The sequence below is a fragment of the Paramormyrops kingsleyae genome, chromosome 12, assembly GCF_048594095.1.
Source record: "Paramormyrops kingsleyae isolate MSU_618 chromosome 12, PKINGS_0.4, whole genome shotgun sequence".
NCBI lineage: Eukaryota > Metazoa > Chordata > Actinopteri > Osteoglossiformes > Mormyridae > Paramormyrops > Paramormyrops kingsleyae.
In genome coordinates, this window is record NC_132808.1 from 28,446,034 (window position 1) to 28,590,212 (window position 144,179).

At 44.3% G+C, this 144,179-nt stretch overlaps 1 protein-coding gene across 3 annotated transcripts; it reads right to left on the reverse strand.

Annotated features, from left to right (window-relative positions):
- Positions 1-14,148: 14,148 nt before the first annotated feature.
- On the reverse strand, positions 14,149-105,360 carry LOC111833616 (follistatin-related protein 5-like). Of its 3 annotated transcripts, none has more exons than XM_072697870.1 (16): positions 105,063-105,360; positions 95,066-95,204; positions 90,741-90,771; positions 71,031-71,273; positions 52,053-52,249; positions 50,811-50,931; positions 41,824-41,990; positions 35,811-35,931; positions 31,547-31,708; positions 30,657-30,791; positions 25,691-25,717; positions 24,958-25,076; positions 22,465-22,614; positions 20,053-20,160; positions 19,204-19,328; positions 14,149-16,324 (listed from the first exon to the last, which is right to left on the reverse strand). In XM_072697870.1, the coding sequence occupies exons 1-16, from the start codon at positions 105,083-105,085 to the stop codon at positions 15,622-15,624; spliced, it is 2,571 nt and encodes an 856-aa protein (XP_072553971.1). In that variant the 5' UTR covers positions 105,086-105,360; the 3' UTR covers positions 14,149-15,621. The 3 variants fall into 3 exon arrangements, with proteins under 3 accessions (XP_072553971.1, XP_023647867.2, XP_023647897.2); XM_023792099.2 differs by having other exon boundaries at positions 90,741-90,774; XM_023792129.2 differs by lacking the exon at positions 25,691-25,717 and having other exon boundaries at positions 90,741-90,774.
- Positions 105,361-144,179: the final 38,819 nt, after the last annotated feature.

The following is a 144,179-nucleotide window of genomic DNA, read 5'->3' on the forward strand; positions in this document are numbered from 1 at the left end:
ATATTTCTCCTTGTCATTAATGCCACAGTTATTTTGTGCAGGTTATAAAACTACGTTATCTGAAGCCTGGAGAGGAGCTGTTTTTTTATGTGGAGCTGTGCTTGAAAACGTTAAAATACAGCCTATATATGTCCATCCCCACATATAATCCCACTGTACATGTTCATATGTAATTATTATTTATGGTTAATAATTTGTCTCTTTGTACTTATGACTCCTGTCACCACCGTCTTGACATTAGGCGAATTGGCATTTCATTGCACATTGTACTGAGTATGTGATAAATAACACCGATTTGGTTTGTGTTGGTAGTTGTATTGGTACGATGTGGTCTCACACCTTCAGGGTCCTTTGGGAACATTTGCAAAGAGGGGAGTGGGTTGGAGCGTTCTCTGTAAGTTGCTAAGCTGTTGCAAATTTGATGTAACCCTCTGTTATGGAAAGGGGCATTCTGTTATTGTGCCTCAGGTCTGTGTCTGAAAGGTTTCAGTGCTCTCCATGATGTCCTGTCTAGGTTAGGACTTACACACACAGACACACACACCTGTAATACAATGCTAATTGTTAATTATAAAAAGCAGTACCTTCTTTTGTGACCAGAGACTGCATTCTGGCTTTCCAAGCGTTTCTATTGGTCAGTTTGGTTTTAGAGGCGAATCAGCTTCTCCCCTAAGCCACTGCATCCGCACGGTGCTGATAATCTCCCCTCCCCTCTCCCACCCCCTGCATCATGTGGATATGCACGCCAGCCCAGCAGACGTAAGTCTTACTTTTGCTTTTGGTGAAACGGTGTCTCTCAATTGATCTAAAGATAAGATCAGACTTCGTTTGTCCCAAAGGGGAAATACTACGCCAAGGCATTGCATGCACCATGCAACGTTAAAGCAGCAAACGGAGCTTGAAAATTCCAAATATAAAATAAAGACAAAAAGGATTAAATGATGATGTATGTAAGGAGTGGAGTGGAGTGGGATACTGTATATTAACGGAAAATACAATTAAATACATTAATCAATACTATGGCACGGTCCTGGTCAGCTGTGGGCCGAGCCTTAACCCTGTAGACAGTGGGCAGTGTTTAGGCTGTAAGAATGCCTTTTGTTATTGCCCTGGTCTTAAGGAGGCCCATAAACTGAACCACTGGGTGTGGATTAATTGCAAGTAGATGTTTGAGGACTTTCCATACTTCATCAGTTGGAGGTCATTGCTGCCCTCCCCAGTGCTGTGAGCAATAAATTTCCCATCTGTTCCAATAAATAATAATGGGGGAGTGAGAAGAGGAGACCTTAGAGTTATTCCTGCTGGATTTCAGCTGCACATTCGTCCTTGCAGTAACTCAGAAGCTCTGCTCTGAATGGGTTTTTTTTCACCACCTAGCTTTTATCGAGTCATTCTTAATTTCAGAAGCTAGTTTTTCAAAGGCTATGGGGAAAAATGAAGGCAAAACAACAACAGCACCAGCAAAAAGCAGTGCAGTGTCTAAAGAAGAGTAATAAACATCAACAACTCCAGCAAAAGGTAATGCAGTGTCTAATGAAGAGTAATAAATGACAATAACACCAGCAATAAGTAGTGCGGTGTCTAATGCGGAGTAATAAAAACAACAGCATCAGCAATAAGCAGTGCGGTCTCTGACGAAGAGTAATAAACAACAACAACACCAGCAATAAGCAGTGCGGTGTCTAATGAAGAGTAATAAACAACAATAACACTAGCAATAAGTAGTGAGGTGTCTAATGAAGAGTAATAAACAACAATAACACTAGCAATAAGTAGTGAGGTGTCTAATGAAGAGTAATAAACAACAATAACACTAGCAATAAGTAGTGAGGTGTCTAATGAAGAGTAATAAACAACAATAACACCAGCAATAAGCAGTGCGGTCTCTGACGAAGAGTAATAAACAAGCCTGTACAATGCATTTTACTAATCACAAAATAATTATGAAATATTTAATTAAATGAAATTTAAAACTAAATGGATTTAGTGTTTTTTTTTCTCTCGCTAGGTTTCATTTTCCAGTTTCTGGAAAATTCAGTAATTTAAGAAGATTACTTTCTGCAAAGAGGAATACTTGGTAAAGGGTGTGGAAAAGGAGGATAAAGAGCCTTTGGCAATCAGCCTGACCAGTCATGCAAACAATATCTGTCCATTCATGCAATGAAAGTCTGTCTATTCATGCAGCTGATGTCCTTCCAGTCATGCAGTCAATGAATATCCTGTCATGCAAACAATACCTGTTCACCATACAGTCCAAATCTGTCCCAGCTAAAATGGACCCTTTGGTTTTCTTTACTCGATGAGATCGTGTGTCAGGCAATGTCAGACCACATCAGTCATCAGTCCAAAGCAGTACAGGCTAGAAAAAGAATTTGTAGTCTGTAGGACATTATTAGTGCGGAACTTCACTACTGGAAAGTCTCAAAACCACAATTACTGCACTTCAGTCATTAATTATATGTTAAATGAGGCATGGGGGGGCGATAAAGTAAAGCTGCTTTATCAGGGAGCATGAGGCCCAAGCACACGAACAGCAGAAAAGCTGTACGGAGCTTTATGGGAGCCAAAAGCGAGCATTTCGTTAATGTTGGGGACGCGACTGGTGAAAAAGCCAGGGTGACAGTGTGCAGCGGGAGATAACGGCGCCACAATGCATCTCCGATAGACAAAGGTAGCTGCTTGCTTATTTTTCTCAAGGGCACCTGATTTTTGATGGACCAGGAAGCCCTGAAGTGCCAAACAGCTGGCTGGGGAATCGCAGAGGCCTCTCGCTGCCGCACTTGTCATAATAAGCAATTCTTTGGGCTCAGGGGTAACAGCGAAGCAGACGTGATGCACGGCGACGTTTCTCACTCCAGAGGAACCGCAAATGAGCTGCGCTGGGTGTAATAACCCATCATTAAAGGTGTGCGCATCTGGTGTGCAACAGCGTTACAGACTGTGCACTCGCTTCAGGCTGGAAATCTGCAGTACACGACCGAGACTAACTCATAATGTCTTCAAACTCCGGCAATAACCTGTTAGTGTGATGTAAGAACGCATTTCTGCAAAAGAGGAGTTCCTTCGGCTAGTTTTGTGAATTTAATTAACGGTTTATTGAATTAAATTTAGGTTGTCATGCACTTAATAAGGACTGACTGAAAATGTGCTGGATGATTTATGATCATGATACCTGAGACCACAATTAATTTCAGTTTTATAAAAAAAAAAATACTAATAAAAACAGAGAAGAATGGTTTAAGGGTGCAAATGAGAAAAGTAGGAATTTTAACAGTACTTTCCATTTCTTTTAGGCGAGTTTAGGTTGCCTGTAGGTATTGGGGTCACTATGAAGATGTCCACTGCGTAACAGATTCAGCTGTTTATTTGGACAAAGAAATTTGGTCCAGGACTTTAATATGCCCCGATGAGCAGAAGTTTGAGACTTCATAATAGCATAATTGTTTTTTTCTTCTTTGAAGCATTGCAATCCCCAAAATGAGAACATAAGATTAAAAATGAAAATAGTGTATCAGGCTGTCTGTCTCATTTGGTCTGGTTTTGTAATATCGTGGCTTTCAGGCTCCTAAAATGCCTCATGAAAGTATTTATCACACGACTCTGATATTTGGTGTTTGATTAAAATTTCTGAATGAGTGGAATGAAATAATTTCCACAGTAAGACAGACTCTAAATAATGACCTTACCTTTAGACCGACCCAGAACGCTCATGTTTTATATCATCCTGAGACCTCGCCCATTCATTTACGTCCATTGCAGTGGACATTTTAGTTTTGCATCTATCTTTTCACTGATGTAAGGAAACATATTTATTCCTGTTGTACACTAAAGAGGACATGCTATGAAATTAAAAATAAAAATAAATTTGAAAAAAGATGTCTTATTTCCTCCAAAGACAGAAAATCACAATTAACCTAAAACTGAAGGACACTTTTTTCCTTGGGTCTCAGGAGGTTAAATGTACACACACTGTAAAATGGTAGCATGCACTGTATGGACAAAAGTGCTCCTGTAGTAATTACAGGATTTGGTCGCATAAGCCACAGCCATTGCTGACTTGCAGGTGTACAGTATAATTAAGCACACAGTCATGCAACCTACAGCATCAGACAATGGCAGCAGAATGGGGGGGTCATACAGAAGAGGTTAGTCAGCCCAGCACTGTCACTGGACACCTTTCCAGCAAGTCGGATCCCCACATGTCTGTCCTGCTAGAGCTGCCCTGGTCAGCAGCGAGTGAAGTGATTGTGAAGCGGAAAGATCTGCCAGCAAGTTCAGCTGTTCAGCTTCAAAGTGGGGGCCACACAAGCTCACAGAGGGGGACCTGATCACCCAACATCAATACCCAACCTGAATGGCAGCAGATCCCACCTGCAATGTTCCAGCATCTAATGTGAAGCCTCCCCAGAGGAGTACAGGCTGTCATAGCAAATAAGGGTTAGCCGGCTTCATGCTAATACCCTGTGATTCAGAGTGAGGCGCTGGACAGGCTGGGGTCCCAATGCCTTTGTCCATATAGAGTTATGGCTCTCAGTTCAATTTATGTAAGTTCAGCTTATGTAATATAAGAATTCATGTGTAGAGAAACTTGTGCAAGACTGTGTTGGTTTTTTTTTTTATTTGGAGAGGAGATTAAAGAGAACTAGAGGCTGCTCAGTCACATGGATTTATAATCACACACGTAGTCGATGACAACTGGGGTTCACCAATCAAGCAAATGAGCAATTGCTAGTATCTAGAGTATAGTGAGCCCCAGGGAGTGATTATTTGTATTTAGCATATAGTGAGCCTGAGGGAATGATTACTATTATTTAGAGTATAGTGAGCCTGAGGAAGTGATTACTAGTATCTAGAGTATAGTGAACCCCAGGGAGTGATTATTAGTATTTAGTGTACAGTGAGCCCCAAGGAGTGATTACTATTATTTAGAGGATAGTGAGCCCCAAGGAGACTTTTTCCTTTTTGAGCTTTGTTACCGGAATTCTTCCTTATTTCCACCGTAGGAGTTTTTTTTTGATAATTGTGGCATCAGACCCCTTGAAGATGAAAGATACATGCTGGCACCCAGAAGTGCAAGAGATTAATGGGCAGAAATGCTGACTTGCATGTACAATCCTGTCCCCTGGGTGACAGTGGGCGACGCGACCAGCGGTCAGGCAGCACATGATGGTGAATCTTGGTATCCATCATAGAGGCAGGTCTGCAGTGGGAAACCACCTCGAGAGAGGAGCCCCTGAGAGTACTGGTGGTGTCTGTTAGTGAAGCTCTGAATGGTCATAACATAACATGTGACAGCAGCTCTGGGTCCCTCAAACCTGGAGAATGAGCTTTACGACCAGAGCCCGAGTCTGCAGCTGAGAGCCCCTAATGAGCTGCTCAAACGGCGGCCAGGGATGTGGATCCTTCATTCTCCGCTTCCTCTTCCTCTGAACATTCTCCTGTCACGTCACACCGCTCCAGGACGAAGAAAAATGTTCTGGCAATAAGTGCAAGGATGCAGCTCTAAGTGGGAGACGAGATGTGGCGCCGCAAATCCTGGACGACGACTCCGCCAAAGGTGCCAGCGATCTGCGTCTGGCAGCGTGTGCCCGCCCGCTGACCCCTGCCGACGTACTGTATCTGCATGGGGCCCTTAAGATTTGAGCCCCCCCTGTTGGCCACAAACAGCCACTACACTAAATATTATATAGTAGATAGTGAAGTGGTATGTTGTGCTAAGCAGCTAAGTGGGGGGGGGGGGCAGCTAGCTAGCTATAATCTCCTGACTGCACTCACTACCTATTTAGTTTTGGCACCAGTTTCTCAATAAGCAGCATCCAGTGGCTCCAAAGACAGCAGATGCAGTATAGGGAGCTGGGCGTGTCCCACCTGCTGTGACTGTGAGAGCAGTGTCACGTGACCCAAACAAAGACAGCAGATGCAGTATAGGGAGCTGGGCGTGTCCCACCTGCTGTGACTGTGAGAGCAGTGTCACGTGACCCAAACAAAGACAGCAGATGCAGTATAGGGAGCTGGGCGTGTCCCACCTGCTGTGACTGTGAGAGCAGTGTCACGTGACCCAAACAAAGACAGCAGATGCAGTATAGGGAGCTGGGCGTGTCCCACCTGCTGTGACTGTGAGAGCAGTGGCACGTGACCCAAACAAAGACAGCAGATGCAGTATAGGGAGCTGGGCGTGTCCCACCTGCTGTGACTGTGAGAGCAGTGGCACGTGACCCAAACAAAGACAGCAGATGCAGTATAGGGAGCTGGGCGTGTCCCACCTGCTGTGACTGTGAGAGCAGTGGCACGTGACCCAAACAAAGACAGCAGATGCAGTATAGGGAGCTGGGCGTGTCCCACCTGCTGTGACTGTGAGAGCAGTGGCACGTGACCCAAACAAAGACAGCAGATGCAGTATAGGGAGCTGGGCGTGTCCCACCTGCTGTGACTGTGAGAGCAGTGGCACGTGACCCAAACAAAGACAGCAGATGCAGTATAGGGAGCTGGGCGTGTCCCACCTGCTGTGACTGTGAGAGCAGTGGCACGTGACCCAAACAAAGACAGCAGATGCAGTATAGGGAGCTGGGCGTGTCCCACCTGCTGTGACTGTGAGAGCAGTGGCACGTGACCCAAACAAAGACAGCAGATGCAGTATAGGGAGCTGGGCGTGTCCCACCTGCTGTGACTGTGAGAGCAGTGGCACGTGACCCAAACAAAGACAGCAGATGCAGTATAGGGAGCTGGGCGTGTCCCACCTGCTGTGACTGTGAGAGCAGTGTCACGTGACCCAAACAAAGACAGCAGATGCAGTATAGGGAGCTGGGCGTGTCCCACCTGCTGTGACTGTGAGAGCAGTGGCACGTGACCCAAACAAAGACAGCAGATGCAGTATAGGGAGCTGGGCGTGTCCCACCTGCTGTGACTGTGAGAGCAGTGTCACGTGACCCAAACAAAGACAGCAGATGCAGTATAGGGAGCTGGGCGTGTCCCACCTGCTGTGACTGTGAGAGCAGTGTCACGTGACCCAAACAAAGACAGCAGATGCAGTATAGGGAGCTGGGCGTGTCCCACCTGCTGTGACTGTGAGAGCAGTGTCACGTGACCCAAACAAAGACAGCAGATGCAGTATAGGGAGCTGGGCGTGTCCCACCTGCTGTGACTGTGAGAGCAGTGTCACGTGACCCAAACAAAGACAGCAGATGCAGTATAGGGAGCTGGGCGTGTCCCACCTGCTGTGACTGAGAGCAGTGTCACGTGACCCAAACAAAGACAGCAGATGCAGTATAGGGAGCTGGGCGTGTCCCACACACACATACTCACACATGAACACACACACCGACTATTATTCCTCTTATTAGTTTTATTAATTATATCATTTGAAATAAAAAAAAATGCTTTTCTGAGACCAGGTGGGCTGAAATGAAAAAAGGAAAATTAAGTGAAATGGTGAAAAATTCACGTTCTAGAATGAACAGATTAATACAAGCATTACCAGGTTACGTAGGTTATCCGTGTGTGATGTGCACTGCAGTCCTTTGTTTACTAAAATCGAATGGTCTTTGGCTGGCCAATCAGAGCACAGGTGATGTGTAAATTCTCCAGCTCCACAGAGAAGAAATCAAAGGTACGGTTTGCAGATGGAGTCCCTGAAGATGGAGTGAGTGTCTGACCTGGGGTCAGCAGGGACACGTCAGCTCTGAGCAGGTTTCTGGGATTCTGAAGGGCTGCGTAGCTGGAAGCCAATTTGCTCTGCTGAATTGAAATCATACTCAGGGTCACTTGAGAGTTGGGTGTCCATTTGTGCAATAAAACCAGATCATTTTCACTCTGGAGTCTATATATCATTTCATATTCAGATCTGCTCACAGAATTACATCTATACATTAATACCTTGTGGATAAAAATATTCACAATTTACACAATCAGTCCATTGGAAAAAGACGCAACCAAGAATTCAAACAAGTAATTTTGGCTTCTTCTCAAAGATGTCAATTGGCTGATGATGACATCAGACACTCTTCTAAAATGTGCCCCATGACTCTTGCCAGCGCTCATTTAACACGGAATGCAAATGGGCTTTATTGATTTGAGTTTGGCTCGGAATGTGGACGTGACACCCAAGCCCATTACGCCTCAACGTCCGAGAAGCCCAGCGGCTTCGGATTATCGATTTTAAACTTACCTCACTGCCGTGCATCGACCGTTGACGCGATCGACCTTCGAGGACCTTTGTGCGTCTGTGTGCTTCTCCGAGCATCCGCTGGGATCTGCCCCCCGGGACCTCGAATCCCCGATAGGTAAATTCTCCTGGATGATGGTGGAGTCTCGCACGCTAATGGTCTTTAACACAGATTCACCTTTGTTCGTATGAATGATCCACAGCAGAAGTTTGCCTGCGGCTTCCTTAACTCCTTAACTGCTTTTCCAGTGCAGGTCCCCGGGGTCACCCTGGATGGGATGCCAGTGCCTGACAGGGGGCGGACACACACACTGGGCAATTTAGAAACAACAGTGTATCTAACTGCATGTTTTTCAGCTGTGGCGGAAAAGAGTAAGCAGTGTAAGTCTTGGCAAATAGGAGAACTTACAGAGCTCACACCGTGGAGTAGTTACTGAACTTACAACCTACTGAGCCTGCTGGACTCACATTTGAGAGCGATAAGGAGCAGAGTGCCTCTGATGTTCTTGCTAATGGGAAGGGTTTCTCCGTCTTTGTGTCCCCTGAATTTTTGGCAGGTTTTCTGGGAGTAACACACTGATGAAAGCCAGAACACTGCAAGAGTCACTGTAGTTTGGACACCGAACAGAGCCCACAACCCAAGGATGAGGCAGGGAGTGACCTGACTTACTGACAATGGGGTTTTTCCTGAGAGGGCAGGGATAGGCTGAACCCAGCACCGAAGGAGGAGTCTCAGAAGAGCCTGACAATCCCGATGTATCAAGATACATCTTTGTGAGGCACAGGAAAGCAAGACATCAGCAAGCTGCCAGTTTTCCTCCGAAAGATCGCCCGTTATGGATTTCCGACGCCGCTGATGCTGGATATCTGATCCCGCTGTTTATGCGTCGTTGACTGTGACCTTTATTCGCGCTAACCTTTAATTTCCGGCCATAAGCTTGCCGTGTGTGCAGCACAGTGTGTAGCGGAGGCGCCGCACAATGAATGTTACTTACGGAACCGTTCACAGTGCCCAGAGCACGTGGCCCGGAATGTTCCAGAAATGTGGCTTCATAAGTACGGATGGTTATACATGATGCCCTTTACACGTGTATCTGTCATAGATTTGAATTCATTTCAAACTTAACTGCCATTTTTACATCACTGTTGCTTTGAACCTGATATGACTGATTTTTCAGCGAATAGTGAGACACTATGAGTATGCAGGCTGGTATAGAATTAGTCATAAAAAGTTTAAGACAGATGCAGATAAAGAGAACGTTCATTTCATGTCACATCAAATAGAATCAAGTTGTAGCAAACGTATCCAGAATCCCAACTGGATAGCTGCATTCCGCACGTCCTGCTAGCATTCCAGTGGTCCCACAGAGCAGACCTGCATGGGCGCGCTTCTCCAGTCAATGAGAGAGCCCTCCACTACCTCCGAATCTCACCCAGTTCTTCCCATTGCTGGTGGGCCCCCCTGTTGGCCACTACATGAAATATTAAATAAATGCGTTTTCTTGCTAACCAGCTAGTGACCTACAACCTTCTGACTCTATTTTCTAACTGTTTAATTTATCTTGGAAACATCTGGGGGGTGTGGGGGGGGGGTCCTAAGGTGACTTTTTCAGTGGGACCTCAGACACGACAAACCCAGCCCTGGTCAGACATCGGCGGCCTCACGCAAATGCATGGATGCATGGTTTGAGGCCCGGCAAGTGCCTCGGCTGATCCTGTGGATCCTGAACGTGGTTTTCACCGACGTTCCTGCTACAAGTGATAGACGATAAGGTGTCCAGGATCTCCTGTTTCCCTCTGCTTGCTCTACAGCAGGGGTCTCCAACTCCGGTCCTGGAGAGCTACCGTCCAGTAGGTTTTCTATCCTACCCGGCTTCTGATAAGCCACAGCTTTTTCTCAGGTAAATACCAGGAGCAGGTGTGGCTCATCAGAAGCCAAGTGGGACAGAAAACCTACTGGATAGTAGCTCTCCAGGACCGGAGTTGGAGACCCCTGCCCTACAGTAACAAGGTGGATTATGAGAGGCAGGCATGCGGTGCCTCATTGGCCTTAATGAAACCTGAGCAGATCCTGCTGCTGCTCTTCCCGCCTGGTGGAGACGAGGTCTGGGCTCCAGCTACCAGCTTCCCCAGTTCCCCTGTGGTCTGCCGGTGGTTCTAACCCCGCCCGCACTCCCTTACTCACCACCTGATTGCAGTGGGCACTGGAGATGTCTCTTGTTTTGAGACAGTCTGATTGCAGTGATGATGTATAAAACTTAAGCCATACGATCATAATCTGCATGTGTTCGTAGAGCTGCTAACGATTATACTTTTACTTGTATATGATCATAGTGCATGTGTTGCAGTTTCAGTGCAGGAATAATTTGCAATCCATCTTTTATGTGACTGTTTGGTAAATAACATAAAATATTCTCTGTTTTGCTCCATTAAACTTAGCTGAAGCTCATACAGAAGAGCTCATTTTTCGCAAACGTTTCCGAATAATGTAAACCTGCAGCAAACGGGAACCTACCAGACTTTGCATGAAAATATCATTACGTGAAGAAATCGAAACAATATGTTTTATAAAGCGAAAGGGCTTAAAGGCACTATCTGAAAGGTGCGGTATGTTCCAATAAAAGTACCCATCTAGGATTTCCATCTACAGGGAAAAAAAGTAAACAAAACCTTAGGAATTCAGTCCTGAAGCTGAAGGATATGATTGGTTGCAGCGTACAGCGGCGGAGGGCGACGCCCTGGAAGCTGAAGGATATGATTGGTTGCAGCGTACAGCGGCGGAGGGCGACGCCCTGGAATGGAACCCTGATGGTTGATATATGCGAGCACCTGCGGCCATCCATCACGATGCCAGGGACAGAGAGGCAAGGCAGGGCCCCCATTTTGGGCTGGAGAGTTACGAAGATGATGAAAGCCTTGTTTTGGAGGGGAGCGGGCAGCACTAAATTTGGCTCTAGGACGGGTCCCCCGCGTGGCCGCAGGAAGATGAAGGGCTGGAAATAGATAATTAAAATCCTGGCGGACCGCATTCTCAGTGGGCCGTTCCTGCTCCCCTGACATTTATTACAGGGATTGAATAAAGACCATCATTAATGTCATATACAAGGCCTCCTGGGGGGAGGGGCAGAGATTTGGCTGTGAGGGAGAATGTTCTGGACCGGGGCCCGGCAGAACTCCTGCGGCCTGCCCGTGATGCTGCCCGTGATGCTGCCCGTGATGCTGCCCGTGATGCAGCGTGTGATGCTGCCCGTGATGCTGGTGTGATGCTGCCCGTGATGCTGGTGTGATGCTGCCCGTGATGCTGGTGTGATGCTGCCCGTGATGCTGCCCGTGATGCTGGTGTGATGCTGCCCGTGATGCTGCCCGTGATGCTGGTGTGATGCTGCCCGTGATGCTGCCCGTGATGCTGCCCGTGATGCTGCCCGTGATGCAGCGTGTGATGCTGCCCGTGATGCTGGTGTGATGCTGCCCGTGATGCTGGTGTGATGCTGCCCGTGATGCTGCCCGTGATGCTGGTGTGATGCTGCCCGTGATGCTGCCCGTGATGCTGGTGTGATGCTGCCCGTGATGCTGCCCGTGATGCTGGTGTGATGCTGCCCGTGATGCTGCCCGTGATGCTGGTGTGATGCTGCCCGTGATGCTGCCCGTGATGCTGGTGTGATGCTGCCCGTGATGCTGCCCGTGATGCTGCCCGTGATGCTGCCCGTGATGCTGGTGTGATGCTGCCCGTGATGCTGCCCGTGATGCTGGTGTGATGCTGCCCGTGATGCTGCCCGTGATGCTGGTGTGATGCTGCCCGTGATGCTGCCCGTGATGCTGCCCGTGATGCTGGTGTGATGCTGCCCGTGATGCTGCCCGTGATGCTGCCCGTGATGCTGCCCGTGATGCTGGTGTGATGCTGCCCGTGATGCTGCCCGTGATGCTGCCCGTGATGCTGCCCGTGATGCTGGTGTGATGCTGCCACACACGATGTTCTGCGCCTGTCCCGTATTCCAGGCCCTTATAAAATATTCAATCTGGCACAGTAACACCTCCATGACCATGATGTCCAAAACCCCCCCTTTATCATTCCTGCCTCTCGACCCTTGACACTTGCCCCAGATATACTCCGTTCTTCCCTCTGCCTCCCGTATAACACACTTCTGCCCCCCCCCCCCACCCCCCCACTACCAATAATCCGAATCTATGTACCTCGAGATCAAGACTACTGACCGGTTTACTCCTCAGTCTCTTGGCAGTGCTGCCTACATTCACTGCAAACTGCACACTGCTTATGGATATTTATGATTATCATTTCATGTCTATTGTCTATTGTTTTATATGTTTATTCCGAGCTAGCCAAGCAAGCATTACACTGCACATTATACAGTGGCCAGTACACAGTATAACTCCCTATGTGACAAATTTAACTTTGATTATAAATTTTTGCATTGATTGGTTAATACAGCTTCACATCCGACAGGAATTGCAGATATATCCAAGTGATGTTTAGGTTAAAGCGGCACTCTGGGAATGGGAGAGAGAGCGTCCTGCCGCGGTCCTGCCGCGGTCCTGCAGCGGTCCTGCTGTGGTCCTGCAGCGTAGCCCGTCCTGAGAGTCTGCGCCCGCAGTCGAGCTGCCCAACCTGTGTGTGCGTCCTTAACCACAGTATATTTTTAAGAAGGCTCCATAAAATCACACATTTTTAGGGACAGCGAAGGATGCGGCTACAAGGACAGGTACAAATAATAATTATGAGCTGCTTTCACCGAGTCTTTAATGTCTGCAAAGGATTTAGTCGACAATTTGACCTCAAAAATGACGTGCGGCATGCAGCTGTATTTTTGTTTGGCACTTTTTTAATATGCGTTTCTTTAGTATTAATACCAGTAAATCCTCCCTTGGTTTTACTGGTGTACAATAACTTGGATTATTTTTTACGTCTGTTATTTTTAATATTTTTGCCAACATTATGCATTAAAAATGGTCAATGGTCAATGAAGCAATATTGGTTTTATAAAATTCTGCAGTAATTTTTCAATGAGAATTGTAAAGCAAAATAGGTTATTACCATATAGGGAATACCCAGAAAATTAATATATATTCAAATGAGAGGGAGTGGCAGTTAGTCATTTTGAATTCCATTAAGTGTCTTTAGTTATTTATATTTTCATATTCCGTACTCTGATTTATAATATGATGGTTTAATCTGGTGAGGTGACAGCAGAAACCCAGAGTGTAAAGAGAAGCGAGTTGGACCCGAACCAGGCCACTCCGCGCCATCGTTACGTAAAGAGAAGCGAGTCGGACCCGAACCAGGCCGCCCCGCGCCATCGTTACGTAAAGAGAAGCGAGTCGGACCCGAACCAGGCCGCCCCGCGCCATCGTTACGTAAAGAGAAGCGAGTCGGACCCGAACCAGGCCGCCCCGCGCCATCGTTACGTAAAGAGAAGCGAGTCGGACCCGAACCAGGCCGCCCCGCGCCATCGTTACGTAAAGAGAAGCGAGTCGGACCCGAACCAGGCTGCTCCGCGCCATCGTTATGTCGGCAGTTTATCTTCAGGGTCCTCCTGCATCACAGAAGGTCACTGTGTCCTTGTGGCCAGTCTAACAAAACCAGCACAGAACCATTCTCGCAAAACGATTCTTTTTTCAGCAAGGTCCTTAACCCCCTGAAAAATGCTCCAGGATGCTGGATGAGTAGCTGACCTTGTGCTCAGACTCCAGGCTTCCCTCTCACCTCTGTATATGTGTGTGTGTATGTGTGTGTGTGTGGGGGGGGGGGGTAAAAAAAGAAGCTGAGCATTATGGGATATGTGGAAAAAAATACACATGTGCAAATGGCAAAAGCGTCATTTCCTATCCCATAAACTGAAAATCTCCAGTGCCAGTGGCCAGATAATACACTTAAAATACATTTTAAAAGGAATTAATCTGAGGTAAAGTAGTAAGGAATATGCAATATTAAATATGCAATATTAAATATGCAATATTAAAGAAACAGGGTGTCCATTTTCAGAGGTGAATGCTTTATTATTTAGTGAACGTCTAGCAGTTTTCTACATTAATATCAACCACATGAATCGATATACATGGCCAGCCGCAGATGGAGAAGACAGGGATGGTGCATGAAGCCTCATCGTGTTTTACACTTTCACGACAATGGAGAAGTTTTGTGTCAACGTCGTTTTTCTTAAAAAAGGATGTAGATTCAGTCTCTAGAAATTATCAAAGTAGCCCTGGAGCACATTCAGGCAGACTGACGTGTGGTTCGGCCCACAGACACGGCATTATATAACAGTATGTACATAACGGTCAGTTTGTCCATCAGCATGAGCCATTTTGAAAGAAAAAAAAACCTCAATCTGTCATTTATTATTGTGCAGGGGATATCATAAACAGAATTAAGTTCAATTTAAAGTATTAATCATAAATGTTCCCAAAATGTACTTATAAGACAGGAATGCATAGACTATGACTGTCCATAACTTGGAAGCACACGACAGCGTGAGCTTGTGCATTTTACAACAGGTATGGAAGCTGAAAATGCAGTTATTCAATAATCTGTTTCATGTCTTCCTGGTAAAACATTTGAACACAAACCTCTGATTTAGAGTGTCTATCTGCTTTTAAAGCATGCTAGCATAATGCTCCCGGGACAGAAATCACACCACGATAGACAGAACAATCAACAGGACTCTACCTCCCTATCAAATCCAAGCCACACTCCCATCTAACACTGTAAGCTTCTCTGCTATGTACTTCAACCTACATTATTACATCTCATGCCCTGATTGGCCAAATACGGGTTACAGAAGCATCACTGGGCCTTACCAAGCATCCTACCCCCGCCAAGGACATTCAAGGTGGATCGTCTCCCACTCGCGCGGCTCTTTATGCAATATGTGAACACCGTCACCCTCTGACCTGCCCCTTCGTGCTAATTAGCAAACCATCACCATGTGCTTTGATCCCTGCTCCTTGAAGGTCGGTCTGCTGTAATCTACAGTCGCGATGGTAATAATCAATCCGCCCTCTTAGTGACTTTTCACACCCTAGAGGCACCAAACACAATGGACACAAGTCTGGTGTGGAAGTACCCAGCCTTAAAGGGCAGGCAAAACATTTTTTGTCTGCTCAAAATAAAATCAATCAGATATAGGAGCCACAAATCAAATGGGTTTTATTATGGCAGTTGAAACTTCCCAAGAACTGAAGATAAATTATTTCTCTCTATATTTGTTTTTAAGTACAAGGGGCTGCAGCTTTATGTTCTGCTTTTCCCTTTAATTGAAAAAAAAATCACTTGCCTTCATTATCTGCTTCTTTTTGGAGGTCTGGGGGCTCAGTAATATGCTATACACGTTTTAAGCAGGCAATTTAACTCAATTATTGGTTTGCTCTCAAAACTGTGTGGATGGTGTAATATTTACATCCAGACTTAGTGCAATATTACCTGGTCAGCTGTCATAAATCTGCATTTATAGCTCGCCCACCCACACCAGTGTGTTGCTTTTGAGGACGTCGGTTATCTCACAGTTGAGCTTGTTCAGTCTTCCATCCAGGATGAAGAGCGATTCCCTTGAGGGTGTTACCAGGTACCGTCCAAAGAGGCCGCTGTCCACGATGACGCGGGTTTGCCGACTCCAGGGCCACTCCGTCGTCTTCATGGGCTCCTTCACGCCTTTGATCATCTTCACTTTGCCGGTGTTGAGCTCTACGTAGAGGACGTCGGTCTGGAGGCCCGAGCTAGCGAACATGTTGTACTGGTGCACCTCCGTGAAGGACGTCTGGAATGCCACGTGCGAGATACGCAGGTTGGTGTGGATGTCGAAGGGCTCCTGGATCTCGCCCCGCGCAGTGACAGGCTGGATCCTCATGAGGCCGTCCATGTCGTCCACGCTGACGAGGTAACGGCCATCCGGCGACATGTAGGGGGTGCCGGTGACGCCGCCATTATATCCGACGACGGAGTCCGTCAAACCATCCACGATCAGCTGTGCCGAGCCCGAACCGGATGCGTCCGGCTTGCACTTGACGAAGTAGTACCCCCCCAGATGGGTGTAGGCCAGGGAAGTCGGCACACAGTTGAACTCCACCAGGCTGATGGTCTTCACGTAGGACGCCGTCTCAAGGTCGATTTTGTGAAGCGCGGCTTCATCCTTGTGCAGAATGATCCCAAACCTAACAAAAAAGTGGCCGGTTAAAAATGTATCACTTCTACTCCTGTTTCATCAAAACGGACACGTTTCCACTGATAAAGAAGTTATTAAATCGTAGCCTGGGAGGACAAAAGCTACATCTGTTAATACATCTAAGAGCTCAGACCTTTTATTCTTCAAAGCTTGTCTTTGATTTGGTACAACATATTTTATTAAAAACAAAACAAAATGCAATGGAATTTGGCGGTCCAGCAGAAGAAGCACAAGCATGCAGGCTTCCTGGTCGGGGTTAAGAAGAGAAGCGGGTTGGAAAAAACATGAAATAGACCCCAAGCATACATGTGGGGAAAGTGTGTTTAATAGAGCAGCACTACAGGGAGATGACAAGAGGCGCAGTAATGAGGGGGATCGAAGGAAAGGAGACAGCCGCTGACAGCAAGGAGAGGAAGTCAACGGCGAGCTGACCTCATCACAGAGCCTCAGTCAGACCTCGGGCGGGGGGGGAGATGTACGGTTATTGTGCCGACTAGAGAGGTATTTTTGCTAAAGGTGAAGGTGGGGGCCAGTTTGCTTTAAAATACTACAGGTGAGTTACATGAGGTTAAACAGCAAGGAGGGGGCAGCTTAATGTACGGTGGGGGCTATACACCCCCTCAAAGCTGGGAATCGGCGACTCCCCATCGCTCAGCTTGTCTGGGGGCCATTCACAGCGGGGGCTTTTTCTGGACCGTCTTCATCTTTGATTAATATCTGCCTTTCTTGGGAAATGCAGAAATCATACAAGCGGCTGCAGCCAGTTAATTGAAATCCCACAGTAACGCCGCCGTTCCAGAAACTAATTTGTTTGTGCTATTTTGTGACTGTTACGTGGTGTCAGATACTGGTCGCTGTTTTATTATCAATTCGATTAAAATGATTGTTTCTGCATTCATCACTATGAAATACAGAAACGAAGGGGAATATAAACGATGATATTTGTCGGTGATTCCATTTAATTCAAATAAGATTAAATAAAAATGTATCACGTAAGCACTGTGTAATCCATACTCGTACAAAAACTCCCAGGAAGGATGTACATTAAATTACGTAGTACATACATAAACTAAATACTACGCTAAAGGCTAAAGAGCACGATGGCTCGGCGTTTAAGAAGCTGCAGCTTGCTAGTGTGTCTGAATAGTCTGTTTTATCTGCGGTTTCACAGGGACGGGATTACAGCCTGGCCTATCCAGGCCCCCGCCATCCTGAGTAGGACCTCGGCCTAGCGGCGTCCCCAAAGGCTCATGTGGCAGGCAGCCACGTGCGTGATGAATCGAAAGCCTCCCTGCATTCCCACTCCGGAATACTAATGCAGGCCGGGAGGCAGGTCCGCTGGCTTCGGGTCTGGGGGAGCGTCGACGGCGTCTGGGAAATGGGCGCGGCGTGCGGCCGGGCCTGGCTGCGGGAGACGCCGGGCTCTGGAGGTAACGCTGGCTAACGATAACAGGGCTGGAGAGTATCGATCGATACCAGGGCCTGGAGCCCCCCCCCCCCCGGTCTAAAAAATGTTTTACAGCTGGATTTATGACTGAAACCATAAGCTACACTGAAGTGACGTGAAATAAATCAGAATTCATGCACGTAATGTGATCAGCGACTCATATTAGACATATTACATGCATCGAGTGGATACATCAAGTGTAACGGTGTATCTGACATTGTGGATATATAAATGTTTTTACCAGCATGTTGTAAAAAAAATAAGAGGAAATGCTAAAAATTAACACATTTCAAGGAGCGATACCAGTACCCGCACTGCAGATGCCCCCTTGTGTTACAAACTTCAGGACGCTGAATCGTTCACGTTCATTGTGCTAGGAGCTGCTATGAATAAATGGCATCCGTCATGTGACTCCAGAGAAAAATCTATGCTATTATGAATGCCCTAAATGACTCATTGTAGAAGTTTTAAAAGAGAGATAAAAATTGAAAACAATTATTTTCTAGTGTGGACCACGTTTAAGCCGTAGCAGGAGGGGAGTGTGGCCAGCAGCTTGGCTTAGTAGTTTAGGGGGTGTTCAATTGTAAAGAAAATCTGCCTTGGGCAATAGAATTGGTTTGGCCAACAGAACCATGTGACATTGGTATTGGAAAGGAGATCGAAGTTTATTATGGTGGGAGTTTTGGGGCTGAGCAGGGGCAGCCGAGGGTGTCCCACTCCCGAACCCCCCCCCCGTCACTCACTGATTCAAAGCACATCATTGACTGATAAGATTGGCCTCCCTGTAGGAATTACAGCCTCTGATGTCCCCCTTCAAAAAAATTATATGCAAAGAAATGTGAGACGTGGGAGAACTCCCCCAAGCATGGGGGTGGTGTCTGAAACTGGGGGGGGGGGGGGCATGGTTATTGGGGACCACAACGAAATGCAATGCATCAATGAACACATATTGAATGGACAGGTGGGTCCAATCAACATGCAAAACACCAGTCATGTGACCTCTCTTGATAACCAACTGGCCTTGCTAAATATGCAAACTATCTTTCAAAAACACCTCAAAGGTGTGTAACGGGCACCCGCTTAAAGCGGAACACGGCGGAGTGCAAAAGTCTAGGCCTTCCGGAACTTTCCATCAGGAAAGATGACAGCGGCCAGGTATGCAGCGAGCCAGAAAAATGAGTCGGTCCACACGGCTCTCAGGAAACATCTTGCATGTCAACGGCTTGAGTCTATCTGGGGCCTGACAGAGTGCAGCGCCAAATCAATCCGTCCTGCATATGTTTAGCTTCCAGGCCGATAGAGAGGTTCAGCGGGAGCGCCCCCGCACCCCCGCACCCAGCCCTCTCCACCTCCCCCGACACCATCCTCACACCCATCCAGGCACTGCGGACCTCAAACGCAGGTCTGAGCGACTCGCTTACCTGACGTGATTAATGACGAGAGTTGTGGCAGGAATGAAGAAGTCGTCTACCCTGTCGAAACGCCGGCCGAGGGGCTGGGTGTGGATGGTGTGGTGTGACACGCTCCCACTGGCCTGAGTGATCACCTACACACCAGCAACAGACAACACATTCGGACCATAAATAATTCCCAGTGACACCCAGCTCTGCTTTATTTGGGTGGATTCTCGAGCACGTTCTGGTCTTTGTAAGTCTATAGGTCTGTATCCACTGCAGATATCTTCTCCCTGCCTCAAGCAAAGAGAGAGCAGGTCCCAGCTGACAAACTCTGGGAAAGCGCCCTACTGACAACAGTGGATCTCCAAAAGTCTGAGAGCCTGAAAACAAACTGAATGGTCTATGAGACTTACAGCTACATGCTGCATTAAAGTATAATTAACTGTTTTAGAAAAGATGCTTCTACACATTACTGAATTCTAGACAACACAGCACACATAGATCTTCTGGAACTTCAGCAGGAGAAACACTGATAATGTATCTCTGGGGCTGTGGAGTAGGAGTAAGGAAGTAAGACAAGTTTACTTAGAAAGTGGACTTTACACAGACAGACGTCACATAGATGAGCAGTAAAACGAGAGGATGGGAGCTGCTTCCACACGTGTTTCCTGGATTCCCTTTGATGATCCTCCTGTGTTCCCTTACATTTCCCTTAGTGTGTAGTTACGCATGTGCCCTATGATAGACTGGCATCCCCTGGCATCTAGAGTGCACTCCAGCCCCGTGCCCTGCGATGGGCTGGCATCCCGTCCAGGGTGTACCCCGGCACCGTGCCCTGTGACGGCATCTGGCTGTTGGGTGTGGCGTCTTTACCTGCAGAGTTGGGCTGGACTTCTCCATGTCTCCCCAGCTGTGGACCCACACCTGGTCGTGGGATTTGTCGTAGTGCAGCTTCACGGGCACCTGGTCAGTGCTCACGGCCTGCGGCAGAGAAACAAGCTCAGCCTATACGATAACATGAATCGCATATATCGCGCCTCCAGGGCATCCCTGCCAGGGAATCCCCGCCAGGGAATCCCCGCCAGGGAATCCCCGCCTGCCAGTATGATGACATTAATTAATCACTGCCACTCAGTACCATGCCATCCAACTTCTATGTCATTGTATGTATATTGTATATATTGCACATACATTATTGTTGACTATTCATTTATTCGTTACCTATTGTTCTTTCTCGTTAGATGTTCACATCTGCAGGGAGGAACGTAAATGAGTATCTGGTTCAACTTCTACAAATGACAATAAAGCTTTTGAATCCTTTGAATCTCAAAAAACTGAAAATGCCAGATATACATTTTCATGTGCATGCTGACTGAGGTGAGCGAGGTCCCCGACAGCACCGGCCGCATCTCCATCGCCGTGGGGACAGTCCTGCCGCTGTGTTAAGTGCAAGGCAAACACTCTCCTTCCTCTTATCCTACTAGAAGAATCTCAGTGAAGGTCCCACCCTGCCTGTTATCCGCTCACCGCTATCACAGGCCTCTTTACGCTCTTATAAATCTCGGAAATTGGCCGTTGGCGGCGCTTGCTGGTTTTCCACCCGTCCCCCTAATTCCTGGGCAACCCATGTGTCTGCAAGAAACATGGAACTACATCCCAAATCCACAGAGAGAATTAGGTTAAAAAAAAAAAAGTGTGGTTTCTATGGCAACCAGCATTAACCGTGCAGATTCCACACAAACATTCCCTTTGTAGCACATTTCTTCATTAGTGCATTTTTTTGAGGTGATCTGTCCTTCGCTTTATTAAGGCTTCACAATGTCTCTAGTAAATATGACCATTGTTCTGCTGTCCTCTCGTAATTGTGTACATGTTGGTAACACTTTGTTCACAACATTTACTAATGTTACCGCATATTCTAAAACAGAACAATCCATGTGCACCCGAATAAACCCCCACTGACGAGAATGAATGAATGCTAGAGATTTTACATTTTACACCTTTCCAAACAAAAAAACGCTATTACATTTTCTACCAGATTACACACTTGTGCATTGAGAAGAGCTGTTTCTTATTTCCATTGCTAAATTGTTTCCATTTAATTGACTCCCTTGGCATTTTGACAATGAGACTGAACATTTCTCTGAAAGGAAGCCATAGAACACAGTATGTTCACACTCTAAAATGTTAAATTAATATTAGTTTTGAGAATCAAGGCAAATATCTGCAAATCAACCTGCTGGGGGAACAGATGTATGAAATATTTATTTATATTTGCCTGACTTATTTTCATAGATAAAATAAACATCATCTATCTCCTATGTAAATATAATGGCATTTGTATATCCGTCCAACCAAACACATCTTAATGTGAATAATTGATTATATTCCCAGGTGATAAAAACCATAAAGCCTTAGTACTACATCAATCATTTAGTCATTCTTTCAACATCCCTTAATACATTCTGCTCATTTTTAGAAATAATTCCCCTCTGCATATGATCAAATTTGGCTGCTTTGTCCCCTTGACCATCTCATCTTAGCAAAATATCGTGATATATGTTCCACAGGCATTTGGTTTCATTTAAGACCTTCAAAAGGCTACATCGGTGACGGTGACTCTGGGGCGTGAATGTCCGACCATTTGGTCCTGGACCGTGAAGGCAGGGAAGGAGAAAAAAGGCATACAGAGTGAGATGCGTGCTTCGTTAGCGGGGGATCAGGTGCCTAATGAGGAGCAGCTAATCTGACGTAACAAAGCCAAACCTCCAGGTGACCTGCTAATGACTACTCCACCGTCGCCGGAGCAACAAGCCGTGGCAACCATCCCTTAGCGACCCCGGGGGGCGTCTCTGGCCCGGGAACTAAAGATTTGCGCCTCAGCAGTGCTCCTTAAGGGTTTCCCCCCACCGAAGTAAACAAGCCATTTTCACCCGGCCCCCCAGGGGGGTCCCCGTGCTCGGAGACAAACAAACACATGTGTTGTCTGACACCCGGACCCGACGACCGTATCACCCACAGACTCTGTCTTAGTATGACCTAAGTAGCCAGGCCAGAAGGAGCCAGAAAAAACCTGTAATGTTTGAAGTAAAACCTGTAATGGAATACATGAGCCTAAACAGTTGGATAGGATGGTGCCGGAAAAGATCCAAAAGCAGAAACAAAGAAAATCACAGGAAAACAGCACCAATGCTTAGATAAAAGGGCTGTCAACATGGCAAATGGGAACAAAAAAATTATTAATCCTTTCTCTTTACTAATGAAGAAAAATAGAAAACCGTTGACCTGCACAGCCTTCTGCGACTGGACATCTATGATCAACACCCTGTTCAGGGCCGGCTGGGAGACGTAGATGTACTTGTTCTTGACGTTGACGGCAGATGCCCACACACAACTCTGCGTCGCGTCACCATCAGATTTGGGGCAGACTTCCTCCTGGGGACACAAGCACACGAAGACAAACAGTAACGGATAAATATGGCGGTCTCCAGAGGACGACGAGAGAACCGGGGAATATGAGAGGAAGGAGAATAACTTAGTAGACGTTAAAAAAAATGCCCGACAGTTTGAAGAATGCCTGGTGTCACTCGGGAAAGGGCCCTTAAGCTGTATATTCCCCTGGCAGTAATTCACAGGAAGACAGGACACCCGCAGCTCTCTGCCAGACCAGCCATATGGAACCAATATGAGTCTGACACTCGGCCAAAGATACAGTCAGGGAGGTGATGAGATCTCGCCCAACTGATGTTAAAGGATGGTGCCAGCGAAGGGGCCAAGCCCTTTCAGCTACGCTTACATATCCATGATGAGACTGTAATCACCTCTGTGGGTGTGGAGTGTAAGGCAGCACCAATGGCTGACTAGTGCCAAACGACATAAATATACTATAATGTATTCATTGTATGCATTCATCCATCTTCCAAACACTTATCCTGGATGGACTCCAGGGACCTCTGCAATCCTATCGAAGGCAGCACTGGGCACGGGGCTGGGGTACACCCTGGACGGGATGCCGGTCCATCACAGGGCACGGGGATGGGGTACACCCTGGGTGGGATGCCAGTCCGTCACGGGGCACGGGGCTGGGGTACACCCTGGGCGGGATGCCAGTCCGTCACGGGGCACGGGGCTGGGGTACACCCTGGACGGGATGCCAGTCCATCACAGGGTACGGGGCTGGGGTACACCCTGGACGGGATGCCAGTCCATCACAGGGCATGGGGCTGGGGTACACCCTGGGCGGGATGCCAGTCCGTCACGGGGCACGGGGCTGGGGTACACCCTGGACGGGATGCCAGTCCATCACAGGGTACGGGGCTGGGGTACACCCTGGACGGGATGCCAGTCCATCACAGGGCACGGGGCTGGGGTACACCCTGGACGGGATGCCAGTCCATCATGGGACACGGGGCCTGCTTAGACCCGGACTGGATGCGGGTCCATCACAGGGCACATACACACACTACGGGCAACTACCTGCATGTCTTTGAATTATGGGAGGAGACTGGATGGCCTGGAAATACTGCAACAATCCAAATCTGATCTTGGGTTTTTCTTATTTTTCTTAGTGCAGAAAAATACTGCTTCATCATTTCAGTCAAGAGGCTCTCTTAGACTCCATCAAACCCTAATGTCGTGTTTAAATTGGACATGACTGTCAAGTTCAAGAAAATTTTAAGTTTGCATATATAGGTAGCATTTCCACCAGTATAGAAAAGTTGGCTTGATGAAGAGATGTTAAATGTCGTCCCTCCGCCGTCTTCTCCCTGATAGTGAGCCTTCACTTTGTATCTGTACAGATACACAAACCCGCTCCTCTCGAGGACTGAACGAACTTTCCCGCATCCCCAGTGGCTGCCAAGCAGGATGAGGTCACAGAGGACAGGACAGATGGGAGCATCAGTCATTTAAATATCCATGTAAATCTCCAGGGGCGGCTGATCATGCTTCCTCAATTATACATCACTTAGGAATAAAATGGTCACTAAATAAATGGGCAACACTTTACTTGACGGGGCGCAAATAATAATTCAGTTACCACTGAAGCACGAATTATGAAATACAGCAGCTACTTGTAATAAAAGATATCACAATTCATTAATGATGAATTAACATGAGTTCAGTATGTAACTAAGGCTTAATATGTAGTTAATTAATACATAAGTAATGGTATAATTCTATATTTGTGCCCCGTCAAGTAAAATGCTACCAATAAATATAGTTTGTTCACAGCCAGTTTTGTTCTGCACTTTAGCTCTCTGTGCCTGTGAGGTCGCCGGTTTAAATCCAATAATCAGCAGAATAGTCACATGTCCATTGGGCCCTTGAGCGAGGCCCTTAACCCCACAAAAAATGCTGTAGGGGGGCGGGGTGGGGGGCTGAGCCAGTGCTCAGACCTCAGGCTTCACTCCCGCCTCTTTATGTCTGTGTGTCTTAAAATGGAGTGTGAGTTGGGGTATGTGAAAATCAGCATTCCAATGTACCTGTACTTATAGCAAATAAAGCATCATCTCTCATAAAAACCTTCAGATGTCCCCTGGACTGTAATCCAGCTGCAGGGTCATGAAAGATGACGGCCCAGTGAAGGATCCTTAATGGCCACGTTACCGCACGCTTACCGTTGCTTCTGATGCCAGGAAGCATGTTAGCGATTAGCGTCAGGGTAGCTCAATGTGCAGTACATGTCCTGCGATGGACCGGCAGTCCATCCCGAGCATCCCCAACGAGACGATGGAGGAAAGATGCATGTGTGCACATTACAAGCGTGACGAACCGTACCTGGAGTCCGAGCAGCTTCTCGCTGGGCTGGATGTGTCTCTGGATCTCACACGCCACTGGCTGTATGACCTTAACGCCGTCCTCATAAAAAACGTAGAACATGTTCCCAATCCCGTAACCTGAGAGGGAATGTTAGCATAGTCAGGTAAACTGCAAATGCTGTGAAATGCGTGCAAGGCAAGTGCATGACTGTCAGGTAACAAGTGAGGAGGAACTTCATTACAATTTGCCTTGCAAATATACATATAACATAACTGCAAATAAAAACAGATGTTTTCTCTTTTATAATTACAACTCAGGTAATTTCCAGTTCATAGTCATTGTGTAAAACACAGCTGGGCCAGTTTTAAAACACCTCTTTTTTGACTGTTTTGTTTAATTGCATATTTTAAATGCATAATCCAAATGAATGCATAATTAGCTATTTGGTTGTTGCCTGCGTTTTATGCTTTTTGTATTTAATAATTGCATAATGCAGTCAGTGAGTGTTTAAACACGTGCTTTTTCCATGACAGTTTGACAAAGAAAAAGAGGCAAATCGGCACCATAAAATGCCTGAGTTTTCAACGGCAAAAGAATCGAAAACAAAAGTCAGGCCACTACTCTATGTTAATTTAGCAGTAATAAAGTAGAATGACTGAAAACTATTCATAATATACTGTACAATACTATATAAGTAATTCTACACAAATACAATACAAATGAATACAATAAAAACGAATATCAACTGTACCTTCTTCTCTCCATAAAATGTTTGCCACTGGGAATATTAAAAGTGACAAAAGAATATATATTATAAACAGCAACACAAAATAATCATAAGATAATTGCCAGGGCCATTATGAGATACATAGTTTTCAACTCAGCATGCATGTTTGTTGGGAAAAAATGCACTGAAAGTGAAAGACCACCTGTACAAAATGGAAAAACTGAGAAATGCATGTATACTGTTTTATGCGTTTGACTAGGGCTTTAAAAACTGCAGTGAAATCCAGTGAGGAACAGCAATGGCTGACGTCAGCCCCATAAACATAATTCAAAACGCAGCTTTCCAGGCAGAATGAACGTGACTCCTAGAGGACAACAAGTACGGTGCATTGGCCCAAGGGGAGGGACTTGCAATATTGCCCCCTGTGGGCCGCACGTGGAAGTGCAAGCGTTAAATCATAACATACCAGAATGAGCGTTATCATAATCACACACCGGGTTTCTAGCCTGAAAGGCAAAAAGTTTCTGATCCTTTCCAATTTCTCATGGAAATTCAACTTCCTCCAACTGCCATGTTCACCCACAAACCCTCTGATTCCATCGCCAGTATCTCCATTGCCAGTATCTCCATGTCCAGTATCTCCATCAACAGTCTCCCTGAAATCCTGGTCCGGGTGAAATATTGCAGATTCTGCTGGGATTTACCGCTTGTCCTTCTCCTTAGTTTTTTGTGTGTGAAGGGGAACCTGAGGATGAAGCTGCGGTTAAGTTCTCGCTTTAGTCCTCTTTGATCTTCACAAAACGCTAAGTCTGGTTTCCGAGGACCGTGAACGTATTAGAGGCCCAAGATGTCACATCAAACGCGACGATCTGCACAGAAGCCTTCTTTGGATTAAACAGATCTGAGCATTCGGCCTGGGAAATTATTCCCGGCAAGTGTAGCACATGTGGGGAAAACTGACTTCTGCTAACCCAGTTTCTTTGAGTAACAGACTGAATTGGTACAATTTATCACTGCATAGGAGGGCACTGGTGCAGGCAGTCTGATGAAGACTCATACATCATATTTTCCATCCAAAGCCACCACATTTTAGCAACTCATCCGTGTTGACCTTCGCCGGCCATTTAACGCAGATACTGTGGGGGAGGATTCTATATGAGGGTCTGCTTCTGCTTCACATCAAGATCTACCAACTCTACTGCTTTGCAGAGCCATTATGAGATAATAGCCGGGTTTACTGGGTCTGAAAAAACCATTATGGTGACTGCAACAAACAGACATGTAACTCACTGTCATTAACACTTGGTGATCAAACCAGCGCAGTATTTTATAACTCTTTGCTCCGTGGGAGGCTAACAGGTGCGTAATTATAAATATTACTGCAGATTGTTATGGTATTTTTTTTCTGTATTTCTGTATCCAGCATTATTTACCAAACACGAGATGCACATGACGACCGCTGCGGATTCAGCCGTGCTGATTCTCTCCATACTGGGCCACAGATCTGCACATTTTAACAGCTGGTGAGAATATGGTTTTATGACCATCAGACCAGGGGACTTGGACAGGCATGGGTACCCTGGCATTCAGGGGCCCAGCGCTTGACAGGAGACCTTGAATACATAAAATTACAGGTAAAATTGGGGACCCAAGGTGACATTCCATCAGGGGGCTCCGAATTTTGACGTATGCCCCCTTACAGCTGGGAGATTCTGTGGTGGCAGTGGGTGGAAAATTCCTGCCAAATGTCTGACACAGAGTGCAGGGGCGTCAGAAGCATTTTGAATGTGGGGGGGACACACTGGCATAAAACTAATATTTTATGTTAAATGTGGGGGGGGGGGGGGGGAATGCACGCCTTTTTAAGATATCTAGCTGTATTTCCTCTCTGCTGTTTTTTTTTTTTTTTGCTGAAAAGAGACTTAAAAACTGGGCCCCTCAAAATCCGCCTGGTTTAGCATAAACATTGAGCATCATTCACCCTGATGTGGCGCTCAGAAGCAAACGGGAGGGATGGGGGGGGGGGGGGGTGTCTGGGGAATACCTGAGCCTCTCCGGATGAACCGTCACGTCTTTGGGATGCACTGTTTTATGCAGCGTGAAAAATAGGTGAGGATCCAGAATAAACAAGCCTGCTCCCCCCCCCCCATTTCAGCCAGAAGCGCTGTGGCATATTTAACAGATCGCTCTGAATAACATTCTGTGGAACTGCACTATGAGAAAATCACGGCCCGACTGGAACGTCTAAAAATATGCATCGCTTCAGTATCCATTTCGCAGACGCCAATTTCATCTGAAGCGGATTTGATTTTTTTCTTCCTTTCGTGTAACTGTTTGGCTACAAATATTACCATGCAGGAACACACTCTAGGACAAAATACATATTAAAACGGCTTCAAAAAATCTGTCACTGCATTAAAAAAAAAAAACAAAACACTGTGCTAAAATACAAAATTGCCTTGCATATTAAAGAGATCCCAACAGACACCAGCAGCACAGGAATCTGAACATACAATAAGGTCAATGTAAGCTGGAAATAAAGAGTGTGAAATCACAACCATCTCAGTAGAAATTTATTCAGTGGACACCTTCCATACGCTGCTCACAGAAACTCACTTCAAGCACAGACTTGCCAGCATGATCAGTCCAATGTTAATCTGGCTGGCTGTAACTAAAACTTAAAAAGGTAGAGTTACATGTATGTGTAATGAAGTCAGAATTGCCTAGAGGGCCTAAAAGCAGGTCACCAGCCATAAAAGAGAAATATTTAGAAAGTTCTAGAAAGTCAGAGGTTGCTTGATCTTATCATGCTCGCCGCAGCTGCTCCGTGGGGTGGGGCCGGGGGTGGGGGGGATGGGAGTCCATGGCAGGACTCCATGCCTACAAAGAGCATGGGTGAGAGCTTGGACAGCTGACCCTCTGTAGATGGAACCTGTGGCCTCCAGTGCAGGTCCAGTGATACTGGGGGGTTAGTCTTCACACCTCCCACCGAGTAGAAAGAAACAGCCAGGGTCGGTTTGGGTCGGTACGCCGTGACCACAAACATGAGGCGCTCTTAGAGGTACATGCAAAACACAAAAGAGGTGAATCTGTACTCTGGCATGCGGGTAATTACTGCTGTCGGGAAATACACACTTAAAAATCGCAGGATGCCTCCGGAAAATTAGACTTGAACTGTTGATAATAGGCCAGTGTAATTCGGGAATCTGAACCAGCCTACTAAGTTAGAATGAGGGGGTCATGGTGTCACCTATGTTTTGGTAAGCACATTGGTATTCCATTTAGCCTAAAGCTGTCTCAAATTAACGAAAAAGGGTAAACCCTGTTCAGTGTTACGCTTAATTAGATAGTAAGCAAATTAGGGATTCATGGCGGGAAACCACACCAAGCATTAGTATGACCAGTAGCACTTTGGTTTCAGGTCTGCTCCTTAATCATTAATAAACTATTATTCATCATTCAATAATATATTAATGAGTAAAAAGATTAATTTCAGTTAAATTTAGAAGATATTTTACTCCTGTCTCACAAAATTTTTACGGAAGAACTTGTAAATCACTTGTAACTAAAAACAATGCTTAAGTATGCATACTTAGGAATTAGTAATGGTTTATTACTAGTTACTGAGCAGACCATAAACTAAAGGGCTGCCACACCTTCTTATAGGCATGCAGGTTTTCAGAGCTGGATCTCTTGAATAAAATCCTCAGTCAGAATGCCTGATGTGTGTGATTGATTAACACTCGTATTTGGGTTTCACAGGGTAATTTTCTGGGCTGCGATATAGGCATGTTCTAATTGGAGCATTAGCACGGCTGGGCAAGGGCAGGACCAGACAGACAGCATGTAGGATATCCGAGTGATGATACAGGGTACCGGTGATTGTGCAGAGTACCAGTGATGATTCAGGGTACCGGCGATGGTTGATGGTACTAGTGATGGTGCAGAGTACCGGTGATGGTGCAGAGTACCGGTGATGGTTCAGGGTACCGGTGATGGTGCAGAGTACTGGTGATGGTGCAGAGTACCGGTGATGGTTCAAGGTACTAGTGATGGTGCAGAGTACCAGTGATGGTTGAAGGTACCGGTGATGGTGCAGAGTACCAGTGATGGTGCAGAGTACCAGTGATGGTTCAAGGTACTAGTGATGGTGCAGAGTACCAGTGATGGTTGAAGGTACCGGTGATGGTTGAAGGTACTGGTGATGGTGCAGAGTACCGGTGATGGTTCAAGGTACTAGTGATGGTGCAGAGTACCAGTGATGGTTGAAGGTACCGGTGATGGTGCAGGGTACCGGTGATGGTGCAGGGTACCGGTGATGGTTCAAGGTACCGGTGACGGTTCAAGGTACCGGTGATGGTGCAGAGTACCGGTGAGGGTTCAAGGTACCGGTAATGATTGCAGGACACCAGTGATGGTACAAGGAACCAGTGATGGTTTAGGGTACCGGTGATGGTTCAAGGTACTGGTGATGGTTCAAGGACCTGGTGAACTCAGCATTAGCTGGACAAGACAAAGGCTGGAGACGGAGCAGATCTGAAATTTTCTACAGTGTCATTTGTGGAGAATTGATAAGCCAGTACAGGACTTGTGCCTTTTCAAGACGAAGCAACAATGCAGTCAAGAGGGCAGTCCGTCACACTCTGAGTAGTCCGTGCGGTCCGGAATTCGGGAAAGACAATACAGCATGAAGATTTTCCCACTTGATACAACGCTGTGGTTCATTGCTAAGGCTACAGTCAGAACCTAAACCTAACCCAAAATCTACAAGGTGTTCAGCTGCAAACACAATATACTACAGATGCCATTTGACCTAGACCTGTTTGGCCATTTAGCTTGCGACAATGTTACAACAGACACCATTTTTGCCCTCTTTCTTGCCGCGAAAAATTGACATGGGAATACAGTCCCTTGTGATACAGATTTTAAGTGTAAAAAGATCCCAGGCAAGTACAATTCATTCAAGCAGGAAGTAAGCATTACTACATACTTGTTTTCCGTGCAGAATCCTCGACGAAAAGAGAGGAGATGTCTTCATCCACTCCGGCCTCGTTCTTGGCGATGCAGGTGTACGCTCCAGTGTCCTCAAAGTGAACGTTACTCACGTGCACCTCGCTCCCATTGGCTGATCCAACAGAGCAAGAAAAAAACACACATAGACTAATGTTAGTGAGGGGGGAAGGTGCTTACAGTGCAGAAGAAACATTCGTGGCATTACCATTGGCAATGTTATTAGCCTTAGCATTAGAAGAATTAGCAGCATTAGCATTAACTGCCTTAGCATTAGAAGCATTAGCAGCATTAGCGGTAAAGGATAAAGACTACGATGTCGTGAGCATCAATCCATCACTCAGTAACTGTGGTTTGGGCCATAATTCCAGCACACAAACAGTTTCCAGTCATGCTGTAGCTGTTCCTTACTGGTGTCCTTCTTCCGGGGAGTGAAGGACTTAAGGCAGCCAGGAAAAACCCAGCTTTCCCACTACAACAACGTGCCGTTCCTTGTATATCAGAGTTAAGTTATTCCTACATCAAAGCGCTTCTGGAGCTGAGGAATTGGACCGGATAAAGCCTCTGGTGCATAAAGTATATTTGTTATGTTGAAATTGCCATTTAGTGACGAATTATTCCCAAGCTTCACATGCTAATCATACCAGCAGGGAAGATGAGTGCCAGATCGCATGCATAAATGATACCGTAAGAGCCAGTGCTGTTCGAAGCCCATGTGGCACCCTAAGCGAGTTTCAGTGCCGCCGCCCCCCCAGACAAAGTAATATCGGCCTCAGAATATAACATCCTAGTGACCACCTACCTCTCCTAACGTGTTGACCAGCACTGGTAAGCTTGATAAGGAGACACACCGGCGTTTACTGAGCTCACCTTGCAGGCTGAGCTGCTTGGAGAGTTTGGTGGTGATGTCCATGCCGTTCTTCATCCACGCCAGCCGCGGGTTGGGGATGCCCTCGGCGTGGCAGCGCAGGCTGGCAGTGACCCCTGGCTCCCTTACCTGGCTCTGCGGGTATACCTGAATAACTGGGGGGACTGCGTGACCCCCCCCCCCCCCAAAAAAGGGCGACGCATGTCAGGACGTGGGAGAGCAGAGCCCATGCCAAAAAAGCCACATCGCTTACTACTTAGCCAAATCTGTTTATGTTCATTAATTGTCTATAGACAAAGGGTATATGTACTGTTAACACTGCTGTCATTGCATTTCATTTGTGCGGACACTGAATGTGTGTGTGTGTTTACATGCCATTTGCCCAACTTCCATTTGCAAAAAAGTTATTTGACTGATTTTTACCATAGTGGGACATTGTTTGTACAGTTCTTATTTATTTCTCTGTAAAATCTAGTATTTATCACTTTCTGTGCTACTGTGCAAAGGCTAAACTAAATCAAATGTTTATTTGGACTTCAATCTAATGTTATATTAGATATAAAGTGATTAGTGATTCACGTTGTGAAACAGCACAGAACATTAGCATGTTCTTATAGGCAGTGAGATGATAAGAATTGAATCCCTTGCGTGAAGTAAGTATTCTCCAGTGTACAGAGTTCTTAAGATGGATGACTGATTAATCGTTGATTTGGCACGTCTGTGTGGGCTGGTTACCAACTCTAAGACAAAGAAACATCCCCTCTGACTGTGGTGGCTGTGTGGGACGCAACAGGTTCCGTCGCTGCCTCACTGAAGCCAGGACAGCACACTCACATCTGCCTTTGCATTTTCTTCCCACTAGGGGCGCAGTGATTCTCCAAATCCCCACTTTGGTTTCTAGCTCGATTCTTGAGTCACGGTTCGGTTCATACCTCAGTGTTTTTTTTTTTTTTTTGGGGGGGGGGTGGTGGTTACAGTAATTCGAAAAACCGGGCAAAGAAAATTCTGGGTCGCGATCGCTTGATCATGATTGGACAAAAATAGTCATGTGACACGCACAGTATAATAGTAAAATAATATTTTCATCATTTACATATATTATCGTGTGAAAAATGAGTTTTGGAACATTAATGACGTAATGAGAGCTCATCAGGATGTACCTGCAGTGGTGGGGGACAGTGAATCTTTGTATCACTGTTTCAGTCATGGTTTCAGAACCATTACATCCCACATCTGCATAGGTAGCTCAGTGTGAGACAGAGAGGAATGCAGAGATGCAGACATCCAGGAGAAGTCACACTGGAGAATGTTCAAGTGATATGAGATGTTATTGCCCCAGATTTACTGGTCAAATATATCCTTAATTTAACGCAATAATTAATTTGTGCTAAGCAAATGTTATTTTATTCATAGTCATGGAAATTGCTTCAGTTTAGATCATAATAAGTTTGATACACATGGGATTGCTGGCCTTACATTCTCGCCGACGCCAAACGCGACCGCGGTAAACCTCACGCTTGGTCTCCTCAGCCACAGTGTCGTGTCTGATCCCGTTTTTCTAGGGGGACTGTTTACACACATGCATGCTCCTCTGCCACCGGAATGCTCCTTCGAAGGATTTGTTTGGGAGAACCATGGGGGCATCGCGTGCAGAGGCCACGAAGGCACCATCTGCTCCGACGCCGCGCTCAGCCAAGCTACCCACACCGCTACCCAGTCTGCTGCCTTTCGACGAGAAGCAAATGGAAAATTCCAGAAAAAAAAATTCAACAAAGCACAGAAGAATGCTGTCTTGAAAAATTTATGCAGAAAAAAAACAGCCTTGATTTTTGAACTTAACCCAGCATTCTTTGGCACCACAGAATAAATATTTGAATTGTAAAATACCATGTTATAAAAAAGGTTCATGATCATTTGAGTACAATAGCTATGTGTGGAGATGTGCGATGGCGTGGGGTGCTTTGTTGCTACGGACTATGTTTCCGGAAAATCATTTGAAAAGTTGCAGCGGTTTTCCAAGGGCTCGCAATAAATTCATTAATCTGCACAGGCTGCTGTCATTCAGCGCCTTTGCCATCAGCAGCGAGGCATTTGGGGCACACTGGCTCTTTGTTGAATATTACTGTGTGACTATGTGTGATTGAGCTGCCTCTGTGGACCCGGCCTGTCCGCATAAAAGCCTGCACTCTTTCTAAAGACAAAACCCACTTCTGCCTCTCAAACATTACTGTGAAGCTCTGAATCTCACAGTAGACAAGCTAAACTTTTGTAGAATACTTCTCTGTCACAGACTCTTCTTCGTCTCTCACACACAAAAAGCCCTTCCCAGGACCCGAACGTGATCGTCGTTCTCCTGCTCATTCAGCGTGAATGTCCTCGCTCTTGCCAAGATGGGTGTGAACAGGCCCACATACAGCAGTCCACAGATAGTTCCTGTGGTAATCCCCCAATAATCTGTGGGCATTGCATGCACACTCAGCCAAATGAGGATCACAGATGCAGTTCTGGATGAAGGTTAAGTGAGGACCTGGCACAGTGAATGCAGACATTCAGGAGACGTGCCAGTCATGTGATTCTGCCTGAGCACAGGCCTCTAAAATAATGTGGCCACACAGTATTAGAGTAAGATACACTTTAAATTAATTTTGCCTTTGATATCTCATGCTCATCTAACAAATTAAACTGTTTAAGTGGCTGACACAATTCAGAGAAATTTATCCAAAACAAATAAATTGCCCACTGACAGGTCTTGGCTGGTTCTTCTTAGAATCTACAAATGGACAGCAGTAGGAACACCTCACAGATCGACCAGCCACTTCTCCTAATAGGACACACGTCCAGGCAGTGCAGATTGTACATCTTTCATCAATGACTAGACTAGATGTTTCAAAGGCTAGCTAATTTGTTTTCGAACAAATTTGAATAAGATCCAGTCATCGATTACCCCTTAAAGCTTTAAGGTCATTGTTAATTGAACGGCCGAAAGTCACAAAAGGTCGAAAAAACTGGGACGATGCTGAGTTACAGGAGATGTAACTTATTACATTATTGGCAAAAAAATATGTTATCGGTTTAGAAAAGTTATTACATTATCAACTTTTATCACATTAAGAATGAAAAAACGATTATGTTACTGGCAGTTATTACATTATTGGCTTCTACAAGCGAGCATAAATTTGAGAACGTCCATCTCCTGGCTCAGTAAACATGCCCAGATTCAAACGCTGGCCCTGTTCCCATGACTGTGGGACCTCCCCCCCACCCCCTCGCACACAGATAATCACACCTGAGTCAGTGTTTTCTCATACTTCCGCTTGCCGTAAGGGCTGGGGCCAGCGCACCGGGCAGAGCTGATGCCTCACACCTTCAGGATTGCAGTTTGAGTCCCAGCCCCTTGCCGTCTGTGGTGTTTGCCTGCACACACTCTGATTTCCCCCCAAGCTGGGAAAGGTGCCGTTAAGACAGTGCAGAGCTCCAGTCCCGGCCTGCTGGCTGGGATTGGCTCCAAGCCCCACCTGTGACCCTGTGCTCATTAAGCAGCTACACTATGGAAGGAAGGGCTTTTCTTTTTCAGGCTTATCTGTTGTGTCGACCCCGTCGCTTCTGCCGTTCCTCTAACGCTGGAAAACCTAAAGCTTCCCCTATAAATCCGCTTTTCTGGGTCACATCTCCACACAGCCATATGGTTCTGTGCTCAGGGCAAATTTCACGCCTCCTTTAAATACTTTCAGCATAAAAACATCTATAATCAGCATTAAAAGCTTTAAGCTTTCATACCACATTAAATTAGTTCATTCAGAGGTGGAGTTTTAATATTTTTTTCAGATTTAAGATTCCCGATATTTACCCAAGCCGATTTAATAGTTAGGGGCCCTTCTGACAGCATCAGAAACACGTTAAACCAGCCTGCCAATGATTTATTAGCTCTATTAGATGTTTCCAGACTTATAAACATAATAAAGCTTTGTATTTTTGTGAACCCAGACCTCCATTAAATTCCGTAAAAAAGAAAATAACTGCCTTTTGGCTAAATGTAAGTAAAAATGTTTGATTTTGCCCGTTACATTTGATTTTGTAATAATGCTCCATTGTGCTTTGAGGAAACCATGTGCAGGACTAATTATTTTGTAATTTTGGTGTTAGTGTTGACGTTGGGGGGAAATGGAGGTTTGGCCGAGATTTCCGCTAACGCCACCGTGGTGCTGCAGACGCCGTCCCCGTAAACCGCGCCATGTGATGGTGCATTAGAGGCGCATTAGCGATTACCGTTCACTCGGAGGACGTGTGTCTGTGGAAGCTGCTCGTAACCCCTGGCGTAGCAGCTGTAGTTCCCCATGTGGGTCGTGGTCACCTTGGTGATGTAGAGAGAGCCGTCGTCTCCAAAGTCCTGGCGACAAAGAGAGCTCGTCACCGACCCTGCAAACACCCTGCGAGCGGCATGCATCAGGCAGGAAATGTGCTCGCAAATTAGCACGTTAGCATAAAACTTGTGTCCATTGAATTAGAAATTGATTTTTGAGGCCAATAAAATTCATAAAAGCCCTTTAGAACTCAAGTCAAATTAAAGCTAAAGTACTTTACAACAAGCGAGCCTGAATTTGAATGGATATCTATTCAAAAGTAATGCATTTTTTACCGTTTGGCAAAAAAGTGCCCCCCATTTTAATGTGTCACAATTATTTCTAAATCCATTAACTAGCCTTGAGTCTCAGTTTTAATTGTAATTATTTGCTTTAGAGTTGGAAAAGTGGGAATTCAGGCGTGAACGCAAGTTTAAAAGAAGAGCCACAATTAAACACATCATAGCACTTAAAGGAACACGCAGAGCCACTGTGACGCATGTGACATCGGAGCAGCAGCATGCTTACCCTGCTGGAAAAAACAGTTTGACCAGCTTGAGCTGGTTGACCAGTTTAAGGTATGATAAACTGGTCACCCACCCAGTTAAATCATCAAAGAGCAGCAAGAGCTGGGACATGACCATCTAAGACCACCTCAGACCAGCTAAAACCAGTTACCAGCATAAGCTGGTTTTTAGCTGTTTTTTCAGCAGGCCAAAGTCTACAGCACCTAGAAACATACGACATAAGGAATCCGCAAAATAATATTAAACACAAGTTACAATCTTTCTGACCACTGCTGCATACAATACTAATGATGAGGCAATCACGCATGCTGAAAAGTATAGAAAAAAATATGCATTATTACATTTACAATCATCATCTATGAAGCTAATGAATTCATAACGCTTAAGGGGGCTGCACAATTAGCTAGCGGAGTATTTGCCCAGAAAATAAGAGCATCTTTGCTCTTATTTTCTGCCTGGGGCACCAGCAGCCAAGAGCAGCCAAGAAGAGAGGCAGGCCTCTTGTGAGGGATTACACGGCGCCGCCGTTTCCCTGGGCAGCCCTGCCATGGCCGAGTTCCTTCCAATCTTTTGAATAAAAAATGGATGAAGGTAAAATGAAAAGCAGGTGGTGCATTGGGGTGGGGCCAGCGGCCACCTCCCCGCAGACGCGGCCTGCCATACGCAGCTTGGCCTGCCCTCATTGTCGCCCTCAGTTACAGGGCCGGCCTCCATTAGCTTCACAGCGTTTAAAATGCAAACGGTCAGACGGTCCAGCTCCCGGCAGACCTACCTCATGAGGGATCTGAAAAACAAGATCGAGGTATTTGTTTAAACCAGTGCTGACACAGACCAAACACACAAATGTACAGATAAATATTGTCAGGCAAACAGGAGAGCACCAGTCATATGAAAGACTGTAGGAACCAAATTGGTAATTTTGTTATTTATTTCAATGCGGTGTCTTATACTGTGTTTGTAAGTTACCCCCTCTAGAGGCTGGAGAGGTCAAGACAGCATGACGGGGGCAATACCTGGTGGGTGTGGCCTGAACAGGAAGAGGCAGTCTTGACCTCATTACTTGTGTCTCCACAGAATCTCACTGCAGACTTTACATTATCTACACAATCCTAATTCGAATCAATCCATTGAAACTCTCTGTGATACATTTTTCATCAAATGCAATAAATAATACTTCAGTTTTGGATGACATTGGGTATGTGTCTGGATCTTGAGTGTCAAACCTATGTTCAGTCACCAAAGTGGTTATAAATTAGAAAGGAAAAACCACCATTAGGTGACAGACAACAGCCTAGGGCACCATCTTCTGAGGGGGCGCTGACTTAGCCAGCCGATTTCACTTTGTCTCAGACAGGGGGCGCCGGTGGTGACGCGCTGGCGTCATGTGGGCATCAACCAGCACTGCTAATTAGTGAACATGTCAGATTATACCACCATAAACTGTGTAATTAAATGCCACAACTAGTGACAAATTATAAGCAATATTAAATGTCATAACATCAGAGCAGAATCATGTTTACTGAAGAATTATTGAAGCTAATATCTAAAAAATAATCAGAATTCCCTGCATATATGCTTCTAAAAATGCCCCATGAATTGGTTACTGTAAAACTGTCTAACTAAGAATATTTCATTTTTGGTTTCAGAAAGGCAGCACATTTCATATATTACATTTGATGTTCCTTATGATGACAGAAAGTGCTCCCCGCAGATTACATACGCCAGACTCAAAGTGCGATGTCAAATTAAATGTCATTTTTGATCCATGCTATGCAGTAACATAAAACTTTTATCTTGGAAATACAAGAAACATACAATTATAATGACATATTTCTTTTCTGATTGTTATTGCTGAGTTCTGAACCCTGCAGGAATGAGGTGAGAGACATCACATGACCTTATGAAAGCATAATATGTCCCGCAGAAACTCAGAGGAACTTAAATATAGCGCTCATGCAGGAGGGAGTCAATTAAATTTCCTCACAGTTCCCACAAAAAGACCTTGCAGAATAATCAAAACGAGACATTCCGGCTGCCATTATCCTAATGGAAGTTTTATAAGATCTGTTTTATCATTGTGTGTTTTAATCTTTTGACCTGATTGGCATTGGTAAGCCCCAGTACTAAGGGTGGGGTCACAATTAAAAGCAGACACCACAGAGTTCAATGAAATTCGCTACGACGGGGGGAGCGCGGTCTGAATATTGGAGATCTGCAGTGAGATATTTTATGAATACGTTTTCTTAATTACACAGAGGGGCATACCTAGCACCTCTGGCCCCCTGATAAATGTCACATTGGAGCCCCATCCTAATTTTACGTACAATTTTACATATTCAAGGGTCCCTGTGAAGTCCTGGGGCCCCTCAATCTGCTAGGGTAACCCTGTCCCTCCCACGGCCCTAATTACGCACAGAAACTTAATGCACGGAATATTAAGAATAATCTCAATTCCCTGCGTATATACTCTTAAGTTCTTTTAAGTGTTGGTGTCATTAAAACATCCTGGTAGTTCAATGCACCTGTTGTCATTTGGTGTCCTCATTATGGAGAGTAGTTAGTGTAAATCCAGAGCCACAGTCCAATTCGGATCACAGGCATTGATTTAGTGGCATCATTAGTGCACAATGGATTTGGGGGAATTGCGCCGAATTTAATTATTTTCAAAGACGGCTCCATCACATAAACACACATCCGTCACTTTGTCCTTGTAAAAGCCTGACAGCAGAAGACTTTCTGATGGAGACTGAATGAGTTTATTTCTAAAACAGAACAAACCGGTGCTTGGCACTTTTAACAGCGGAGATTCACGCACACATGTATATGTATGAAATGGAGATTTATAGGTGTGTGTGTATAATATGGAGATTTATAGGTGTGTGTCTGTATAATGTGGGAATATCTCCTGTGTTCAGTCCACAAGCTTCCAACGCTGAGGTATGAATAAATAAACAATTCCTGGCCTACATTTCTACCTTTCTACATGACATATCTCTGGGAAATGAAATGCCAGTTCTCCCCTTTACGTTCGCAGTGAATAGAAGTTTTATGAAAATGTATACAGGTTACCAACACAATGCATCTCGTCTTCCGTTAATGTAATAAGGTGACGCAAGCCAGCCAGAAATGAGTTTCCTACAGTGCACACGCAACAGGACATTAATGGGATTTGATATACCAATGAATTCGGCATTCAGATAGGTAACCACATCGAGGTGCTGTTAACGCTTCTTGTTATTGCCCCGATCTGTTTAAGAAGCGACTGCAAAGGACCTTGTGTCGGTACCGAATTACATGCACGTGGTGCAGAGGAGCCACGACTGTACTGCGGCAAAGAGGGCCGACCGATCCCCTGAGATTTGCGCAATCAAAGGACAATCAAACGCAGGAGTATCAGTGCAGAGCGGCGTAGAGAATAGTGTCAGTGCAGGAAAGACCTGCGTAATTACTGCGGGGGACAGATTAAACAATCGGAAAGTGTTCCAGTTAAAGGGAATGAGGGTGGACATATATGAAGGGTCTATTCTTTATATATTACTTTAAATATACCACCAAATCATAAACATACTTGAGCTATTGCTTTGGTTAGGAAATGTACACATGAGATGTTGCTAGGAAGACACCAAGATTTACTAGGCGGTAATGGCGGTAATGGTCTCCATCTTCAGCAGTCAGAATCGACTCCTTTCTGCATCAGACCTTTATGTCACAGTCCGCAAAGCTTTAGAGGTGTGGGCTAGCGAATAGAACCCAACCCCGGGGCAGCTCTTACTAACGGGCTCTAGTGCTGTCTGGGCTGAGTAATGGCCTCGCTGCATATTGACTACAGGGGGCGCTCTAGTTGTCGGCCTGCTGCTATCACTGAAGAAAAATTCCTTTTATAGTTTAATTTAATATATTTATTATAATATTATATCTTCTGTATAATTCAGTTTCTAACATCCTGTACGTTATTCTACCACAGTTAGTTTTTGCGACTTTTATACCAAAAATGACCGGTCACTCTCCGTGTGCGAGCCAGTGGCGGGTGATGATACAGCGATTAGGGTACAGTGCACTGCACTGCACTGCGAATGCTGCAGTCCACACTGGCCCTTACACTGTCATCAACATCTGCTGTTATATTAGTAACAGTGATATTAGACACTGACCTTTTCTCTCTTATGCCGGTGGTGACTTAATTAATCTAAAGCGGAACTGTTTGGCATTCCCACAGGGGGCGCTGTGCGTCTTGTTCAATGCATAGTGATTCTATGTGTGCCGAAAAACCATTGTCCAGCGCTGGAGTGTTAACGGCTGAGTGGCCTTCATCCCCCAGGGCCATTTTGTATGACTGCGACCTTCCTGCGTCGGCCTTTGGGGGACTCGGACTGGGCGGGGATGGAGGGACATGGGGCAGGGAGGTAGGAACAGGAACTCTGCGAAGGGGAGCGGAGAGGAGTTTAACAAAGTGAAGTGGATCCGTAACTGTGCTGCGGCAGAGAGAGCCGGACCTACCCCCAGGATCTGCACAATCAAAGGACAACGGAAAGGAGGAGTATCAGTGCAGAGCGATTATGGCGTAAGAATGCGGGGGAAGCAGACACAGGAAAACCAAAGAGGTGGGTCACGGGAATATCTGTGCGTGTGGGGACCCAAGGTCTGGGGGCTCCCTATTGGCCCAAAATGGTAACTACACTGGGAGGGGGGGTTGACTTTTTGAGTTGGGCCCCAGAAACAGCAAACTTACCCCTGACTGGGTATCAGGCTGTGGGAATGTTTCCAGGAGAGGAAACCTAATATTTGGGTGGGTTTGCACTGGAAATCATGGTGGGAGCATGAGACTCAGCAGCCATCCCTCGTGGCCGAGGTCTGGCCAATCATGGCCGACGTCCCTCCCTAGGCCAATCCCGGCCGACGCCCCTCCCCAGGCCAATCGCAGCCGACGCCCCTCCCCAGGCCAATCGCGGCCGACGCCCCTCCCCAGGCCGACGCCCCTCCCCTGGCCAATCACAGCCCTCCCCAGGCCGACTGCGGCCGACGCCCTCCCCTGGCCAATCACGCCCCTCCCTAGGCTGATCGCGGCCAACGCCCCTCCCCAGGCTGATGCCCCTCCCCTGGCCAATCACGCCCCTTCCTAGGCCGATCGCAGCCGACACCCCTCTCCAGGCCGATCGCGGCCGACGCCCCTCCCCTGGCCAATCACGCCCCTTCCTAGGCCGATGGCGGCCGACACCCCTCCCCAGGCCGATCGCGGCTGACGCCCCTCCCCTGGCCAATCACGCCCCTTCCTAGACCGATCGCGGCCGACACCCCTCCCCAGGCCGATCGCGGCCGACACCCCTCCCCAGGCCGATCGCGGCTGACGCTCCTCCCCAGGCCGATCACAGTCCTCCCCAGGCCGCTCGCAGTCGCCCCTCAGGCATCACTCACGCTGACGTCCTCCAGACGCAGGTGATTGAGGATGCGGTCGTGGCGCTTCCAGATGATGGGGGGTCGCTGCTGTCCTGTGACACCGCAGGTCAGGACCACGCTCTGGCCCACTGTCACCGTGGAGACGCTCACTCGCAGCTCATTGGCTAGGCTCAGCTGAAGCACCCCTGCATGGGCGGAAAGGGACATCAGCACGGTTTGTGTTTGAGTATGCGTGCCACACCGGGAACATGCAAATACCGGAATAAACAAGAATGGTGTATAAAGAGGCGGAGGAGTTATTCAAATATCCATTAAAATGCACACCATCTCTCCAGTTGTTCCTACCACATATGTTGTACAGAAACTGCCAATATATCACATATCCTCTGGGAATAAATTGGCATAAAATGATAAAACACTATTTACATACCCAAAAGAAACAATGCATAACAGCTTTAATAATTTTATTAGTACTGCTGACACTATTTAATACTGACAATATGACATGCCTTCAAATATTCAGTGCCGCAGGTAAATTCTGCGGCATTAATTTCCTTATGTTTATATGAATACATGATGTTCAGATCTGACTCCTTTTCCTTTGTGCTCCAGCAGTCCCCTGCTGCAGAAGTTTCTTTGATTTACCACAGAAATGCCAGCTGGCAGCGAGCGGGCAGCCGGATGGACCACGAACGCAAATAGAAACTCGAGTGTTTTGTCATCTCTACTCTGTGTATCGGCGGAGGTCAGCTGGCGGGGTCACAGCCCAGCGGGACAGGTGTACGAGTCAGCGCTTCGGCGGAGGAAACACAATCTGGCGTGTTGTAAACACAGCGCTTAGATTGTCCCGGTACAAACGGAGACCTGGATCCGGCTCGGACATCGAGCAAACGCTCTGTCTTCTCATAACAGCCACTCGAAACTATTATAAATAGCCATATTTCTCAATCTCAGTCATGCTGATGTATCAGAGGGATTATGTAAGATAATGGATAATAGATAAGATTTTAAAAAACATATTTTATCCAATTTACGCCTTGACCAGGCGCAGATCTCTTTTTTATTGTGTGACGATCACTCGTGTGTTTTTAATGCTTCCTGTGGTTGAACTATGCATGTAACTGAAGCCGAAGGGGAAATTACTCAATTTGTTACACTTCTGGAGTCAAACGAACAATGGCAATGAAAAGCCGGGTCTGGCCGCAGGAAGCTGAGGATGGCAACCATGGGGACCGCGAAAAGAATGAGGGATCAGTCTTAGAAGGATGTTAATGTGCTGAAAAAACACATCACACAGCGATAGGGATCCGGCTAAAGAGAACCACCAAGCAAGCTAAAAATCATGCAAGCGTAACAATAATAACGACCAATTAATAATTTAATTTCCATTAATTACAATCGTACATTTAGCTGAATTGCATTTTATGCTGAAAATGTCAGAAACAGCCAGGAGCGTAGATAAACAGCTGAGTCAGAAATGAAATTAAGCAAAGGAATGAGGATCGCGGAATCAGTTCATTTGGTTGTTTAATGCAACGTGGTTCTATTTTAAAACTCATTTTTAACTATATGATATATCTCTGCTGACACAGGTTGAGATAATAAGGAGCTTTCTCCCACTCCGAGTCGTAAGCAATCGCTCCTCATTGGAGGCCTCTTGGGGCGCAGCGCTCTTCGGTCTTTCTTTGCAGCGGGAGGAGCAGGCGGCTCTCGTATCCTCCGAGGGGCGCTGGCACAGCTTAGCGCATTTGTAAGACTTGGTAAGATGTAAGAGCGAAGGTGCAGTTTTGAGAGCCGAGCTCTCTAGGAGGGAGAAGTCGGGGAAAGAAGAAAGTAACCCGCTGGGAGATACAGCAATAACACGCAACGAGTGCATCTCCCTAAATGAGTTACGGTTCGGCATAATACACATATTCACGGTGCGCTAAACTATGATGACGCGTCTCTGGAGACTTTACACCCTGGTCATAAATGCACACGTGCAGCACACGAGCGGATCCACACTCTTTGCCCAGTTGAGGGCAGGTTAGCTTTAAAAATACATTTTGGTGCAGCCTTTGAAGTGAATAAACACGTCAAAGATCCCAGCGAGCGCTTTGATAAATCGAATAAATTGGGAGGAAAGCATAAAAGTAAAAAGAAATGCTCAAGACAACAAAAGCCGGTGTGGAAAAGCACATGCGAATTTTTGCTGCGTGGATATAAAATATGTTTCCCTGACTGTTATCCAAGTTCGGCTGCGCAAACGAGCCTGCTACAGAACAGCAGAAGTTCAAGGTTTGACATTCATGACGGGCCAAATAATATGTAATTTACAGAATGTCGTTGTTTTAAAAAAAGGGGGAACTGGTAGCCTAAATGCTTCATAAGCACTGTGATGTTGGATTTTCAGGGGATAAATCAATCAGTTTCTATACAAATGAAAAAAGGCTTTAACATTAGATTGGGCAATTGACACAAGACCATTTTAAATAAATCAATTTGCAAGCCTATTGTTTTTCTCCCTCTTCCTGCTGAAAACACTAAGGACACAACACTGAATGTCCTCCAGCACGAAGTCTCACTTTGCAGGCAATTAACTCAAGCTTCCATTATCAGGGAGAGCAGAAAGTAATCAAAAGAAAATGATGATCTCGTAGGTGTTCATCACAGGAAAAGGGTTCAAATTCACAATTCAACGTTAAATGCTGTTGTTAGATTGTTTGAAAGCCATTGTTAGAAACTGTCTATTCCTACCAAATAACTCAAAAAAGTTCCACTTCTCCGTTATATTGATCCTTACATGGATTGCTGGTTAGTATTAAAGTGAAGTGCAGTTGCACTCTCTGTATTGAACATGCTGTTTCTCTGTCTAATGGTGTGAAGGAACGTTCCCATCAGCAGAAATACTGTTCATAATGCTCATTCCACTGCTGGGCGTCAAACTTTAAAGCCTGAGAAATGTCTTTGTTGTTTAAATCCTATAAGTGATGAACAGCAAAACGATATTGAAAGATAGAACGTAAGTGAGATTGTATTCTGAGATGCGTAGTGAGGGAGCTGACATTTTACCGTAATCTACTTGAAATGCGTCCCGCTGCAGCTGGAGAGGCGATAGCGTCACACCCCCAGCATCTATTTTTTAAGATCTAACTAAAGCCTAAATCTGTGAGATTTTAGAAGGAATATCAAAATTGGGATTTTGAAGCTGCATGTCAACTTCTTTCTGTTGTATGGATATCTCATTTTAGGGATCTCTGTTGTATGGATATCTCATTTTAAATAAATATTTATAATATTTATAGTTATTTTATAAAATTTGTAAAATACTTGTGTAACTAGATATCTCATTTTAGGGATCTCTGTTGTAGGGATATCTCATTTTATGGATCTGGATAAAATAAAATAGAAATGTTCAGATGATGTCTGTACTGGAAGAGGCTGCAAGCTCACAGTGTTGGCGCACTGGAAAAGAATCACTGGAAGAATGAATGGATGAATGGTGCTGCATATGTAAGTAAATGACTTAAAGTTTAACAGCCTTGTAAACCGAGACCAGAGGCCTTAAACTACAGGCCTGTGGGCCTGCTTGTTGCATGTTTTTAAATTCATTATTAAATCTTGCCCACAGGTCGATATTTTGTTTTCCTCTTTTGAATTTGTCATTTAAATGATTGGCATAGACTTGGTTTTCTTATAGATTAGCATAATATAAAGGTTTCATTGTTTTCTCCTCCTGTTATATTTCTTTTTTTGGCTCACGTGGCCCCCTCCAGTGAAGGCCCCCCGGCCAGTGGCCCCCTCCAGTGAAGGCCCCCCGGCCAGTGGCCCTCTCCAGTGAAGGCCCCCCGGCCAGTGGCCCCCTCCAATCAAGGCCCCCCGGCCAGTGGCCCTCTCCAGTGAAGGCCTCCCGACCAGTGGCCCCCTCCAGTGAAGGTCCCGCGGCCTGTGGCCCCCAGGTAATTTGAGCTTGAGGCCCCTGATCCAGCCCAGCGTGGAGACGCAGTGGAGAATGCCGATGTTAGACTGTCCTTTATCTGGCATCATGGTAACAGCTAAGAGTGAAGCCCAGTGGAAGCCTTACAGTGCTGATGCCTGCCCAGTGCTATAGGCCACTGCTTCAGATAGACGGCCCTTCCCCTTATCATTAGGCTGGATTACTCTCCCTGCAAACAGTCTCAATGGGAACAATGAATTTTAAAAAGTAATGAAAGATGGACCATGTAAAACAGTGTTTCAGACAATAACGGATTCTAATGGGCGTTAATACAATCCTGCAGATTCTACAATTAGCCAAAGAGCAGATGATTACATTACTTTAAACTTAGAAGGCTAAAAAACTGGAATACACTTTGATTCACCATTCTGGAGAACGTTAAGAAGTGAAGACTAGTGAAAAGTAGAAAAATGCACTTGTGTTCTCCCTGGGTCAGTCTGCATTCATTATCAGGACAAAGAAATGAGTAAATTCAGATTAAGATTTGAGTTCGTGAAGGTGCCTCACAGCCCCAAGGACAAACCACAGAGTATGAAAAATGTCCAATTCTTATGGTCAAGTAATCTCTCAACTGCGTTCAGGGCCAGACTTGATGCGGTAGGGATTAGCACAAGCAGAAAATGAAGGAAGGTGAGTCTTGTGTGAGGTAAAATCTATACTGTGCCCAAATCTATCAGATTCCTTTTTAGGGCGGGCCATCTTGTCTGATCTATTGTGTAATCTTCTGTATCCTTCCAAGTAGTACATCCCATCTGAAGCAATGGCTGCCATAATGGTTTAGGAGCTAACAAATCAGCCAGACTGAGGCACAGAGTGCGGTTACTCACCAAAGCTCTTCTCAGTTCCAGTGTAGTGTAAATCCGCTCTGTGCTCATCCCTTTCATAATGCTGACAAATTAATTAAATCAGTCATACTCTAAAGACATTTTCTTTAGTGCTTGTTAAAGGTAACTGTTTATGTAAAAAGAATCAACAATTAATGGAAATGAAGCTACAATTGTTCACAGCTTTGCTAATTGTTTATAGCTTTGCTATAGGCTAAACGTTTCAGGCTCATCTCAAGCTCATTACTAAATAATTATGTACAGGTGAAATACTATCTGTACACATATGCCATTGTAGGCCTAATTAATCTTGGGATTTACAATCTTTCTTCACGATTAAAAAATAAACCAGCTTATTAATTATTAAATATAAATGTGTTGCTACTTAATATTTTATATTAACATCATTTTAAAAACTATCGTGAGAGTCATCCAAGATAATTCTGACTGATGGTGTTTACAGTTGAGAATACTGTACAGGCCTAGTTCTTCTGTCATATAAGTTGATGATTTATTGCTAATATTCACCTATAGAGTATAGAGCCTTCACCAAGAAAGCATGTTATATCATGTATTAACTCGATTCACGGACTCGTTAACAAACATGTTGGCGAAATGCGGACTATTCACTCTGACAAGTCGCGAATAAACGTAAAAAAAAATCCTGGGGAAGGACTTGTCAGACAACGCCGCGACTCCTCATCCATCTTTTGTGTTCGTTTAATGTTAAAAAATAGCACAACCGGATACAATGCCGGAGGGCAAACGGAGTTTTTTTTCCCCTCTCGGCGCTGTCAAAGTTTTCAGCGAGATGACAGGTTCGGGTAGCCGGGGGTCCCGCAGCGCTGCCTCCTGCGCGGCGTGGCGCTCCGCCTGCGCGGCGCCTCCTAATGCACCTCCGCCGAAATGCTAATTGTAAACACACTTCGTTAGCTGTTTTTTTCGGGACGTGGAAAATGTCAGAGGAGAGTGATTCGGAAATGTCAGAATGAGATGAAAGGCGAGGGATTTATAACACTGCGGCTCCAAGGAGAAGTTATTACCTCGCGTATATAGCAGAGACGTTTCTGACTGGTAAATTAGAAATACGGTTTGTTTGTTATTTTTCTCAAGTTCTGAGGAAACAAAAATATGATATTGAATTAATCATGCTGCCTAAAGCTACGTTATGAGGAATAAAGGTTCCGAAAGGACTAGGCGAGTGGCAGAGGGCTTTCTGTCTGACACAAGAGGCAACTGATGGGTTCAGCCAAAGAAATATTTGGTATGAAGCAGAGAATATAATTTACCAGACATTAAGGACATCCACAGTAAAACACAGGTGTATAGTATAACTGCGGAAATAGCTAGCTGTATATTGTTATATGGTTAAGTGAAATATTCAATATTTACTGAATTATTTCCAGTTCACTGTTGAAAATTCAACCTACCGTGTAAAAGTGATTTATTAATCAAAAATTTGATTTTGATTGGTATTTCTTACTGGATGAATACAATAACTAAAAAGATATTTGAGGTATTTAAAACTTTTAAATGAAAAAAAAAAAAAATCATTCTTCTAACTGCTATAAGACTCTGAGTGATATTTCAGATGTACAAAGAGGAATTTCCGTGTTCACTGTACGGGGCTGGGGTACACCCTGGACGGGATGCCGGTCCTTCACAGGGCACGGGGCTAGGGTACACCCTGGACAGGATGCTGGTCCATCACAGGGCACGGGGCTGGGGTACACCCTGGACGGGATGCCAGTCCATCACAGGGCACGGGACTGGGGTACACCCTGGACAGGATGCCGGTCCATCACAGGGCACGGGGCTGGGGTACATCCTGGACGGGATGCCGGTCCATCACAGGGCACGGGGCTGGGGTACACCCTGGATGGGATGCCAGTCCATCACAGGGCACGGGGCTGGGGTACACCCTGGACGGGATGCCAGTCCTTCACATGGCACGGGGCTGGGGTACACCCTGGACGGGATGCCAGTCCTTCACATGGCACGGGGCTGGGGTACACCCTGGACGGGATGCCATTCAACAGGGCATCTGAATGGGCTAATTACCTGTACAGAGACCCAGGTGCAGGACCAGAGGAACGGGCAGCCTGTCAGCACGAATGCCCGCTTTAGTGCTCTGCCTCAGTGTCACTATCTAATTGCCTAATGGATTGGATCGGGGCGGCCAATCTTACCCACAAAGGGCCAGTGTGTATGTGGGTTTCTGGGTAACCTTTAGGTCAGCTGTTCAAACCCAGGTGTGAGGACTCTTCAGCCAATCAGTCCTCTGATTAGTAATCTAATTAGGGAGTTTCAGCGCACACAGAGTGGCCCTTTGTGGATAAGATTGGCCATCCCTGGATTAGAATATCATCCTAAACAGATGAAGGATGTAATTCCTCTGCTTTTTTTCTACTAAAGTTTCAGCCTATTACTGTGCTCTTTGAAATGTTTATTGGGTATCTAAGTTCGAGCTTAACTTCAGGCTTACATTGGCATTGGTCTCTGAAACATCCAGTGAAAGCATTACTGGAAAAGAATAAACTTTAAAAAAAAGATTTCTTTTTAAATAACTTCCAGGAGAAATCGCCATGTTTTGTTTGTTTCCTGCAATGTGACTGGGATTTGTTAAGATCTGTTACCTTTTTTCCACTATTCACTGGGCAGCTTGACAGTGTATTTATTGGATAAATAATTTATGAACTCAATGTGGTAGAAGTCTAGCTGATTGACATTCAACATAGTTGTTTTATTTTAAAATTCACTTTATTACATTTACAAGACATCTGTGTGAGTAACTTGGTAATGTGAAATAAATAAAGTCACTCATGGGGGGGGTCACTTCCTGCAACACACCTTTTCCCTCCATGTGAGGTTTCCAACAGATGATAGCACTCTATCGGAAACGCCTCTCAGAAAATGTGTTTTCTCCCAATGATCACGGAAGACGTGCCTTCCCAAAAGGAACATAGAAATTTTCTGGACCTACTTATATTTTTGCAAGGTCCTGCCACACTTAGGAGGCAGAAGCACGGGGTTCGAGCCCAAGCTAGTCCCACCCAGAGAGGGGTGGAGCTATTTAGGGACAGTGCTGCAGGCAAACGGTGGGTCTCTGTCTTTGAGAGCAAAGCAGAGTGGCTGGATGAACATGGAACAAGAGAGACACTCCACAAATACACAAAAATCAAAATCAACCAAAATGAGCATTTTACATGCATAAAGTTGCTTAACTGATGAACACTGTAAAATGTGTTCATATACATTTTTCATGTTCATGAGCATAAAATAAATGTTCAATTAAGTACATACTTTTATAAAATACATATTTTCCAGCATATATTAATAAATACTAAATAATAATGTGCTTTATACCATGTGTCAATCAAATTGAATGCAAACATACAATTCAAAGTTTTTCTTAAACTGTGGTTATAAAATGTGTGGGGCATTCTGTATTTAGTAGAGAATATGATTGCATTGCAGAATGACAAAATTAAAATTAAACATAAGTTGAAATTCTGTATTTGTTGAGGGGAATGATTAAAAACCAACTATGTTCAAACGTTTATGTATAAAATTTAATTCCAGTTCACTGCATATATCATCAAGGCTGCATTTTCTTTTCTTTTTTTTAACGATGTGTATAGAAGATAAGACCACAGGAATAGATCTGCATTATAGATTCCGGAATGTTCCATCTGGGAGTCAGCTTTGGCTGCCATGCATCGTAAGGTAGACACTAATTACTAGAAATCAATATCTCACTGTCGCCTGAGTGATGTCACTGTTCTGGCCTGTTTCTGGAATCCTTAGACAGCTATGGGTGTTGAGTACAACATTATTACGTTGCACAGTAATATTTATTATGTGACGTTTCGAGTGAGTATGAAATCAAAGTATTCAAATTAGCATTAGTGCAGACAACAGAATAGGGACTAAATTAAATTTGATTGCTTACCTACCAACCTTGTAAGAATTGTTTCATGAATAGTCATTCAAGACATACTTAAGCCCTTAAAATTAAACATAAAAATTTGGTGATACACCGTACACACAACCTAATAATTGCTCATTTAAAATGCACCTGAGCTACCTTCATACATAAAATATGATGAAGCTTCAATACAGAAAAAGCAGAAGTTTATCTTTTTCTGCAGAGGATCTGTTACCCTGTAAAGGTTAATGATATCTGTCTGAAAAACAACACTCACCAAACGCTTTATAAAACTCTTCCCTTGACAGCTGTTGATCACTGTTGACATCATCGTACTTGAGAAGATCAAAGAGGGTACACCGTGAGTTATCCCTGACCAGTCCGTCCCGCTTGACAACCTGTAATGCAGAGGTTCAAATGTGTCTGGTCAGATGGTCAAGGTTGTGGCTGAGCCCTTGTCTCTCATTAGTCAGACCAGTATGGTCATTGAGTGGTCATTGAGAGGACAGTGTGGTCATTGAGTGGTCATTGAGAGGACAGTATGGTCATTGAGAGGACAGTACAGTAGTTGAGAGGACAGTATGGTCATTGAGTGGTCATTGAGAGGACAGTATGGTCATTGAGAGGACAGTACAGTCGTTGAGAGGGCAGTATGGTCATTGAGTGGTCATTGAGAGGGCAGTATGGTCATTGAGTGGTCATTGAGAGGACAGTACGGTCATTGAGAGGACAGTATGGTCATTGAGTGGTCATTGAGAGGGCAGTATGATCATTGAGAGGACAGTATGGTCATTGAGTGGTCATTGAGAGGACAGTATGATCATTGAGAGGACAGTATGGTCATTGAGTGGTCATTGAGAGGACAGTATGGTCATTGAGAGGAGAGTATGATCATTGAGTGGTCATTGAGAGGAGAGTATGGTCATTGAGAGGACAGTATGGTCATTAAGTGTTGAGTTGGACTTGCTGTTTTGTTTTAATAGGTATTGATTGGGTGTTGAGTATGTTTCACCAATCTGTGTAAATAGGTTTGTTAGGAAAGTATATGTATTGTATTGTGAGTTGTTTTTCTATATGGTAAACAGAATAAACCAATTGCGTGTTACACATCCCCACTTACATTAACTGTTTTAGCAAACTGTATTTTAATTATCCTTTAAACTGTGGTGATAATGTGAATTTGGGGCATGATGAATACACCTGGAGGGCATGTGGACCATCTGCAGAGCTCATACATCTTTAATATAAACGATATGCTAAGAAATTATTCAGTGACTGTTACTTGTTTTTTTGACTGAGCCTTAGTCACATGCTTAACTTCTCTGGTGAACCGCAAACCACACAGATACCTGTGACTCGCTGGGGAATCACTAAATGTCCGCAAAGTACCGGGAATTTTTCTAGTGATGGCTGCAAGTGTTTGTCATGATCAGTTCTCGACAGATCTTCTCGTAGACATCTCCTGTCCATATGCGCATCTGAATAAACACAAAACCAAACCTGCTTCCTCATTCCTCACCTGGGACAGCTCGCTGTTGTCGACTAGCCCACTGCTGTCTGCGTCAAAGTAGCTAAACATCTGGTCCACCAGAAGTTTCTGCAGCAGCATCCGGTCTGGCTGGTCCACCTTACTGCCTTCTCGCATGAACTTCTGGTTTTGAAGGGCAAGCATCCTGTTCTTTAGCTTCCCGTAGTCACCTGACCTACATTTATCACCTGCAGAATGACAAGAAACAAAAACCATTTACACATCTACTTCCTGTGTTACACAAATGCATTTTCCACAAACACACAAAGCACTGTTTATATACAAACAAGGACACATAACAGATCGCTTTGTGGGAACTGTAATTACAGCTGAAATTGTATAGGAGGTGGGTTCAAACAGGAGGCGGGGCCAAGACATCTGATTGGTTGGTCTCACCTCCTCCAGTTGCTTGGACCCACCTCTCTTTTAAGTAAAACTCTCATGGACATAATTACACATTAGTACCTTGTAAAATAGCACGCTAACATACTGTATATCCATCCATCATCGAACCACCTATCTGGGACAGGACGTTGACCCAGGAAGCAGAGGGAATAAGGCAAAGGAATCCCGGGATGGGTTGTTGGTCCATCGTAGGGCTCACATTCACAATGTGGGCAACTTAGAAATCCCAGCTCAACTAAAGGCATGTTTTGCACTGCTGGAAACAACCAAAACTCATTTTAACTTTAGGAAAATTCCTTGGACTGTGTGGAAAACATATTTGCATGTAAATGGTTGATATTATTCTCATCAAATGTCAAGAAAAGACCTTTTATTCACTTTCAAGATTGCCAGCACATTTTCTCCATAATGTTTTTAAGGTCAGCTATCAGCCACTTTAACACAAGGTCAGCAGAATGAAATCCTTCTCGCATTCAATTACAGCCACTGTAATGGTTAAGCACTTCTGTCCGGATTTCAACTCTTATGTCTTAATGCTGTTGCGCTTGTTAAAAACGAATACATCTTTTTATATGGACATTCTCTGCCTATTGGGGAAGTGGCTCGCTTTGTATCTGACAGCCTGAAAATGCTGTTTGACCAATGGGTGTTTGCTGAACGGCAAGCAAACGATGAAAGAAAAGAAAAATGAAAGAATAGTTCACATTAATTTTAAGGAGGTGGAGTCACTGCATTTACCAGGGCAAAGAGGATCTCTCTTCTTCTATTTTGTGTCTTTTTTTGTACCTTGCCTTTCCACCTCTTCCTGTCTTCTGAGCCATTGTAACATAAGCAGTTTCCTCAGGAATTAATAAAGTTTTCTAATTCTGATTCTCAGCGTCACTGTATCATGGCTACAAATTCTGGGCAAAATGTCACCCCTTAGAATATTTTATAAGTGCTGCCCCCTCTGAATCTGCCAGGGTAGCCATGCCCCTCTGCCAGCCCCCACCGTGGTATAAACCCTGTCCCCGGGCCTCATGTGGGTGCGGAGAGGCAGACTGCACCACAGACAACCCCTCTCCCCCCCCCCCCCTCCATACCATCTGCCGCCGCAGCAAATGAAAATACAACACAGATCTCGCTTAATTGATTCTCAAGGTGCAATTTCAGCGAGTAATTTGCCGCTGCTCACATTGTAACAAGCGCCTGAATGCTGCTTAATATTAAACAAACTGCATGTCCCTTTCGATTATTCAAGCAAACGCACTTAACGCGGAATCAGAGTCGTACTAAAGGACCCTAAATATCGAATATCTTTTACAGGCCGAGAGTGAAAAAGCTCTGAAATGTGCATCCTGCTGCACTGTTTAATGTCAGTGTCACCCGGATTTCAACAGGCAACACTATTCTGCTGAATCGTTTCAGTTGCTCTCCGTTTGATTTTCATTTTCAGGTTGACAAATTAATGTAATGAATAATCAGCTTAGCCAACAGGCAAACAAAATGCATGTTATTAATTGCAGCTGAACAGTTACAAGTTTAACGAGTTACAGGACTTCCCTTTCTTACCTTAATTAACACATGCAATTAATTCAAAGACGGCCTAAGAGCTCAGCTTGTAATGCTGTGCTTCTGCCTGCCTTTTGCGTTTTTAATCATTGTTCATTTCCAAAATCCACATTTTTTATTCATAGAAAAGTTTCTTCTTTGCCTGTGGCTACAGATGTCTGTTTGGCGTCATCGCCTTCATTGAGTCAGCGTTAGTTTGCTTGTTTAAAAGGCACAAAATCTCTAAATTTACTTGAAGATATTTATTGCATTTTTGTGTCATATGCTGCAGATATGACCAGCTTTCACATTGATAACTAATTCCAATACAAAGTAACACTTATCCAATACTGACAGCAGTACACAGTAACATTAATCATTTTACACTTTCATATAACACATCTGAATGATTAACAGATGTTACAGTTCAATTCTAACAGAACCGTTAAAACAAAAACATTACAACTGCTGTAAAATATGATTCAACATTTGAAATTCAGATTTCTGCAGTGCATTACAACCCGGAACAGCAAAGGGCATAAAACAGGCTGCATAAGAAAAACAGGAAACTGCGCCGAAAGATCAGAGCTGGACTGTGACCTTTCATGAAAGGTAGCTGTTGTGTGTTAATTACTGTTACAATACTTTCAGTGAATAAGGAATAATTAATTCCATTGCACCATAGCTACACTTTTCGGTCATAATTCAAGGATGCACAATAGAAAAACAAGTCATGGCCTCTCAAAACACTTTATTTGAAAGAGGTCTGAAGTGATCTTTTCATGCAGGGAAAAGGAACTGTCAGATCCACAAAATGCCTGCTTCATGTAATTCATTCTACTTTCCTTATACTTCAAAATTTTATCATCATCTAATTTAACTATGGAAATAAAGAAGTGGTAGGGTTGCCTGGTCGTTCTGAATTATCAAACGAGAGTTTCTGGTAAATATTGAGCGACAGACATTCACTCCTACAGTACAAGAGCAGACAAATGATCTGCAATCTGTTTTTTTCCACACGTATCATGTGCTCTGCCAGAAGTGTAAGCGATAGAATCAGTCTAAAAATGTCTTCATTTAACTGAAGGGACTCAATATGCGATTGTGTTCAATTTTAATTAGGTTTTCTTAATTTGCTCAGTTGGGGAAAAAAGTAAAACAATGCTGTGTTTGTCTCAATATAGGCAAACAAACAAAAAAATAAATGCACAGGAAAGGAAATAAACGTTTTATGATTTATGTACAGGTGCAGGAGAGCCCACAGTATCAAAAAGGTGTGTTGGAAGGAGACGTGAGACAGAATAATTTCAACATCACAGCAAATGAGGTTTAAATGCTTATTTACACTTGCGATTGTATTGAAGCATCCCTGCTGAGTTTTAACTCCTGCAATCAATAACTATGAGGGTGCTTGTCTTTCCAGCACGCTGTAGATGTAAACCAACACATCGGATCTCGTCACTTGGGGATCCGTCTTGTTAAAATCTGCCGTGGCGTTTTTACGCTGAAGATGCGACTCAGCACAATCAATGGGGCCATCTGCCACGCAGGCATGCATGCAATCCCCTCTGATTCCAGCGATGGCGCCGAACAGAACGGCAGGCCGGGGCCGAGTGACGGGCCGGACGCCCAGACCGGAGGAAGCTGATTGCAGACTTTAAGAACAGCTAGCACCGTTGCCGCAGGATCACCGGTCGGAGCCGGAAACGGGCACCAGAATGCAGAACCGCGAGGTCTGACTGGATGGCAGAACCTCGAGGACCACATCTCCTCCTCATGGCAGAATATTATGATATCGGGGCAATAGGGTGTCTGTTTTATGGTCCTTCTATTTAGTAAGTAGGACTTTTTTCTGTTTGTTTTTATGTACATCTCATTTCTGTTTTCTGAAGAATCACATGTAGTTAAACCTGCAGATGGGTCAGAAATCGCTTCTGAAATCTGTTGCGTGTGTTTATAGTTTTTTTTTCTTCTTAACACAGTGGTGGTGAAGGTGGTGAGCCTTGGTGCCTCATACCTCTAGGACCTGGGTTTGAGTATCTACCCTGGCTCCATGTGTGTGGAGTTTGCATGCTCTCCCCCGTCATCGTGGGGTTTCCACCGGATTCCCCCCATAGTGCAAAAACAATGCTGTAGTGAACTGGAGTTGCCAGATGGCGAATGAGCTCTGCGATGGGTTGGCACCCCATCCTGGGTTCCCCGCCTTGCACCCATAGCTTCTGGCATAAGCTCCAGAACCCCATGACCTGCACAGGACAAGCAGGTACAGAAGATGTATGGATGGATGGATGGATGGTCTCCTTCTACCTCTCTATTCATTAGTGGTTCCCCACCTAGATCTGACTTGCTGGAGGAAAAGGACATACATATATTTTTAAATCTGACCATCAAGCTGCCTGCCACATTAGTGCAGGTTTTCCTGTTGCCCATCATTCACCTAACATAAGCACTAACCTCGTCCAGTTTCCCATCAGCCAGGATGTGTCGAACGCCATTAACCTCTAACTTGTTTTTTTTCTTTCTTTCATATTAACTCATGCAAAGTGTTAACCACTTTGTCGCAGTCGTCACCCATAATGTCACGGTCACTCTCTCCTTTCTTCACGGTGACATTCTGCCCTTTCATCTTCCGCTTCAGATACCCATCACTTTCGGTTCCTGCTTACACCTCCTCCTCCTTCCCTTTGCTCTCCTCCCATTTCCTCAGCTTCCCATCTCCTCTGAAAACGAAGCCGCACTCCTGCCTACTCTGAGGGTCGCCCCTCCACTCCCCTTTGTTTTGATCTGAAATCTTCCATCCATTCCTAGCCTCCATCTTATTCACTAACCCCTCACGGCTGTCTACTCTACCTCTTTGTTCTTCCATTTCTAAATTTGACCCTTATTTTCCCCCTGCCTGGCCCAGTAGTGCTTAAAAGAAGCTTTGAACATCATCATAACTTTCTCTCTATTAATCTTGCATTGTCGTGCTGACCCTTGAAGCTTTCCCTACGTTTTGATCCGAAATACTGTCCGTTTTATGTACTTCAGATTCATAATCAGTTTCTGAGTTTGCCAAGCGCATTACCGCACAGTGCCAGACAACCTATCAGGTTTACTAGTAACTCTCAAAATATTCTGAGAGCAGAAGGAAATATGATTGGTTCAGAGAGATAACTAATCAGATTGCAGAGGAGGTGGGTCCAAGCAACTAGAGGAGGTGGGACCAACCAATCAGATATCATCAAGTCTACCTAGGGCACCATCTTCTGAGGGGGCGCTGACTTAGCCAGCCGATGTCACTTTGTCTCAGACAGGGGGCGCCGGCGGTGAAGCTGGCCTAGGGCACCATCTTCTGAGGGGGCGCTGACTTAACCAGCCAATTTCACTTTGTCTCAGACAGGGGGCGCCAGCGATGAAGCTGGTCTAGGGCGTCACATGGGTTTTGACTCGTACTGTTACCATGTGAGAAGTTGAAATGTTGCATTTTGTCCTGTTTAACTTAAAAACAATCATCTACTGACCTCAACCAATAGGTAGATAAGAGAAGAGATGCAGACCTATACACCGGCAGCCTGCGGCGAATCTTCGAGCACAGACATGAAGACATGCCACATGAAGGCAAGAATAATTAGAGTCTAAGTAGGAATCCCTGATGGCTTTGTGGGAGTGCAAAGGGTGGATCACTCCTGGGGTGTCCATTGACCAAGGAGGCAGCTTTGCGGACATAAAATACCTGCTGGAAACAGCTTGGTGCTGTTTTGAATGGACCGATAGTATTGTCATTTCACAAAGCTGTGCTTGTATTTCCCCATATTAATGTAATCTGTTTGACCCATTTTGTGTGTTTCACCTGAAAAAAATGCAGAGATGAATACTAAGGCTGCACAAAGAACGTGGAGCTCCAGAAGGAATCATCAAATTATAATAACCAAAAGAACCACTTTCTATATTTAGGACTGAGCCCAGGGGAATAGGATGCACACCTCAGTCTCTCACGAGCCCGAAGGAAAAGAAAAATGGGAACTGTTACGCCGAAATGTGTCCGCCATGTACTGGCAATGCATAAGTCATTTTCAGAGAGCGGTAACGCGTGGAAGGGCTCAGAAACGTGGCGGTCTCGCTCGGGGAGAGTTTCTGCTGAACTGTGAAAAATTCCGAATGCAACACAAAACACGGGGCTGTCATACGGAGAACGGGACGCGGATCTGGGGCCCAGATCTCTGGGCCGTCCCTCCAGATCGCTTTGCTGCTCATCTGATCTGGTGCCACGTGGAGATCGATCTTCTGTCACATGGTCTCCTGGTGGCACAGATGATGGTTATACACCGTATGCCAGTCCACTAAAAATCCGGATCCTGTCCTGGGGCCTGTATCACAAAGCCGGATTTGTTGTTTAGCCAGGTAACTTTGCCGGATTTAAGGTACACTAGTTCAAATGGCCTTTATCTTTTGTTTGCTTACATTTATCCCAGAAAATTTAAATCTGACGAGTTGTCAGGCTAAGCAAGAAATCCTGCTTCGTGATACAGGCTCCTGGAAGATGTGGGGCGCACAAGACTATGCAATATTCATAAAATTTAAAAACAAATCGTAAGAATTTTTTATATACGTATATTATCTATATATTATGTATAGCTATTATACCAAATTAACTGTGATTTGAAGCATTCAGCACTGATGTGATTAATAATCTAGTACAAGGTCTTGCATTAATATTTTGATAATGTCATTTTTCATTAAATGCACATTTTACATCTGCAGTTTTATTGAAATTCACAAAGATAATCTTCAGTGACGTTCACCCTATCCCAGTGACTGATCTAATGCTAGTTTTAATATATAAACATAATAGATGATCATGAAGATAAACTTAATTTTTAAAGCTATGTATTTAAAAAAAACACTTAAGTCTCGCCACTGTGCTGCTTTTAGTGTTTTGAAAAACTTTTCCTTGGCTTTGTGTGTTTTTGGGCTTATTTTTAGCGCTGTTGTTGTGTAAGGTCAGCCTTCCCTCGACGCGGCTTATAAGTCGATAGCTTGTCCGATGACATTTCACAAGTGAAGTGCAACAAGGGCGTTTTTATTTGTGTTTTGGCAGCTAGGCGCTCGTTGAGTTCACATTGATCAGTGACTGAGGCTGGTTTGACATCAAGTACCTGCTGTCAGGACAGCTACACGATAATCACAAGCAGTGACAATAAAACATAAAGATTCCCCCTCCCAGCCATGCAAGCTATTTTACGATAAATCATATGGCAGCAAATAGCAAATAGTTCATTAGGTCAATTTACTATAAATGACTCTGACCGATGCTGACATTATGTGCATAAAAACAATATCTAAGACAATATGAATGTCACCTTCCGGTTTGTTAATTTTATCCATAGGAACGGTAACGCGCAGCACCCGCTGTTGCAAGTAGGTGCGAGTTATTTTGCCGTAATTTGCGATACTTGACTATGCAGTGATTAACTTTACGAGTAACGTGATGGCAGAGATCCGACGTACACCTTCTCCCTCTCCAGGCGTTAATTGGGTCATTGTACTCTTCCTCTTTAATCGCTTAATCATTCCGTGTCACAAACTAAGATCTGATGAGTAACTTTCTTTTTAAGGACTAAGCCATAGTGACCTTTCCATGAGACCTCAGATAAGACCCCAGCTTCCAGACTTCATTATTAAATTCCGGCCGACCTGCAGATCATTAACTCCCAAGGCTAAAGGGACACAGTGTCCCTGATCTTCTGCAGGCTTTATGGCTGAAGGGGACCTGCCCAGATTCGGGTAACAGGGGCAAACGCCTATCTCCTCATTGGCTGTGCTGGCCAACTAACGCTCCAATGTGTTAATGGAAATGCAAATTAATTAAAGGTTCATTTGGTGCTTTGATTGGAATACAGTATGCTAGCAAATCCCCTTAACGGCCTCAAACTGCCCGAGTAATCTTATTTACACACGTGTCGGTACTCAGAGTCTCTTCTGCATGTTCCCGGTCACACACAGTCAAGTCCTGGCCAACTGCAGAGTGACAAGGTCAAGCAACTCGTTAGCTGGAGGAGATTGTCAAACCCCGTCGGAGATCTTCAATTGACCCGTTCCTACAGAACTGCTCATTCTTTATCACGGGGAGAAGGACGTGTTCCCTATTGTGTATTAAAATTGCTAACACTCCCCCTGGCTTTCAGCCGTGACTCTTCAGACTCTACATTAGCCCTGCAGGTGACATGGCTCATCCAGCACTGTATGTAATGCTTTAGCGAGAGAGCTAACTAACGCTAGGCTGTGTTCTAGCAGCGCTGCTGAATTTCTGTTCATGGTCAATGCGCTAAAGATATGGCAGTCCGCCAGCTTGCCTGCACACCGCATACTCTGGACTTGAGCATCTGCCAACAGAATAAAAGACAAATGTTAAATAAAGATGCTACATTGTTAGTATTGTTTAATTGTGACTAAATTAGCGTTCTAATGCCATTAATTAGCATGTTCTCCTTGTCTCAGTTTATTCCAGGTGCTTAGTTATCGTCCACACCTCCGAGACGTGGGGTCTCGCTGAACTGGTGCCTCTCCATTAACCTTTCTATTGTTGGCGGCAGTGATTACCGGCACTCAAACCACGCGTCTGCATGGGGCCAACAAGGTCCGGCCCCCTGTTGGCCACAAACGGTCACTACACTCAATGCTGAATAAAATCCTAAATTAGGAGATGCTGAAGCAGCACATCCTGCTAACCAGCTAGCTACGATCTTCTGACTCTGACTCGAAACATCTGAGAGAGTGTCCCTGAAGTGGGGGCCCAAAACAACAGAGCTGTCCCTGTCCGTTGTGTGTTAGCAGACTGGCTTCCAGTCCAGGGTGAATTTCCTGCCATATGTCCCGTGTTTCCTGGGGTCGACCTACACTGGATATACAGTTAGCTGATACATTCAGATATTCCCATGAATACTTGTTTGTAGCAGAAGTATTACGAACGACACAGTTGTTCTGGTCAGGGATGAATCCCACGGTAGCTGTAGGACATTGGGGACTCGCCTCAGGGTAGGTGTGGGATCCAGGCAGCTGCCTGACAGGGCGAAACGTCACCATTCATCAGCAAGAACTTCAACAAGTGTCATGGACATTAGTGTGGAAACCTGTCACACGTCTGGGGCTCCTTCCGTGCACGTCTGCAGCGTCTGCAGCGTCTGCACAAATGTTTACTTTTATTTCGGTCTGGTCGTGCAGCCAGGATGCGCGATCGATTTAGCGAGAGCCAGTATCGGGAAGATAAGCCAATCGGGACGGGGCGTGAACACAGGCGCCTCCCTTTAATTCGCTGTCAGCGTTGATCAGATGCTCCATGACAGCACCATCAACAGATGCCTGTGGGATTCACCATTGTGGCCTCATGCTTGGTACATGAGTTCGGATTTATGCCACAGTCAATATCGCTTATCGTGTAGGCAGACATCTTGCTCGTGTTGCCTTTACTGCTGACGTGCCTTAAATATTTAATCAGACTGTTATGTTCCATTTGGCGAGATGCAGATTTAAGATGCGAGGTGTGACATACATGCTAAGCTGGGGACATCGTGACAGAGAGCAATTTCCATCCTCTCCACCAATAAAACGATATGGCTCTTTATTGCCCTGCTTTATAAAGTGTTTTATTACCTGGGTGTGATTTAACGTTGTGCTCTTTCAGAATGCCTTCAGAGACCCTCATATCTAATGAGGCCAACAACTTTTATAGCTACTGGCTAATCAATATTTTTAATTCACGTGGATTGTGAACACGATGAGGTCTGGAATTCACAACGACGCTGGAATGGCCTGTTCTATATTCCGGAATCATCCGACGTGTGGATGGTGGATGAATCAATTCCTCCATCACATACAGAAAGTCTGACCAGAGATATGAGGCCTGCAAACTTAACAGACCTTTGGCTGAGAGAACACACTGATTTACATACAGACACACACACACAAACCTACAAACACTGAACGTGGAAAATTAGCTTGGTAGCTGTATGAATTAAACAAATAACACAAATTTTTGTCTTTATTAATTTATTTTGATATGTTTCTCTGAATGTATCTTTTATGCCTGTTTTTTTTTATCCTCTGCTCAAAGGGTATAACATTCAGAAAGTGTCCTCTGAGTTTTCTGAGGGCTATTAAGTCAAATTTTGGAATAGGCTGTCCTAAAATATTCAAAGTAACGTGAATGAACTGTGACTGGTATCCAGCTACAAAGCTTCCTCTATATTAATCAGTGATGACGTTAAAAAGGTGGACAGGCACCCTGTCATGATCAGTTCGGCTTTGCTCCTCATCACATGAGCTCAGCTGAGAAGAGGGGCAATAATTTTAGGAGCAAAGGTGTCTGTAGACGCTGGGATAGCACCGTGCCGCAGTGAGGGGTAGAGACAGTTTGTACAACAGGACTGAAGATGTCAGTGTGAGTTCTGCAGCTCCGCTCAAACTCAGGCACCAAAATTCCGAAAAAACTGCTACACTGTACATTCGAAGGTTTAGGTAACAACGGAGCTGCAAATATAGGCACAGAATGCCTCTGTTGTCATGCAAAGAACAGATTTATTTAGCATACAAATAAAATGATTAATAGGGATTTGGCACCATTGCCTGCCAGTTGAAAAAACACTCCATTACCTGGTGGGGGAGGGGTTGCAGTGATGTGGAATCGGTAAGTAACTGTCCGGGCGTTTTTACAAAGTAAATTCAATGCAAGCCCCGCATGCTTTTACAAACAAGTCTATTAGCACTGAATAACAAGCTGTACTTCACTATGTAGGACTGAGCATTGGCTCAGTGGTTAACGTCACACCTGCAATGTGTGAAAAACGCTGTCAACCCCCCCTGTAACTCGCCATCTGTATGTCGCATCGCGGTTCTGGGGCGCTGTATATCTGTACCCATACCATGGACACTGTGCATCCACTGCTTTCCGTTCTAGAGAAATTAAGCAAAAATACCTCAGCTATGCTGTCAGATTCGGAGCGTGAGTCTGTGCAGTACGGAAGAGAGTCGATGTCTGGTACGCATAATTACGATATAGTAGCAATTAATTTCTGGGGTAAAATAAAAATGTGCAAACATCAGCGTAGGGAAAAATTACTGCTCGAATTAGACACTCTATATGGAAAGACAATAACAGGCTGTTGTGCCATTGAAATACACGGGGTTGGGTGGAACTACGAATGTACTGCAGCCCGCCAGCAGGGGGCCTTGTCATGGTAGATGAACTGTATGGGCAGTCCCCGGGGTACGGACAGCCGACTTACGGACTCCCCGCACCTATGAAAGGACTGTTAAAACGGTTTGTTGTAATGAACCCACATACTACTTTGTGATGCGTGTGAAATCATTGCATGACTTCAACTGTACAGTATAAGGTACAATATAAGGTACAGTATAAGGTACAGTATAAGGTACAGTGTCGTATGTAGTTACTTTTATAATTACTGCATTATTATTATTTTTACTATTTTACTATTATTATTACTATTACTAGTATGTACTGTGTAATTATTTTTCCAACTTACCTACAAATTGGACTTAAAGACAGCCATAGGTACCGGATCTTGTTGGCAATCTGGGGACCGCCTGTATGGATGGTATAACATTAAAGCCCACTGGCTTGACTTGGGGTTTGAGTCCCGGTCCTGCCTTTTTTGTGTGTGGAGTTTATACATTTCCCTTATATTTTTGTGGGATTTCCTCTTGCAGTCCCAAAACATGTGGTACAGCAAACCAGTGCCTGTTGGTGTGTGAGTGTGTACCCTGTGATAGACTCACGCCCCCTTCAGGGAAGCCCCTGTGGTCCCGTTCAGGTGTGATGGCCTGAGACGGCCACACAATGTTGCAGTTCCCTGGAGGAGTGAAACAACTGGAAGTGGTGCATATATTTTTTTGGCCCGACCGGCAAACAGCCTAGATTGTCATGGTTCCCTTTAAATTCTCATCGGCGGTACCAGCAGGTGCCCACAGTAGGGGGATGAGGAGCTGGGTTTCAGCATAGCTGTTTGTTATTATTGTTAACATTTTTTGATTTAGTTTTTCTTTATAAAATTGTTTGTATAATTTTATGGGCTAAATACTGTATGTTATGGGTTTATGGGTTTATTGGCATGTAGGTATAAATGACCCCCATATATGTTTCTCCAGTGTGTTATTTGTGAGGTCAGTTATGTTCAGTGTAGGTTGAGTTATGTTATGCTTTAATTTTGGTTTCATTCTGTTTGGTTGAACTCATTTTATTGGGCCCAGGATTTTCATGATTTTTGGATTTTCAGTAAAGTTTTTGGTTAGTAACACATTCTGTGTCCCTGTGTCTGCTTGCTGGTCCCTCACATCAGGGAAGCCCCTGAGGTCCCTCTCAGGGAAGCCCCTCTGATCCCTCTCAGGGAAGCCCCTGAGGTCCCTCTCAGGGAAGCCCCTCTGGTCCCACTCAGGGAAGCCCCTGTGGTCCCTCACATCAGGGAAGCCCCTGTGGACCCTCACATCAGGGAAGCCCCTCTGGTCCCTCACATCAGGGAAGCCCCTGTGGTCCCTGTCAGGGAAGCCCCTGTGGTCCCTCACATCAGGGAAGCCCCTGTGGTCCCTCACATCAGGGAAGCCCCTGTGGTCCCTCACATCAGGGAAGCCCCTCTGGTCCCTCACATCAGGGAAGCCCCTCTGGTCCCTCACATCAGGGAAGCCCCTGTGGTCCCACTCAGGGCAGCCCCTGTGGTCCCTCACATCAGGGCAGCCCCTGTGGTCCCTCTCAGGGAAGCCCCTGTGGTCCCTCACATCAGGGCAGCCCCTGTGGTCCCTCTCAGGGAAGCTCCTGTAGTCCCTCACATCAGGGAAGCCCCTGTAGTCCCTCACATCAGGGAAGCCCCTGTAGTCCCTCACATCAGGGCAGCCCCTGTGGTCCCTCTCAGGGAAGCCCCTCTGGTCCCTCTCAGGGAAGCCCCTGAGGTCCCTCACATCAGGGAAGCCCCTGTGGTCCCACTCAGGGCAGCCCCTGTGGTCCCTCTCAGGGAAGCCCCTGTGGTCCCTCACATCAGGGAAGCCCCTCTGGTCCCACTCAGGGAAGCCCCTCTGGTCCCTCACATCAGGGAAGCCCCTCTGGTCCCTCTCAGGGAAGCCCCTCTGGTCCCCTGTACTTCCTGAAAGAGATTCCAGGCTTATTGTGAATTTGTCTTGGATAAGTAGCTATTAAAATGTATGGATGTTGCTGGATGCTTTATTAGAAATAAATATTAGAGATAAAATAATTCTGGGATTGCTTTGAAGTATCTAACACAGCACCGCTCATCCAGGTTTTCAGACCTCATTTTCCGCTCTGTGCTCGGGAAGCCTGCACCGTACATTGAGCCCCGGGACTCCCTGCACATGGAATCAGTACTGTGCTGACATACAAAGAGCTGTTTGTGTCCTGGGGGCTCAAAACCCTTTAATAAACAGAGGGAAATAAAAAGATACAATCGGACTGAGCAAATCCGCTTTAAACCTCCAGTCAACCTCAGAAACACTCAACCTTGTCCACAAATAGATACCATGAGTTGCATTGTTGAAATTACACTGAAAGTGTTTTTGTATATTCTAAACATGCAATCAGAGTAATGAAGTAAACATCCTCTTGTCTTGGTTGATTCAAACGATCGTACTGGATTTTGTTATTAGTCTGCTCAGAATAATATTGATAAGGCTGCAGTAAGTGCTTTAATGTTTTAGCAGAATATTAATGGTGGCACTCACATGTACATGAGCAATGAACTTCCTGAGCAAACATCGCCCTTCTCCCGATTGGCATGGCTGTCTCTGCGTTTGTTGTGTCTTTATTCTGGTATTATCGCAGATAAATTAGTGCGAAAGAGCGTGATTCCTCCGAAGGCTGCTCTTATTTAGCAGCTATTGGCGGGACGGTCGCCGTGTGATCCAGGTCTCGCTGTCTGCTGTCTGCTGTTGGAGCCACGACATCCTCTGATTGACTAGGAGCAGGAAAAGATTCTGAAAGGCATGGAGCTAATCCAACAAGATAAGAGCTAACCTACTGCTATCTGTGTTTTTATGTGGCAATTTGTCTGCGTAATTGAACTATCATATTTGTAATTAAAGATTTCCATTCTTAAAAAGGTGTTTCACGCACATATGCCTGGATTAATCACACACACACGTTCAGATTACCGGAAATAACACTCGCATTACGGGGACTGTTAGGCTTGATGTGTATTTAGTAGGAAATTAAATATGCGACTAGTGTTTGCTCTCAGTGTTTGAGCTGAAAAGCAAACACATTTGTCCCATTCTGGCTAGAACAGTATCTCTGTCTCTAATCTCTTGTAGACTGGAGACTTGCTTGCTCCGTACAGCCATCTATCATTCCATAGCACTTATCCAGTGGAGAGTTCATAGCGGAAAGCTCAGGGGACAGGGCGGTGGGGGGGCACCCTGGTGGGATTCCAGTGATTTGTGCTGTTTAATAGCGACGTGTATCTCAGAGGGTTAGGAAACTATGCCAGGATGGTCTTATCCCCCCCCCCAGCTGCCCCAGGGACGCGGTGCAGACCCTTACTATGGACAAAGTTAAGGTTAATTATTATATTTACCAAAAATGTTCATGGACCAACATGCATTTAGTTGGAACCACATAGTTACATAGCTAAAAGAATTCAAAGTCTTTGTTACTACAAAGAAATATATATAACTGACTAATTAATTGACCTAAATCTTATCATTTCTGTAAAGGAGGGAGAGGTCGTGTATATTCTGGGGGGGGGGGGGGGGTCCAATTTCAGCTTCACCTGTATCTTATTCCCAGTCATCATGCAGGATTTTGTTTGATTTCTCTTGCCCCAGAAACCACACTCTGCCGCTCAAACCGGGCGCCTGGTGCAGCCCAGTATATAACCCAACGCCCTTTTGGTTTTTGCATATGTTTTAAACCCCACCATTGCCAATATGGCCGCCATCTCCACAAAACACCCCAACCGCTGGCAGCCAGTGCCAGTCTCAGGCTGCATGCCATTTCCACCATTCTGCTAAGAGTCTGTTACACTCGTCAGAAGAACAAACTTAAACTCCGATTACAGCGGCTTGACTGAAGAAAATAAACGAGGATTATTTATAGATAGGCCGCTTTCACCGTAAGATGTGATTTCGCTGGCGATATTGAAGCTGCATTTTACTTATTCATCTGCGGCGATTTACCACTGCATTAAGCCATTTATTTCTGCTCTCAGGCGTGTCATGAATAAACGTTTCAGGAGGATCACGACACTTTAAGGATAATAATCTCGGGCTGACACTCATCTTCTCCTAATGCAAGTAAGCGAGTTCCATATACACACTCCTCAAACACAGGACCATCCCCCATTCTAATTAGACAGCCTGACTGGGAAGACGACATCAGCTGGTCACTCCTGTCTCTGGTGGATTTCAAGTTAAAAACATTATGTAACGACACAAGTTTGATGTTGACATGAAGAGTCTGATTTGAGATATTTTCTGCGCTATCAAATTACAAAGTAGCCTATACTATTTTAGTGTTATTAAGACATTGAATGCTTTAAAAATAGATGTATATCATGGATATGCACCTCATTAGAACAAATGAAGTGTTTAAAAAGTCCTAATTACACACTTTTGTTTATCAGGATGTGATTAAGGACATCAGTAAGATTCGTCACAGCCTGAAGGATTCTGTGTGTCACCTTGCAAAGCCGATGTTTACATCAACCTCATTAAGAGCGGCGCAAAAAACACTTCTGTCCTGTAAAATTATCCCGGATGTCACCGTGGCGGCCTGTCGCGAGCTGAGAAACACAGCTCTGTGACCAGGCGCTCAACTGCAAGATGGTGTCTGGACAGGAAATCCAAGTCCAAGTGGAGTCACATGACAGGAAGCACAAGAACAAGTGGAGTCACATGACAGGAAGCACAAGAACAAGTGGAGTCATGTGACAGGAAGCTGGGAAACAAAAGCAACAAGGGCAGGTGAGTCTGGTACCAAAACCTCCTCTTTCTATTGGGAGAGATGTTTACTGATTCAAACCATGATCAGGGTACTATAAGACCTAGCTTTCTTTGCACACGATGAGAAGGAGCCTTGATCTGTATCCTCTAAAACACTGCAGAAATTCAAAAATTCAGCCTAAATGAAAATCCAGAACCCATCCACAGAGACCATGAAATTGTTGTATAGTGGCACTCCTGTAGCTCAACAAATAGCACTTTGTGCTAGCAATGCAAAGGGCATGGGTTCAAATCCCAAAGCACACATAAATTATAACAATTTCCTCTGCTGTTAGTTGCTTTTGATAAAAGTGTCAGATAAATGGGTTAAACTTAAGAAGTAGTTTCAGTGTTTGATCTATCAGAAAAACTCCGTTAAACCATCATTTCACTTTGTCTCAGACAGAGACAGCTTCGAACAGTACTGCAGAAAACGGGCAAATGAGGCACGGTTTGGTGTCCAGGTACTAATGAAAGCCTCCATGGTGCTCGTTAGCTAGCTTGCCAATCACCTCACGCATCCACGCGTCCCTGAGTGCCACCCCCCCCCCCACTCCAAGCGGTCTGTCTCGGGACACGGAGGAGGGATGTGCCAGGAGCGTGCCGTGCCATCGCCTAACATCCCCAAACTTGACAGCTGCCCGTCTCCTGCTATGCGCATCGGCTGCAGGAAATGCACTGACTCACACCGCTGCATGCAGCCAGGGCTGCACAAGCTGCCGTGTGTCCCCCCCCCCCCCCCCATGTGAGGTCCGTGGCCTCATGGTTTCTCATATCAAATGAGAACCAGCTGACAGCATGGGACTCAATTATTCACTTTTGGTATTTTTCAAAGGTAATTAACACAGGCGACTCCATAAATAAAGCACTGATTTCTTTTTTGTTTTTCTTTAAAATAACAATTAGGCTGATCACACTAAAATAAAGTCTAATCACAGGCAACTGTCCCGTAATCGCCCACCAACATAAATGCATGTAATTTGCTATTTAACCCAACAGTCATCAGCTTGTACAGCATATACTGATATGTCCTTATGTGCAAAAAAGCCCAAAGATCCATCATAGTGAATACGTAATATTCCACGTAACACAGCTTAGTGTGTGTGTGTGGGGGGGGGGGGGCGTTAGTGAGCCGTGTCCCAGAAGTTTTGGTGCCTTTATTTTCCTGGACATGTCACATCTTTCATTCCTCATCGTCATCGTCAGCCCACGTTTGTGCTTAAACTTGATTGAATCATCGATCGACATGGGGGGAAACAGTCAAGGAGGAGAGGGAACAGTACACAGCTAAATTTACAGTGTTGTCCTAAATTTCTGATTAAAGGCTGACAAAAAATATATTGATTCAGCCTTTGATTGATCATTTATGTCTGGTTAGTGCGGTTCCTTTGTGTAACACACTGAAATCTACAGGAGGGCCAGCAACTGCAGGGTAGATTCTAGCAAAGTGTGACCTCACTGTCCCCTGGTAAATAAGGCAGACCCCCCCCCCCCCCTTAGGCATGGTGATTCCAGAAAGGTGGATGAGGAAAAACGGGGGGGGGGGGGGGGGGGGGGATGCCATCGACCAGGGTGGGGGGGTTAGCCACGCCCCTGGGCATGGGTGGGATAAAATCACTGTAAAATCACTGTAGCTAAATGATTTTTGATTTGTTGTAGGCAGATTTCTGGGACATAGAGCATCATTCACGGGTGTCAGGGAACTGCTGTCAATTTGCGGGAGATTCCCAGAACTTCCGGAAGAACTGGGAGGTCTGATAAGGATAAGCAAGTTATGGAAATATATATTTTAAAATTTTGTGTCTGTGTTGTCTTAACATTAGTTTTGAGTGTGTGTGTGTCTGTGTGTGTCTGGGTGCGTGATGCTTTATATGCTAGAAGGTTCCGCTGTATGTGAATTGCTGAAGCTTTACACACGCCAGGGATATTTAGAAAGTCAGGTTAACAGGCAAAGAGCAGCAGGTGTCTCAGTTTTGTCTGTTAACTACCCAGAATAAAACTGAGTGCACATAATTACAGTAAAAAGCTGCTCCGAGTAAGTAAAACCTTCTTAGTGAATGACACCACAAACTTAACTTCTAAAAGTGATTTGTATAAGTATCAGTATCGCAACAACCTTTACCCGTCCTTCTTGATTGCGAGTTAAATCAAAAACACTTCTTAAAAAGATTTTCAGATGAAGTGTTGACACTTGAGTCCCATAATAATTACAGGTTCGGTGCCAAGCAAAGGCAGAGGATGATCGACCCTGGGTCCTTTAGCCTGACTGACATGTTGGTCTGTGCGCCCTGGTCAATGAGACCTGCTTCTTGGTCGGCAGCTGTGGGTCTGTAGTTGGCTGATATTTACAGCCTTGACCATAATCAATCACCGGACTTGGGTAACGAAGCCCAGCTGACTCTGACTGGACTGACTGGCTCATTGGGGATTAAATGGTGTCGGCAGGATGGGGGTGTTTTCCTTGGCAAGTGCTTGGGGGGGGATTTTCCTTTGAGTTCGTGTATTTGGTTCATTCCACCCACTGTACTGCATTTTCTTATTCTGAAGCAGCCTGCATTTTCGTATCGTAATATTTGACGTGTAATGGCTGTAATAATAGTTGGTAACGCTTTACATTAACTGCACCATCATAATGCATAGAACATGTTTGTTTCAATCATATAGTGTTTGTTATTAATATATAATAAAGTTGTTAAGGTCTGTTAGGGTGTTAATGTATACTTACGTGCTGCTTATGAATGTTCTAGCATTATGAAGGTTCACTGAATGTTCTACGAATGCATTATACAGGCGTTATAAAGGTACAGTTAATAAAAAGCATTATAGTTCTATTTCATCAGTATAAAACATGAAGTGTGAATATATAAACCTCACATAGGAGATGAACATGCAAGGCTTTCAATAATGTTTTAGCTGCCTTTTCTACAGTTTTTAATTGTATTTTATGTTTTAGTTTACATCCCCATCCTTCAGTGGACACGCCAGCCCAGGTTCCTCGGCCCGCTTGCTCTCTGAAGCTCCTGGTTTGGCGGGTTGCCTTGGCGACGCACTCACCTCTGTAGAAGCAGCCCTCACCGCGGGCCACGGTGACCCTGCGCCGGCTGAGGCAGGCGGCGCGGTGCAGCTCGCAGTGGCTCATGTAGAGCTCGCCGTCGGAGCCGCACACGGGCTTGTAGTGAGGCCTGCAGCGTGCCACGCACTCGCAGCCGCCTCCTGCCCGCTCCGCCACGCAGCGCTGGCCCAGCCCGCAGTACGTGTTCTCGCACGACCCGGCAGGGCCATCGTGACCCGAGAGTCCTGTGGAAGGACAGGGGTGTTACCCAAGCGTCACATGACCTCCTCTACACATCACATGACCTATTCTTTGCATCACATGACCTGCTCTACACATCACAACCTACTCTATGCATCACATGACCTGCTCTACGTATCACGACTTACTCTATGCGTCACATGACCTGCAATGTAGTAGTGCCTCACTCTCATTAGTACCCACACTGCACAATGCACTACTACACTGTGCATTGTGTTTCCATATTGTGTATTTCATTGTGTATTTCAATTCAGATCCATTCACTCGTGTTCTGCTGGTAATTTACCACTGCTCCATACCAGTATTATACTGTCACTGGTATTTTACATATGTCTCACCAAAATGCCATTCGCACATGTTCTACAAAGCACAACGTCACTTTAAATCTTAAATTGAGTACATATTGTTTATTGGTATACATATTGTTTATTTGCAATTTATGTATCTGTTATATTTATGATTTGTTTATTTTTAGTTATCTGTTTTATTTAAACCAATACACATGTCTTAGGAGTGATTCAAGGGTACATTTCATTGCATGTTGGTCGTGTTTAACTATGCATGTGACAAGTAAAACTTCTTGAATCTTGAATATTGTCAATGAGATTTTTTTTCCATGTTTTGTCTCATCTAAACTAATTCTTCCTCTTTTGTGGCAATCTTTTTTAGTTCTTTTTAAGAAGTTTAAGTCTGAATAAATTCAAGGTTCAAAGGTGGCTATTGTCATTGTCTTACACACAACGAGATGAGGTCAGCGACTTCCCAAGCTGATGCAATCAAAAATACCAAGTAATGTGTACAAGAGGCAAACGGTAGGCAAAACAGGTTAACTACCTATTAAACAATATATACAGGTCGTAAAAGAAATACATTATAAAGAGACAGATTGTAAAGGACAGCAAAACAAAGTGCAGGAATGACAAGTGACAATTTATCACAGGTTATTGCACATTTTTGCAAAGGAATCCCCCAAATCTAACACTGCCTGGCCATGGGGTCCCATAGAACAATCCAGAAGAGAAATAAATGATGTCACAGTCTATTACATAGCTGATCGAGGTCACTGCTCATTTTTTATTTTTATTTTTTGCACAAAAGCCAGCTAGAGATCTAATGGCTCATGCTCTGGCACCATCAATCCCCGTTTCATTCCTCTGTCATTGTCCCCCGACACTCAAATGGACTTTTGATTATTTTCAGCTAGTAGAGGTGAGTCTGATATGAGCTACTCCGCTCCATCATGAAGTCCAAGTCTTCAGTATTTGCTATCCCGAAGTACCATTTGCATAATCGGGGACGCCGGTTTGCTCTGACTTTATATGAAATGTTTTAATTAACGAGTCCTCGTTTTTTCGCATGGGTGAATGATGATGGACACCTGAAGAGCCTGAACGGGCATTAAATTCTAAAGGAGCGCTTCAAATTAAATCTGCATTATTTCCGAGCCGCGGTCCAAGATGTACTTGTCCCTATAATTACCGCAAAGGAAGAGCACCGGCAAAAAATATAAAGAATTGGACGGATGAGTCACGCCGAGCGCTAAAATGACAGCTGGCCCCACGACATCTTCTTTATCGTTTCCGGGCATTATTTTTTTTCTTATCCTTGGGGCTGTGCTGAACATAATATCCGCAAGGATGGGAAGGAAACAAACGAAATTGCGGAGAACGACATGGAGACCCCTCCCCAGGTGACTGAACGGCGCTGCAGGAATCCGCCGTCACGCAAAGACGAAATGCTGGGAAATTTCAGGCGAATCTGCTATTGATGTTATGATGTTTTCATACATGCCGTGTTTTCTACAACCTGTCCTGAAATGACCAAAAATGATATGTGGTTAGAAGCATAAGTCACACTTTTACCATAATACTATATCACAATTTAACTATCCAGCGAAATAAATGCAAATGCAGGGGAACTTCCGTAATTAAAAAGCATTCAAAGCAATGTGATGACATTCAACAAAACTGGAAGGTGTTTCCGATGAAAAGGATATTACAAATGAATTAAGGAAAGCTTCTAATGTGTCAGATTAATGCCCAGATTTCTTCCCAAGCGAGCTCGATGGGCCGAATAGCCTCCTCTCGTTTGTATAGTTCTTATGTTCTTGTTCTTTGTACTTTCTGAATTTATCATAAAGTTATTGAGCCGGCATGAGTATGTATTGCATAACAGTATTAAACACACTTTTCAAATGATGAGCATCTTCTTAAATTCAGAAAATGCAGGAAATATAATCAGATTGCATGCCCTTTTCGTGTTTATTCCGCAATAAATATATTCTGCATTTTCACATCTTCGCGTCTGAAGTTACTCTGGAACCACTGCACCCTAAAGCAGCTTTACAGTTTATTTAGTATTGAAATCAGTGTCTTTGCCTTGCAGCACGCAAGTCCAGCTACTTATCCCACTTCGATAAGTCTGGAGCAGGAGATCTCACTCAAGGATCGACGCTCCTGATGAACATCCGGCCAGCGGCCATGTTTACCACCACGGGCCCCCGAGTTTTGGCGCCCCCGGTCAGTCACTAAATCAATGCATTCCTTGCTCATGGGAGTTTTACTTACACAAACCGTTATGAGGGCACAAGGAAAAGTGATGGGTTCAGAGAGATAACCAATCACATTGTACAGTAGGTGGGTCCAAGCAACTTGTGACGGCAGGACCAACCAATCAGATGTCCTGGTCCCATATCCTCTAGTTGCTAGGACCCACTTCCTCTATTGAATATTGAATATTGAAGCAGCGTGTTCTGCTAGCCAGCTAGCTAGTTACAATCTTCTGACTCTACTTGTTTTACTCACTAGGTATTTATTTCCCAGAAATGGCAAAAAACAAACAAACAAACAAACAAACGCGTCCCTGCACACGGCCGGAGTAGTAAAAATATACCAACGCTTCAGCTGTCTGCATAGGGACCTTCACCCCAAAAGCCTTTACTTTCAGCTAATGGCATATTAGGAAGTTATTGTCGAAGCGGAAAAATATCTTGAGTGCTTCACTTCACATCTGTAATGGGCATCTCATCGCTAAAAGATGTCTCTTGTAGCTGAGGATTCTCCTGGGGAATGTCGGATATTTCTTTTTCTATTATCATAAATTTTGCAAAGTATCTTACGGTAATTTCATTTCAATATGTGAGGCACTCGGAGGGGTCGCCAAACCCCCGTAGAGATATTTTCAAATTCAAATGAACCGTTTGTGTGATTTGTGGGAAAAAAAACGAAAAATACTCTGATGGGAATCTTTCTGTCGATGTGACCTTGTTTTTATCCTGAAGAAACCTACAATCTGACTCCCCAAAGTTACCACGAAATTGTGTTATTTCAGTGCATATAAATTTAATTAAGTTTAAACTAATCTGCTAAATGCTGTAAACCAATATTGAGAACAGTAACATATGTTCACCGTAGGAGGACTGAGTTATGTGAGTAAAATAGCAGCAAGTGTAGGATTTATGTGTGTGGTGACTGTCAGGGCTGAACATCATAGGACCAAAAAGAAGGTATTCTGCGTTTCCTTAACGCAGTAAAATATGCACTGCCGCATTAAGAATCAAGCGCATTCAGTACCGGTTTCTAAATCCATACCCTCATTTCTTGCAGTGATTAAAACATAGAAGCTTTGCTGAGAGTCAGGAATCGACATTCTTGCGAAAGCAATATGGATGGATGTGCACTTAATCAATCGAAATGCACAAGGAGGTCCAAGTGACCGTCAGAGATGAATGACTAATTTGGTTGCAATGATTCGTCGTCCACAGTCACAGCTTCGGAATGAGAAAAGGACCGAGTGACGATGGCAGGACTGTCCTGAATTTCTATACTGGGCGTCTGTGTCATGTGCTTCTGCTAATCATGGTCGATTGCATACTTGGTGACGTGCTGCTGTTTACCAAAGGAGTGTCTGATCACTTACTGCTCCATGAGAAGGGCCACAGAGCAGCGTTTAAGCCACATCTCCCAGCCAGGGCTGGCTTTGTCGTTTCGGGGGCCCCACTCAAAGACTCAACCCCACCCCCAGACATTTTAAAAGCTAAATAAATAGAAGCAAGTGTAGTCAGAAGATCCTAGCGTGCTAGCTGGTTTGCAGAACATGCTGTTTCAGCATCTCCTAAATCAGGAGCGTGATCATATAATATGTAGTGTAGTGACTGTTTGTGGCCAGCAGGGGGCCCAGTGGCTTGAGTAATAGTAAACACCACCTCTGCGGTCAGTTTGACAGCACAGTCATCTCTTGTTTGTTTCAGCTAGTGTCTTTTTTTTTGTGTGTGACATTTATTTTGTTACCGGTAGTGTCCCCTGACCAGATGCCTAAAATTAACTCCAGTACTCACTGGATGAAGGTTTTCTCGCTGCTCCTTGAACAATGTCTGCCTTTTAATAGGGCACCTGCCCCCAAGCAGCTGCTCTGAAACCTGACAAGCGCCCCCCCCCCCCCCCCCCCCGCCCCTGCCGGTAGCCTGAGCGTAAGGCCCATGGGTAGGGAACAGGCTTACAAACAATGGTGGGTGGGGTGGACAGAGGAAGGGGGTGGGTAGGATGCCCCCAGAAGCTCTGCATTCAAGAAGGAGGCAAACAAGTACCTGTACAGTAAACAGAATTTAACTGGGAATCACCTTTATTATAGTTATTAGTGTTTATTAATCAGTGGTGGTTGTTAAGAGGAGTAATTTGTGTATGATTTCAACATTATTGTTATGCAGAAGAGGAATATATTCAATTTGCATCTGCTAAGCTTTTGGCAAACTATCGTTCAGATATGCACAATTAAAAATAAATCTCTGTACTTTGAATTACCGTTTGATCCACGGCTTTTCCTGGGAAACGGTATTCAGTCCAAATGCTTGGAAGCCGAGTCCAACAATCCCTGCTCAGGTGGGCATAGAGATGAAGTCCAACGGAAGTGAGCGATCACCCAAAGATCGGTGTGGCTGCTGGGCCAAGAGCCTTAATGCCCAGATACCAGCTCCAGTACATAGGATCTACCAGACCTTGCATCTGCTGCATTGCTGCATTGCTGCATTGCATCTGGAATCTCCGTGGATATTTCCAATTGCAGAAATATGTCTATTAGTCATATAGTACAAACATGTTCCTATGTGGATTCCTCTCTGAAAGCTATTGCTGCTACTAATGCTACTGCTAATTATAATAATAATCATAATCATAATGTGGCGAATTTATCACGATTCTGACCTAGATATATTAAAGAAGTAGAAAATGTGTGGATGAATAAAAGTGACAAAGAGTTGCAAATTTGAATTGACGGGGGAACCATGAAAGGACACAATTCTCGCTCGGGAATAAAATGCAGCATGGAGATTCCTTTGTTAAATTCTTTGACATTTAAAATAATGTCGAACAAGCTGGATTATTTAATATCCGCCGGTATTCCCGCTGCGGCCCATTTAAAGCGGCACAGTAATCCACCTTCCTGTGGGCTACCGTGGCAGACTGATAGACTGATATTGTTATTGCACAATGGTCCCCTCTCTCGCGCTATGAGCCTCACGTTCTCCCTCCCATCTCTGTGGTCGGCAGAGTCGGCGATTTGGCTACGCAGTGACACCCAAGTGACCACGTTCTAAATGCGTCCCTCACGCCGTCTCCACGGGCGGGGGCTATTTTTCAGGCACGCCGCACCGCGCTCCGGCGACTGTCAACTCCTCGCGGAGGGTCCCTGCTGTCGTTCATTACGCCGTCTGTCGCGTGACCCGTGTTCATGGCTGTCTGGCTTCATACCTGGATTAAGAACTTCATTTAATTGTACTTATTTTACAGTTAGTTGGTAGCATTGCTGGTTTTTAGTTCTATTTCAAACCACATCCTCAGCCAGACAGTCACATCTTCAAAGGGCCGTTGAGCAAGGTCCTAACCCCCCGAAATGCTCCCTCATCCTCACCTCTGTGTGTGTGTGTGTGCGTGTGTGTCAAAGGAGAGCATTATGGGATATGTGAAAACTGCAGCATTCAAAGGTGGCTGTGAAAATGGCGAATGAATCATTGTTTAATTTCAGGTTGCTTAAGGTGTACATTGGATTGTGATGTTGGAATATCTGGGCTTTACTTGCGTGTAATGGCAGCGTAGAATTAATGACTGAATCTTGGACTGGTCTATAACACAAAAATCCATGCCTTCATACATCCATATTTATATACCAGGAATAACAGAGGTTATGTATAGTGGGGATTACAGAGGAATCGACCAGCACAGCGTACAGCGTGATTTTATATATATATATATAACGTCTTATAATAGCGTCTTTGTGGTGTCATCATCGTCAACAGAAACGTGAAAAATGCATGCATTAGCAAAGGGGAGGGGGGCCGTTTGCAGAATGGAGAGCGGTCCTCCCCAGCTCCAGGAGCCCCCCCCCCCCCACACCTCCTGTTCCACAGGAATCAGCAACGCGGAAGCGGTGCGTATCCACTAATAAACCCGGTGGCCCAGTGCGCGATTCATTATTCCGAGAATAGGGAAAGGAAAAGGACGCGTGGGGGCTGCGGGTGGGGGCTGCGGGTGGGGGCTGCGCTCGGGATTCGCGGCACGTCGGGTCAAGCCGGGACCTGTCAGGGGGGGGGCTTTGCCCCATTACAGCTGGGCAAGGTTACAGAAGTCAGCCTGGCCTTTCCTTCACAGCACTGCGAACTGAATCACTTTTATAAAGTAAAAAGCCCTTTACTTCATCAGGCTCAGCCACACATTTGTAATGTCTTAGTACAACACAGAGTAAGTTTGTTCTATCTAACACGGCTAAAGCCGACTGGCAGCACATTAATCTTTCAATTGGTCTCATTAATAAACAAACAAGAAGCTTGCAAATGGTGTCGAAGTGAAGATGACTGTTTAGATGCTATAATAGGTTAACTGCTCACAAGCAGCATTTTGTTCTGCTATTGTATTATCTGACCAGAGGCAAGTGTAGGTCCTCTGGGGGCCCTCGGCAAAAATCTCCAACCCCCCCCCCCCCAGCACGGTAAAATGTTTTGTTGGTTATTTTACTGTGAAGTGTAAATTTATAATATCAACAAAGACAATTTCAGAAACACAATTCCTTTATTTCACACAGAATACACAAATAAAGCAGATTTGTCATAGCGTTGTACCATGTAATCGGCTGCCCTTGGGGGGCCCCTCCCAGCTCAGGGCCCCAGGCCATCGCCTGCCCCCTGCCTGTGCTGTCATTGTGCCTCTGTACCTGACAATGAATCCCGGGTGGGGCAGGGGGGCAAATTACATTGGGCCCCCAACCCAGATCAATCTAATTAGGTTCCAAATATTTTAGGGCCCCTGAGTGAGTCACTCAGGGGGCCTTGGAATTATCCTAACGCCCCCCCACCCCCCCACCCCCCTTACAGAACTCCTGAGCACAGAGTACAAGGCAGGGGAACCACTGGAAATGATTCCATAGTATTTTACAATATTGGGTAACATTTATATGTTGAATATTTTGTTACTGGGAAGACCGGAAAACCCCTGACGGGCACCTTGTAGGGTGTGGGTTACTGCCAGATGGACCATAGAGTGAAGTAAAAATAGAAAGAGCAGGAACCGGCTGCGTGATGGAAGCGGAATCACTGGATCACCTGCACCAATGACAGCCGAACCAACCAGGATACAGTGACAAGATGCCTCCCAAAGCACTAAAACAAGCCTCACCTTTGTAACTGGATTCCTATGTTTACATTCCAAGTGTTACCTACAGGTTGCCTTCCGGAGATACAGATCAGCAGTAGCTGTATCAGGAGACGGACAGGCTGAGTTTGAATTGAGGATAAAGTCCCTCAGACTAGAATACGCCGGAAAATGGAGTCCAGCTATTATGCGTCATTATAAACTGGCCACCTGAACTCTAATGGCCAATGTACAGTACATCATGTGTACATAACCCTGTGTTATATAACCCCGTTTGGCACACTGCAGATAAGAAATGCCCCCATTGAATATTCTTCCAGTGTTGCATGCAGTAATCATGAGACGGAAGCTGATTTTTATTCAGCTTCACCATCAGAAAATAACAATCAGCGAGATGATTGTTAGAGTCAGACTGAAGGCTGGCTGTGACCGTCAGCTCATGCAGGACCTCACTAAGGTCACGGTGTCTGAACTGAGTGGAGGGTTCATACCTGTCAGCTGGCACAGGCTTTCAGCTACATTGGAAGGCCGGTTAATTGATTCAATGTATACTTGATTAAACGGTTATGAAAGTCAAATGAACTTTTGGTCACACTACACACCACAAAATTGTCATTATTCAAACATGATGCTGGGGAAATGAATGGTGTTAATTAGTTTTATAACATCATCTACTGATTAATTAATTTTTTTATATTAAGGTTGCAGGTTAGAGGGCAAGGACTGCAAGTGGAGGAGCAGCAGTCTTTCCCAACTTGGTCCTCGGGGACCCACAGACAGTCCAGGTTTTCGCTCCCTGCCAGTCAGTCCACGTTTTCGCCCCCTGGACTGTTTGTGGGTCTCCGAGGACCGGATTGGAAAACATTGATGTACAGTATTAGATGAGAAGTTTTTTCAACTAATATAACATTTTAAAATACTCTGCAATACATAGTAATCGTTTAACTGCCTTCAGCGTCAGTGTTTCTATATAACTACAGGGATAGAAGTACTAAAATGCTACTTGCTACAATGTAAACAGGTGATTTACTAAACTGCGACATTTTCTGCCAGTAGCTGTTTTGGCCAAGACTAATACATACAGTCTTTAGGGCCTAACATGGGAAATATTCACCCCCTGGTGATTTTGCTGAGATAATCTTGCTGCGGCCTTTTACACTATCAGAGGTTGGTGACTCCTATTTATATGAAACAGCTTATGGTAAGCAAATTATTAATGCTATTGAATTATTTTATTATTTACAGTATATTATTATGTATCTCATCATATGTTATCATACAAACAGTATAATAGCCAATGAAGAAAAGAATAAAGAATTAAAAGTTCTACTGCTATGAAACAGACCACTGATGGGACAACATATTGTTACCACTCCCATTTGAAGCAAATAGGAGACATTAGATAGTCAGTTTATGTTCAGTACTCATAGTCAACACGTTGATTAGAGCAGAACTGAGCTGGGTCAGCGATCTGAGTGAGTCTGAACCGCCAAGACTCGCTGGTGCGGGATGTGAATGACAGACCATGTCTGGTTTGAACCAACAGAACAGTTACTGTGGCAGAAATAGCAGAAAATATCTGATGGTGATTGCAGGAGTAATGTGTCACGACACACAGGGCATGGAGCGTGTGTGTGTGTGGATTATGTTTATATTACATTGTGGGGACCAAAAGTCTCGTACTTTGGTTACTTATGGTTATGGTTAGGGCTGGGTCGGGGATAAGGTCGTCAAAATATTATGGAATGTACCATGTGGCCTTTTTTATAGGGGTGCTCAGGGGGTCAAATATGTACGGACCATCTAGATACCAAGGTCTGATACGGGGTGCTGCTCACATTCTAACGTTTGAACTTTAATCCCACACAGCCGACGGAGTGACATTTTACGTATGTGCAGAAGGACCTGTAAAATAAGATCACCCAGCCTTCTCAATTGTTAACATAACCATTTAGCAGGAAAGGTTTGCACCATTAAAAAAGAAATCACTGAAATAAGAAACGTGACAGTACTGTTAAAATAGTGGCGCTCATGGAATATTTCAGCATAGCTGTTAACATTGCAAAAGGTTTTATTTTTACACTTTTACCAGTAAGGTCATACCACGGTGAGCTGCTGTAGCGGATCAGTACCCACAATGCACGAATACGTGCTGAAATGTAAAGTTCATTCTAGCAATCATGTAATTATAGTGCATTTGCACGACACGATGTAAGGTGTCAGGATTCACATTTCTGAAAAGTGGTTATGAAATTTCGGATGTGGAGTCAATTCCTGCTCTTGGGTCCCGGAACATGGTACTTACGTGTATTTTATTAAATTTCTAATTTTTTTTTTATTAAAAACAGACTGAGCCATGAGAAGGCCAGTCTCTGTATGAGACTCGTAATCAAAAATTTTGCGGCGATAGACATATCCGAAAAAAGATGTCGGGATATTTTGCTTTTCTATGATTAATTCTTTTCCTGCTGAATATGATTATGTGTTCCTGCCAGGCCCATTGCACATCCGAACTGTGAAAACTGCGTAACTGTACAGTGTCAGTGTCCGACACGTCACTGCACAGTAATTGCCAGCTGAATCACCTCCATCTCTGAGAGAACTATGGCATGTTCTCTGAGAACACAGGCATCATCGCTCTTATTTCACTTACTATGATCAGTCTGGAAAATGAATCCATTATCTGACGCGGGCACTGTAAGGCGGCATCGCTTTGGTCACAAATAATGCGCTTTGCGAACCCCCCCTGCACCCCTCCCTCCATGTTGAATGCGAACATTCTGCATGTTTGAAATGCCAGCTGCTTCTTGCATGCAGGCGGGAGCTGCAGTGCATTCTGGGTTATTTCACATTTTTCATCTCGATGGGAGAGTATGAAGCCCATGGGGGGGCATTCAGCAGGGACCCCCCTACCCCCCCCCAGCCCACATGAGAAGCCCTTATCGTTCTCCCAGCTTCCCGTAAACGAAGATGCCGCAGACAGAATGTCTGCTCCGAGCCGGGAAACCGCTTGAGGGCCGGTTTGCCTGCGCCTGATCTGCACAGCTGCACGGATTCAGAATAACCTGTGGCAGGCAGCTCTGCAGATTACTGAGTTTATTTCACTTTATTGCTTTTACAATTTTGTGCAGTTCCCCACAAAGTACTTTTAAGTCCCATCTCATTAAAATCTTCCTTTTGCCAATTTAGCCTTGATTAAAGCAGTAAAAATTATGAATTCCTAATTTGTGTAACTTAATTACGTCTAGTAATTGCCTCCACATCAATTTGCTTTTGAGTTTCTGGAATGTTCTCTCACGGTTAAAGCAGCAGGGAGTGGGCAGGACCCTTCACTTTGTTGTTTCCATATTTTGAAATGTTGGTTATTTTCAAATCCTTCGTGAGTGAAGTTTGGAACTTTCAAGGAGACATCAGTTAAAGATGAATTGCAAGTATAGGATCACAAAGACATCAGACACATATTTGAAACTGAAAATTGAATTGATTTAGCGTTACCTTGCTTTTAAACAGGTAATATGAAAGACTTTGAAAGACATTTCATCTGCCCTTATGTGATGAATTATGTTAGAACAGATGCCACACTAATATTGATGTAAATAATCATGAGAATATTGATAAGTACAGACTGATATACACTCACCTAAAGGATTATTAGGAACACCTGTTCAATTTCTCATTAATGCAATTATCTAATCAACCAAACACATGGCAGTTGCTTCAAGGCATTTAGGGGTGTGGTCCTGGTCAAGACAATATCCTGAACTCCAAACCGAATGTCAGAATGGGAAAGAAAGGTGATTTAAGCAATTTTGAGCGTGGCATGGTTGTTGGTGCCAGACGGGCCGGTCTGAGTATTTCACAATCTGCTCAGTTACTGGGATTTTCACGCACAACCATTTCTAGGGTTTACAAAGAATGGTGTGCAAAGGGAAAAACATCCAGTATGCGGCAGTCCTGTGGGTGAAAATGCCTTGTTGATGCTAGAGGTCAGAGGAGAATGGGCCGACTGATTCAAGCTGATAGAAGAGCAACTTTGACTGAAATAACCACTCGTTACAATCGAGGTATGCAGCAAAGCATTTGTGAAGCCACAACACGCACAACCTTGAGGCGGATGGGCTACAACAGCAGAAGACCCCACCGGGTACCACTCATCTCCACTACAAATAGGAACATGGATCCATCATGCCTTGTTACCACTGTGCAGGCTGGTGGTGGTGGTGTAATGGTGTGGGGGATGTTTTCTTGGCACACTTTAGGCCCCTTAGTGCCAATTGGGCATCGTTTAAATGCCATGGCCTACCTGGGCATTGTTTCTGACCATGTCCATCCCTTTATGACCACCATGTACCCATCCTCTGATGGTTACTTCCAGCAGGATAATGCACCATGTCACAAAGCTCGAATCATTTCAAATTAGTTTCTTGAACATGACAATGAGTTCACTGTACTAAAATGGCCCCCACAGTCACCAGATCTCAACCCAATAGAGCATCTTTGGGATGTGGTGGAACGGGAGCTTCGTGCCCTGGATGTGCATCCCACAAATCTCCATCAACTGCAAGATGCTATCCTATCAATATGGGCCAACAATTCTAAAGAATGCTTTCAGCACCTTGTTGAATCAATGCCACGTAGAATTAAGGCAGTTCTGAAGGCGAAAGGGGGTCAAACACGGTATTAGTATGGTGTTCCTAATAATCCTTTAGGTGAGTGTATAATATGCACTTATGTATGTGATATGCCGCATGTGGCCTTAGCTTCTGGCCTAATTTCTTTGTTAAGCATATTTCTCATTTGTTAGACACAAGCACCCTGACAATCTATGTGATGAAACAAAATTATCGATGTCACTACTGGCAAGTAAACTCATCATTTATAGCAGATTTCCAGGGTTATTCTGGTAGCAGTTTGGGTGCACGACAAGAAAAGGTACCATGAGATAAATTCATTAGGCCACCAGGCGAAAGCTCGGATTGCTGGAACCACGTGGAACCATGCAGAACCATGTGGAACCATGCAGAACCATGTCTTACATAAGGAGCTGTTGTTTCTAACAGTGGACGGCTCCTGCAGGAGGCAACCCTGTGCTGACCCCACCTGTTGCTTGTCACCAGCGGTGATTCTAGAATTGTTTAAGGTTAATAATTCATACAGGGGGATCAGCCTTATTATTATCCAGTGATATGTTTTGAATCGGTGAGTGACAGGGGAAGGGGACACTCCAGGGTCCAATCAGCTTAGTTGAGTGCCTCTGTTGCCCCTCCCCTATATACTCCTCTGCTTGTCACACACATGCACACAGCAACTGGAACACGTGTTTAATTCTTTCACAGCCTCTCTGGTTTGCAATGCAGGCCTGGAATAGCAGCTGGCTAACACGTACCTGTACAAGCCCCGAACCCAGAACCCCGAACCCAGAACCCCCTGCCCCAAGCCCGGAACCCTGAGGCCGCAGCACAGGGCCATGTCACTGTCCCATCATGCACCTGTGGCTGTTCCCTGTCATGCATGCGCCCCCCTGTGCCTTTCATCCCGCTCCTTCCTTTCTGCCCGTCCACAAAACCACAAAGCTGCGACAAACAGTCGCCACACAATAAAAACACGCATTTTAACGTTGCATAATCCCGCTTCTGATTCTGATTTTTTAAATTCCATAACTGCAGGGGTTTTCTTTGTTAGGACACATGCTAAAGGTGACACGAGACGCCCAGGGCACAAACTGGGTCGGGGTAATTATGATTTGCTGAAGTGTGCTAATTACCCCGTTTATTAAAGTATTAGACAAAGCCAGGCAACTGTTAAGCTACTTTAGTGTGACTGAAAGTTAAAAGTTACCCAAAAACTCGAATTCCTCCACTAAACATGAGCCCACTTGATGTGAAATCCCCGGATAAACCTCAGTCTGTCTTTCAAAAAACTGAAAGTAAACAAATCTAGCTGGGGTTTGTGTTTATTCCGATTCGCCGTGGTGGTTACTTTGTCTAAAGATCGACATGCTGCCTCTTCTGGTAAAATGACTGGATTTAAATTGAAATTCCATGTTAACTGTTGTTATATGCAAATTATTGTTTATACAGCAGATATCGCATACTTCCCACCCTGAGGATACATTTCCATAAATTCCATATTTTGATAAAATATTCTAGAACTTCTGCCATTTCAAACCGGCACAATCCAGTCTCTTTTCTTTTAACCCTATGTGATTATTGTCTAAAGTAAATGCTAATTCAGAGATGGGTCACACAGTTAATATGGTTCTCCTGCATCTACTGTAACACCTGCCTTATTGTGCCTTTGAGTTATTTCAAGGGCTTTTATTGTTGCTGAGATGTTTTTACACCTCATGACCCACCCAGCATGGAAACAGTGAAAGTGGCTTCGTGCCATTAGTAAACATCAAACCATTTCAGCTGCTCTGCTGCCAGCCCACCTTTTGTAAATAGCAGCGTGTATGTAACTACTTACAAAGACTAGTAGTTAACATGGTAAAAAAGTAGTTAACTCTTTTAAAAGTCCATGCCCTTTAGGAAAAAAATATCAATTACAACACTTTACTCTGCCAGCAAAGATGTTTGTGTGTTAAGAGCAGTTTCTGCCACTCAGGCCACAGTTAAAGTCCACACTGCGTCGTCACTGCGTCTTCACTGCGGGTTTCACGGCCATTGGCCACAGGAGGCGCTGTCCCGCACATGAGTGGACATACAAGTTGGCTTCCGTCCTCTGGAAGGAAACTGCGGGAGCACTTCCTGTGGATCTGAAAAGCTCTGAGCTGGCGAGGATGCAACACGATTGAGCGGGGACTCCTCTTTGCCAAGGGAAGCGGATTTGTGAGATTTCGTGCTGAAGGTCCCACTGACTTAATTTCAATTTCCATTTCAATGAATTTTTATATAGCGCCTTTCACAACAGTCTCTCCCAGGCTCTTTGCACAGATATTTTGTGATACATTGCAACATCATTAGAGAGAGTAATATGTAAAGGGACAAAAGGAAGGAAAGAGATTAAAGAAAGCAGATGACAACGGAGGAGAGGAACCAAAAACTCACACGCAAGGAGCAAAATAACCTCTGGGGGTCCAAGATTCAGCATCAGCGGGTCTCAAAATATGATTATTTTATGGTTGCATATAACATTAATGTTAGCAAGCAAGCAGAATCAGAAAATAGTAGCTGATTAGCAGAACATGCTGCTTCTGCATCTCCTAAACAAGAACGAGTTTATTTAGTGTAGTGATGGTATGTGGCCAACTGGGGGGGGGGGGGTATGGGGGGGCATTCAAATGTGTGGTTTGAGTGGGGGTGAACACCACCGCTGACTGGAGGATACAAACAGTATAGATGTGGACGCTAGATGTGGCTTCTTACCGCCGCAGTGCCAGTCCCGTCAATGCAAAATTTCTTTTCAATGTTGCTTCATTTTCGACGATTCTCGAAGAGCCTTGAGAAAGATCCAGCACAACAACTGTAAAAGCGAGGAAGCCCGCAAACTCACGTTCGTCTGAGGGACGATCCACAGACCATCAGAGTTATACAAAAAAGACGATTCAGTCTTGGGCCAAGGTTGATCGTTGTACAACCAGCGGACAGCGTGGAACATGGCTGCTGATGGTAAAATTCATCTTGTTGTTTGCCGAAGCCTGTGATGTTTGGTATCAGCCTCTGTCAGTGTTTATTTATCACGAGGGTTGGAGAATGAATTGCTTTTCTTTTTAATTTAAAGGCCGTTTCCCTTCTTATTTGGATCAATGAACTTAATGAAATCTTCATTGCCTAGGCGGTCTGCAGTAATCTCCATGAACGCCAATCTTGCAAAGGCCAGTTTATTTCATAAAGCGAATTACTTACGTCGGTGCCCTTTAAGAGGACATCAAGAACTGCGCGTATGGTTTGTCACGTCTCCAAAGCTGTACATTATGAATTTTAGTGTTCATCTGAAGTGAACATTAGTAACGAAGGGAATGAACGGCAAACGCATCGACACACAGGTAAAGACTGAGAAGGAAAAAGTCGCATTTACCAACAAACTACTGGGCTTTTACTGTTGTAAAGATGAGGCCCTTACTGTACTTCGGGATTGGATATCTTATGAGAGAAATCTCTTCACACTGCATAATGTCTAGTATGATTATCACGACACAGATAAAAATGACTGTGCTTCTCAAAAACTTGTTTACACCTTGAATGCATCGCACTCACTCTTCAACGCACAATAAAACGCACAACGCATAATAATGCTGTATCTGAAGGCCGTACCTCATTACTCCAGAACTCTTCACAATTAGCTTGGAGATGCTCTCGTAGCGTTATGCAGTAGGATCAAAAGGTGTATGTGGAGAAACTACCTTACACGTTTTTATATGCTGTAAGGAGGCTTAGAAGAGCCCATTTGACCAGTTATTTTCACCCGCGTGATGAAACGGCAGACAGCAGTCTTCCTTGACACTGGTAGTTGCTGGTTTCCTCAGTCTCTTGGTCTCTCTGGACTCCAGCTTTCATTCCAGCCGAACTCTTAATTAATTATCCTCAGCTAAAAATTTGGTCCACTGACTCCGATAACTCAAAAGGCATTAAAAATGAATTTGTTTGCCGTTTAAAATGTTCAGTTCTGGTCCAGTTGCTCTTGAATTGAATCTAACGGCTTGATTGATCCGAACCACGTTCAGTACTCGTTTATTCTGTTTTGGTTGTTTCATAACAGATTAAAAAAATAGCATGGACCTGTTTTATTGCATAATGACGAATGTTTCAACATTTTAAATTTTTCTCGACACTGATAAATTTATAAGGCTGGTTATTTCATTTTGAGGGTAACAATTTAAAAATGTATCTTACAGGTAGGCCCTGATTAGTGTAATTTGAAGCATGCAGTTCATTCAGCTCAAGACTAATTACTTAAGGTTTCATCCTATAAAAAAAAAAATCTACCTCCAGGATTATGGTCATACCCAGAGGAAAATAAAATCTGAATGAAGATCTCAAAGCTGTTCCATTTAATTCTCCTAGACAACGATGAGATCTGTGCAAAACCAAAATGAGAACACGACTAATTTCTCCTGTCTCTTTTTCTTCTCTCCAGCAAAAATACACACAAAATCAGTCTCGCTTTCAGTTTCAAAAGAGACCTCATCAAGCTCTACAATAGCTCTTAGATTGTCTCAACTTTTGTGCCTCTTTTTGATCTACGATGGAGAAAGTGGAGAGCACTTGTTATGAACATCCCAGCAAAGTTCAAATACCTGCATGAAATTGGCACCCATGTGATCAGAAAATAATAAAATGACTTCTGTGTGTTAGTTTGTGCTGGTTTGTGCTGCAACATAAACATTTGTACTTTACTGCTAATTTCAATTACTGATTCAGCCTCTTCGAGTACAGGTTCAAAATTCGAGACCATATTTAGCTGTAGTTGCTGAGGTGCCCCTGGTTTCATGCTACGTCATAGATGAAGCCCATGCCTTCCACCTCCAGAGACCAGGGATGGAGCCGCTCCCCTGACTTTATGTGTCCGAGTCTCTTGGCTCCAGTACTGCTCATTGAAGGGACAGTGTAAAGTTCGGCAAGATTTCCTGTTTGTCTCAAATATGACTCCTGTCCTCTGGGTCACCTGTGTCCCCTTCATTTCTCCTACTGAATTTTAGGATAAATATATCAGACGAAACAGAAACTAAAGTGAGGCTTAAATGAGAATCACAATTTTCTCTCCCCAAGCCATAGAAGAGCAAAGCTATGAGCAGTAAAATTTTCATCTGGCTATTGACTGAATCATTTGAAATTGGTCCTTAAAAGCACATTTTTAAATTCAAATCTTTGTATTTAGGAAGATAACTAATAATGTTACCTTCATAAGTAAACTTTTAGGCTTAGCTATATGAAAATAACACTGGAACTTAATCAAGAAGTGACAAAAACTAATTATTATCTAAGCTGGTAGCCATGGCTCAGGCTCCAATATGGCCGGGTGTAAGTACTGTCCGAAATTCATACCACCGGGGAACAAACGGAGGACAAGCAGCAATGGCCAAGTGTTCCAGGACTGTCACACATCGGCTTCTCGATTTGGCCAAGGGCTCCTCACTCCCAGCTCATTTCTAACCAGTCTGAAATCAGGCATGAGAGACCCTCAAGGCATGAGAGACCCCCAAGGCATGAGGGACCGCAAAGGCATGAGAGACCCCCAAGGCATGAGGGACCCCAAAGGCATGAGAGACCCCCAAGGCATGAGAGACCTCTAAGGCATGAGAGACCCCCAAGGCACGAGAGACCTCTAAGGCATGAGAGACCCCCAAGGCACGAGAGACCCCCAAGGCACGAGAGACCTCTAAGGCATGAGAGACCCCCAAGGCATGAGAGACCTCTAAGGCATGAGAGACCTCTATGGCACGAGAGACCCCCAGGCATGAGAGACCCCCAAGGCATGAGAGACCTCTAAGGCATGAGAGACCCCCAAGGCATGAGGGACCCCAAAGGCATGAGAGACCTCTAAGGCATGAGAGACCCCCAAGGCATGAGAGACCTCTATGGCATGAGAGACCCCCAAGGCATGAGAGACCCTCAAGGCATGAGAGACCCCCAAGGCATGAGAGACCTCTAAGAGACTGCACCGCTGCCAGATGAGAGCCAGGCCGCCTTCAGAGGAGAGCTGCCTGACTCAGAGGCACATCTGTAATTACAGCTGCTCAGGCTTAGCAGCTCCGAGACACACGGCTGTGTGAGATCACAGACAGACCAGGCTTACTGCCCCCCCCCAAAACATCAAACTGAGACACACATCAAATGGTACTGCCATTACATTTTTTTTACTTCTAACTTAATTGTAAACTAATTAATCACATAAAAATTCACCCCTATGCACCAAAATAACTGTCATCAAAAGTTACAGGATTAATTACATTGTGTTTACCCATCTTTCAAGTGTCCACCAGTCAGTAAAGTGTATTTATAAACAAAAGGCTTTAAAAAAAAATCAAAGACCAGTGACAGTTAAAGGGATTTTGGGATAATGAGGGCACCAAGAGCCCCATGACAGCAACAGAGAAGAAACAGCCTTCTTTGGCTGAGAAACAAGGATATCCCAGGTACCACATCAATCTGGGCTTTGCTGAAGGGTGGCGTCAAGAAAATCCATCTTTTAAAAAAAGGCTCTTGGTACAGCTCTCCACGGGGCATGTGAGAAGATTTTATGGCCTAATGGCATTATACAAAAGCAGAGGAAAGTTTGGGGGATGCCTCTCCGCTTTGGGGAAAGTGGGCGAGAAAAGGAGATAAATCAAGGTGCAGCGAGGTGCAGGGCTGCCTGGACTCTGCGGGAGGCTGGTGAGAAGATCCATCTTCCAGATGGACGGTGACCTGAAGCACTCAGCGAGACCCACTGCGGGGCTTAAACAAAAAAGCTCACCGTCCAGGAGCAGCCAGCGAAGAAGCCTGGACGTGAATCTCAATGACAGCGGCGTGCTGCTGTCCGCCAGGCGGAGCGAGAGCAACTTTACGGCGAAGGGCAGATATACTGAAATCTGCATTCACCTGCACGCGCCCCTCTGGCACGGATTCAATCACTTAATTTCAGTTCGTTATTTGTAATCGATTTTTAAAAGCTTATTTTTTCATTTTCATATTACAGAGAACATTTTGTTGATCAGGATAAAACAAATTCCTAATAAATTCCTTGTTTGTGTTTGTGGGGCTATATAATGTCCCAAGGGTTCGACACTTTTTATATGCACTATAAAATAAAAATAAACGTGTGACTGAACAGCTCATCAATAAAGACTGTAAACGTGTGGGATAGAAACGCAAGTAAATCACGAATACATACCTTTAAGGGGCAGAGGTTCTGGGCTTTCGTCCTGCTGGGGCAAAAAGAGAAAAGTATGAAAATAAAATATAGGTATATAATCCCGATTCCCCGTGTCTCGCAGGGAAACTGATGAGAGTCGTGCACCAATTTGGACTCGACTTTCATTCCTGTTTGGCTCACAGGCAGACAGAGAGAGAGCAGAGGTACAGTCACACTGCAGCTTAGACACAGTGTTCTGCGAGGGAGCAACACACCCGACATTAACAAATGCTCCGCGTCACAGGGTGACAGCTGGTGCCGCTTTGATGAAGTGGGCAGCGCTAGCGGAGCTAAATGACAGGGACCGGGAAGGCAAAACGGCCCAGAGCTTGGGCTGAAGTGAAAGCGAAAGCGGGACACGCTTAACACGGCGCCCCCTGCAGGGCGGCCACTCCACATGCCCCGGCCAAACGCTTTGATGGGCGCCTTTTGTCTTTATCGCATCTTGTCACTGGGTCCCAGTGATTTTTTTTTTATTATTTTTTGCCAGGATTGCCTCATTCCACATTTCACGATGCTCACCGTCATCCATATCTGTGGCTCCATCTCTGCCGGAAGAGCCGCACTTGGGGCACCCGCGACCCCGAGCCGCCCCCCCTCTTACGGCACTGACCCTCCGGGTGTTTGCCCCATAAAGCCATTAATCAGATATGGTGCTTTAAATTTAACTTGTCATTGTCAGGGTCAGGTCCTGTTATCCCACTCTGTGTCCCTTCCCCGTTTGGCCAGCAGGTGTCGCTGGTCATCCCGTCCCTCCTGTTTTCAGTCTGTTGTGCTTTCCTCTGCTCCCTGTTGGCCACATGGCTCAACGCATTGTGCATGCGGCTGCCTGTCATTCTCTCTGTCTTGTGATTGAATCCCGCCGCCTCTGCTTTTGTAGATTTTGTTCCCTTGTGTTTCAATTGTATCAGTTTTCTAGTCCCTGTGTTTTCATTTGTATTCGGTTTTGGTTTTTGCCCATGATTGTGTTTTCACCTGTCAGTTTTCCCCATTGTTAGATTCTGTTTTCCTAGTTTGAGTTTCATGTTTTAGTTTATTAGCTTCACCTGTTGCCTGCCCTTGTGTGTTTCCCTGATTGCTCGTTGTCCTGCACCCTCCCTGACTGGTTAATTGTCTGCCTCACTCCTGCTTGCCATTACCCCATTCAGTTTTTGTATTTAAGTTCCTGTCTGAGTTTAGTCCCGAGTAGTTCGTTGATTTTGTTTGTGACATTTGGATGTTAATGTAGTTTTGAACATGCTGTTAGTAGCCTGCCTGTCTTGACCCTTTTGTATATTTAGTCTTTGTTTTTCCCCTTTTGTTTTTGACCCTTCGTGGTCCTTTTGGTTTTTGCAGTGTTCTTAGTGTTTTCTGTTTTGTTTAATAAACCCCTGTCTGGTGAGCCGCAAGTGGGCCGTCCACCATGTCTGCCTGTATCAGGCCACATCCTCGCTCCAAACCCGCCCAGGTCCATAACACTCATAGGAAATGATATTTTAATGCTGAGCGCTGATTTATCCCCTGAATCAAATTGATGGACGACCGATTTTTGTCAACAACTTATCACACCCAAGTAAAATTAAACTTTAATAGGTCAGCACAGTCATTCTGTCATCTAAATGTTAAATGACAGACTGCATGCACGGGTAGTAATTTGGTTAATGACTTAATAGACGGGGCATATTTATTTCTTCCAAACAAGCAGGCTAGATGTGATGTATTGCAGTGTGATGCAGTTTTCACGGTTTAGCAGAAAACTTTAATAGACAACTTTAGATATTATTAAAGTCCCTCTTTTTCAGTTGAAAGGCTTTAAAAACGAGTTTTTCTGATTGTCACAGTCCAGCAATCTTAATCTCATGACTCGTGCTATTTCCCAGGGCTGAGATAAACAGTAATTCCCCGCCTTATTGAAAAATATTTCCGGCGTCATTATCTGCTGTACAGAGGTCGGTCAGGAGGCTTCTGCGTGAAACTTCTCTGGACTTTTGAGTACGCAATAGGCCCTATTCCCTGATAATATAACCGTAACAAACCTTTATTTACCATTTGCACAAGTACAGGACATTGGAATGCTTCTCTTTGCCTGTACCATCTTGCTCTGCGTGGCTTGGGGGGGTCACAGCGTAGGGTCAGCTTATGTCCGGTGCCCCTGGAGTGATTTCACTTTGTCTCAGACAGGGGGCGCTGGTGGTGAAGTTTGCCTAAGACTCCATATGGGCTTTGACCGGCAACATGAACACAGTGCATGTATCATGTGATAATCCATCGATTAACCGCAGCATTTCAGAGTAGCGTAGAAATTTATTAGAACACAATTACTCTCTCCTTAATGCGATTGGGGGACAGTAGGATGCATTAACCTATCCGCCCAGCTCTCATGTGCAATGTGTTCCTAAGTTTGGCATGTAAAAAATGATCACACCCACAAACATAATTAAAAATACAGAAGTGCCATCTTGGAGTCACTGCTAAACGGAATAAGTTATATGACCGCTGGCCTGGGGAATTAAGGCATACATAAATAATTAGGCAGTTCACAACATGCTGAGCACTGAAAAGCCCCGCAGCATAGGTGCAGAGTCAAGTTCTTTCCGAGCGAGTTTATTCATCTATTTTTGAGCTTTTTGGTAAGACTGACGCTCCAAATTGCGCGATGCACACTCGGGGCGACATCTGACCCGGGGTCCGCGGTCGGGATCGGGATCGAATGACCCCAGGACTGCGGCGGTAACGCCCACGGGTCCCGCTCTTTCGTTTGAAAGGATGAAGCTGAGGGCTGCATTAGAGAAGCTCCCTGGGTTAGTTCCTGCTTTGCAGCTCTCTACACACACTACCTGCCGTCTTCCTCAGCATTTATTCTGGTCAGAAGTTGATTAAACTTTTATCCACTTATAGCGTGAAACAGTTTCTCACCGTGAGAACATGCAGACTTCACAGGCAGAGCAGAGAAGCCATTCAAACACCGAACCCTGCAGATGTGAGGCCACAGTACTACCTAATACCTTAATTTTTTATATTAATTGTGCATTTATTTTTTTCTTTTTACATTTACCAGCATTTTATTTTGCAGGCTAAATCAAAGTTACATCAAGGTATCAAATACTAAATACTAAATACTAAATACTAATTTCTAAATACAAATACCAATTTCTCATAACAAATAGCATACAGTATAATCCCTGTAGTACTAAAGTACAGGTTGACTTACAGTCTAACATTTAATATTCTTTAGAAGACGTTATTTTTAAGACTGCAGTAACAGCAGAGCGAAACTTTTGATCGAGCGCACTATTAAGAATCGTCACTCTCTAAGGAGTATTCATCACTATAAACTCCCAATACAAATGTGAAGATAATAACCAAAAAGGTTGATTATGGCTGCCGCGGTAATTGCTGTAGTGGTATCATTCTCTGCGAGCGGCCTGACAGCCGCGCCAGCGATGCCGATCTCAGCAGAGACTCTTTCTCCACCATCTGTTACAGCGTTTTACTTTCTGTGCTGCTTAGTTAATCACATAGTTTTGCAGATCTAGACCACTGACTGAAATGCAAATTCATTTCTGAATTCCTGAATGTTCTGTAGTTACTTCCTATATTCAAGTTAAGCTTCAACTGCAAAAAGTAATTATTTTTTAACCTGTAATTTGGCCTCAGGTCAAATTTAAACATGGTTATAACTACACCAACTGTCCAGGATAACTGGTTTATGATGATGATGATTATTCTTGCCTTGCACCTCTGGGTTGTGGGTTCAGTCCCTGCCCTGAGTTTCTGAGTGGAGTTTGCATCTTCTCCTTGAGTCCATTAGGATCTCCTCTGGGTGGGCCGTGAGTTTAGGTCAATTGCTGTATGGAAATACTTTGTGATTATGAGTGTTTGCTATTGCATGTGTTTGTATCTCTGTATGTTTATCAGTGTCTGTGTCTATGTGAGTATATGTCTTTGTAAATTTGCCCTGTGACGTACTGGCATCTGTACATCATGGTCTCCACTTCCTGGTGCCTGTGCTTCCTGGGAGAGACACCAGACTTTCACCCGGCACCAGATGAACTGTTCCCGGGAAAATGAACAGCAATATTTTGTAATGAATGTAATATAATAGATATTTCATTTATGAGCTATTTCTAATTCCCCTTTGTAGTGACTGTCGCGTAATACTCCATCAGGAAATCACATGCAAACCCTAACGCCAAAACGTCCCCCCCGGCAAAAGCCCAACTCCTTTAATTGGTTAAGGTACTCCGCAGCAATTAATTGTGTCACCGGCTGCACTCATGCGAGCCAATCCTGGGAAGATAATGAAACAGGACTGAAATCGATACCTTGTGTCGGAACCTCACCGACGGCTGATGGCTTTTTGGCTCATGTCCAGCGGCGCTCGGCGTCCCGTGAGCCGCCAGGAAAAAAAACCCAAGCAAGAGAACGGGGGCATGGCATCTGCGTGTCCTCATTGGGGGGTTTCTGCGAAAACGAGAGCAGGAAATAATCACCGCATGGTCCCCTAGCTACGATTTGCTCGGTACAGATTTTCAGGGGATAATGCATCAACCTGGCTGTAATTAAAGCAGACAATAAGCATGGCGGATCTGGCCCAACTTTAAGGCAACATTATCAATAAGTGTCTCCCGGGTACAGCGGGCATTAATCTGCTCCGAGTTCGTTACAATGTCTCGGGAAAATAATTAGCGGGAGACAAAGAAGTATTGTTTTAAGATAATTGCCAAAGCGATTTGGCGTTAATTACTCATAAGCAGCTGTACGTCTGCAGCCAGAATGGAAACTGAAAAGTCTGGCTGGGTACATGAAGTTACAAGTCAGTGCTGTTAAAGTAACGGGCAAGCGGAACAGCAGACTGCGGTCGCGTCACAGGAAAGTCACGCCGGATATTGACACTTTAATTCATAAATGAGCCCAGAGTCCCTTAAACAGATAATGAAGAATTAAAACTAGTTGCTGTATAACGTTTGTCAAGTTATTTTTAAGTCCCTCTTATCGTGCAGTGACAGTGCTTGAAATAGTTCTTTTTTCTTTCTCTCTACAGCAACAGACTGTCAACAAATTCTGAACAAATCCAGCTGATGCTGAAGCACCATGTGACCTCGTACTTAATGAACTGGACCTGAGGAATGGGCCTCAGCTCAGAAACAGCAGATCCTATAGTCTAAAAGCAAAGCTACCTGCAGTGTAAGTGGAAGGCTTTTATTACAGCAGCACAGAGAAGACCAGGGCCATCTTTAAAGCAGCCTCCTTCCCCTTGTTCTCTGTAATGTTAGCATTCTAGCAGGGCTGTGCAGCCAGTCGACCTTGGACCCCCCCAGTGGATTTTTTTCTCCTTACTTGGGAGTTTTTGGTTCCCCTCCTCCTTGTCTTTTACCATTCTTTCTCTCACTCTTCCATTTCTCCCTGTTTCATGCACCATCTTGTACAAACGATGTTTGCCACATACTTTTATCAAGTGCCTTGGGCCAGCTGTGTTGTGAAAGGCACTGTGTGGGAATCGATTGAATTGAAAATTGAAAGGGTGTACGCAGAGTTATTTTGGATGAAAGAACCTGGTCAGAAAGGCATTAATAAAGAGACTGGGAGAACTGGTGCTTGGGAACAGGCCTGAGCAGGAATTACCAGTACCAATAGAGAGGACCAGTACCACTAGGGAGGATCAGTACCACTAGAGAGGACCAGTACCACTAGGGAGGATCAGTACCACTACTCAGCTGCAGTGGACCTACACACTCATGGGCATCTCTGCACAGAGCCGGATACGGAGGCTTTGCGTCGCATTACGGGCCTCCTGCAAGCTCTCCTTCCTCCTGCTGTTTGTAGGTTAGGAACAAGTCTGCATGGATCTCTGTCTCTCTCTCTCTCTCTCTTTCTCTCACCCTCTCTCTGAGTGGGGAACATAAATGTTCATTACATCGGCTAAAAAGATCTGCTACGGGACATGGGCAAATTCACAGCAAGGCGCCTGCTGTTTGTGCTTAGTGTTTACAGTTTTCTCATGAATTCGGTTCTGCTGTTGCAGTTTAATAAAAAAAAGGAAAGAATATGAACAGACATTACATGATTGACTATAATTAATATCAGTGGTGGAATGTAACAAAGTATTTGTACTTCGTTACTGTACTTAAGTACATTTTTATGTATCTGTACTTTACTAAAATGAAAATAATAATGCATACTTCTTATTTTACTCCATTACATTTTGCGGCAATTATCTGTGATGGACCGGCATCCCGTCCAGGGTGTACCCCGGCCCCGTGCCCTGTGCTGCCTACAGGCCACCCCGTTTCACCCTGCACCTTCTAAGCAATAAGACGAAAGCAGTGCTTTAAATATGTAGCACTGTCATATAGTTTATTGTTTATGACCCAGCTCTGTCACAGTATTTTCTTCATTTTTCTCAATATCATTTGAAGTTAGGGGTCGTAGGTAATATATGGCTTAAATATGAAATAGATGTGGGGGGTATTGAAGCGACCCATAATTCAGAGCCCCTGGAATTCAATCAGCCGACGTGTGAGTGACTGATTGCTGTGGCAGCTTGGAGGGGGGGCCCGGCCTCCAGGGAGAATCATCACAAATACAGCCGCTAGCCATTAATCCATGACAGAAATTGTACCTCAGCCTCGGCCCTGACTTTCAAACGAAGAGCTCCCCGGTCTCGCAGGAAGCGCTCAGTGTGAGGTGGAGCCGCGTCAAGAACTCACTCAGGGGACCACAATCCTGTGACAGCTGCAGAGTCGCTCGGATTCCTGGGGATCTGTGGTCGCTGAGGACCTGCTGAGTTTTCTCCCAAATCTGGGATTATATGCATCAGCATGGATATTTCCTTCATTTGCTTTCACACATGCACTGTTTAATCCCACTCTTCCCTAATAGCCATTTTAAATGCTGTGCTGCTGAGTGAAATATGGGAAACCCTGAGGGGGGGGGGGGGGGTTTACCACATAACCACGCCGATTCGGACTGATCGCTGCCACCTGTGCATTGCTCTGTTCCACATATCCACATATATAAATTGATATGTTCTGTGTTGTTTCGGCCAAATAAGTCATACAGCAGTTGAATCCAGTCCCTAGACCCCTAATCTCCTTCTCTTCAATCTTCCCCACGCCAGACTGATGTATCTGTCCCCGGTTTGTATAAACATCTTCCTTTTTCCCATAAATCCAGCCTCTGTTCCCATTTTTCGTTTGACCTTGAAAAAGGAAAAGCTTGTAAAGTTGGGAAAAAGTGCAGACAGTTCTCTCTCCCTCACTCTCTCCCTCACACTCTATTTCTCTCTTTCTCTCCCACTCTCTCCTTCTTTCTCTCTCTCCCTTTCTCTCTCTTACTCTCCCTCTCTCTGTCTCTCTGTCGAATTGTGCTTGCTGAATTTTCTAGTGGGTCAGGCCAAACTTGCGATTTGGCTGTCTCGGAAAAATAAGCTGAAAGGAGTTGGGCCGACGGACGCTAAATCTATACTGGTGGGGCTGGTAGCGATGCGGCTCAGGGTGGGGTATGCGTACTCTGTGCTGACCCATACCCTTGCAGGAGTTCTCCACGGTGTGGGGGCCATGCAGAGTGTTGTGTGAACTTGGCGATGATCAAAGTCTAGTGTTGAAAGTATGATGTGAATGGTGAATTTGTGGAGTGATATCTTTCTTTTCTCATCTTTTTTTTTTTCTTTCATTTAATCTTTTGAGTAAGGATTAAGTGTGCATTTGTGATAATGAAGAAAATTTTAAAAGTCAAGTCTCTCTGTGTCTCTCTCTCTAACCCTCTCTCTCTTTCTCTCTCTCCTTCTCTCTCTCACTCTCTCTCCCTCTCTCTCTCTCTCTGAAATATAAACCATCATTACATTGACTAAGAGGATAAGCTAATGACGGGAGAAAGTCAGCCTTGCAGCACGCGAGCTCATTCACAGCAAGGCGCCTGCTGTTTCTCTTCTGCATTCAGTTGCATTTTATTGCAGCTTTTCTGAATTGCTAAAGCACATTTCCTAAAATTTCTTCTCCTTTTATCAAAACACTAAACACAAACCCTAGAAATCAAGCTACACCCACAAAACCTTTGACCCATCTTGCAAAATCAAACGAAACTATATTATCTTTGCTCAAAAGCAAACACTGCTTTCAGACCAAGGATCAAACCAGTCGGTACATAAACACTATATGAGCAGTCATTACACATTATAGCAAAAAATTGTATGTTTGTATACAATTATACTAAATGATATGTAATGTTTGCAGTATTCAGTACTCCAAAGAAGATACTGTAAAGAACAAAGTACAAAATCCAAATGAGAGGCATATTACACTAAAATGTCATGTAAAATATACATGCTGCCTCATCACCATGTCTCAGGGCTGGGTCAGGACAGAGAACTTTGTCTGCATCACAGGAAATGCTCTCCCTTGCAGGGCTATATGGGAAAAATCCTCAGTGTGACCGATTTGTACCTTGACGTTGAAACGCAACTGTGGCACTTGTGCTCTCATCCTGCATGAATTCTATGTCCTAGTCACTCTTTGGCTTCTTCTCATGTTACAATCATGTCTCATGGCAACACCTTTGAGTCATTGTGCTTAAATGATGTCTACTGTGTGCTGGCTGTGCTGAACTTCTGCAGCCTGTGTTTTCCACTTCGCATCGAAGTTCACCACGGTGCAAAATGTGTTTTGGTGAATGAGAATCTGTTTAGAGTTTCGCAAAATGGTGAGTCGGACCTGCAGATTGTGTCCAACTAGGTTAGCACTGTTTAAAGTTTGGCCAAAGGAGTTTTGGAAATTGGCAGTTTTGTTCCAAGAATGAGGTTTAGTGTTATAGCAATTCAGGAAAACTATAAAACGCACAAACATGAAAGCAATTCATGTTGTCAAGATTGATAGATTGTAAACCAACTCTTTTGTCTTCCCAACCAAACACACCTTCAAAACAAAGGTTTGGGGCTCATCATACGTCAGTAGTAACGATTCTTTTTCTGCTAAGTTGACAGCTGTGGTTTCATATGTTTGGTGATGCTCAGCATTGACTGCGAAGCCGGTCTTTGGCCCGGAGAGATCACACCTGGCATATGCTTGTTGAGCGATCATTTAGAGGTGAAGCAGTCAGTATAAAACATTTTCTTTTTACATTTTTATTTATTCATCAGATGTCTTTATCCAAAGTGACATATGTTCTTGGAGAAAAATTCCCCAAAGCAGTCGGAGGTTAAGAGCCTTGCTTACAGGCCCAAGTGTGAAATCACTCGACCTCTCCCGGGATGCGAACCTCTGAGCCACCGATCGCAGACACAGTGCTCTAACCCGCTGAGCAGCACAGCGCCGGGATTATGGGCCCCCGAAGGTGTCTGAGGTCCCCTCTTCAGGATCTTAAAATGAACTGGGGACAGTCTAAACGTCTCTGTGGCGCAGGTTCTGCTAGCAGACTTTAAATAAGGCCATTGATCACAAGAGTTCAAGTCACAGAGTTTTAATGGTATCATCGTATCCTTTTGTGCTATTTATTGTACAGCGATGCAGGATATATGAAAATATAGGGCAGCCGCCTAACCTGAGCCCCTCCAGTTGGCAGTTCAGCTGTATAAATGGATGTACCAGTCACTTTGTATAGTAGTGTTTGCTCTAAGGCGGGTCATGTAGAGGTTAACCTGAAGACTACTGCTCTGGGGTAGTGTTTGAGTACCTTCTCTAGCTGGTTGTAAGTTGTCCTTTGGCTGAAAGTAAGTATAATTTGCATCGTTTTAAATGTGCACCATAAATAAATCCAAAGCTTTCTTTGCACTCTGAGTTCCAAGCGAATTGTCAACAAGCGGATTTTTTCAGTGAAGAATCATTAAAATTGCGTTAGTTTTCAGAGGACAGTATGTCTTTGACTTTTTTGTTTGTTTTTTTTTTTTTGGACGCAAGTAAAACTCCAAGTCGATTCTCATTATTACACACTCTGCTACAGTCTGGAATCCAACAGCCGTTACGCAATGAGTCCTCTAGGAAGCAGCACTAATTGGGGAAGTACTTGTTAAAAATCTTCACAGGGAAAACACCCAGCTATGATTACACCTGATATGTTATCATACACCCCACAGACGGGACAAGAAATCCCGCTGCAGAAGAACCAGCGTTAAAATGCGGGAGAAACGGCAGCAGAATTTCACAGTGGCATCTCTTCCCCCCGGAGGATTTCAGAGGATTTCTGAGAGCTCAGCCCTGCACATACAGCTTGCAGATGTGTCAGGTGCGATCATTTTTAAGTCATGCTGCTCTGGGCTCTGGTCGAGGTGCCTGACTGCCGGCGATGTGCACGGGGAAGCAGGGATTCACGTGTGCGGGGTTTGGGAAAACTCATCTGCCTTTATCCTTGCAACTTGTTACAGCGATCTTAAAGATTTTACTGGGTCGCAGCTGATTTTCTGCAATGGTGTGTGTGTCACATTGTTGTTACTGCTGTTTAAATGACTAACCCTCATAAAATAAGTAATAGCAGCTACAATGTTTTTTGAGTTAATGAAAAAAAACATTTTAAACTTGGAGTACGTACCTGCAATGCTGTGCACACAGAGGTGCTATTTACTGACACTCGAACCACAAATTTACGTGGGGGCCTCACTTTGCCACAGACAGTAACTACACCGGGGGTCCCAAAGTGACTTCTTGAGTGGGGCCCTAGAAAGAACAACCCCCCCCCCCTGGTATCCACAACCAAATCCATTGAAAAGGAAGCCTCTTTTGAAATTCCTGCATATGTTTTATGTTCACTATTTAGTCCCTACAGTTTGTCAACGTGAGGACGCATTGCCCATTTACGCCTGGATATACGCTAAGGCTGAAAGGCGGGTGCTGTCAGATCCCGGGTGCAAGGGGAAGAGACTGGGGTATGAAGGACTACGCATGCGGGAAATAGCCTACATGCCACATGCCAGGTCCTCCGGGCCGCAGAGATATTACCGTCAAAAGAAAATGAAACTCGCATGGCGAGCAGCCCGGTCACCTGACCTGAACACAACACAACATCTGCTGCTTGTTAAAAAGATGACAGATAGATATGACCAATTTCCCCGAGTGAGTAGCGGTACGTGGCCCCGTCTCATTATTCCGGAAAATACTGCTGGAAATGTCAGAGAGGGCCGAGACAGACGCGGGCATTAGCAGATTAATAAGGAGATGCCCTTGTGTTTTTCTGACATTTAAATGTATCTTTCAAACTCCCTGGCAGTTTACAAGCTGCTTTTGGTTCGGCTTATCTCATTGGCCCATAAATCGTCTCCACACCAAAGTTTCACTTCATAGTGATATAATTCACCTCAGCCTTTAATTCCCCACGCTCGCCTGTGAAGTGTAATTGAGAAATGTCCAAACGGCATTCCCACACAGCGTCGGTGAATGAGTACTTAGGCCAAGACAGACACTGCGGAGCGGGACCGGGGACCGCGATTATGTCTCCTATAAGTATTCACTGATATTTTAATATTGCATCAGCTTTGAGAGAACCTCAAGTATCATTCCTGATGGATAAAAGGGTAACACAATTAAAAATGAATACAAAGCTTAGAACTCCTCACTGAAAATAAAAGAGAAAATGTTTTATTCTTCTGTGCAATAAATGATTCAGCAGATTTTCAGCAGTTAATTATGACTGTCCCTGGGGGCTGGGTCCCATTCTCCAACCTGCCACTGACGGATGATATTCGGCAGGTATCTGTAAATGCTTCACAATGGCTTATGGGAAATTTCTTTGTATTCACTCTTCTCGTTGTCATCTTGTCTGTCTCATTTCCATCAAAATAAAGTTTTTAAAATCTATGTAATTACTGCTTTCAACTCAGAAAAAAATGTTTAATTATTACTTTCATGTCATATTAAAAATCTCAAAATAGCTAAACCTATCATCAGGACTGAGTTAAGGAGAACAGCAAAACAGCATCGCTGAGAATTTTTAATGTCTTGGAGTTAACTTGGGAAGGTGAAGCTGTAAAATTTTGCAGAGAAGTAATCTTGGACTTAAAATCTATAGGGGTAAACATCTCTCCTGACCTTTGACCTCTTTGTTCTGAAGCCTGTTGTATTTCTGTCATTCTGTGTCTGTCTGCCTGCTTCCTCTAACCGGGGCCAGAAACAGTGAAGCACCTTCAGGCAAAAACAGCACCTCCATCTTTGCCTCCTGAAGGCAGCGGGCTAGCATTACAGTCTGGCTGTTTTAGGGCCATACCAGCTGACCTTATCATTTCAACCGATCGTGGTTTGCTGCGAGTGTGGGTGCGCGTTCGCCTGTCTTCTTTTGCGTGGCCGTTTCTGAAGAATGGCGCGTGCACGTGTGACGTGTTGCGTAACGTATTGGACGCGACTCGCTCGACAGTTTGAACATTTACAGCCGCTGCCCAATAAAATTCAACGCCTTGCTGAACCATTAGACATTATTAATGTAAACGCTTCAGTCCTCCAACCAGCAGGAGGAGCAATCAGTGCTTATGGCTTCCATTCCAGTTTAAGGGTCCCGCCTGCCTCATTGCCCCTGAGGTTTTTGTGTCCAAATGTTGCTGAACTTGTGTTCATTAATATTAAGCGTAAAAACTCTTACGATTACAGGCCCCAGAGATCCAGGCCTAGAAATAAAAAGCAGCGTCATGGAGGTGCGCAGACGTGTATGTTTATTGACTTTCGCGCTAAACATACAGTAGGCCAATCGAACTTTGGTATTCCATCTCTTGGATTATAAATGTAGATTGGACGTGGAAGGGGGGAGGTTGGGGGCTATCAACAATTATTTAGACCAAGAGTTTGTTTTTTTAAATACTTTCATGTCTATTCTTTTATATTTAATTACGTTTCCTTCCTTTGTCACCGAGAGATGGACGCAGTTCCATGTCATGTGACACTATGTATGTATAGACATCATAATGAAATCATAAACAAAAAAACAGGTTACAGACTACTAATAATCCTTATTTGACATTTTTTAAATGCTACGTGTAATGTGCATCTCCGTGTGTGTAGAGGGCTGCGGAGTGCGGGGGTCTCAGGATCGACGGTAGGATGGTCACGTTTGTGACGTCACACAGAAAGGGCTTTGATTATGCAGCCAGCAAATGACTGTGATTCATCAAACTGAAGGAAGCGGGGTCAATGCCGCGTTTCTCAGAAAACCAAACCATGCACTTGTTGACTAGAACGTTAAATACAAAAATAAATAACTAACAGTACTAGTATTCTGATAATTTACCAAGACCAGAATACGGAATTTAATGACTCATATCTCAGGTATGTAAGAAAAAACTATAATTGAATTAATTATGTTAATGATTTGTGCCATTGGCAGAAATCCGTCAAAAAACCCCAGTCCACAGGACCGTAACTTTTGGGTTATCGTGTCACAAAACATGAAACGGTTATATTGAGTTTTTTTTTTCTCAATCAAGCAAAAAATCTCTTAAAACATCGTGTCTGACCTGTAGCTTAGCACTTTAGGCTGAACAGCCCGATGAAAACCAGGCAGAGTTTGCGGGATGTTAAAACGTTAGTTCTGTTCAGTCAAATACCAGGTTTAGGGTACCTTTGTCAAGGTTCAGAAAACCACTCCGCAGCAGCCAGAATGACAGGAGAGGAGTTACAGGTGCAGATCGCTCACACAAAGAAAGGCACATCCATCGCACCCTGTTAAGGGTCCCGGGGACGGGGGGGATATAAGCACAACCCGGGCAGCACAGGGCACACCCAAAACGGAATGCCAGTCTTTTACAGGGCACATACAATCCCACACTCCGGGCAATTTAGAGACACCAATTAGCTGAACTGCGTTTCTGCGTTACTTCTGGAGGAAACTCACAGGAGACCATGCGAACTCCACACAGACTCAGACACGGAGCAGAGGCGGGATTCCAGCCCCCAGACCCGCAGGTTTCTGCCCATCGTGCCGTCCAGAAGCGAACAGCGTGATTACAAAACAGAGCAGCCTAATGTAACCCCGCCAGTGTCAGACAAGGATTACTGCGGTCACAGAAACAGCTTACTGTCATGCTGCCAAATCTCCTACATTCACCGACTGTATATTTCGGTATTTTCTTTCAGCTACCACATAATAAATATAGCCTATATATTATAAAACAAGACAGTAAACTTTACTGAATCATGCTTTAAAAATCCACCGCTTGCACCTTCACACTCGCACAGTAGCCTACATTGTACTGGACAGGGCTGGAAAGCTTTACACCTGAACGGCAGCGCTGTTTGGACGGGATCTGCCAGAGTCCGAGCAAGCAAAGCGCGCTCTGAGGCACAGGCTTTTACATGCTCCTGCTTACTATGATTTTACTTAATCCTCACATCTTCATTGCGTTTTATTTACCTGTTTTTCCGGTCCCAAGTCATCCAGGACAGTATTTCCAAACGAGATTAATATAAGAATAGTTTAAAACCAAAAAAAAATGTGTATTCGGGCTGTTAATTCCGCAATGATCAATTTGATTCCCCCGTTAAAGACGTCTGAAAAACAAAATAGAGTTGATCCGCCACTTTGTGTACAGCGTGAGCGTTCCCGTTAATCCCGACTTCAGCACCAGCGAAGCGGCGGACAGCTCCGAGGCAGCAGCCAGTCTCCAGCGCCGCTTCTCCGGCTCCGGCTTCTGGGGCGCAAACTTCACCCGCTGGCTGCTTCCCCGGCGAATTTGCGTGCGGTGGCAGGATCAGCCAATCAAAGGGCGAGAGAGAGGAGGAGGCGTGGCCTCGGCAGCGCGTTCGGGGTGCGAGAGCGGCAGAGCTCGAGGACAGCCGTGCGGGTCCTCCCATAAACCTTCTATAAGTAATAATAATAACAATAATAATACGATAATAATAATAACAAGACAAACAAAACTTAAAAGGGTGTTAATTATCTTTTTTTACGTTTTAAATAGCTTGGATGTTCAAAATGATGGATACCATTCCCATACGATGATGAAACTAAAACTCGTGTCACCGTGAGTTATTTGTGAGTTTTCAGATAACTGGGACGGTTTCAAGTAATATTTATGTCGACATGAAGCAATAAGAAATAGAATGAAATGCACACTTCCTTGGTCGCACGTGACTAAATATATATTGCGTGAAATAACCGACTCGCTGTACAATTTTCTGTCATTGCACGGCGGTCAGAAAGACAGAACATATTGTACGCCATGCGAACAGATAACGTCTGATGTAACAGACGGAAAGATTTCTTTTGTCACTCTTCTGCATCCCGCCATTAAAATCACTGGGTAGATTATGAAATGGCTTTCCTTTGATGTACTTAACACAACTCCAGTGAAATTTTGATCTATTAAATTACTCTGCCCAAGGCGAGACTTCTTGTCAACATGAACCAAAATCTGTTATACTCCAACTACTTCTAATTGGAATAACGACATGGTGTATGGAATATAAATAAATGTATTTTTGTTAATTATTTACCCCATGCCTGTTGTGAACACTATGGAAGAGGATTAGGACCACCATGAAAATATTATTTGAATTCTGACTTTAATCTCAGAATTTTGACTTTTTCCTCAGAATTCTGACTTTTTTTCTAAACTCAGAATTCTGAGATTAAATTCAGAATTCTGACATTAAAGTCAGAATTCAAGTAATATTTTCATGGTGGCCCTAATCCTCTTCTGTAGTACACTGGCATCGAACTGATCAGGATAATCTATCATATCCCTGATTTACATACTGTATATGTAACGAGTAACAAAATGATGTTTTCTATACAAGCAAACGAGTAAATGTTCGCTCTTACAAAGAGTGGCTGTTTCCAAACTTGCTTACACGATGAACGTGAATGATTTTTAAATCCCTTTTACTTCATTGCCAATTGTGTCGCGCTAAGTGCGTGACAATTAGTGACAAGGTCAAATTTACCGTAATTTGCTGAATAATAAAACTAAAGGTGTGATTCAGTTTTGCACAAAGCTCACACAATATCTAGGGCAGGGGTCACCAACACGGTGCCCACGGGCACCAGGATGCCCCTAAGGACCACGTGAGTCGCCCGCGGACCTGTTCTAAAAATAGCACAACTCACCAGTGAGCAGCGTCTAAAATTTTATTTTATCCTGTTGTTATTCTTCTTTAATCACATTTGCATTTATATAGATTTGAAAATGACAATATCTAAAAAACAAAAGCATTAAAAATATGCTTAATTATTATACATGGAGTTTAGATAAGTTTAGGAGGGCGTTTCAAACTGGTAGCCCTTCGTATGGCTCAGTACGCGTGACGTAGCTCTCAGTTTCAAAAAGGTTGGTGACCCCTTATCTATAAGGCCACGCATAAACCAGGACAGATGGTCATCTATCCAAGCGATCATAACTCTAACGACGACGTATTAAGTTTGAAGCACAGGATCAAGGTTTTTTGCGTTGTATACGGTAATATTATACATTACTTGCAGTGTCTTCGTTTTTATGCACGAAGACTGCCGGGTTTTTCTGCCAACTTTCTCGAACCAGATTAATCCCTGAGCACCGTTTCCGTGCGCTTTATATTCGGACGGAGCATTACCTCATCTTCGGGGAGGCCCGACAGAGCAATTAGCCTGGACGAGGGCATCCTGCTCCTTGGCTGTGGTTCCAAGGCGCAGCCGACGTACACAAAGCATGGTGACGCTTTAACTTTTTCGGTCCCGTGGTGGGGAGACGAAGTGAAACAAAGCAGCGGGGGGCACCGGAGACTGGCCCCCAGAAGATTCGTTGTGGCAGCCCCCCGACCCAGAGCACCTCAGGAGGAGCAGCCTGTCACTGAGCCTACAGAGGCTGCCACGGCCGGAGACATGCGCACTTAAACCCAGAGCAAGAAGCACGGAGCTCATTATATTTGCTTCCCAGGTAAACGTATCTCAGATCTGCTTTCCAGTTTGCACCAGGGTGCACAGAAATCCCAAAGCACAAATACCATCCTCACAAAAAGTAACATCACCGTTATTTTTTTTCTGGCATGCATTTTTCAGCTGAAAATTAAAACCGGGATTTCCCGCCAAGCGCTGTACGTAGTTTCCTTTCGAGAACAGTGTTTTAGGTTTGCTGCTCTAATCTGTAGATCTGCTCCTGGTCGGCCCACAAGTAAGAGCAGCCTCCTCTGCGTAGGAAATCCCACAATCCTCTTTCTATCAGACATATATTCCTCTGCAGCTTTGATCTAAACCTTGTCAGATGTTACACTGAAATATGACTGTCCAGTATTATCTGCTCATACATGCATATACCATAAATGCAATAGCATAAGTGAAAGTAAATGCAAAGTAATTCATGATTTATATAATTGTGTTTAAACACAGATATCCCATTTATGTATAGCTTTATTTGAGTGAGGCTTGGCGATCTTCATGGTCATTTGTTCGAATCCCATTGGGTTTGTGAGCAAAGTCCTCAACTTCGTCTGGGACGCTGGATGCCAGCTCTCCGATCGACAAAAATGCCTGCTAAATAAATTGATGTAATGTAGCCTAATACATACCTACATGAGAGGCCTAGGCCTACATGTTTAATTTGTCGTAATTCCTACAAAAGATTTATGGGGACATCTAGTGGTTTCATTACAAATTACTTTCTAAAGAGATGTAATTTCGACAGTTGTGTGACATTTACGCGCATTTACTCGCATTTTATGCACAATTATGTAGCCGCGGATAAGTATGCTTGTATTTTATCTGAATACTCACGCTGAACGCGATCCATATGAGCCCACCTTATGATTTCTAATCCTACTTATAACTTCCAGCGTATGTGGGCGTGAGGTCATGTACCTTTCCAGCTCTAATTTCATTAAATCTTCTTTATCATGGCTAAAAGATTTTTTTACTTCTTGCCTGGCAACTAGGGGAGTTTCTACCTATTGAAAAGATCACGGGGTAGGTCAGCTATACCTGGGGATTAACTTTTTTTTGAAGGAAGGAAGATAATTGACATCGGGACTAAAAAACTCGGGGCTATAGCCGGAGTGATCGGACCTAACGACGCCCGTGCTGGCAACCAAACAACAGCTCGTTAGACCCAATATAAATAAATGCAAGTCGTGCCAATTATGACATGGGTATATCACGCAGTTATGCAAGACGCAGACACAGGCTCTATAAACCTGTAACTGACACTTTAGATAAATGCACACCCACAAAATGCATTTCACATTTGAGACATGAGATCCGATTGCTTTCTGATTGTTCATTTGTTCATGACGTCCCGAGTGTCCATTAGCGGAGCGGGATCTTCACCTGCGGAAATCATTTAGCCAGCATTTGTGATTCATTTAAGTGCTATACCCGTCATATTAACTAGTCCATTTCATGGGAATTTAACCTCTGCGGTTATTTATCTTCGTACAATTTTATGTGTGTTACTACCTACAAAAAAACATAAAAGACCAGTGATTGAAGCAGAAGCTTTCCTCATTGGGGTGACAAATTAAAACCATAAACTGGCACTTGCTTCCATCCTTGAGATCCGGTTAACGTTGTGCGGTGTTGCTGTACATGCCGGCCGCCGTCATTCCGGTGTGAAGAGCTTGAGAGCTACATTAACAGGTCAGATACGTTATACAACCACTGCTGCAGATCTGCTATTTCGCACGTCCCCTCTTAAGGGGACAGCATTTCACAGGAAAAGGCAAAGCGATCGCCACCGACATTTATGCAGAGATACGATACTTTACCAGCACAGAGAGGAATTGCGTTTTGTTTGTGCTTAATTAATGCTTACTGCAGTTTATCCGGTAACAAAATGCACACTTGGATGAAACTATGTTATGTACCACAGGTAGTCAACTATTTTATGTAAATTTGGTGATTAATGTATGTATAAAGGCAGGTGGATAATAGGCTTATTCATTGATTGTAAAACAAAATAAACTGCGCACATTAATATGTGATAAGTGGTTAATAAGTGGTTATACCGGCCAAGAAGCAAAAGAAACCATAAATTTCACTAGTCCCAGCCATAGGTTAGCTATCAGTCACAAACTAGTTCGGTCAGAGTTAAACCCTCAGCCGGCAGATATGGTGACGGTGGAGCTAGGGTTGCAACGTGGTCTTTATAGAGGACAGAATAACTGCCACTGAAAAACCTGTCATTTGCAACCCCACAGGTGATAGATGTCTCTTCATTACTTGGGAAGAAGATGGCAGACACTGTACTTGGTTTGGCAGGAGCCAGGACTGGAGGGATTGAGTTTGATGCCCCGCAGTAACGATGTGGCAGGGTAAGGAGCATGACCTGGCGGGAAGCTTGGGGTCAAAGCCTGAACAGGGGTGGAGGGATTGAGTTTGATGCCCCGCAGTAACGATGCGGCAGGGTAAGGAGCATGACCTGGCGGGAAGCTTGGGGTCAAAGCCTGAACTGGACTGGAGGGATTGAGTTTGATGCCCCGCAGTAACGATGCGGCAGGGTAAGGAGCATGACCTTGCGGGAAGCTTGGGGTCAAAGCCTGAACTGGACTGGAGGGATTGAGTTTGATGCACCGCAGTAACGATGCGGCAGGGTAAGGAGCATGACCTTGCGGGAAGCTTGGGGTCAAAGCCTGAACTGGACTGGAGGGATTGAGTTTGATGCCCCGCAGTAACGATGTGGCAGGGTAAGGAGCATGACCTGGCGGGAAACTTGGGGTCAAAGCCCGAACTGGACTGGAGGGATTGAGTTTGATGCCCCACAGTAACGATGCGGCAGGGTAAGGAGCATGACCTGGCGGGAAGCTTCGGGTCAAAGCCTGAACTGTACTGGAGGGATTGAGTTTGATGCCCCGCAGTAACGATGCGGCAGGGTAAGGAGCATGACCTGGCGGGAAGCTTGGGGTCAAAGCCTGAACAGGGGTGGAGGGATTGAGTTTGATGCCCCGCAGTAACGATGCGGCAGGGTAAGGAGCATGACCTGGCGGGAAGCTTGGGGTCAAAGCCTGAACTGGACGGGAGGGATTGAGTTTGATGCCCCGCAGTAACGATGCGGCAGGGTAAGGAGCATGACCTGGCGGGAAGCTTGGGGTCAAAGCCTGAACTGGACTGGAGGGATTGAGCTTGATGCCCCGCAGTAACGATGCGGCAGGGTAAGGAGCATGACCTGGCGGGAAGCTTGGGGTCAAAGCCTGAACTGGACTGGAGGGATTGAGTTTGATGCCCCGCAGTAACGATGTGGCAGGCTAAGGAGCATGACCTGGCGGGAAGCTTCGGGTCAAAGCCTGAACTGGACTGGAGGGATTGAGTTTGATGCCCCGCAGTAACGATGCGGCAGGGTAAGGAGCATGACCTGGCGGGGAACTTGGGGTCAAAGCCTGAACAGGGGTGGGGGACAAAGACCCTATTAGGAAAACCAGCTTCCCAGCACAGTGCACAAGCTACTACTGAGCTCCATAGTGAAAGAGAATCAGCAGACATACAGTCCTCTCTACTCCCTGTGTGCAGACAGCATCCCCCAAAGGGAGTGTGCTTCAAGCTCTGATTTGGATTTCTTCTCTGCTAGTAAGGTAGGACTCTGTCTTTGTTTACTTTCTGTCTTGGACTCAGTTGAAACTGTTGTAGTGTCTGCTAGTTTCTGTTAATCAGTAGTTTCAGGTAGCCAATCAAGTGTAGTTTCGGTCTCGCTGAAGGTGTAAATTAGGGGTGGGGCTAACTGAGTTATATTGAAGGTGAGTCCAGCTCAGTACTCAGTGTGCTTCAAGCTCTGATTTGGATTTCTTCTCTGCTAGTAAGGTAGGACTCTGTCTTTGTTTACTTTCTGTCTTGGACTCAGTTGAAACTGTTGTAGTGTCTGCTAGTTTCTGTTAATCAGTAGTTTCAGGTAGCCAATCAAGTGTAGTTTCGGTCTCGCTGAAGGTGTAAATTAGGGGTGGGGCTAACTGAGTTATATTGAAGGTGAGTCCAGCTCAGTACTCAGTGTGCTTCAAGCTCTGATTTGGATTTCTTCTCTGCTAGTAAGGTAGGACTCTGTCTTTGTTTACTTTCTGTCTTGGACTCAGTTGAAACTGTTGTAGTGTCTGCTAGTTTCTGTTAATCAGTAGTTTCAGGTAGCCAATCAAGTGTAGTTTCGGTCTCGCTGAAGGTGTAAATTAGGGGTGGGGCTAACTGAGTTATATTGAAGGTGAGTCCAGCTCAGTACTCAGTGTGCTTCAAGCTCTGATTTGGATTTCTTCTCTGCTAGTAAGGTAGGACTCTGTCTTTGTTTACTTTCTGTCTTGGACTCAGTTGAAACTGTTGTAGTGTCTGCTAGTTTCTGTTAATCAGTAGTTTCAGGTAGCCAATCAAGTGTAGTTTCGGTCTCGCTGAAGGTGTAAATTAGGGGTGGGGCTAACTGAGTTATATTGAAGGTGAGTCCAGCTCAGTACTCAGTGTGCTTCAAGCTCTGATTTGGATTTCTTCTCTGCTAGTAAGGTAGGACTCTGTCTTTGTTTACTTTCTGTCTTGGACTCAGTTGAAACTGTTGTAGTGTCTGCTAGTTTCTGTTAATCAGTAGTTTCAGGTAGCCAATCAAGTGTAGTTTCGGTCTCGCTGAAGGTGTAAATTAGGGGTGGGGCTAACTGAGTTATATTGAAGGTGAGTCCAGCTCAGTACTCAGTGTGCTTCAAGCTCTGATTTGGATTTCTTCTCTGCTAGTAAGGTAGGACTCTGTCTTTGTTTACTTTCTGTCTTGGACTCAGTTGAAACTGTTGTAGTGTCTGCTAGTTTCTGTTAATCAGTAGTTTCAGGTAGCCAATCAAGTGTAGTTTCGGTCTCGCTGAAGGTGTAAATTAGGGGTGGGGCTAACTGAGTTATATTGAAGGTGAGTCCAGCTCAGTACTCAGTGTGCTTCAAGCTCTGATTTGGATTTCTTCTCTGCTAGTAAGGTAGGACTCTGTCTTTGTTTACTTTCTGTCTTGGACTCAGTTGAAACTGTTGTAGTGTCTGCTAGTTTCTGTTAATCAGTAGTTTCAGGTAGCCAATCAAGTGTAGTTTCGGTCTCGCTGAAGGTGTAAATTAGGGGTGGGGCTAACTGAGTTATATTGAAGGTGAGTCCAGCTCAGTACTCAGTGTGCTTCAAGCTCTGATTTGGATTTCTTCTCTGCTAGTAAGGTAGGACTCTGTCTTTGTTTACTTTCTGTCTTGGACTCAGTTGAAACTGTTGTAGTGTCTGCTAGTTTCTGTTAATCAGTAGTTTCAGGTAGCCAATCAAGTGTAGTTTCGGTCTCGCTGAAGGTGTAAATTAGGGGTGGGGCTAACTGAGTTATATTGAAGGTGAGTCCAGCTCAGTACTCAGTGTGCTTCAAGCTCTGATTTGGATTTCTTCTCTGCTAGTAAGGTAGGACTCTGTCTTTGTTTACTTTCTGTCTTGGACTCAGTTGAAACTGTTGTAGTGTCTGCTAGTTTCTGTTAATCAGTAGTTTCAGGTAGCCAATCAAGTGTAGTTTCGGTCTCGCTGAAGGTGTAAATTAGGGGTGGGGCTAACTGAGTTATATTGAAGGTGAGTCCAGCTCAGTACTCAGTGTGCTTCAAGCTCTGATTTGGATTTCTTCTCTGCTAGTAAGGTAGGACTCTGTCTTTGTTTACTTTCTGTCTTGGACTCAGTTGAAACTGTTGTAGTGTCTGCTAGTTTCTGTTAATCAGTAGTTTCAGGTAGCCAATCAAGTGTAGTTTCGGTCTCGCTGAAGGTGTAAATTAGGGGTGGGGCTAACTGAGTTATATTGAAGGTGAGTCCAGCTCAGTACTCAGTGTGCTTCAAGCTCTGATTTGGATTTCTTCTCTGCTAGTAAGGTAGGACTCTGTCTTTGTTTACTTTCTGTCTTGGACTCAGTTGAAACTGTTGTAGTGTCTGCTAGTTTCTGTTAATCAGTAGTTTCAGGTAGCCAATCAAGTGTAGTTTCGGTCTCGCTGAAGGTGTAAATTAGGGGTGGGGCTAACTGAGTTATATTGAAGGTGAGTCCAGCTCAGTACTCAGTGTGCTTCAAGCTCTGATTTGGATTTCTTCTCTGCTAGTAAGGTAGGACTCTGTCTTTGTTTACTTTCTGTCTTGGACTCAGTTGAAACTGTTGTAGTGTCTGCTAGTTTCTGTTAATCAGTAGTTTCAGGTAGCCAATCAAGTGTAGTTTCGGTCTCGCTGAAGGTGTAAATTAGGGGTGGGGCTAACTGAGTTATATTGAAGGTGAGTCCAGCTCAGTACTCAGTGTGCTTCAAGCTCTGATTTGGATTTCTTCTCTGCTAGTAAGGTAGGACTCTGTCTTTGTTTACTTTCTGTCTTGGACTCAGTTGAAACTGTTGTAGTGTCTGCTAGTTTCTGTTAATCAGTAGTTTCAGGTAGCCAATCAAGTGTAGTTTCGGTCTCGCTGAAGGTGTAAATTAGGGGTGGGGCTAACTGAGTTATATTGAAGGTGAGTCCAGCTCAGTACTCAGTGTGCTTCAAGCTCTGATTTGGATTTCTTCTCTGCTAGTAAGGTAGGACTCTGTCTTTGTTTACTTTCTGTCTTGGACTCAGTTGAAACTGTTGTAGTGTCTGCTAGTTTCTGTTAATCAGTAGTTTCAGGTAGCCAATCAAGTGTAGTTTCGGTCTCGCTGAAGGTGTAAATTAGGGGTGGGGCTAACTGAGTTATATTGAAGGTGAGTCCAGCTCAGTACTCAGTGTGCTTCAAGCTCTGATTTGGATTTCTTCTCTGCTAGTAAGGTAGGACTCTGTCTTTGTTTACTTTCTGTCTTGGACTCAGTTGAAACTGTTGTAGTGTCTGCTAGTTTCTGTTAATCAGTAGTTTCAGGTAGCCAATCAAGTGTAGTTTCGGTCTCGCTGAAGGTGTAAATTAGGGGTGGGGCTAACTGAGTTATATTGAAGGTGAGTCCAGCTCAGTACTCAGTGTGCTTCAAGCTCTGATTTGGATTTCTTCTCTGCTAGTAAGGTAGGACTCTGTCTTTGTTTACTTTCTGTCTTGGACTCAGTTGAAACTGTTGTAGTGTCTGCTAGTTTCTGTTAATCAGTAGTTTCAGGTAGCCAATCAAGTGTAGTTTCGGTCTCGCTGAAGGTGTAAATTAGGGGTGGGGCTAACTGAGTTATATTGAAGGTGAGTCCAGCTCAGTACTCAGTGTGCTTCAAGCTCTGATTTGGATTTCTTCTCTGCTAGTAAGGTAGGACTCTGTCTTTGTTTACTTTCTGTCTTGGACTCAGTTGAAACTGTTGTAGTGTCTGCTAGTTTCTGTTAATCAGTAGTTTCAGGTAGCCAATCAAGTGTAGTTTCGGTCTCGCTGAAGGTGTAAATTAGGGGTGGGGCTAACTGAGTTATATTGAAGGTGAGTCCAGCTCAGTACTCAGTGTGCTTCAAGCTCTGATTTGGATTTCTTCTCTGCTAGTAAGGTAGGACTCTGTCTTTGTTTACTTTCTGTCTTGGACTCAGTTGAAACTGTTGTAGTGTCTGCTAGTTTCTGTTAATCAGTAGTTTCAGGTAGCCAATCAAGTGTAGTTTCGGTCTCGCTGAAGGTGTAAATTAGGGGTGGGGCTAACTGAGTTATATTGAAGGTGAGTCCAGCTCAGTACTCAGTGTGCTTCAAGCTCTGATTTGGATTTCTTCTCTGCTAGTAAGGTAGGACTCTGTCTTTGTTTACTTTCTGTCTTGGACTCAGTTGAAACTGTTGTAGTGTCTGCTAGTTTCTGTTAATCAGTAGTTTCAGGTAGCCAATCAAGTGTAGTTTCGGTCTCGCTGAAGGTGTAAATTAGGGGTGGGGCTAACTGAGTTATATTGAAGGTGAGTCCAGCTCAGTACTCAGTGTGCTTCAAGCTCTGATTTGGATTTCTTCTCTGCTAGTAAGGTAGGACTCTGTCTTTGTTTACTTTCTGTCTTGGACTCAGTTGAAACTGTTGTAGTGTCTGCTAGTTTCTGTTAATCAGTAGTTTCAGGTAGCCAATCAAGTGTAGTTTCGGTCTCGCTGAAGGTGTAAATTAGGGGTGGGGCTAACTGAGTTATATTGAAGGTGAGTCCAGCTCAGTACTCAGTGTGCTTCAAGCTCTGATTTGGATTTCTTCTCTGCTAGTAAGGTAGGACTCTGTCTTTGTTTACTTTCTGTCTTGGACTCAGTTGAAACTGTTGTAGTGTCTGCTAGTTTCTGTTAATCAGTAGTTTCAGGTAGCCAATCAAGTGTAGTTTCGGTCTCGCTGAAGGTGTAAATTAGGGGTGGGGCTAACTGAGTTATATTGAAGGTGAGTCCAGCTCAGTACTCAGTGTGCTTCAAGCTCTGATTTGGATTTCTTCTCTGCTAGTAAGGTAGGACTCTGTCTTTGTTTACTTTCTGTCTTGGACTCAGTTGAAACTGTTGTAGTGTCTGCTAGTTTCTGTTAATCAGTAGTTTCAGGTAGCCAATCAAGTGTAGTTTCGGTCTCGCTGAAGGTGTAAATTAGGGGTGGGGCTAACTGAGTTATATTGAAGGTGAGTCCAGCTCAGTACTCAGTGTGCTTCAAGCTCTGATTTGGATTTCTTCTCTGCTAGTAAGGTAGGACTCTGTCTTTGTTTACTTTCTGTCTTGGACTCAGTTGAAACTGTTGTAGTGTCTGCTAGTTTCTGTTAATCAGTAGTTTCAGGTAGCCAATCAAGTGTAGTTTCGGTCTCGCTGAAGGTGTAAATTAGGGGTGGGGCTAACTGAGTTATATTGAAGGTGAGTCCAGCTCAGTACTCAGTGTGCTTCAAGCTCTGATTTGGATTTCTTCTCTGCTAGTAAGGTAGGACTCTGTCTTTGTTTACTTTCTGTCTTGGACTCAGTTGAAACTGTTGTAGTGTCTGCTAGTTTCTGTTAATCAGTAGTTTCAGGTAGCCAATCAAGTGTAGTTTCGGTCTCGCTGAAGGTGTAAATTAGGGGTGGGGCTAACTGAGTTATATTGAAGGTGAGTCCAGCTCAGTACTCAGTGTGCTTCAAGCTCTGATTTGGATTTCTTCTCTGCTAGTAAGGTAGGACTCTGTCTTTGTTTACTTTCTGTCTTGGACTCAGTTGAAACTGTTGTAGTGTCTGCTAGTTTCTGTTAATCAGTAGTTTCAGGTAGCCAATCAAGTGTAGTTTCGGTCTCGCTGAAGGTGTAAATTAGGGGTGGGGCTAACTGAGTTATATTGAAGGTGAGTCCAGCTCAGTACTCAGTGTGCTTCAAGCTCTGATTTGGATTTCTTCTCTGCTAGTAAGGTAGGACTCTGTCTTTGTTTACTTTCTGTCTTGGACTCAGTTGAAACTGTTGTAGTGTCTGCTAGTTTCTGTTAATCAGTAGTTTCAGGTAGCCAATCAAGTGTAGTTTCGGTCTCGCTGAAGGTGTAAATTAGGGGTGGGGCTAACTGAGTTATATTGAAGGTGAGTCCAGCTCAGTACTCAGTGTGCTTCAAGCTCTGATTTGGATTTCTTCTCTGCTAGTAAGGTAGGACTCTGTCTTTGTTTACTTTCTGTCTTGGACTCAGTTGAAACTGTTGTAGTGTCTGCTAGTTTCTGTTAATCAGTAGTTTCAGGTAGCCAATCAAGTGTAGTTTCGGTCTCGCTGAAGGTGTAAATTAGGGGTGGGGCTAACTGAGTTATATTGAAGGTGAGTCCAGCTCAGTACTCAGTGTGCTTCAAGCTCTGATTTGGATTTCTTCTCTGCTAGTAAGGTAGGACTCTGTCTTTGTTTACTTTCTGTCTTGGACTCAGTTGAAACTGTTGTAGTGTCTGCTAGTTTCTGTTAATCAGTAGTTTCAGGTAGCCAATCAAGTGTAGTTTCGGTCTCGCTGAAGGTGTAAATTAGGGGTGGGGCTAACTGAGTTATATTGAAGGTGAGTCCAGCTCAGTACTCAGTGTGCTTCAAGCTCTGATTTGGATTTCTTCTCTGCTAGTAAGGTAGGACTCTGTCTTTGTTTACTTTCTGTCTTGGACTCAGTTGAAACTGTTGTAGTGTCTGCTAGTTTCTGTTAATCAGTAGTTTCAGGTAGCCAATCAAGTGTAGTTTCGGTCTCGCTGAAGGTGTAAATTAGGGGTGGGGCTAACTGAGTTATATTGAAGGTGAGTCCAGCTCAGTACTCAGTGTGCTTCAAGCTCTGATTTGGATTTCTTCTCTGCTAGTAAGGTAGGACTCTGTCTTTGTTTACTTTCTGTCTTGGACTCAGTTGAAACTGTTGTAGTGTCTGCTAGTTTCTGTTAATCAGTAGTTTCAGGTAGCCAATCAAGTGTAGTTTCGGTCTCGCTGAAGGTGTAAATTAGGGGTGGGGCTAACTGAGTTATATTGAAGGTGAGTCCAGCTCAGTACTCAGTGTGCTTCAAGCTCTGATTTGGATTTCTTCTCTGCTAGTAAGGTAGGACTCTGTCTTTGTTTACTTTCTGTCTTGGACTCAGTTGAAACTGTTGTAGTGTCTGCTAGTTTCTGTTAATCAGTAGTTTCAGGTAGCCAATCAAGTGTAGTTTCGGTCTCGCTGAAGGTGTAAATTAGGGGTGGGGCTAACTGAGTTATATTGAAGGTGAGTCCAGCTCAGTACTCAGTGTGCTTCAAGCTCTGATTTGGATTTCTTCTCTGCTAGTAAGGTAGGACTCTGTCTTTGTTTACTTTCTGTCTTGGACTCAGTTGAAACTGTTGTAGTGTCTGCTAGTTTCTGTTAATCAGTAGTTTCAGGTAGCCAATCAAGTGTAGTTTCGGTCTCGCTGAAGGTGTAAATTAGGGGTGGGGCTAACTGAGTTATATTGAAGGTGAGTCCAGCTCAGTACTCAGTGTGCTTCAAGCTCTGATTTGGATTTCTTCTCTGCTAGTAAGGTAGGACTCTGTCTTTGTTTACTTTCTGTCTTGGACTCAGTTGAAACTGTTGTAGTGTCTGCTAGTTTCTGTTAATCAGTAGTTTCAGGTAGCCAATCAAGTGTAGTTTCGGTCTCGCTGAAGGTGTAAATTAGGGGTGGGGCTAACTGAGTTATATTGAAGGTGAGTCCAGCTCAGTACTCAGTGTGCTTCAAGCTCTGATTTGGATTTCTTCTCTGCTAGTAAGGTAGGACTCTGTCTTTGTTTACTTTCTGTCTTGGACTCAGTTGAAACTGTTGTAGTGTCTGCTAGTTTCTGTTAATCAGTAGTTTCAGGTAGCCAATCAAGTGTAGTTTCGGTCTCGCTGAAGGTGTAAATTAGGGGTGGGGCTAACTGAGTTATATTGAAGGTGAGTCCAGCTCAGTACTCAGTGTGCTTCAAGCTCTGATTTGGATTTCTTCTCTGCTAGTAAGGTAGGACTCTGTCTTTGTTTACTTTCTGTCTTGGACTCAGTTGAAACTGTTGTAGTGTCTGCTAGTTTCTGTTAATCAGTAGTTTCAGGTAGCCAATCAAGTGTAGTTTCGGTCTCGCTGAAGGTGTAAATTAGGGGTGGGGCTAACTGAGTTATATTGAAGGTGAGTCCAGCTCAGTACTCAGTGTGCTTCAAGCTCTGATTTGGATTTCTTCTCTGCTAGTAAGGTAGGACTCTGTCTTTGTTTACTTTCTGTCTTGGACTCAGTTGAAACTGTTGTAGTGTCTGCTAGTTTCTGTTAATCAGTAGTTTCAGGTAGCCAATCAAGTGTAGTTTCGGTCTCGCTGAAGGTGTAAATTAGGGGTGGGGCTAACTGAGTTATATTGAAGGTGAGTCCAGCTCAGTACTCAGTGTGCTTCAAGCTCTGATTTGGATTTCTTCTCTGCTAGTAAGGTAGGACTCTGTCTTTGTTTACTTTCTGTCTTGGACTCAGTTGAAACTGTTGTAGTGTCTGCTAGTTTCTGTTAATCAGTAGTTTCAGGTAGCCAATCAAGTGTAGTTTCGGTCTCGCTGAAGGTGTAAATTAGGGGTGGGGCTAACTGAGTTATATTGAAGGTGAGTCCAGCTCAGTACTCAGTGTGCTTCAAGCTCTGATTTGGATTTCTTCTCTGCTAGTAAGGTAGGACTCTGTCTTTGTTTACTTTCTGTCTTGGACTCAGTTGAAACTGTTGTAGTGTCTGCTAGTTTCTGTTAATCAGTAGTTTCAGGTAGCCAATCAAGTGTAGTTTCGGTCTCGCTGAAGGTGTAAATTAGGGGTGGGGCTAACTGAGTTATATTGAAGGTGAGTCCAGCTCAGTACTCAGTGTGCTTCAAGCTCTGATTTGGATTTCTTCTCTGCTAGTAAGGTAGGACTCTGTCTTTGTTTACTTTCTGTCTTGGACTCAGTTGAAACTGTTGTAGTGTCTGCTAGTTTCTGTTAATCAGTAGTTTCAGGTAGCCAATCAAGTGTAGTTTCGGTCTCGCTGAAGGTGTAAATTAGGGGTGGGGCTAACTGAGTTATATTGAAGGTGAGTCCAGCTCAGTACTCAGTGTGCTTCAAGCTCTGATTTGGATTTCTTCTCTGCTAGTAAGGTAGGACTCTGTCTTTGTTTACTTTCTGTCTTGGACTCAGTTGAAACTGTTGTAGTGTCTGCTAGTTTCTGTTAATCAGTAGTTTCAGGTAGCCAATCAAGTGTAGTTTCGGTCTCGCTGAAGGTGTAAATTAGGGGTGGGGCTAACTGAGTTATATTGAAGGTGAGTCCGCCACAGACACGCGTGTGTCTGTGGCGGTTAGAGACAAACGCAGTTAATCTGTTACTACTCATTCTATCCTTTTCTATTCTATTCTCAATTTTGCGAACTCACACCATCACTGCAGACATGTGCCTCAGACCTATCCCAGTCCACCTATCTCTTAGATCTAGAAGATCCCATCCAACATCCAGGCGCCGCATATCCAGTAATCTTATCTACCCTCCCCTGTCATCCCAGTCCCAACGTCGGGTGTTGGGCGGCCTCTGGAATTGCCAGTCTGCTGTAAAGAAGGCTGATTTCATTTCCGCCTTTGCTTCCCACCATTCTTTTGACTTTCTGGCTCTAACTGAGACCTGGATATCTCCAGAGAACTCGGCTACACCAGCTGCTCTCTCCTCTGCTTATGCTTTCTCTCACTCTCCACGCCAGACTGGCAGGGGTGGTAGCACAGGTTTGTTACTCCCTCGGAACTGGTGCTTCACACCCCTCTCTCTCCCCCAGCTCAACATTTCATCCTTTGAATTCCATGGAGTTGCAGTTTCCTCTCCATTCAATATTCTTATCATTGTTGTCTACCGCCCTCCTGGCCCCCTAGGCCACTTTCTAGAGGAGCTGGATACTCTCCTCAGTCTCTTCCCCACTGACAGCTCCTCTCTCATTCTCCTTGGTGACTTCAATCTCCCCCATGACAAGCTCCTTTCTTCTGGTCTCCTCCCTTTTCTCTATTCCTTTTCTCTGACATCCAACAACTGCTCTCCAACACACAAAGGAGGTAATGTTCTCGACCTGGTTTTCAGCCGCCCCTCTCCAGCCACCGACATCACCACTACCCCTCTTCACATTTCTGATCACCACTTAGTATCCTTTACCATCACCCTTCCTGTCTTATCCAATCCTGGCTCTCAACATTTCTCACCCACTAGACCAAACCTCCACTCTGTCTCCCCTTCATCTGTTGCTTCCTGCACCCTGTCCTATCTTCCTGACCTTAACTCCTTTTCCTCCCTTGCACTGGAACCTGCAACTGATACTCTTCTCTCCTCACTTTCCTCATCCATTGATCACCTCTGCCCACTGTCTCTTAACCCCAGGAAAAATCGCCCTGCTCCTTGGCTTTCAGCTGCATTACGCAGCAACCGAAGGGAATTGCGGGTAGCGGAGAGGACATGGAAGAAATCTAAACTTGATGCAGATCTGTCTTCCTACCGTACTCTTCTATCCAAATTCTCTTCGGATGTGACTGCAGCTAAAACTGCCTTTTATAAGGAAAAACTTGAGCTATCCTCACATGATCCCCGTAAACTCCATAATATCTTTTCATCACTACTCAACCCTCCAACTCCTCCTGCTCCATCCTCCCTGACTGCTGAAGACTTTGCCACCTTCTTTGATGAAAGGATTGGCGAAATCTGCCTGACATTCTCTTCCACCCCATTCACTACACTACACACCCAGGATTTCCCTTCCCCCTTACTGACCCAGTTTTCCAGTCTTACAACTGATGAGATCATGAAAGTCATCTCATCTTCCAACCCTACCACCTGCCCACTGGATCCAATCCCTTCCACATTGCTCCAGACAATCTCTCTGGACCTTCTCCCCTTCATCACCACTATCATTAATGGCTCCATAACTTCCGGTCATGTACCAACAGCATTCAAAATAGCCAGGGTCATTCCCATCTTGAAAAAACCCACTCTAAATCCCTCGGACACTTGCAACTACCGACCAGTATCTCTTCTTTCCTTCCTTTCAAAAATCCTCGAACGCACAGTCTACAACCAGCTCTCTCTTTACCTCTCTCAGAACAACCTCCAGGATCCTAATCAGTCTGGCTTCAAAGCAGCTCACTCCACAGAGACTGCCCTCTTAGCAGTAACTGAGAAGCTGCATGCTGCTAGGTCAGCTAAACTGTCATCTGTCCTCATCCTTCTTGACCTATCAGCAGCATTTGACACGGTTAACCACAAGACTCTCCTATCCATCCTTAGGAGTCTTGGCATTGGTGGTTTGGCTTGGCAATGGCTTGCATCCTACCTCGAAGGCCGATCATACAGAGTGACATGGAAAGGACTCACATCTACCCCACGTAGTCTCTTCACTGGCGTCCCTCAGGGCTCGGTTCTTGGCCCACTCCTGTTCTCCCTCTATACCAAATCTCTTGGTGAGGTCATATCCTCTCATGGCTTCTCTTACCACTGCTATGCAGATGACACTCAACTCATCCTCTCCTTCCCTCCTTCAGACACTCATGTCTCCACTAAGATGTCTGCATGTCTAGCTGATATCTCATCTTGGATGACCGCTCACCAACTGAAACTCAACCCTAGTAAAACGGAACTGCTGTACATCCCCGCTGACTCATCCCCCCTCCTGGACCTTGCGATCTCCCTCAACAACTCCCTGATCCGTCCTTCGGTTTCTGCTCGCAACCTTGGGGTTACCATGGACAATCGTCTATCCTTTTCCTCTCATATCGCCAACGTTTCCCGCTCTTGTCGGTTTCTCCTGTTTAATATCAGAAGGATACGTCCATTTCTTTCCACACAGGCTACCCAGATACTCGTTCAGTCCCTCGTCATCTCCCGCCTTGACTACTGCAACTCGCTCCTAGCGGGTTTACCACTGAGCGTCATTCGTCCCCTCCAACTGATTCAGAATGCAGCTGCTCGACTTGTTTTCAACCTTCCCAAGTTCTCCCACACCACTCCTTTGCTGCGCTCCCTACACTGGCTTCCTGTGGCTGCCCGCATCAGATTCAAAACACTGATGCTCGCATACAAAGCCAAAAATGATCTGGCTCCATCCTACCTAAAAGACCTCATCACACCCCGCACTGCACCACGATCTCTCCGATCCTCCAGCACTGCTCGACTGGTCCCACCACCCCTCAAGGCACAAGGAAGACACACCTCCCGGCTCTTCTCTGTTCTGGCACCAAGTTGGTGGAATGAACTCCCCCTAGATGTCCGAACAGCTGAGTCACTGAATGTCTTCAAAAGACGACTTAAAACACACCTTTTCCAGAAATGCCTGAATTAGCACTTCTGGCATTATACTTGCATTACTTTAAAAAAAAAAAAAAAAAAAGCACTTTTCCAACAGAGTATTAGATCGATGGTATTCATAGCCTTGGTTTTTTATTGAGCTAGTATCGGGAAAAATTCATTGTGGAGTCTTAAAGCACTTATGTAAGTCGCTCTGGCTAAGGGCGTCTGCCAAATGATGTAAATGTAAATGTAAATGCATCTCACACCACGGCTATCTCTCACCACAGCTTCATCAAACTGGGCCTCTTTTACCCTCAGTGAGGGCAGTAGCTTAACCTGATCTCCATGTTGGCCCAGGCTCAGTGGGTTAATATGCTGTGTTTCTAATTGGGAGGTTGCTGGTTCAAATCCCATGGTCATCAGAGTGATTTAACTGCTGGACCCTCAGCCTCTGTTGCCTATAGGATTGTCTGACCTGACTTTCTCAAAAAAAAGTGTGTGTTGCTAAGGATATGCATATGCCGAATAAAAATGTTAAATATACCCAAATAAATTTCATGGTTCCTGCCAACAGTTGGCAAGGATGACCAGGAGGCAAAAGTGTTGATCCCAGGCACCAAAATCTGGATGACCCACGGTTTTTGCATTTATTACAAGTATTGTATTGTTATTTTCTTGTTTTCTTCATGAAGACATGTCCAAGAATGCAGACCTGCTCTGGACACAAGGCGTCTGGACTGTTGATTGTCTTGGGTCACTTAACAGCCAAGCACCTGAAGGACAGGGGTTCGCTTCCTGATTAGCGACACTGCTTTGCGATTCATTTGGACTTTCTTATTTGTGAGACTGGTTTATGTCCACACAACAAAACCAAACATAATGCTACTTGGGGTGGTGGGGCGGTCTGTGGCTCAGTGGGCTGTGCCCGTGATCAGAATGTCACTGGTTTGAATCCCATATGTATGGGATATGTGAAAAAAAAACACAGTCCAGTCCTCACCCTTGTATGAATGACGAATGAAGCATCGTTATATTAAACTGGATGTGAAATGAAAATCAGCTGAGTTCATTTAGCTTACAGTCTGCCGAGTTTGAGTTCGCTGCCCATATTCTTAGTGATACGCTTTTTCATTCTAGAGAGAGTTTTCCTGAGGTTCACTGCAGGAGGAGGGATTAAGGTTGCTTGATGCCCCCCTCTGTGTGAAGGCTGTGAGAGACTCCTGCCTGGTCCTGGTGACTCACTGGCAACAATGGCAGGTCTGTCACCCAGACACTCCGGAATCCCCCCTCAGCAGAGCCTCTGCATGGGGTCCTCGTTACCCCCTTTTCACTCCCTGGATCATTTCATGACCGTTTAACCGAAAACAGCGGGAAGCCCCCAGAAATTAAAATCAGGGGAAATGTGTGTCTCCTTGTAAGGCAGCCCTTGTGTTTGATTACAGTCAATTTTGCCAGAAGACATTTTATTAACCAGTAAATGTTAAATGGTGCTCTTGATCAATGTTTTAAAGAAGGCCATCAAGGTCTAACTGTATGCAGTATTTTAAGATCATAGGAGTTTTATTTACACAAAAATGTTCTGGGGGGCAGAAGGAAAAATTATTGGTTCAGAGAGAGAACCAATCAGATTGTAGAGGAGGCAGGTCCAAGCAAATAGAGGAGGCGGGACCAATCAGATTTTTGTGTAAGTAAAACTCCCATGATCTTAAAATACAGCATACAGTTAGACCTTGATGGCCAGGTGTATGTTAACTGTATTAAATACTTTCAAAATGCATATTACATTAAAACTATTAAAATTAACTAAAATCTCTGCAATTAGAAACAAGTAGAAACAACTTTAACTTGGTCTTTTCACAACTTTCTGCATTTTTATTTAAAAATATTTTCCATTATTGCTCTTATCTCCGTTCACTTGACATTTCAGGCTTTTTTTTTAACCTGGGTCAGTTCAGGTTCCATTCCTTTCTAAAAGAATCATATCAGGCTGCTTTTGGCAGCTGGACCAGTAAGGTTTTAGTTATAAATCTCTCTGGGACCCCATTCAAAAAGTCACCACCCCCTCAAAAGTTTCAAAAACTAAATAAATAGCTTGTGAGTAGAGTCAGAAGATCGTAGGTAGCTAGATGGATAGCAGAACATGCTGGTTCAGCATCTCCCACATAATGAGCACGCTAATTTAATATTTAGTGTAGTGACTGTTTGTGGCCAACAGGGGGCCTAAACCTCAGGGGCCCCACGCAAATGCGTGGTTTGAGTGACAGTAATCACCGCCTCTCCTTGCAGCAATGCCGTTTTCTTAATGCTTTCCGTTATTTTATGCGACTCGTTGCCAGTTTGCACTAAAGTGTAACTCGCCAAAAGCAATATTCATGCTATGCAAATTATATGTTAACGTGTTAATTTATTCTTTACATATAATTTTTTTAGAGCATAATATTTGCTTGTCTGTTTACATTTCATTCTCAGAGCCTGCCTGTCTGTACATGTACGGTGTAAAATCTTAAATACAATTAGAAATCATGTTTATGTAGTAGCCTGATTATGGGTGTTTCTTCATTGTTTCACTTTTTAGCATTTTCATTTAAAATGAATTTTGACAAAAAATTTTAAAACGAAACACGTCCGTCGCGCATTTCAGCTGCATTTTAACCAAAATGAAATCTAATTGTATTCTCAAAGTAGACGTTTACTCATTAAAAGAAAGTCTTTAAATAATGGTGAGGGCTTATACTATGCTTAAGTTTTTTTGAAATTATGCAAATAGATTTTCAGATTAATAATCAGAATATTAGAAATGAACAAGATTGTTTCTATGCGTTACTATCTGTGTTTTCCATTACGCTATCGTTCAGCTGTAACGCAGGGTTTAAAAGGAAAGTTTGATTTTCATTTACTCCATGCTACAGCACATCATAAATTAAACACTGAACTCTAATACATATTTCATTCAGATACCATATTATTACATCATCCCCGTCTGTACGTGTGCATTCGGCCCAATGTGCGCGCGGTTTTTAACATCACCACTGACGCTATTTATCATTATAAGTGTTTCGCTTTTGAATTTGCAGCGTTATCTTCGACACACAAAATAAACGAAAATTGATGCCAGACATGAATTTCGTATCCTAGACTCTTCTGGAACTTGTGGCTGCGTGAGAGTCCGCTTGACATGCTTGTTGTGGTTATTCTGCCAGGTATCAGTTTAAGTAGCAGCTTCCATTGTCAGCTCTGCCTTTGTTACTCTGAAAAGTCCGACTTCGTTGAGTGCTGTTTCAATGAGTCTTTGCGGTCTCCTCATCTTTTGCCCATTCGTCTTAAATAAATAACGCAATTCTACGCTTTACCAGACGATGGCAGTATTTTGCTTCTACGTAATGCCAAAAATGTAACAAAGCAGATGATTTTGCATATAAATAATAAAAAACATATATTAAATGAGATTTAAAAGTATACATATTATGTATAAGTCGTAATTCTGTTTACAAATGTAGAAACTATACAGTTTTGTGGCATATAATGTTTCGGTTCATAAATGGCAAACTGTCTTCTATAAGCTCTAAGAATAAAGTATGGTTTTAGGAAGAATTTTAGCAATTCAATTATATCCTTCACCGGTGTGGTCACAGTTAACCCCTGGGGTTCGTTTAAGAGTCAAATGGTATTAAAGATGGAATGATGAAGAAGTTTGGGTTAAAAAAAATCTTTTGCTTCCAGAACCTTCTTTAACTGAGCAGTGAGAGTTGGATGTCCAGCCTCAAGTGATCTTGGACAGATGATAACTTCTGTTGCTTAATTTGTATGACATATTCACAATTAAACCATTCAGAGATCATGAGTGATCTACAGTATATACATTGAATACTGTACGTTAAGAGCCAAAATAGTTCAAAGTATTTTATTCTTTCTTAGCAGTGCAAACATACAGGCAAAAGGCAAAAAAAATCTATTGAAAAAAAAATGAGGAATGTCATGGTGAGTCAAATTGTAGCTGGAATTCAATTGGCACCAAGCATGTCTGATTCATTTACTTTAATCTGGAGGAAAAAGAACAGATTACACAGTGATCAACCTCAAATTGGGAACATCTACAGTCATTTCTCTCATTTTCCCCTTTATATATTTTGCTTTATATAACACCACATCCATTGTGATGATCCATTCACTATTTCAGTCCTCTTCACATCGCATGACTTCAGTGTTTTCCTGCATTTATAATCATTGTGAATTGCAATTGATATCTAGACAGTTGGTGTCATGTCTTCCAGAGGGATTTACGTTATTCAATGTTAGATTATATTTATAGTCAGTCGTTTGGAAAGTGACAGACAGGCTCAAAATCAAGAAAAAAATATATATTTCACCCAATGACAATTCTATGTCAGTATTAAAATGTATGTGGATCGTTAGCCATTAGGGCTGTTTAATAACGCTCCTTCTGCATGCATCCTTTTATTAACAGAAAACCAAACCTGACAGCTATGTCAGAAAATCAACACCAGAAACCGACTACGGTGTGAACGTATGAGGACAGAGACATTCAAAATGTGAGCCTCCTTTGGGATGTTATTCTTATTTATTTATATATTTTCATATTTCTGATGACTGGATCGCAACAACGGGTAAATCACTGGTGACTCAGTTCCAGTCAACTGATAATCTCTCAATATCATGACCAGGAACCACTCTAGCAATCCCCCAAAATCCCATAAAAACACTCCGTAATAACAGGAATGTCACTGGCAACCATTCTTTAATAAATGCAATTTAATGTTTTAAATTTAAATGTAATCGTTTTATAACAATGCAGGATTTAATATATTACTGGCGCTCTTTGATTGGAGCCATATGAATGGACCCAAAACCATCCTCCCAGCTGGATTGCTCATTAAAACACAGACGGTAATGGAAATATTCAATCATTTTTCATGCATATCATACCATTGTTCAACATGATTTCAGTATTGATATTTTAACATACATTTAAAATGTGTGTCTTTAATGTAATACATATTGTTTGCCTTAATACTTCTACGCAACGAAATGGAAGCGTACTGTAGATATGCTGCTAATACTGTGAAACTGTAATGCATGACATCTCCAGCAGGGGGCAGCAGTGGGAGACTTTCAGTTTTCTTGGTATTGTGTCTCAATCCACATGTCAGAGAGAAAATTGGAGAAGTAACATTTGTGTAATTTACTGTCACCTATTATCCAAATCTGAAGTTACCCTAAAATAGGAGACGTATTTGAATCATACTCTCAGTGATCAGTATTCCTCAAAATAGAAGGGTTCAACAAAAAAATGAAGGTTTGTAATCAAAATTAGAGAATGGTTACAGTTTTATTGCAGGGCAACTATTGATGTTACTCTATACAGGAGGGTGACAAGATAATCCATGTCAGGGAGGACACTTTGAGCTACTTCAGGTTTTACAAACTACTTTCAAATTGAAAGGCTCCTGTGCTCGGCTAATTAGTTCAGCTCTTCTTGTGCTTTGACTGGTTTATTTCCTTGACTGAAAGACTCATCCAGCTGTTTCACATTAACATTAGTGACACATGCATGATTATAGGAGACTGACCAATCAGCACACAGCAAGAACTCAGTGCTCAAGTGAAATCCAGGTCCGTTTAATTGAAATGGTAATTTACAATTCCTGTCCTAGCTCAGAGTGTCCTCCCTGACATGGATTATCTGGTCACCCTACTATACAGTAAAATGTATAATGGCACTCTGATTATGTTACTCGACACAGGAAGATATATTATGGCACTCTGATTATGTTACTCTACACAGTAAGGTGTATTATGACACTCTGTTGATGTTACTCTGCACAGTAACATGTATTATGGCACTCTGTTGACGTTACTCTTAGAGATGCACCGATACCAATATTCAGATCGGTATCGGCACCGATCCGGACCTATTTGACGGATCGGGTATCGGCCATGCGTGACCGATCCACGTCCTACACTTACTTATTTAGTTTTTGGCAATCAATCGCACGACAGCTCTTTCCCATTTTACATGTGTTTTTTTTTGCAGCATTCAAATCGAACGCTATCGCTGCCCCTCAGTCTTTTTTGCTACTCTGGGTGTGAGTACAGTGACTTCCGCCTGATCTGACGTCATGCGCATACCCTTCGCAGTACGAGGAGCGTAAGATAAGACGTGACGATCTGGGAGTATTTTACGCTTTTAACAGAAACCAGTAGCACAGTGATTTGCAATCTATGTAAAATAATTTTTTAAGGTGGGAATAGCGTTTAATGGACAATCCCATTTCACAAAGCGCACGCAACTGCGAGACAAAACAAAGCAATGGATGATTTGGGAGTCGCTAACTTGGACTGTTTTGCGAACTCGCTGCAGCTTGTGATACAAGAGGGGCTGCCATCGCAACAAAGTGTAACTGAGCTGACGCCAATGGGACAAAAACTGTTAAAATTTTAAGCATTCGCCACTTGTGTATACTTGCTTTGAAGATATTCATATTGAACTGCAAATGCCTCAAAAACGCTTAAAACAAATGAGGTGGAACAGAACATTATGTATGTTTGTTTAGCCCAATTAAATATTTTTCATACATTTTTTCCATCTGTATTTACTAGCTTAAAAAATTATGTATAAAGTATAACAAAGTAAAAAGAGCTCTTGTATCGGAATCGGTATCTCCAGTTGTGTATCGGAATCGGATCGGAACTGAAAAAATGTGGATCGCCCATCTCTAGTAGGATGTAGATGGCAGATCATGAACACCACTGGACCCTTATGATATCTGACCCTGCATCTTTGTTTCACAAGCTTTCCTGAGCCGTGAGCAGCCTCCCACACATTTTCGCCAGATGCCATCCTTGGAGAAATCTCACCGTTTTCCCAATGGGCTCTTTTAACAGGATACGTCAGATTAACAGCTGACTTGCTGTAAAAGGAAGTGGAAAGGTGGACTATTTACCAAGAAATCATTTTCATTTACAGGTTCTACAGACGGGAGGTGTTCTTCATGTGTGATGTGAGACTCGATCCGTTCATCAGTTTATATACACTACAGAAGCTGATATACACAACATAGACTCAGACATACTGATTTTGCAGACGAAACTGCAACGTGCTGCAGTTATCTTCAGGAGCAATTTTTAGATTCTAATATGTAAACATATTTCAGATGCATATGGCATGTAAACAAGTGTCTAAAGTATACTTGTTTACATGCCATTGTCGCCATTTGCATTTATATCAGCCAATGACTGGATCATTATTACAGCTCAGCAACGTTATGCAGCAATAAAGTAAAGTCAGCTGAGCACCTGAATCTACTGAATGGCCAGGTTACACCTCCATCCATCATCAATGGATTTTTTTCTTCCCTGTTGGCATGGGCATGTTCCAGGACGATGATGCCAAGATTCATTGGGTTCGAATTGTCAAAGAGTGGTTCAGGAAGCATGAGGAATCATTTTCACGTGTGACTTGGTCACCACAGAGTTGTGACCTTAACCTCATTGAAGGTCTCTGGGATGTGATGAAGGAGGCTTTATGGAGTGGTTCAACTTACTTGTCAATACAGGATCTCGGTGAGAAATGAATGCAAATCTGGATGAAAATAAAGGGTGAGATGTTGCATAAGCCTGTGGAAACAATGGCATGACAAATGTGCACCATAATCAAAAGCTGAAGGCGGTCCAACGACAAATTCAAATGGCAACTTTTTTTTGGCCAGACAGTGTATAATTTTTCATCTTTGGTGAAGAGCACATTTCCGCAGCATGGCAGGCAAGCGCGCACTGGTGCCTTAAGGCCGCAGCACATTTCCGCCGCATGGCAGGCAAGCGCGCACTGGTGCCTTAAGGCCGCAGCACATTTCCGCAGCATGGCAGGCAAGCGCGCACTGGTGCCTTAAGGCCGCAGCACATTTCCGCAGCATGGCAGGCAAGCGCGCACTGGTGTCTTTAGGGCCGCAGCACATTTCCGCAGCATGGCAGGCAAGCGCGCACTGGTGTCTTTACGGCCGCAGCACATTTCCGCAGCATGGCAGGCAAGCGCGCACTGGTGTCTTTAGGGCCGCAGCACATTTCCGCAGCATGGCAGGCAAGCGCGCACTGGTGTCTTTAGGGCCGCAGCACATTTCCGCAGCATGGCAGGCAAGCGCGCACTGGTGTCTTTACGGCCGCAGCACATTTCCGCAGCATGGCAGGCAAGCGCGCACTGGTGTCTTTAGGGCCGCAGCACATTTCCGCAGCATGGCAGGCAAGCGCGCACTGGTGTCTTTAGGGCCGCAAAACCGGCGCTGGCTTAGCCAGCAGGTACAGCAGAGGTTTCACTTGAGATTTTGTCAAAGAAAAAAGGGGCACAGAAGAATAATACATAGATTTAAGGGGATCAGAAAACAGAAATTACTGCAATATGTGTTTATATTTAATGCAATTTGACATGTGAATTATATAGATATATATATATATATATATATATTTAATATATTAATATTTTAAATATGACATCTTATGTCCTGCTTCATGAATTCTGATTCTGACAGTTGACCACTTACTGATTTTTGTCTAAGATACTACAAGGGATAAAGTCTCTGATTAACATTGTTGTCAGTGTCTACCGTTTGACATTTTGGAGTCCTATAGCATCTCTTTGTGAAGCTGACAACCTGAGTTTCAACACCCTGGTACATATTTTTCTTTCGGGAATTATTTACTTATTATCTGCATCACTATAGTTGCCAACAGCTATTAGCTAACAGCTCCTATATAACAGCATAAGGCAAAACTGGCTCAGTGAAGACCAAAGGCTGATCAGTCATCAGTTCCTTAAAAAAAGCCATAATCGATGTCTATTTTCTTTATAGATTACAGCATGATCTTGTAAAATCAACTTGATTAAGAGATCAATTCTCAAAAGCATTACTGCTGATTCAAGTGAAACACACGTCAGACAAAAGATCACAAAACATTCAAAATCCAAAACAAATCTGCTAATAATACTATGTGATATTTTAACGAAAATTCCAAAATGGACCATCAGCCTGAATATCCTTGTTCTGGGAGAGCATTAGCTAGCAGAATGTGAGCTGCTGTTTCAGGGGTGCTGTTTCAGGGGTGCTGTTTCAGGGGTGCTGTGCAGCGCTAATCGCCGGATACAGCGATACAGTGTCCCAGGCTACCGCCCAGCTCACTAAATAAATCAGCAGTAGCCACCAGCTAGTAAGCGAATAGTCATCTTATCATGCTCCTGGAAAACAGCAGAAAGTCCTGGTTTCGTTAACGGTAGTTTATGTGGCACGTAAAATGTAATATCTGCTTTTTTTTTAAATCAAATTAATGCAAGATGGCAGCATGGGAATGGGTTACGGTAAGGGGCTACAGAGCAGCAGGGCTAGCAAACAATGGCCCTTTCAGCGAGGGAGCTGGCTGCAAAAATCCAAAGGTGGCAGGAACAGAGCTCAGATTTTACAAGCAGCCTGTAAAATCTGACTGGGATGCTGATTTGGTGTTTCTGCACAGGCACATAGGCAGTGACTAAACAGAACCTTCCGGAATCACAGGGGAAGCCTGCTGTCTGCCTTATTTACTGTTTAAAGATCACAGGAAAGTGGACAGGAAGTCTTGTTTGAAGGTGGACATCCTTGATGCTGAAGACACCCCCCAGAATGATTTGGAGGACACCCCTACATTGATGCTCCACACCCTTAAATGGCAGCGACATCGTGATCCAGTTTGCAGTGTCCAGTGTCTTATCACAGAGAAGAGACAATGCAGCTAGTACAGTGTGGATTTTTGTGATAGGTTCACAGCTCTGGATGGGCTGCCGTGAGATGTCTTTATTTTACCTGGCTGTGAAAACATCTTGGCAACACTGGCGAGGTCCAACTGGCACGATTCTTGGTTCTCAGTGTCCAGATCATCAAATATCCTGCATTTGACAGGTGGTGCCTCTTCTGTATACAGTGACGCTATACCGCAGTAAACCGATGTTACTCATTTCACACTAATTTCTGCATCTTAAAGGGACCACCTCCGCCCAGGCCAGATTAGGTGCCAATTAGGTGCTACTTTTGCCTGTTTTGTTTGCCAAGCTTTTTGTGATGATGCCAGAGGAACACTTCATTCAGAAGTGAAAAGAATCATCCCCCTGTAGGAAGTAACATATCAACACATCATACACACAGATCATGAGGGGGGTGGGTCTGTCAGCCTGCTTCCAGAATGTTAGGATTCGCCTCAAAACAGGTTTGACCCACCTCTCTGGGTCACACCCCCACACACCATCAGGTCATTAACCAATTAATGAACCAATTAACTCGATAGAAATAAACGACAGAATCCACTAGCACTATAGCAGACGACTGTGACATTTCCCCATACATAAACGCATCAGTTAAAAAAAACAATGAATACTAATTATGTTTGTGGCCATGAGAAGCGTGACCTTTGGAACATGACGCTGGCTGACGACTGAGCTGCAGACTGACGACCGAGCTGCAGACCGACGACCGAGCTGCAGACCGACGACGAGCTGCAGACTGACGACCGAGCTGCAGACTGATGACCGAGCTGCAGACCGACGACGAGCTGCCGACCGACGACCGAGCTGCCGACCGACGACCGAGCTGCAGACCGACGACCGAGCTGCAGACCGACGACCGAGCTGCAGACTGACGACGAGCTGCAGACTGACCACCGAGCTGCAGACTGACGACGAGCAGCAGATTGACGACAGAGCTGCAGACTGATGACCGAGTTGCAGACTGACTGTTTCGGACAAACTGGCCTTGTAGGTAGGCCCTGTTCTCAGTCTGTGTTGAGATCTCAGCAAACAGCAAATAAAGTGACTTATTAAACAATAAAAATCCCAGGCAGTGACATTTATTATTTCCATATGATGGCATGGGCTCTTCCTCAAGGGCTATATGAAGAAAACAAAACACAGGCTTACTGGGTAGGCAGGCAGGGCGGAGCGACTTAGACGATGGCTGAGCTGGCTGAGGTGTTTGGCCCAACCGGGATTGTGTTGTTGTGTCACTGATGACCAAATTAATAACGACCAACTGCCTCTTGTTGGACTAGTGAGTAAAAGGTCAGCTGGTCAACAGAGATAGGAGATTGTTCTGGAGTGTGGGAAAGTGCAGACAGCGCCCCCCAGTGGCGTGAACAGAGCACTCGGGGCACCCTGAAATGTCAGGTGATGAAGTCAATTATTTTAGTTGGATCCTCCGTTTGATTATTAATTTGCTGGTCTTTGTGCTGTCCAGGTGATTCTGCTCCACTGAAATGTAGTAGGAACTTCGTTTCACATGTTATGGAAATTAATCTTTTGAAAAAGACTCCTAGTGGAAATAAGACATTGGCATAACATTTAGGGTGCATGCAAGTTTCAGTTCAGATGGTGTGTTATGGAGGGTTATTAGGACCAAGTGTATAAATATCATCTGAGCTTGTAGCAGAAGTAGATCTAGTTGCATAGACAAGTGATTTATTGTCTTGAGACTGGACACCAGTGTTGACCAGAACTTTGTTTATAATAAATGCCGGGAAATGAACTTGCTGATTAAAGTGGACCTTTTTTTTTTTTTTTTTAAAGCATGAGTGTTGTTGGGATTAAGTCTGGGCTCAGAGCTGAACATGTGGAAGCCATTGACTCCAGCAAGCAGAGCCAGCGAGAAATATGAGAGCTTATGGAAGTGGTTAGACTGCAGCATGCTGGTGTGGGAGTTAGGGACCTCAGAAGATGGGAGATGTTAAACTAAGGTCCATCAGCAAATGTTGAGCTGGAGGAGCATTTTGGTGTCACCGTGAGACCATCAGCTGAAGATACTTGAAGTCAGACATGCACACTTATCCAAAGGCTGCAAGGGGCTGGATAGACTTCATGTATAAGGTGTGTGTGTGTTATGTATATATTTGTGGGGACCAAATGTCCCTACAATGCGTTAAAAACCTGTTATCTTGACATTGTGGGGACCATTTTTCGCTACAAGGGAAAATTCCATTTTATAAATATCTGTGAATGGAATGAGAATTAAAAAAGTCAAAGTAGTCAAGTGACTTTTTATTGCCATTTCAACCATATACAGTTGGTACAAAATACACAGTGAAACAAAACAACATACATCCAGCACCAGGATGTCAAAGCATGCAGACATTGCCGGACAGTGCAATAAGACAAGACAGTGGCACAAACAAAGACCGTGCAGTGCCAAGCAGTTCTGATATTTACAGTGCTGTATTTTCTGTTGTTACTATGGTTAAGGTCTAAGAAACTGCATGAGCTTCAGCGCTGTACTAGCTGGGTGCACCTAAAAACGTGGGCGTAAGAGTTTTCAGGCTGGTTCGGCGGGACGGACGGCTCCACCTAGAGGCCAGCTGAGGAGGCGCATAAACAAGCAGCAGGCACCTTTAATAAAAGATGCAAGCACTCATAGCAGCTGCCTTCTCTGACAGCCTGAGTGATGACTGAAGCTCAGGACGGTGAACACTGTTCTCAAGGTCACGGTGTCAGTTTAACCTGCTCCTATTTCTCCTATTTATTTTTATTTTAACTGATCCAAGGGAAATATTTATGTTCCCCTGTGGACGGGGGGTGTGGAGACTTCTGCCCACGGACCGTACCATTTATGAATGGAGGGACTGCAGATATTTGATATTTTGCAAACCTAAAATTCCAAAACAAAATATTCCAGTTGAACAAATGTTGCCATTTTGGAAAATGTTGTGTCTGTGCAGAGTATTAATAAGTGTTCGGTCTTCGGTAGCTGTGTGACTTTAACCAGACCCTGTTTTCTTTGAGGGAAAATGTAATATTTCGCTTGGCATCACCCACAATTCCACAGAGCACATTATCAGAGAAAGATTGCTTGAAGTTTGGTCATAAAGGAGCATTTCCCAAATACTGCTCTTCAATATCCTTTGGTTTACAGCATAGCTCACTGATAAGTGTTTAAACTACAGAGGAACCATATAATAAATAGCATTAAAGTGTCAGTCAGGCTTTCGAACTGAGCCTGTGTAAATTTGCCCCCCGAGATGAGCTCTCAGACCGTGATCATGTGACTGTCCGGTCGGTTAAACCCAGTTTCTGGAAGCAGAGCCCCTTCGGCACCTTCTCCAGTGCTCTGCTGCTGGACATAAACAAACTCATTCTTTTCGGTGGGTGGTCATCCAAATGGGTGACACTGCAGCCTGGCGCCTCGGGTGGTTGTGGGTTCGCTTCCCTTTTCCATGCCACTTTCCTGTCACTGTCCAAAAATGGAGAATCTATCATGTGTGAGGTTAATGGTGGAAAGAGAATGGAATTATTTGAATAGAATATTTTTATTGTTATTTTACATGTACAATAAAACTCTTTGTGTTTTCTCCACCAATGCTACAGAGAGTATTTCTTATATATAAATAGAGGAAGGACAAAATAAAGTGCAGTAGAGCAATCATACAATCATATATTCAATCATACAATCATATATTCAATCATATATTCGATTTATCAGCGTCGCATAGGTAACAGTATAAGATTAAAAATGAGCAGCCCAGTACTCATATCGCAGTTACGGCTGCTACCTGAGCAGACGGTCTTAGAGGTGCATGTACGATATAACGTGCTGGAGGCAGCTGTTCCTGGGCAGGGACACCGTGGTCCTGCAGGGTCTTCCAGAGGACACAGGGTATGGTGGATGCTCGAGAGGACGTCCTCCATTCAAGGTACCCTGTCCACCTAAAGCCCACCCCCAACCACACACACAGACACACAAACGCGCGCATGCACACACACACACATGCATATGCACACATGCATGCACACACATGCATGCATGCACACACAAACACACACACAAGCATATGCGCGCATGCACACACAAGCATATGTGCACATGCATGCACACACACGCCGCATGCACACACATACACGCATATGCACACATGCATGCATCTCTAAAGCAGGAACCAAATCAAGTGTCCAACTGGAAGTGGGAGGCCCCTCACTTTGACTGGTGATATGCACTTTTATTTATGTGTGTGTATGTTTGGATTATTTCCCAAATTATTGTGAAATATGCACAAATTCTCTAAATGAAGCCATCGGTTTTTAACTAGCTGCCATTCTCTTCATAACAAGCTGTTAAGGTGGACTGCACCTGCAGGCAGGCTGAGCTGAAATCCCTCACACTGCTCCCCAGAAACAAAGATTCTACACTTGTATTTCATCCTGTGGTACTGGATGTGGTGCTGCCATGGCAACCAAACTTGGTGACCTCATTATTTCATCCTAATCATTTTTTTTTTTTTCTCGAAAATAAAGTTACTCTGTGTGCTTACTGTGCTAGGTTGGTAAAAAATCCCACCAAATGACAATATAACAAAAAAGAACGAGATTAATTCCCCCGAATATCACAAGCATAAAAGCGTTAAAGATCTGCATCTTTTGCAATAGCCTCACGCAGCGTGTACCTGAAACCTCTGGCTCATAAAAGACGTGCAAAATAAAATGAAGCAGCATTATGCTACATTTATAAATAATAAATCATATATTAGAAAGAGGTTTATTTTAACTGACATCAGTTAGCACCGTTGTTTATCTCATCCAGATACACACATTTTACGATATGCACGTGTTACGCATTTTAAATACTAAAACCTCATTTAGAGTAAGTTCCCTAAGTCTGGTCCTTTTTAAAATTCTACTGAGGCTCTTCTGCGATAGATTAAAGTAATTATTTCTAAAATATATCACAATTTTATTAGTACTTGTTTTGCAGGAAAAGGGGAAAATCAGCAAGTACTGTGCCCCCCCTCAGGACAAGATAAGGGTTCAGAGCAGGGCGTGTGTGTTTATCGACTGAGGGGGCATCAGTGCTTGGGATGATGTAGCTCCTGACTGATATCTGTGGCTCACTGGCCATGCAAACCTGTTTGCTGTTCTGTGCGATTAGTCTTATAAAATATTCCTGCAGTTTCCCTATTCTGGGCTGATGTGTTCATCAGCGGAATGGGGATGTATGTATGAAATACACATATAGAAATTAATTTGTACGAATCGGTGTTTGGGAGTTTAGCTGAGACACAGAGATAGCTTCCGACAGTGAGATCTCCATGAGCGTCCATCAAAAACAAGGCCAATCTGAGCAGTTCAGCGCTGAAACTGACAACATAAACGTCATTTCTTTCATTCCATCCATCCTTCTAGCCATCCATACATTTGTAGCGGCTGCTACAGTCTAGCACACATGGGAAACACTGCATGCTCTGGAATGACAGGGCAGGAATTGCTTCATGTTTGGGCTCCTATGTCCCTCAGGGGCTGATTGGGTTAGTTATGCTTGTTTATGATAATCTTCGTTTAAGTTTGTCCCAGATATTATTGTATTATTTTTGTAAATTACAATGGTGAGTGTATATAGTTGCATTATAATGTAATATTAAGGTGAGGTAAGTATGACTTGCCGCCCAATGGGGTGGCTCATTCATCCTATACATAAAATGGTGGCGGCCATGTTGGTGCCATGCAAACGGCAGCGGTGCCGACTCATTTTGTCCTCTCATACACGTCCGTTGCTACACATTTTTCAGGGGTCTACTTTCAGGAAGAAGTTGTAACAGAACATTTGATTTGACTGTTTAGAAGCTGCATTACAGAGCTGACAGCTGTCTTCTCTGAGACATTGTACACCAAGCAAAAGGGGCTCATCATTTTCACTGGGATTACCGCGTAGCGTCTATCTAAACAGAGTAAGTCTCTCAAATCCAGTCCATCATCAATTTTCCTCGGACTGTGTAAACCAAATGATATCATATGCCCAAACCTAATTATTTCTTCTATATGAAACATGAAAAAAAATCTTTAGATGGGAGTTTTACTGACAAAACTCAAGGAAATCATTGCAAATAAAATTCCATTACTTTATTACATTAGTCTTTAATTTATTACATTAGCCTTTAATTGTAAAGGGAGTGTGTCCCATTTACATATCATAGTCCATAAGTCAATGGATACAAAATGTAGGTCTTCCAAAAAGGAAACTATTAAGTCACACCCCCCATGGAACAGAAAAACTCAGAAGGACAACGTCTGTTCCCAAATGTGACCCATAAGTTGGGGGGCTCTTACGTTAAATCCATGCTACCAGTTTGGCTGACTTTATCTCAAAAGCCCCACAACCCAGCAAGAAGGTCAGCAAGGGAGGAAGAGTATTATTCATGTTGACTTGAGGTTCCTACTGTTAGATGCTGGCTATTAAGCCTGTGACCTGTATTTTATTGGATTAAACTATGCTTTTCACCAAAGGCCTCTCAGACTAGCTGATGTAATCCTTTGCAGACTGAGGAGATCAAAATTAGGCAAGGGTGTAAACAGGTATTTTGGATTGTGAATCTGTTTCAAACTTGAGCTCTATTCACAGAGTGAGCAGTAAGACACAGCCTTTGCGTAAAATCGCTCCTTTGAGCTGGTTGTGTTTTATCAATGGCTGTGGGAAAGGGCGTTTGTTTTTCTCCTGTCATGCTGCGTGTGCCGCGTGTCCAGTGTCTGTACCTGATCTTGGGACGTCAGGCAGGGGAGAAGAGACGAAAACAGCAGAGACGTAAGGAAACTGCCAGGGCTACAAGCCAAGCCGAATGCCATGCTCTTGGCCAAGCCCAAGTCGCAGTTACGCTGTTGTGGTGTTTCTGGGTAAAGCTGAACTGTGGAATTCCGTGAAAAAGGACTGCCGTGACCCTACATAGGACATGTAGGTACAGAGGGATGGATGGATACAATATGGGGATGTGTTTGGGTAGCACCCAAATCTTAAACATTTATTTAGTCCCGAATCATCTTCTAGTACAATTAATTTGGATCCTAAGTGGGGCCCTTTTTAGAGCATCTATGGGACACTGCATAAACCTGCGTTCTTACTTAAGGGAAAGCCTGCAAAAGGTGATCAGTGCGAAACCTGACAGTTACATGCATTTTTGTACTAAATACACAAAAGTCGCTCCTGCTAGGAATAGCCACCATATGCCGTTTGAACGCGTATTGTGTAATACACAATAGCAGCCAGTGGTAGGTACGAATTAACAGCTGACCAATCGCTTAAAAGAACACCCATTTTAACACGCTGCAGATGTCAACACAAGAGAGCATATGGTCACCTCTGCATCGTGGAGGAATTAAGTGAATGACATACCCACTATTCAGACCAAGTTCTGTCCATGGCTGGGACCTTTGTCTGCTAACATTACCGATGTGGTGAGCAAATGACTGTTAGCACAAAATGCAGGTGAGCTAAAAACGCCAAGTGAACCAACAGGAGGCTAAGAAGATCAGAGCAGATTTGAATATGAATTGTGCTGAGGCTGATTCCCTGCGTCAGGCCGAAACAGCTCCGGAAGGCGGGATAATTAGCATTCATGAAAGACAAATGTCCAGGGACCTTGTCATTTCTACAAGGTAAAATAAATGATTTTCTTCCCTCCATGAATACATTACCACTGTAAAACAGGCAATCAGTGTGTTTTTTTCCCCCTTAAATAATTCTCTCCCTCAACAAGCACAAATAAATAAATAAATATTTTATAATCGTTTAAAGCATTTATTGTCAGCAAAATTGCATTTGTGTATCTGTGGTGATTGGAGAGATACAGCTTAATCAGGCAGGTGAGAGTGGCATATACGATTCTGAACCAAATGAAAACACAGACATCCTCTCATACATAGGACTGCATGTAATAAATGCATTAATCATATGGGGGGGGGGGGGATCCAGCGCTCAATGCAGAATCGGCCGTGTAACGGCTCTTTTAAATGCAAAAAGATTGATGATGGCAACAGCTATTGGCGGAAGGCTAATTGCAGAATCTTAAAATTAAATCTTTGGAGGGAAAAAACACCATGCAGCACGTACCGGAAAATTGTTCGAGTCAAAGGAATGTTCCGGCCCGGAAATCAACCTGGTGTTATTTTTTTTCGGCTCAAAAGGATAAGGATGCGATTTGCAGAATTACATGGAATATTCAAAATTTAATAGCTGACTTTCTTAGCGTTGACAATGCATATGTTTTGTGTTTAATTTGCACTTATTGCCCAGAAGAAAACGAGGAGTAAAATTGTCATTGTATGTGGTACCTTACTGTTGACAGAGTCTTGAATGTGTCAGAACTCATGGACTTAATAGGTGGGCAGGAAACAAGTTATGAGTGAGCTTGAGCTAAAATCGGCTCATTTCAGTGCCACACTGAGACTCTTCCTTCTGTAGAGTTTTCATATTCTGGCAGCCACGTTAAGGTCCGCATTACAGCCTTTGTGTCGGATTATTTTTGGGGATCATGTGTTTAGGATCGGGTCTCTGTTACTGCTGACGTGCGGGCAGTCCTGTGCTTTATGGAATAGTACACAAGCAGGAAAAGTTAAAAATTGTAATGAGCACGACCGGAGACAGGAATGGCTCTTCGATAAAGAGGTCTTGGTGCCTGCGGTGGGGGGGGTGTGATGTGAGGTGGGAGCGGCGGCTTGTGAAGTGTGACTCCTGTGGGGGGAGAGCTTTCTCCGGGGGCCGGCGTCTGCCCAGGCCTCATTAGCCAAAGAAAGCGGACCGGCAGCTCGCGTGGGTCTATTTGCACCTCTGTGGGGAGTCGGGGGGGGGCGGGGGCAGGGGGGGGTCACAGCCTAACCCCTTTTGTTGTCTCCCTCAGCCTTTCCGATGGAATATTAACCAAGTTTTGGGCTCATGAAGAGAAGAGCCGTGCATGAGATCCGGCCCGGAATGGGCCGTCTGAACATACGGGCAGCAGCAGTGTAATCTGGTTTAATATTCTGGAAAAGTCTACAGGGAGAAAGAGGAATCATGTTAGCGAGGTGTTCAGGCTTCCTGTAAAAGGGGACGCGTTAAGGTGACCCGCAGATTCACACGTTCATTGTGATGCGTGAGGAATCATGTTAGCAAGGTGTTCAGGCTTCCTGTAACAGGGGACGCGTTAAGGTGATCTGCAAATACACACGTCCATTGTGATGTGTGAGGAATCATGTTAGCAAGGTGTTCAGGCTTCATGTAAAAGGGGACGCGTTAAGGTGACCCGCAGATACACACATCCATTGTGATGCATGAGGAATCATGTTAGCGAGGTGTTCAGGCTTCATGTAAAAGGGGACGCGTTAAGGTGACCTGCAGATTCACACGTTCATTGTGATGCATGAGGAATCATGTTAGCGAGGTGTTCAGGCTTCATGTAAAAGGGGACGCGTTAAGGTGACCTGCAGATACACACATTCATTGTGATGCGTGAGGAATCATGTTAGCGAGGTGTTCAGGCTTCATGTAAAAGGGGACGTTAAGGTGACCTGCAGATACACACGTCCATTGTGATGTGTGAGGAATCATGTTAGCGAGGTGTTCAGGCTTCAAGTAAAAGGGGACGCGTTAAGGTGACCTGCAGATTCACACGTTCATTGTGATGCGTGAGGAATCATGTTAGCGAGGTGTTCAGGCTTCCTGTAAAAGGGGACGTGTTAAGATGACCTGCAGATTCACACGTTCATTGTGATGTGTGAGGAATCATTAGTGAGGTGTTCAGGCTTCATGTAAAAGGGGACGCGTTAAGGTGACCTGCAGATTCACACGTTCATTGTGATGCGTGAGGAATCATGTTAGCGAGGTGTTCAGGCTTCATGTAAAAGGGGACGCGTTAAGGTGACCTGCAGATTCACACGTTCATTGTGATGCGTGAGGAATCATGTTAGCGAGGTGTTCAGGCTTCATGTAAAAGGGGACGCGTTAAGGTGACCTGCAGATACACACGTCCATTGTGATGTGTGAGGAATCATGTTAGCGAGGTATTCAGGCTTCATGTAAAAGGGGACGCGTTAAGGTGACCTGCAGATTCACACGTTCATTGTGATGCGTGAGGAATCATGTTAGCGAGGTGTTCAGGCTTTCTGTAAAAGGGGACGCGTTAAGGTGACCTGCAGATTCACACGTTCATTGTGATGTGTGAGGAATCATTAGTGAGGTGTTCAGGCTTCATGTAAAAGGGGACGCGTTAAGGTGACCTGCAGATTCACACATTCATTGTGATGCGTGAGGAATCATGTTAGCGAGGTGTTCAGGCTTCCTGTAAAAGGGGATGTGTTAAGGTGAGCTGGAGATTCACACATTCATTATGATGTCACTAGCAGCTAAAGGACCCACATCCCACCCCCGATTTGAACAGGCTGTCGCTCACTGTCCTCCACATGGACGTCTCTAGTGCTGGCTGTACACCAACACGGAACAGGACCGCGTGCTTTGACTCATCTTCCCTCTCCATTGACTTTGCACCCTTTAGTGATTTTGATGTCCACCCAACTCCTGAAGCCAGACCATAACAAAGTTTAAAAGCCATTGTTTTTAATAGGTATTAAATTAGATTTTCATAGGAAAAAAAACTGAACAGTGCATTTTGTTAATAAAATAAAGAGTGAAGTAACATTAACATTCACAGACAATATTTACTCGGTGGAAAAAGTGTAGCACCCTTGAATAGCATGAGGGATGGATGGATGGATGGATGGTTGGATGGATGGAGAAAATGTAACATGTATTGCTAATGTTATTGTTCTTTGCTTTCACACCATAAGAGAACTCACTCTTATGATTAATATTCTCTTAACACTTAATAACTGCTCTAGCTAACATCTGGCCTTTGTACTATATCTCTGGTTTAATTCGATCATTTATATTGTATTTTACGTTTTTTTTTTTTCTTTTACAATTAAGATTTACACACGAGTTATAGATTAACTTTTTTTTCTGAGAAAGCGGGGTCAGACAGTCCCAAGATCAGAAGGGCCTCGCTCAAGGGCCCAACAGTGACATCACTCAGCTGACCCTGGGATTTGACCTGGCAACCTTCCGATCAGTGTCCTAGCACACCGCACCCATATAATACTATAGGTGTATCATGTATGTTTGTATTTAGGTGCAGTTTGTTAAAATTGAAAGCTATTATATGTAAATAATTCATTTTGTCTGCACTTTGCCGCCATGCTACTGCAGAAACAAATCCATTGTGCATTT

Bases quoted from the DNA above. Each gene is read 5' to 3' on its own strand.
- LOC111833616 (XM_023792099.2), bottom strand. From the start codon at position 105,085: ATGACTTGGGACCGGAAAAACAG. The intron at 41,991-50,810 runs GTGAGTGTTGTT...CCGCCCATGCAG, and splicing joins AGAGTTTTATAAAGCGTTTG to GGGTGCTTCAGCTGAGCCTA. The intron at 20,161-22,464 runs GTCAACGGTTTT...TCTCTGCCGCAG, and splicing joins AGTCGCAGAAGGCTGTGCAG to GCCGTGAGCACTGACCAGGT.